This window comes from Pongo pygmaeus, chromosome 4 (assembly GCF_028885625.2).
Source record: "Pongo pygmaeus isolate AG05252 chromosome 4, NHGRI_mPonPyg2-v2.0_pri, whole genome shotgun sequence".
NCBI classification, from domain to species: domain Eukaryota; kingdom Metazoa; phylum Chordata; class Mammalia; order Primates; family Hominidae; genus Pongo; species Pongo pygmaeus.
In genome coordinates, this window is record NC_072377.2 from 185486875 (window position 1) to 185605090 (window position 118216).

The 118216-nt window shown below is 44.9% G+C and overlaps 2 protein-coding genes and 1 long non-coding RNA gene across 24 annotated transcripts; 1 reads left to right on the forward strand and 2 right to left on the reverse strand.

The window, feature by feature from the left end:
• Nucleotides 1–8282: 8282 nt before the first annotated feature.
• On the reverse strand, nt 8283–31258 carry MGAT1 (alpha-1,3-mannosyl-glycoprotein 2-beta-N-acetylglucosaminyltransferase). 6 transcript variants are annotated; one of them, XM_054486955.2, is made up of 3 exons: nt 28228–31258; nt 26439–26867; nt 8283–10821 (listed from the first exon to the last, which is right to left on the reverse strand). In XM_054486955.2, the coding sequence occupies exon 3, from the start codon at nt 10694–10696 to the stop codon at nt 9359–9361; it is 1338 nt and encodes a 445-aa protein (XP_054342930.1). In that variant the 5' UTR covers nt 10697–10821; nt 26439–26867; nt 28228–31258; the 3' UTR covers nt 8283–9358. The 6 variants fall into 6 exon arrangements, with proteins under 6 accessions (XP_054342930.1, XP_054342928.1, XP_054342929.1 ...); XM_054486953.2 differs by lacking the exon at nt 28228–31258 and adding an exon at nt 27836–27954; XM_054486954.2 differs by lacking the exon at nt 28228–31258 and adding an exon at nt 27428–27682.
• A 4639-nt stretch (nt 31259–35897) lies between these two features.
• Nucleotides 35898–54425, forward strand: LOC134739623 (uncharacterized). Its single transcript, XR_010126465.1, has 4 exons — nt 35898–35973; nt 42689–42782; nt 45017–49956; nt 52951–54425. It is a non-coding gene; the product is annotated as an uncharacterized LOC134739623 (long non-coding RNA).
• A 9480-nt stretch (nt 54426–63905) lies between these two features.
• ZFP62 (ZFP62 zinc finger protein) lies at nt 63906–81798 on the reverse strand. 17 transcript variants are annotated; one of them, XM_063665415.1, is made up of 4 exons: nt 80963–81528; nt 80473–80580; nt 69504–71843; nt 63906–66739 (listed from the first exon to the last, which is right to left on the reverse strand). In XM_063665415.1, the coding sequence occupies exons 2-4, from the start codon at nt 80522–80524 to the stop codon at nt 66711–66713; spliced, it is 2421 nt and encodes an 806-aa protein (XP_063521485.1). In that variant the 5' UTR covers nt 80525–80580; nt 80963–81528; the 3' UTR covers nt 63906–66710. The 17 variants fall into 17 exon arrangements, with proteins under 17 accessions (XP_063521485.1, XP_063521487.1, XP_063521488.1 ...); XM_063665418.1 differs by lacking the exons at nt 63906–66739; nt 80963–81528 and adding exons at nt 67965–68433; nt 81651–81702 and having other exon boundaries at nt 80473–80517; XM_063665412.1 differs by lacking the exon at nt 63906–66739 and adding an exon at nt 81541–81583 and having other exon boundaries at nt 67965–71843; nt 80963–81089.
• Between the last annotated feature and the right edge of the window lie 36418 nt (nt 81799–118216).

The window sequence follows — 118216 nt, forward strand, 5'->3', positions numbered from 1 at the left end:
CCCTGGGCCTGGTAGTTAAAGATTGAGCCCTGACCTAACCGGTTATGTTATCTATAGATTCCAGACATTGTATGGAAAAGCACTGTGAAAATCCCTGTCCTGTTCTGTTCCAATCTGATTACCGGTGCATGCAGCCCCCAGTCGTGTACCCCCTGCTTGCTCAATCGATCACGACCCTCTCATGTGGACTCCCTTAGAGTTGTGAGCCCTTAAAAAGGACAAGAATTGCTCACTCGGGGAGCTCAGCTCTTCAGACAGGAGTCTTGCCAATGCTCCCAGCCGAATAAACCCCTTACTTCTCTAACTCGGTGTCTGAGGAGTTTTGTCTGCGGCTCGTCCTGCTACACTACCATCCTAGAAGCAGGAAAAATTCAAACTTGCTTTCCCTGTTGGAAGTGGGCTGAAATTCCATAAAGGAGTTGCCTGCACTCCATTACCATGGAAGCAGGAAAACTCTCCCTTCTTGCTGAAAGTGAATAAAACTCCAGAAAAAGAGTTTCACAGTAGAATAAACCTTAAACCTCAACCAGATTTTGGAAGATCAGGGATTCTCTGGAGAGAGGAGCTCCCAGGGCTCAGCAAATTGTCCAACTGATTTGAGCAATAAAGGTAGCTCAAGCTGGCACCAAGTACCCGTAGGAGATTTGCCAAAGGTCAGGGGTAGCTCCACTCAGAATCCCTTCATGGTTACCATGTAAACCAAAAAGTATCTGAGACAGAGCTCAGTCAATTTAGAAGTTTATTTTGCCAATGTTAAGGACATGCACCCAGGTTACAAGTCTGTGCCTTTCTCCAAAGATGATTTTGAGGGCTTCAATATTTAAAGGAAAAAGGGCAGGTATTGCAGAAAGAGGAAGACATTTTTAAAAGGTGTGGGTAGATAAAAGGCAAGTGGTTGCCTTCTTTTGAGCCTTTGATCAGCCCTTCACATGTAAGGGAGGCAAAGGAATAGTCAGCTAGCTGGGGCGAATCTGCACTTTCACATAAGATAAAGTAGGGCAGAGAAAGCAATCATATATGCATTTGTCTCAGGTGAGCAAAGAAATGGCTGAGTTCTTTCCTTTGTCCCATCACTGTGAAGATAAACTATCAATTTACATTGTCAGGGTGAAATTCAACAGAACTCTTTTAAGGTAAAGATCTTTCCCACAAGGGCAAATTGTGAGGGAGGTATGTAGCTTTTTTATTTGTGAATGGGAGGCAGGTTTGTGTGACACAGTTCCCAGCTTGATTTTTCCCTTCGGCTTAGTGATTTTGAGGTCCCAAGTTGTATTTTCTTTTCACAATTTGTGTATGTATATTGGTTTATGTATTGGTTTTCAACCCCGGGTTCCTGGCTCATAATTCCCACAGCCCTTGTTACAGTCTTTTGTTACTGTATTGGGTGAGTCAGGCCTCAGGGGCAGGACCCTGACCTTCCACTGCCCCGAGGCAGGACTCAAGGCCCTCCCATGAGAAGTCCCATCCTATACCCCGGGGGAAGGAATGCTAACGTCATGAAGCTTCCATAAAAAACCAAGGGGGCTGGGCCGAACACGTGGAGGCCAACAGGAGGGTGAAGAACTCGTCCACGTACCAGGAGGGTGGTGCACCCCAGCTCCACGGCAACAGAAGCTCCTGTGCTTCCAGACCTCACCCTATGTACTCATCGTCTGGCTAATTATCTGTGTCCTTTAAAATATCCTTCTTAGTAAACTGATTCTCTGTGAGCAACTCCCCCAAATTAAACTCAAAGAGGGGGTTGTGGGAACCCCAACTTGAACCCAGTTGGTCAGAAGTTCTGGAGGCCCCGACGTTCGATTGGTGGGGTAGGGGCAAGGATGAGTCTTGGGGATGGAGCCCTCAACCTGTGGGATCTGGCACTATCTCCAGGTATGGGGGGGTGGGGAGAGGTCCCCACACGTTTGGTCACAGAAGTCTTCTTCTGTGTAGATGATTGTTGTGGTGTGAGAGAGGAGGGAAAACATGGTTTCAGGAGAGTCTTCCCCCACAGTATGTGATTGGAGCAAAAGGACAAGAAAGACGAACTGAAGAACAAAGGAGAATTTAGGGCGAATCAGGGGCATCGGTTCAGCTGAGGGAGGAGAGTTGGAACCACAGGTGCATGCTGTCTAACTGGGGTGGAGAACTGCTAGAGCTTGGCCTGGAGACAGGTGGACATCAGGACAGGCTCCAATTCAAGGGAGCAATATGACAAGGACAGGGAAGTCACACTTGCTATTTCAGGTGAGGCCTCACCCAAGATTTTGATTTTTTTTTTGAGACGGAGTCTCGCTCTGTCGCCCAGGCTGGAGTGCAGTGGCATGATCTCGGCTCACTGCAAGCTCCGCCTCCCAGGTTCACGCCATTCTCCTGCCTCAGCCTCCCGAGTAGCTGGGACTACAGGCGCCCGCCACCATGCCCGGCTAATTTTTTGTATTTTTAGTAGAGACGGGGTTTCACCGTGTTAGCCAGGATGGTCTCCGTCTCCTGACCTCGTGATCCGCCCACCTCGGCCTCCCAAAGTGCTGGGATTACAGGCGAGAGCCACCGCACCCGGCCAGATTTTGATTTTTAAAAACCCAGGTATGAGGCCATCAGGCTCTGTTCTGCAGTTTCAGAAACAACTGTCTTGATTCATTCATAAGGAGGCTGAGGACTCCCAGCTGTCAGTAGAGGGCAGCCCTGCCCAACGCCAATGAAGACCAAGTTCAGGTCAGAAGCCTGCTCAGCAAGCCAAGAACCAAAGATAGTTAATCTGGGCAGTGCGGTTATGTATGAATTTTATTTTCCTTTTATTTTTCAATGTTTTTAGGTAGTTACACGATAAGCACATATTACTTATATAAGAAAAAAGTTATTTAAAAAGCAATATTCATTCTTTACCTTTCTATCAAGTGGTACAGAAAATTATACGGTATATATTTGCCACGTGGCAAAATATTACTCATTGGATCATCTCAGTGGAAGGAATATGGTTCTTCTTTGTATTACTCTTTCAACTTCCCTGTGGGTTTGAATATTCTCATAATAAAAACTTGAAAAACAGAATATAAAATTGAAAAAAAGTTTTGGAAGGAAAAAATATTTCCATCCTTTAATTCAAGAACGTCCATGTAAATAATAGAACCAGTCTCCTAGATGAGACTACTCCTCACCCTTGGATGTTGATGAGTAAATGTTTTAAAATTCTATTCTCAAAATATTTGTTCAAACATTCCATAAAATCTTCCACCGTTTCAAGGACAGAACACAGTATCTGAGAGTTCTGGTTTCTACTGTTGCTCAGCAAACTCCTGCAGAACTCAGCAGCTTAAAATACCCATTTCACATTGCCCACCATTTGTGAGTCAGAAATTCAGGCAGCCCTCGGCTGGGCAGTAGTTGCTTAGGGCGTCCCATGTAGTTGTTAGATGCTGGCCAGGGATGTCCTCACAGCCCCTGTGGGTGACGGCGGCTGTGAGTGACAGTGGCTGTGGGCCACTCCCCAGGACCCTCCAGCAAGGGGCTCAGGGTAGTCAGATGTCTTCGGAGCTCAAGGCCCCAAGTGTGCCTGTTCTAGCAAGAACCAGGAAGAGGCCGTCTCCCTGCCATGACCTAATCTAGCAGCCACACAGCCCCATTCCGCTGCCAGCCTCCTGCAGGCCCCTCCTCAGGGGAAGGCCCTCGGTGAAGGGTGAGGCCTGATCGCCACCTGATCCTGAAAGGTTTTGCCCTTTTCCTAAATAGAAACTCTGAAAAGTAATCGAACAGTATTTCCAAAGGAGGCTTTTGGCAGACTTGCCTCATTGCCCGTGCAGGGAAGGCTGCCTGTCTCTAGCCATCTTCCTCTTCTTACAGCTGTGCTGAGATGTTTTTTGGCTGAGGCAGGGCTGCTGCACTGAGGGTGCATCCCACCTCCTGCAGGGAAGGCAGCCAGACCACATTCCAGTGAGTGGAAGGTGAGGGAGGGCCGTCTGCCCACTGCTTTTATTCCATAAAGAATGAGGCTTGCCCTCCCTTCCCCTCCCCTGCTTCCTGGTAGCTGAACCAGGGCAGCATTTGCTGTGAGCTGGGAGCCATGTGTTGAAGATGGCGGAACAACAAAAGTGAAGACAAAAGAGAAAACTGCATCACTGGCCATCTGCCCTTGTCAGTCAGCACTTCCGGAGCTGTGTGTGGCCTTTAGGAATTTCAGTTTTCATGCATGACCCTGAGAAGGCTCAGCCCCCTGCCACAGTAGGACAGGTTTCTCAAACAACCTACTAGGGTTAGAGGCCCGCAGGTTTGATTCTGCCCCTCTCCAGGTCAGGGTTCCTAATGCACTCCCCCAAAGCTCCCCATCACCCTGCCCTCTCCAAATCCCTCGTCACTGTCACAAGCTTGGTCTTCCAGGCACCGTGTATGGCGGTGGTCCCTGTAGTCGCCCATACAATCACTCCCTTCTTCCTTAGTACAGGAATCTTAATTTGATTCAGCTTCAAAAATACTTTTTCCAGCCTCTTTTGCTGACAGGGGTGCCTGTGTGATCCAGTTCTACCCAGGGAGTTGTGACCCAGGGCTCTGTGAGCTTCCAGGAGAGGAGGAGGCAGCTGCCATCCACTCTTTACCTTCTTCCTTCCTCCTTCTTCCTAAAACGTGTGCTGGCTGGAGCTCCCACAGCCAAGGAATGACACCTGGCCTCGTGCTAAGAAGAGTGAGACTGAGACCTGGGAAGGAACCTGGGCCCTGATGGAGGAGGAATCCCCACACCAGCCTGCATCATCGACCTCTCATTTCCATCGGGCACTGGGATCCAGGCTTCCTGCTCTGCAACTGAATCCATTCTGACACACTGTCTTACAGTTCTGGTATAAAGGGTCAGACTTCAAGTTAGCCAAGGGAGGCAGTAGGGGAAAGTAACAGCCTTGGCACTACCCGGCCCCCTTTCTATTAACTGCCCCCGCTCTGCCCGCTCCAGACACACGTGGAGGGGGATTAAGTGTCGAGGGTGCCAAGGTGAACAGCAGGAAAAGGAAAGCAGTGGAGACAGAGATTTCCACCAGACTTCACTCACAATGCAGCCATACGGATTAATCCCACAGCCACCACAGAAGGTTGTGTTACCCCCGCCTCACAGGAAGAGGCTCTGGCAGGAAGAACAGCTGGACCCGAGTCAGACACGCAGGTCATGGGCCCAGAGCAGGGCCGGCCCAGGCCCACCGCACTCGATGACATCGGCCACCAGGCTGGTCTCCAGGAAATAGGGCCCTGGCGTCTACTTCCTAGTGTAAACTCCTTGTGAATTGCCAGGGGCCAGAATGTGGGTAGGTGGGAGAACAGATGGAGGCTGAAACACCTCTGGTGGCAAAACACTGACCTCTACAGAGGTCTCATCAGGGAGCCTGAAATCCCACGTTAGATATTTCAGAAAGAGGGCAAGCTTCTGTTCTATAAATTTGTATGTTATTTAAAGTTACATAAGCTAGACAAATATGTACATAACACTATGGGTTTTGGTGGTAAATGTTTTATCTATGCATATTATGTATAGATGTGAGGAAGACGTCTGGTAGGATACACCACCCACGCGTAAACACACGTAAGGGAGCGTGTGCAGTATGTTTTATCTAAAATGAACATGTAATACGAAAAACCAATAGCTGGTATTTTTAAAGGGGGGCTCTATATCTAACCCTGTAAATGCCCCCCACCTCCCACCCTCTTGGCCTGCTCTGAGGGTGTCTCTGTTTCCCCGGCCCCTCAGCCTTGGCAGGCTTCTCATGCAGGGCCCAGTGAAGGCTCAGGAAGGCCTTGGCCAGACTCCATCAGACATCTGTCTACACTGGGGGGCGACTCAATCCACAAATGAGATCCCACCAGTGACCCAGGTAAGAGGATTGCAAAGGCCAAGAGGCTTGAGGCGGGAAGGCTGCCCGGAAGGCAGTCTGTCCTGGAGACAGAGCGAACAGGAACCCACAGCGAGAGCAGGAGTGGCAGGAGGTGGTCACAGCTGGAGGCAGAAGCAGGAATGCAGCAGCAGCAGCAGCCAGGCACAAGGCAGCTCTGTAAACCTGCAAACTCGAGGCTGGCTGAACTCTACAGCATTGAATAACATGGGGCTTTTCCATCTGGCATTTCCGCTTGCTTTGGTATCCACAGGAGCTTCCGGGTCCAGGGGCAGCCGCCATGCACACACGCACACCACCTGAGCAAGCCTTGACAGGTGAATATCAGGAGACCCCTGAAGGTGCTCCTTGCTTCAGGAGCCTGAGAAGCCAGTCTTTTGTCTTGTAAGGGGGTCCTCTGGCCCCACAGGCCCCAAACTACTCCTCCCGCATCTCTCCTGGACCTCCCTGAGCCACCCAGCCCCCTCTCCCTCTCCATCCTCACAGGAGACCACCGGTGCCTGGCCTGAGAATCCAAGTGCAGCTGGGGAATGGCCTGGAAGAGGCCGCAAAGGCTGGAATGGAACAGTCCAGCATCACACAGTGGCTAACAGCACAGAGTTCATTCCAATCCGGCTCTCCCCCAACCATCTGTGTGACCTTGGGCAAGTTAGCCTCTATGTGCCTGCTTCCTCACTGGTAAAACAGGAGCAAAACAGTACTCACCACCTAGGCTTGCTCTGAGGATTAAATAAGTTCGTATTTATTCTGGAGCACTCAGAACAAGGCACTTGGTTAGCTGCATGAAATGCTAAGGACATGGAGCCTGGCAGCCAAACTCCTCCTGGCTCCACTGGGAAGGGCACAATGCAGCTATCGCCGGGCCTATTCCACATCTGCAAATCACAGATAACGACCACCTCCCCTTATTTAACAAAAAAGTAGGGCTAAATAATCCATCTAAGCAACAGGGGAAGGCAAAACCCACTCCACACAAATCTCAAAGGTTAAAATAAAACCAATGTCTGACACTAGTTTCTGAGCCCAGATGGGAGGCTGGAGCTGCTCCCAAGGCCACGGCCCTCGACACAGCTCCCCAGACAACTCTGCCACCATCTGGTGTGGAGCTCCAAAGTAGTTTCTGCCAAGAAAGTTGCCTAGCCCAGGGTTTTTGTTTTGAGACGGAGTTTTGCTCTTACCGCCCAGGCTGGAGTGCAGTGGCGCGATCTCAGGTCACTGCAACCTCCCCGTCCCAGGTTCAAGCAATTCTCCTGCCTCAGCCTCCCAAGTAGCTGGAATTACAGGCATGTGCCACCACACCCAGCTAATTTTTATATTTTTAGTAGAGATGGGGTTTCACCATGTTAGCCAGGCTGGTCTCAAACTCCTGAAGTGATCCACCCACCTCAGCCTCCCAAAGTACTGGGATTACAGGCGTGAGCCACCGCGCCTGGCCTAGCCCAGGGTTTTCAAACCCACTCATGAAATCAAGTTTGTGGGTCACAAAAAGCGTTTTGTTTTTTGTTTTTCGGAGACAGAGTCTTGCTCTGTCGCCCAGGCTGGAGTGCAGTGGTGTGATCTTGGATTACTGCAACCTCTGCCTCCCAGGTTCAAGTGATTCTCCAGCCTCAGCCTCCTGAGTAGCTGGGATTACAGGCGTGTGCCACCACGCCCAGCAAATTTTTCTATTTTTAGTAGAGTATTTTTAGGTTTCACCATGTTGGCCAGGATGGTCCCGAACTCCTGACTTCGTGATCCGTCCGCCTCAGCCTCCCAAAGTGCTGGGATTACACGTGTGAGCCACTGTGCCTGGCTGCGTTTTGTTCTTTTAAATGAATTAGTGGAGAACAGAAACTCTCAGAATGTTGCATGTGATATGCAGAGGTAACAGTTTGTCTGTGTGTTCTGGGTATTAGCAAAACAGGCACTCTCACTAGGGTTGCGTTTGGGAGTCCAAGCGCCACTGTGAGGCCAACCCCGGTATCAGCTGTGTACCCTGAGGCTCCCTGGCCCATCATAAAGGGCACTCAGTAAGCACTGCCTGGGCCAGCAGCGGGCACTGGGCACAAAGCACCACTCAGGGACCGCCCTGATCAGAGGACCTGATTCTTCCCCAGACCAGGCCTGCCCAGCCAGCAGGAGGCAGAAGCAGGAGACACTCACCAGCTTTCCCGCTGCGGCCTCCTGGCTCTACAGGATGATCAGCAGGAGCACAGCCTGGGGCTCCTCTCCACCTTATAGCCTGGACTTCCTTTCCCACCTGGCCCCCATCCCTTGGGCTGTCCCTGGCTCTTCTCTCCCCTGGGCTGTCCCTGGCTCTTCTCTCCCACTCATCTGCTTTCTTTCCTCAACTTTGCTTCCTCCCACCCGTCTAGCCCTCTCCTTAACTCTTCATTCTCCCTTTTCCTTTCTTTCCCCACCTGCCACCTCCTTTTCCAGGACACACACACATAAATATTTTTCAGACAATTCAGCCTTTACTTTATTTTAGAAAATAATTCTGTAGCTTCCACTTTCTTTCATGAAACTGAGGTCAGGCAAGAAACAAAAATCCACCAAGTCCTCTGCATCCTGCCACGGCGTCCTGGCCTGTGAGGACACGGGGCACCTGGGAGTGGGCGGGGAGGCTGGGCAGCACTGGGCCAGAGGTGTCCTGGTCACTGGTCTATTGCTCCACCTCATGCTGAGAGAAGCCTGTGCGTCAAACCCCAGGGGAAAAAGGGACAGGCAGATCGAATTCTGTCTTCTACCAAGCCAGCAGAGCCTCCTAGAGCAACAGGGAGGGCACTGATTTTCAGAAAGGAGGGGTCACGGCATAGTCCCTCCCTGAGGTAAGGCAAGAGAGGGGTTGTCCCAGCACAAGGCCTTCCTCCCTGCACCTCTCTCCCGACAGCTGGGCATGGGCTGAGGAGAGGTCTTGCTTGCCCCCTTCAACTTTCCATCTCAGAACTATAAACTGCTAGGCTGCAAGAAGAGAAGGGCTAAGTGGGGGTCAGACAGGAGAGAAAGGCAGGAGGCAGTGGGCCCGATGACCCACCAACTCCACCAGGCCCTGACAAGGAAGCCCCTTTGGTTAGTATCATTTTGGCCACAAATATGTCCCCTTCTCCCATAACCCAGTCCCCACTGGGGGAAGGGGAGCAGGTATAGAAGGAGGGCTCGTGCCCTGGCTGGAAGGGAGAAGGGGTCTGGTCAAGAGAGCGAACGTTGCCAAACTCTCTGCACATGCTCCAGGAGAAAGCTCAGGACGTGGACATTTCTGGCCCCAACAAGCCCAGTGCCTCCCTACCACACAGTGGTTTCCTGCTTAATACCCCGCAACATACCCTAGAATAGTTCCCCTGATCTGACTCCCTTGAGAACGGGAGAATAATCCTCTCGTTATCATTTGTGCACTTAAATGCCACTCGGAAAAATCAAAAAGATAAATGCACCTAAGAGGGAAACACAGGCAGGCCGATGCAGCCTGGGGACTGTGGTCCCACCTCAGCTCATGATGTGGCAAGGAGGGGCCCAGGAAGGACAGGCAGGTGCTAATTCCAGCTAGGATCATAGCCCTCCCACGTCGGTGGGGGCGCCAGGTGGACACGGCGGCCCCGGAACTGGAAGGTGACAATACCCCGGTAGCCAGCTCTCGGAACGCCCGACTTAAGGTCATCCATGACACCCAGAGCCTTGGCGAAGGCCTTGAAGCTGTCCCTGCCCGTATACTGCACCCGCACCTCCCCCAGCTCCTTCCGGTCATTGGTCCTCACTTTCTCCACCTGCAGCTGGGGAGCACCATAGACGCGTGCGAGGAAATCTCGGTCATAGGCCTCCCGCTGCAGGTAAGACAGGTCCAGCTGGGTGAAGTGCACAAACTGCTGGTTCAGCTTGATAAACTTGAGGTGCTGGTCGAAGAACTGCCCGTGGCTCACACCCTTGCGGCCAAAGGTCATCGTTCTTGAGATTTCAGGGCGTATGCAAGCCCGCCCCTTCCGCTGCTCCGGCCGCCGCATCCAGTCGTCCCAGAAGGCCTTTGGCCACTTGGGCTCCAGCTCAGCCCAGAGCTCGGCCAACAGCAGCCAGCCCAGGCCAGGAAAAAAGTCGGTGCGGTAGAGCAGCTCAGGCTTGCTGGCGTCCACCATCTGCTCCTTGCCGTTGTCATTCCAGGCCGAGACGCACCAGAGGGAAGGGTCGGCCTTCAGCAGCGGATAGGTGGCCTGAAAGTACTCGAAGAAGTCCGGTGCCACCTCCAGGTCATCCTCCACCACCACGGCCGCGGGGAAGCGAAACCGCTGGAAGACCTGGCCCAGCGCCCAGCGGTAGTGGCGCGCGATCTTGTAGTAGCCCTGGAACTTGCGGTGGTCGGGCGGCACCGCGATGCTGCTCAGGTCGGGCTGCCGGATGTGCGTGACCGCGCTGCCGTAGGAGGCGATGGCCTGGGCTGTCTCCTCGTGCCCACAGTCCTGGCTAACGATGATGGGGAAGAGCTCAGCCGAGGGCCGATATTGCAGCAGCTTGTCCAGGCAGCGCCGAACAGTGCTGCGGTCACAGGCAATGACCAGGATGGGAATCACCGCCGGCGCTGGGGTCGCAGGCACACGCGGCTGGGCGGGAAGGGCCGGGGTGGGCACCCTCCCCCGCTGGCTCCACAGGGCATCCCCGATCTGCTGCAGCAGCCCACGCTGCCGCTCCAGCTCCACCTCGGCGTCTTGGGCCAGGCGAATCACTTCCCGGGTGAGGCTGGCAGGGTCGTCATCGAGAGCGCTGACTGAGGGTGGCCTGCCAGGTGCTGGGCGTGTCCAGAAGAAGAGGAGCAGCAGGGCATTCCAGGCTACAAAGAGGATAGCGCCCCACAGCACAAGCCCTGCAGACTGCTTCTTCAGCATCCTGGCCCCCACCGGGGAGGGCAGGCCGGGGAGGGTTCAAGGCTGCCCTGGGCTTGCCCGGCTCCCTCGCCCGCAGTCCTAGGGATGCTTCCTCTGGACTATGGGATTAGGAAGCAGCCATGCACCTAAAGACGGGAGAGAGAAAGCAAACCGTCACACAAAGGCTCGTGGCTCCATGCCCCACAGGTAGAGGAAATGGGGGCAGGAAAAGGCCAAGAGTGAGGGTGGAGGAAGGCCAGGAGGTTGACTCCAGAGCTCTCTAGGGAGTCAACATATATGCTGACCCAGCAACATATTTTTGAGGGAGAGGCAGAAGGTGATGCTGGTGGAGAGAGAGAAAAAAAAGAACCCCAACTCCCCTCTTTCTACCTGTCAGATTTCATTTCCCCTCCAGGTGGGAAGGAGGAGGGGAGGGGCAAGGACTGGCAGCATCTGCCTAGCATTCCTCTAACCTAACCGCCACAAGATGACTGATTTTTAAAATCAAATATCACACCTCAGGGCTACAGTTAACCCCTTACCTAACAGGGAAGCACCAGAGGCACCCCACGAATGTCAGGAGCAAAACGAAGCTGCCCATTATCTCCAGTGTTATTTAACATTTTGCTGGAGGAAGCGGCCAATGCAAATGAACCAAGAAAAAAACAATTCAAAGCAGAAGTGGAAAGGAAGCAAACTATTTCTATCATCTTTACTTGTGACAATATGCCTGGAAAACTCAAAAAGAATCAATAATGAACTGAGCTAGGAAGTGGAATATAAAAATCAACATATACAAATGGATAGCCTTCATATCCACAAATAAACTCATGAGAAGAAAACATGGATGAGAAAACCCTACTTACAAAAGCCAGAGAAATGAGAAAATATTTAGAAATAAACTTAAATAAACTTAAACATTCAAAACTTTTGTGAACAAAACTATCATTCCTGAAAGACACAAAAGAACATTTGAATATCCCTTGTTCTTGGTCAGGACATTTCAGCATCATCAAAAATCCCAATAAAAATACCTTTTTATGGAGCTAGACGAACTGACAATAAAGTTCACATGGAAAACTAGGAAAACAATAAAAATAAGTTGTGAGGAGGGACTCAGCCCTACCAGATATTAAAATACTGCATACTGGCCAGGTGCAGTAGCTCCTACCTGCAATCCCAGCACTTTGGGAGGCCAACACAGGAGGATCACTTGAGCCCAGGAGTTCAAGAATAGCCTGGGCAGCACAGGGAGACCCTGTCTCTACAAGTAATAATTAAAAAAAAAAAAAAAAAAAAAGCTGGGCATGGTGGCACACACCCGTGGTCCCAGCTACTTAGGAGGCTGAGATGGGATCACCTGAGTCTGGGAGGCTGAGGCTGTAGTGAGCTGTGATTGGATTGTGCCACTGCACTCCAGCCTGGGCAAAAGAATGAGACTCTGTCTCAAAAAAATTTTTTTTTATTTTATATAGCAAACTACAAAACCTCCGTAATTACAACTGTGTGGTACTGGTACATAAATAAACAGACCATCCAGTAAAATAGAATTTAAACTCCAGAAACAGACTCATTACACAAAGAAATCTAATATGTAATAAAGGTGCTACTTAAAATTCCCAAGCCAAGATGGTCTTACTAACAGTGTTATAATAATTGCGCAGCTACGCTATAGCTTGAATATGGTTTGTTCTCTGAAGCACATGTGGGGATTTGACCCCGTGTGGCGGCGCCGGAGCTGGGGTCCAGTGGCAGGTGTTTGGATCACAAGGGGGGCAGATCCCTCCTAACGTCCTCTGGTGAGTGAGCTAGTTCCCCAGGGATAAAGCTGTTATAACCAAGCCCAGTCTCTCCTGCAAGCCCCACTTCCTTTCTACTTTCAGCCATGTCCTTACAAAAACCTACACAGGAGTGTTGATGGTAACTTTATTCATAATCACTCAAAACTGGAAATAACCCAAAGGCCCATCAACAGGGAAATACAGATAAACAAATTGTGGTTTACTCACAGAATGGAATAATATTCAGCAATAAAACTGAATAAACCACTGACAAACACAACACAATCTCCAAATAATTACACAATATGGGTCTTTTTGGGAAAAACAAAAAAGAGCACATACACTATGATTCCACTGACATAAAACTGCCAAAAATAGAAACTAATCTATATTACAGAAAGCAGATCAGTTGTTGCCTGGGGATGGAGGCAGAGAAGGGCAGTGGGGTAGTTACTACACATGGGCATTAGGAAGCTTCTGGAAGGGTGGATATGTTTATTATCTTGATTGTGGTGATACTTTTACAGGTATATATATATGTATATATATACACACACACACACACACACATATATATACACACACACATATGTCAAAACATCAAATTGTACACTTTATATGCAGTTTATTGCACATATTTATATCAATTGTATGTCAATGAAACCTCAAAAAACTTTTTTTAAAAGACGTTATTGGGTAAAATGACAAAGCTGAAATATGGACAGTAGGTTAAAGTATCAGTCATAACTGATTAATTCCAATTCTTAGGTAATACACACTGAAGTATTTAGAAGTAGAGGGCCAGGATAGATGCAACTTCTCAAATGGTTCAGAACAAAAATGTACTCTGCATACATAGAGAGCAAATGGAGCAAAATATTAACAGGTGAATCTGAGTAAAGAGAGTGTGTACGAATTCCTTATACTACTTTTTATTCTTGCAATTTGTGTAAGTTTGAAGCTATTTCCACATGAAGTTTCTTGACAATCGAATATGTAGATATTGCCCATAGCTCTGAATAGCTTCATCCATCAGTGTAACCCCAGCTGGGCACATCAGCAAGGCAAATTGAGATGATCTGTTTGCCCTGAATTCCTCGGTCAGTCACTTGACAACATGTATCACACACCTGCTCTCTGCCAGGCTCTGGGAAGGAACCAGGACACAAACCAATGAGAAAAAGGCATGGTCCCACCAATCCTCCAAGCTCTACCAGACCACATTACTTGAAAGGATCTGAAACACTCCCCAGTTCCCAGCCAGCTGCCATTCCAGACCATAACTCCTTGACTCACCTGTGAAGGTCTACCCTTCACACCCCAAAGCTTCAGGCACGCACCCTCTTACGCCAACAGCTCTGCCAGTTACCCTCTGCCTCACAGCCTACTCTCTAATCCTGGCCAAAACCTTGGGCCTCAGATCTAATCTCTGAGGCTCTGGGCTCTCAAACCGGCAGATCTGGCATAAAAGGGCTGATCCTGAAGGGCCTCTAAGGAGACATAGGTTCTGTCTCCCTCCTGGGGAGACTTCCCCAGCCCCTGCCAGCACTCACCACCACTTGTCTTCTTCCTAGAAACCAACCACCCCCACCACTCCAGGACATCAGTCTTCTCAGAAACCTCAAGTCCATTTCCATGTAACTGTACAATTAAATTCTGTTCTATCAGGGCTCATATATTATATATCAGTTAGATACGTGTCATCAAGTGACTGAGGAATTCAGGGCAAACATCGTTTCAGCTGGCCTTACTGCTGTGCCCAGCTGGGGCCATACAGATGGATGAAGCTACTCAGAGCTGTGGGCCATATCCCCATATTTGATTTTTAAGAAACTTTATGTGGAAGAAAAGAGTGATGCACAGAAGAGTTTCAGTTTCTTTTTTTTCTTGAGACAGAGTCTCACTCTGTCTGTTGCCCAGGCTGGAGTACAGTGGCATGATCTCAGGTCACTGCAACCTCTGCCTCCCAGGCTCAAGCGACTCTCTTGCCTCAGCCTCCAGAGTATCTGGGATTACAGGTGCCTGCCACCACGCCCAGCTAAGTTTTGTATTTTTAATAGAGAGTTTTGTATTTTTAATAGAGACGGGGTTTCACCATTTGGCCAGGCTGGTGTCGAACTCCTGACCTCAAGTGATCCACCCTCCTCAGCCTCCCAAAGTGCTGGGATTACAGGTGTGAGCCACTGGGCCCATAAGAGTTTCAGTTTCTTCTTCGCTCTCCCCTCAGGATGTTGTCCATGTTGGAACTTTCCCTCCAATCTAATGGCCAGGATTTCCTGTCTCCCAACTTCCCACCTCCTAAATGACTGTGCAAGAAAAAGACTTTATATAACAGGATGGGGATAGAGAAGAGGGACTGAATTCTATTCAATGAAGTGCTGCCCTGCATGGCTTAGAAGGGCGGGGCCCCACTGGGCTTGGTGGCTCAAGCCTGTAATCCCAGCGCTTTGGGATGCCAAGGCAGGCGGATCACCTGAGGTCAGGAGCCTGGCCAACATGGCAAAACTCCATCTCTACTAAAATAAAACTACAAAAATTAGCCAGGTGTGGTGGTGTGTGCCTGTAATCCCAGCTACTCAGAAGGCTGAGACAGGAGAATCCCTTGAACCTGGGAGGCAGAGGTTGCAGTGAGCTGAGATGGCGCCACTGCCTTCCAGCCTGGATGACAAAGCAAGACTCCATACCCCAACAAAAAAAAAAAAAAAAAAAGAAAAGGGGGCCAGAGGGAGAGCCCGTCCCTGACTCATCAATGACCTGCAGGCCCTTATGGCAAAGCCTCCTGGGACCCTTGAGATTACTTCTGCACCCTTTAGATGCCTTTTCACTCTTCTCCAGACATCAGAAGTTGGTGGCCCACACCCACTACCTGATGCTTAGGACCTCCTGCCCCACCCTTCTAAGCCATGCAGATCAAAGCAATCTTCTGACTGAGTTTTTACTTGGCAAGTCTGCACACATATGGAATGGCTGCAGAGCCCACAGGAAAAGCTGCCCCGGCCCAGCCCTGACCTCCACCTTAATCCCTGGACCCTTGTTCTCCACCCCACAGCCCTGTGCTTCAAACTTGCTCCTGTTGCCATAAGAGTACGTGACACCCCTATTTCCAGCCCACCTGCTTCTTCGCATGGGCTCATCCTGGGCCCCAGTGCTATTTTCCTACTGTTTATCCACGTAATTCCTGGGATAGGATCCTCAGCTCTGCCTGGAAGTTAGTGCTGTGTGCACACACATGAACCAGGAGCCATACACCCTCTCACAGCTGGCTGTGCCCAAAAGGATGATCAAGCCCAGACCTTGGCCAGCAGCGGTGACCTGCTTCTCCAGGAAGCACTGCTCAGGCCTGCTCCGGCCACCATCCGGAGAGTGCAGCAGCAACAAAGGCAAGTCAGACAGCCCAGAGGCATCACCCTACGTTTTGTCACATTTCTGAGATTCAAACTGGGCTGCTGTGAAGATCGGATGAGATGGGCCATGTTAGGCATTTAGAACGGTGCCCGGCATGACAACGTAAATATTGGCCGCTATTTCACTCCTTTCTCCCCATTTCCTTTGTTCCACTCTGCCACACTCCTGTCTGGTACCCCAACAGCCAACCCTACCGTCGGGGTCTTTGCATGTGCCCATGTGCCAGCTCTGCTCTTCCCTATCTTCTTCACCTGGCACACTCTGATTCGTGTCTCTGCCAAGATGCCTTCCTTGATGCTGGGACCATGTAAGGTCCACCTACCCTTCACCAACAGCAACAAGTGCAACCACTTGCTCAACTTCTCTCAGGCCCCCTCAGCTGCAAGCTACATGAAGACAGGGATTGGCTCCACCAGCACTGCCAAGCCGCTGTGCTAGGGCCCTCAACATTCAGCAGATGTGCCTGGGATCTAAAAACATCCACAGTTCCTCAACTGCAACTGCCAAATCCAAGAAGCACTACAACACAGAAGTTTTCTAAACTCATTTGGCAGTAAAACCTCATCCAACCTCATTTGGTAAAATCTGATCTGATCTAATATGGGGCTATTTATAGTCTTTTATCTCTCCTGCTGTGGCTATTCATACATTTTGCTACAGAAATAAACATGGTGGCTTATGCCATGCTGCTTCTGATCTTCCACTACAGAGTAAATTCACCAGATCATCTTTTCAAAATCCAAAAAATTCTCAATTCTGAAATACATCTAGGCCCAAGAACTTCAAAACTATGAAAATGGAAGTACAAAGTTACTCATTGACTGCTGGCATCCCATGTCAAGCCCTTCAGCCCTTTAACCTGAACTCATTCCTTCGTAGGAAATACTGTTTTAAGTCTGAACTCTTGATGTAGTTTCCCAGCTGGTCTACCTGTCACTAATCTTGCTTCCCTCTCACAAACCTTCCCAACAGCAACAGCACATCCTTCCTGACAAGCACGCCTGGTCACGACATTAACTTGCTTTAAAAACCATCAGAGGCTGCACTACCCACAAACTAAAACTCAAACTCATTATGATGACATACAAAGCCCTTCAGACAGACTGTCTGAAATATCCTTTTTCAACCTTACCTCCAACCACTAGCCCCATGGATCCTGCACTCTGGCCTCAGCAGGCTGCTTTTTCCCCAACAAGCATACATGGACACTGCTGTGTCTTTGCTCCAGCTGGTCCCTCATCCTGAAATTTGACCCACGGCACCACCTGCCAGCCACCCACACATCCTTTCAGGCCACTTCAGGTGACTCCTTCTGTAACATCACGGACAGAGCCAGGCCTCCCTGTGACTACACTCCCACAGCACTCTCTCCACGCCGTAACAGAATCTGTGGCCACACTTACCTGACTCCCACCTTCCTCCTTAGGAAAAAAGACTCCATGACCTCTGTGCCCAGCACAGTGCTTGGCACATGTACGAGGTTCAAGTGGGCTAGATGGAAGACTGCTTGCACTATTACCGAAATCAGGGAGAAAGATGGCCAAAGCAGCAGCAAGAAAGTGAAGTGTGACATTTTCCAGAGATGACCGCACATATCCCATTCCATATGCTCTTCTTACAAGTGATAAAGACACTCCTGCCTCCAGAGCTGAGGGTCTATGTTCCCTCCCTTTGGTTCTGGGAAGAAGAGACGCTATGTGACTTGTAAGACTAACTCATAAAAGGCAGTAGTTTCCACCTGGTCCTCTTAAGATGCTTACTCCTAGGACCCTGCTATATGGACAGGACCCTGCTACATGGACAGGACCCCTATAGGTATTCCAACTGACAACCCCAGCTAAGGTCCCAGCTGACAGCCAGCATCAACCGCTAGACACAGGAGACGGCCCTCCAGATTATCCCAGCCCCAGCCATACCTGACTGCAACCGTGTGAAAGACCACAAGCAAGAACCACATAGCTGAGACGTTAATAAAATGATTCTGTTGCTGTAAGCCACTAAGTTCTGGGGTGACTCATTATGCAGCCATCAGTACCTGAAGCAATGAGAGAAACAGAATCTAGATAATCTTGACAAGCAGGGCAAGTGACCTCCCTGCCCTCCGTGCTCAGCTCCAAGTCCAAATACTGAGGCCCTGTCTCCACTCATGTCTCCTTCCTTAGTAGGTATCTACTCCTGCATAATAAATTACCTTGACATTTAGTGGCTTAAAACAATAGTTATCACTTACTCCTCACAGTTTCTATTGGTCAGAATTGTGGACAGTGCAGCACAGAGGAAATGACGTGTCTCTGCTCCACCGTGCCTGAGGCCTTGCTGAAAGACTCAAAAGCTGAGGGCTAGACGCCCCTAGAGGCTCTCACATTCTCTCACATGTCTGTAGGATGATGTTGGCAGCAGCTGAGACCTTATTAGCAGGAGTGCTTGCTAGAACTCCTCTATGTGGCCTGGAAATGTTCTGAAGTGGTGGCTGCATTCCAAAGGTGAGTGTTTGAAGAAAGCGGGCAAGCCAGGTGAAGGTGTATCCTGTTCCTGATTCAGCCTTGGATCAGGTCTGTCTTACTCACTGGTCAAGGGAACCACAAGTCCCTATCGACATTCAAGGGGAGAGAATCATAAACCCCACCACTAGTTGGGAAGTGGACAATGTCAAACTATAACTACATGTGGAAGGGGATACTTATGGGTGAGGCCCTTGAGGGAAAATACAATCTGCTACACCTTCCTTTTTACATAGAACAACTGTCCTTAATCCTGACCTGAGTTCCTAATGATGTCATTTATGAGACTGGCATGCAAGGCAAAGACTCAAAACTTGCTTTGATTTTCTAGAGTTTTCACAACTCCTTTAGGGAGGTGACACAGCCAATCCACACCACCAGGTACAAAGACATCTGCACCATGGTGGGAGCTGAGAAGTGAGTCTTTTCAGTACAAAACCCTTCAGCCAAAACCCAGGTGGCTCTGGGTAGGTGCTACCTACCCCTATGGGGCTCACTCAGTTTCTGAATCATTTGAAGGACTGCCTAGGAGCTGTGAGATCTTTTCTAACACTCTGATGCCATGGTATTCTCCAGCCTACTTCCTTTATCTGGCAAAAAATGTTTCTTAAACAGCAAGTGAACACCAGATAGTCAACTTCCAATCATGAGCAATAAGCGAGAAGTTATATTTAGCTGTAAAATTAAGTATAGAAGTGGAAGAAATGGTAACAGATTTTCTCTTCTATCTCTGCTTTGCTTAATGTTAAAAAGCACTACGTAAAAATTCCAGAAAATATAGACATGTCGCAGGTAATGGAACTCTAACTGAACTGCTTTCATGTTCGTTCTTAGACCTTGGCTGGACTCCTGTATCATGTACCAGGCCCATAATTTCAGGATGGAAAAAAAAGAAAGGTAGTTACAGAAGATACACTAAATAATTCAAGAGCTGAGAGAATAAGACCTAGGAGGGAAGGGATGCAGGTTACTCATCCTGGAAAAGAAGAGATAAATACAAGTGCCACAAAAGGCATGAGGCCTAGGATTCAGGCGATCCAGCCAAAAAGCCAGGCAACTTTGGACAAGTCACTTGATCCACTTGTACCCTAGTTCTCTCATCTATAAGGTGACAGGGTTGATTTGGTTCATCACAAGGTCCCAGTGCCTGGATACTGAGGATAGTGACAATTGCCCTACTGCCCCAAACAGTAATGCGTTTCCCTTGTTACACAGGCCACTGAGGTCAGGCATACTGCAGTGCTTCTAACAGTGAGAATGAGACACAGAAGCAGGGATATGGGTGAGCTCAATGGTCCCCAGAATTGGGAAGGACCAGGACGCAGTGATTCCTGATGGAAGGCAGACCCTGGATGATGTGAGCATGTAAGAGCAAAGGCTACATGGCCTGAAAAAATATTGTAAATGACTGAAAATAAAGCTGGGCAACATCTCAGCCAGCGATGTTCTAAAACAAAACGGTAGACCCACTACAGCAGCAAGGGTTAACCAAAGTGAAGCTTCAGCCTTGCGGGAGACGGAGCCGGCCAGCCACGGTCCCCTCTACTTCAGAGTTTATCAGACGCGGGCACCGCACGTCCCAGGGCTCTCTACTCCACACACGTTAGCAAACAGGAAGAAAAGTTTTCTTGCCAATTTATCATATATATTTCAACACTGAATCAACATTTCCTTTCTGCTGGGGAGAATCAACCTCTATTAACTTGGGGAAAGGATGCTGGAGTGAGGTTAGGGGGGAAAGCCCACTCCTCAATCCCGCTCCGCAAACCCTCTCGGGCAATCCCACCCCCTCCCTGCCCCGCACGCACGGACGCCCTGGGCCGAGTTTCACAACATCCTCCCCAGTCCGCGGAGCCCGCCCTTCCTCTAACAGCTGGAGGCCCGGGATTCCGAAAGCAGAAGGCGGAGTTCCAACCTCTCGGCTCGGGAAGGGACTAACGCGCAGCTGGCACCGGGTCGGCCCGGGCGGCTCCCCAGCCAAGCCCCCCTCTCGCTAGCACTCACGGGCACCGGGGCTTTCGGGCGACCAGACGTCCCTGGGGCTCCCTCTCGGCGCCCGCGAGGCCTCCCCCGGTCTGACCTCCGTCCCCGGACCCCTACTCACCAGGTCCTCCCGAGGTCCTGGCCCCGAACTTGGCCTGCCCCGGGGCGCAGGGAGCGAGCCCGGTGCCCAGGCGCGTCCCAGGCGCTTCCGCGGCCGCCTCGCCTTTCGACTCGCCAGCCCTTCCTGCGGCGCGCCGGGGCCGGACGGCCGGGCGGGCAACGTGGCCCTTCCCCGGCAGGCGGGGCGGGGCGGACTGAGGGGCGGGGCGGGGCGGACTGAGGGGCGGGACCGACCGCCCCACCGCGCCCCGCCCCCCGGCCGGCGTCCGCCAGGCCCCCTCCTCCTGGCCCGCCTCCTTTCCCCGCCGCTTCTCAGTCAACCCAGGACCCAAGTTTTCCCAGGCCCCCAACTTCGGGAGTCGGCTTTCCGGCTCCCTGGCGCAACCCTGAGGGTGGACGCCCGACCCCACCCCTGCCCTCGGCCCTCCAGCGCAGCTGCCCAGCCTGGAGCCGCGCCTGAAGTGGGCCCGCAGTCCGGGAAAGGCGTTCACCAAACCCTAGGCCAAGGGCTGGGAGCCATTCCCCCCACCCCAACCCGGGGGAGGCTGAGGAGCCCGGCTGGGGGCCCCAGGGGCGCGTGGGGCAGGGACAGAACAGGAACCAGGGTGCCCGACGCGGGGCCGGGGGGAAACACCTGTGCCAAAGCAAGCCAGGGCCAGCTGTGGCTTCTTCCCTTTTGTTTTTCCTTTGTGGGTGGGGAATGAGAGCGTCAGTTCTGAGTAAAGAAAGCAAAGAGAGACCTGCCAGCAGGGTAGGCCCACCAGCCCTAGGCGGGAAGGACTCGGTCACAAGCTTTGGCGGGAGCACCATGGAAAGCTTAGAACAGGTCTGCGCCTGGCTGGTGTTTTAAAGGGGAGGAAGGTGCGGACCTGAAGAGGAGGTGGAGGTGGACCCAGGCCCACCGAGGGGAGGGAGGGACAGCTCTTCCATAGCAAATACCTGTCGCTGAGCCAGGAGCAAAGTCTGGCAGGGAGGAGGAAAGACGCAGAAGACCAGGGGCTCCAGCGCACAGAGCCAGTTTCGCCAGCGATCAGGTCTGAGGCCTGGATTCCACGAGGACGGTGCAAGCCAGGAGCCAGCCCCACTCCCTCCCCCAGCTCCCTCTGGCCTAGCCCTCTGCAGAAGCCTGATGCCCACCCACCTCTCTCACCATGGGACCCCAGGTGGTGAGGGTGGGTAGCCGAGGACTACTGGCTGCTGGGTAGCTGACTTCCCCAAGAAGGGCTGCTGCCATGTGATCAGGACCCACGCCCCTGACGACAACCCCTCCCCGGTGTTCCAGAGCACGGAGCAGCCCGGAACTCTGCGGCCTGTGGTTACTGACTGCTCACTAACTTGTTTCTACATGAAACCACGAATCGTGCAGGGTTCTAGAGAAACAAAGGGCCAGGCGCACCCTGCAGGTCCCTGCGTGGAGGCGAGGACCTAAATCAAAACTGCTAAGGGGTCACCAGGCATGGTGAGGGGCCTCAGGGGCCAAACCCTCCCTCGGCCTCTCCTTCAAGCCTCAGCAGCTCTGCGGAGTGGGCGTTATCATCCCCATTCTACAGATAACTAGTTTGAGGCTCAGGGTAAGTGCCAACGTGCTGGAAGCCACAAGACCTGGTGGGGAGCATGGCCAGGTTTTAGACCGGGCACTCCTGTGCGCCCCCCCAACACCCCCGCACACATCCTCCAGCGCCAGTGCTCTGAGAGGGCTCTGTGTCCTCTCAGGCGCTGCCGTGAAGCCTCCGCGGAAGTGGCCAGAGCCCAGACCTGGAGGCGGTGTGGGAGAAGCACAGGCCCACCGAGGCCACCGTGTGCAGTGTGCGATGTGCGGGAAGCCCGTGGCTTCCACTTTAGCTGACTGCGCGCACTGCGGCAGGAGCCTCGAGCCCAGGCGGATATGCCAGTCAAAGGCCAGTGTCTGTCACCTCTGCCCTATGTTTGCCTAATGAAGGAGTCAGGGGCCTGCGGGCTCTGCACACTCACACTAGGTGTCAAGGCGCAAAGGAAAAAACAATTGTTTCCTAAAAGTGAAAAGGCTGGGAAACACTGGTTTGTAGATCCAAGACATGAGGAGCCAAAATCACCTTCCAGGAGAAAGGACAGACATCAGGGGGTGCTGAAAGGTGGGGGAAGGTCAGATTCCCACCACTGACCCTGATACTTCTCCATCTAAGGCAGGTGAAGGGGAAACAGGACGGCGGCTGTTCCTGCACTGTAACGCACACCCCATTTCTACCACCCTTGGTTTAAATCCCAAGGCTCACAGGAAGATCCAAAAGGAGAAATTCAGTGACTGCAAGAGACCATCCCAAAAAGAAAGGGCCTGGTTAGGGAATCAGAATGGGCTTCATGGAGGCAAAAGCAAGCACTTGGTCTGAGAGGCAAGAAACCAGGGTAAATGAGTGCCAAACTGACCTGGGGAAAAGAGGCTCTGAGCTCTTGATAGAGGTTACATGGGGAGCGGTGATTGGGGTAAGAAGGATAGAAACAAGGGGCCATGATTCTGGGGGTGGGCCTGGGATTGGATTATGTGCAAAAGGAAAAAACAGGAGGATAAACAGTCACAAGATTAGACCAGAATTAGGGGGAACAACACTCTCTCCTGCCTACTCCACCACCAACAAAAGAGAACTGAAAAGATGAAAAGGAAGGAAAACTGTTCCAGGAAATTGCCCTCCCATAAACCATGTCCAAGATCCCTGACATTTTTTACAATCTGGAAAGAATTCATGCCCTTAAATTAAAACATATTTTGGCTTGAAAACATCAGCGAAAGTAAAAGCAGGCCGGGCGTGGTGGCTCACGCCTGTAATCCCAGCACTTTAGGAGGCCAAGGCAGGCGGATCACGAGGTCAGGAGTTCGAGACCAGCCTGGCCAACATAGTGAAACATCGTCTCTACTAAAAATACAAAAATTAGCCAAGTGTGGTGGCATGCACCTGTAGTCCCAGCTACTCGGGAGGCTGAGGCAGGAGAATTGCTTGAACCTGGGAGGCTGAGGTTGCAGTGAGCAGAGACCACGCCATTGCACTCCAGCCTGGGTGACAGTGAGATTCCATCTCAAAAAAAAAAAAAAAGTAAAGGCAAATTTTTTAAATCAGTGTTTTGTTTCCCTTCTCCCTGCCTCCCAATATCTCTGCTTGCCCCTCTCCCTCACCCCACAATGGAGACCCAGAAATTCATCTCATCCAGGTCAAAGAGGAAAGATTAACGTAATAATCACTAAACAATGTCTGTCAAATGTAACTTTTGGTTAGCCACCTACAATTCCTTTTGGAATAAAGAAGGATATAAATAATTGAGTTACAATACACACATGGCCGGGCACCGTAGTTCATGCCTATAATCCCAGCACTTTGGGAAGCTAAGGCAGACAGATCACAAGGTCAGGAGATTGAAACCATCCTGGTCAACATGGTGAAACCTCGTCTCTACTAAAATACAAAAAATTAGCCGGGCGTGGTGGCGCGTGCCTGTAGTCCCAGCTACTTGGAAGGCTGAGGCAGGGGAATAGCTTGAACCCAGGAGGTGGAGGTTGCAGTGAGCCGAGATCGCACCACTGCACTCTAGCCTGGTGAAAGAGCAAGACTCCGTCTCAAAAAAAAAAAAAAAAAAAAGAATACACACACACAGTCTGGTTTAGTCTATCACTGCTCCTGGCTAAGTAGCCTGACACCTGCTGAGTGCTATGCCCTGGCATCCTGGTGCCCCTGTGAAAAAGCCAATGGTTGTCTTGAAAGGACTGTCTCATGGAAGGGTCAGATGCAGGGCAGGAAGGTGGGAAGGTCAGGGAGAGGAATGCTTGCTCACTCTAAGAAGGAAACGTTCTACCAGAGAGGCTGTCTGGCAGGGCACAGAGCTTCTCTCCCTGGAGGTTTGCAGCAGAACCCAGATGGCCTTGTCAGGTCAGATGCTGTGGAAACAGCACAGCACTGGGAAGCGATTTCAGTGCCTACCGCTCCACCCTTAGGCAAACCCTTCCCACTCAGGGCTTCCGTAGCTTCCCCTCAAACTGGGAAAAGAATCCCTGCTCTGTTCTCCTCACAGCAAAGTGGTAAGGGAAAACAGACAAAACAGATTGAGTGGATCACGTGATAGAAGCACTATGCAAATACGCAACTCCCTGGTACCTGGGATCCCAGAGATGGCTGAGGAGGCACCGTGGCATCACGTATCCCCGAGGGATCACTGTGACCCCTGTGTCTAAGCAAAGATTGGCAACAGAAACTTGCTGGGTGAAGCTGCGGAAGGTGGCACACCCACCTTGAGACCCACACCTTATAAAGGAGCAGCCTGGCCTCAAAGGGGCTGCCCCAGGCACCAGACCAGAGGAGAAAGAACAGCTCGGGAGCAGCAGCTCCACCTGGGCCACCGCCCACCTCTCAGGCCGCTGGAGGGAGTGAGGAAAACTCCTATGGCAAAAAAGGAAAGACTGGGGAAGGCAGTGGAAGAAAAAAATTTAACACGGAAAGTAAGGCATAAGTACAGGATTTTCAATTTGCAGATGACCTCACTGTCACCCATCCTCAAGGAACATGTGAGGCCTAGGTGTTACTGAGCTAGGGAGAGGCAGAGACATGCCAGAAGCCAGGCTTCCTGCCCTTTGCCCAGGCCACCATACCCTACTATCTCTCAAAATTCCCAACACTGTGCTCTACCCCTCCTTTCTGCTGTGTGTTGTCCCTGGGAAAAGCAGGCATCTTGGCACAGGTAAACTGGAATTGAAGGAGGGAGCAGACAGGAAGTGAGAAGATAAAGACAAACAGGGCTGCTTTTATACGGAATACAGCCTGAGAAAATACAAAGGGCGAAGAGATGTCAGTCTGGAAAAAAAGTCATATTAAAGAGCTGGAGACATAACTAGCATATGGGACAGGAAGGTAAAGACCACCACTCACTCCAAGAAATGCAGTACCAACGCCTAGCCAGACACTTGCCCTCAAGGCTTAAGCATCCCTCCACCCCCTCTTTAATCAGCTACCTCAAAGGGGCACACTGAAATTGGACTGGAGAGACTTAAGGGCCAATGCAGTATCTGCAAGACTCCTTCAATCCAAGTTCTCCGTGGATCCATTCACCTGTTCTACAACTTGATGATCCCAAGTACTGTTTACCAACAAGATGATGAAACAAATTCAGGGGCAGGCTTTTAACTAAGGACATCTTCTTAGGCTTTTGCCAGCATACTATTTCAATAAGAAAACAGAACTCTTAAGTCAGAGTTGTTTCTGTGCTTTTAAGGCACATGGAGCAATATCAATGTTATTGTTTCCTATGTACACGGCCCTGGATACTTTTCAAAATCCTTGTTTCATTTGCTCCTTGTAACAACTTGTAAGGGACCTGGAAAGTTAGTTTTCCCCCATTTTGTAGGTGAAGAGAACATGGCCTGTGTTGGGTTGTACACTGACTAAAAAAGTCAAAGCTAGAACACAAGCACTCCTTCCTGACTCCCAAACCTGTGTACTGTTCCTCTGCTCTTTTCCCGAGCTTTCATGGGCTAAGCTCCCCTTAGAGAAGGAGGAAGGGAGACAATTTAGGAGGTTATCTAGACCATTCCCGCCTTCTCCCCCCACCAGCAGTCCTTTTCAGTTAGCTCCCCAAAACAGAGCAGCTGCCTCTGCCTAGGTAATCCATTCCAGTCTTAACTCAGACTGACTTGGAATCCTATTATCTCGGTGTTGGACGGGCCTTTAAAGGTAATCTAATCCAACCTCCCTTCAGAAGCCTCAATTATTTTCATGTTCTCCTTGGCCTAACCTCACAACTGCCATTTTCACAATCCCTTACAAGGCACTCATCCAGCTTGGGTAAGGGGAGGTTGGGAACAAGTCTATACCCGGACAGAGTAATGGAGAGGTGTAGCTTCCAGTGTACCCATCTGGATAAGATTTCCTGAATAGTAGCCTCCGCGAACTCGCCAGCTCAACACCTTCTGCACAGGCGCAGCAAGACATTAAATGGGAAATGAGACAGGAGCCTTACCTTTCTTCTCTTGTCTCAGTTGCTCCCCAGGAGATCATCAAATCCCCATTCAGCACTCCATTTTCAAAACTGAGAATCCCAAATCAGATCCACCAAAGTGCAGTTTCTCTCTTCTTATCCAGGTCCAAAGTCCATGGCTGAGCTAACCCTGACGGGGAGGAGTCTGGGGGGGAAGGGGTGTGTCCAGGCCCCTCCCCCCCCACTGCAGACTTCAGCGCCCCTCTCAGGGGTCCGTTACCTCCCTTCATTCAGCTGCCTTATTAAGTTCAGAGTCTGGTGATGGATAGATCCCAGATACTATCCCATCTCTTGCTCAGGCAGGGGAAGTTATCCACTGTGAGAACTGGCCCATCTGTCTTGTGCTGGGGCTCATGAGAAGAAACAGGCCTTAGAAGCGGCATGGCCCAGGAGGCAGATTTCTGTGTTAACCTGCAGAACATTTAAACATTATAACACTCTCTAATCTAGATACCCAAATAGAGTCCTAAAACCTTCTAGTTTCCACTCCCCACCTAAGAGTCCATACTAGGCTCTATCATCAAAACACCTTCGTTAAACACTCCGCAAGGTTATACAAAGCGCCTACTTAACTCACGTATCACACGCCAGAACACAGTCACCTCATCAATAGTGTGTTTATATATATAAACACATATAATATAAACATATTACATATATGTACAAACATACATGATTCAGGATAAAAGATGGATCGTACCCATTCTCACCACAGAAAAGTAACCGGAGACTGTCTTCTAAGAAATCGAGAAAAGAACGCCCTTTCTCCTGCCCTCCTGTCTAAAGCGCAACATAATAATCGAATCTCCCAAGCTTCTTAGGGTGCTAAGTGTTTTAATCCACCAGCCCTCTTCAACTAGTTAATAAATCCTTTCCAGACGAGATGTTGGCATCTTCCACATGCATTCTTTGCTCCTTTAACTAAGCTCCCCCTCTGCTTGCAAAACTGTGCCAGAAATGTAACTCCCAACCTCTGTTAAAGTCCTTCCAGGGGCTACTCCCGAGAACACTCTCCTGGAATGTTTAAGGCCCAAGTCCTGCTTGCAGCAGCCCCACAGTGTTCCCATTTCTCAGCCCGGAAACCCACCCCTGTTGCGACCTCCCCTCCAAGTTTATTCGTAAACACACATCCATCCACTCTCTCTATCTCTCTCTAAACACATCCATCCACACACACTCTCTCCTTTCCTTCCTGTAGGGGCGTGGCGTCCACATGACCTCCACCCCCTCCAAGAATTTAACTCCTCCCACCCTTCTCCCCGGAACCCCGTGCCCCGTGTTCACAAGAGAAGGGGGTGACACTGCGACCCTTCCTGGACTCCAACCCCCACCCGTCCGCCCTGCGGACGACCCTCGCTCTAACTGCGCCGGGTCGTTACCTGGTTCCCGCCCGCCCCGTCTCGGCTAGGAGCCGCGGCCCGCCCCGGGTCGCAATCCAGGTCCCAGGCCCGATCCCCAGCGCCGGCCCAGGCCCCACCCCCTCGACCCCCAGCGGCCCGGCCCTCCCCTCGCACTCCTTCCCCCCTCCCACCATCCACCGCAGCCACTTCCGCCCGTACTCCGGAAGTGGGCCCCGGCAACGCGGCCTCCCACATCCCGCCCATTTTTCTACCCCACGTCCCCAGCCCGTCACCACCGCCACCACGGGAGCGAGGGAGGTGGGTCTGCAGGGCCTGAGATTGTTCTACAGCCACTGTTCACAGGGCTGAAGAACAGGTGTGGGCAGAACCAGGTTGTGAGAACGAAGATGGGCGCAGAGTAGCGGCCGTACAGGAGGGGGAGGGGCAGAAGAGACTGGCCAGCTGCGGAAGCGCGCGGCAGGTGGAGCCGCGCGGGAAGAAGCACGCATGCGTCGCGGGGGGTTAGCCCTTGTGGTGCTGGGCGGAGCTTGGGCGGGGCGAGGACGCTGAAGTAGGGGCGGAACCTGTGCGGTGCAGCCCTGCTCGCTCTCTCCCTCCGCCCAAAGGTCGCCCGGCAACGGCCCGCTTGACCTGGCTTCTTAAAAAGGGGGGGAGCCCCCCTTCCCCAACACTGGTCGCGGGTCCTGGCGAGAAGCCTTTCGGAAAGCACCCGGGCCTGTGTGTTCCCGCTTCCTCGGACGCGAGCTCCGTGTAGCAGTAGAGGAGGAAGGTTTTGTTTCGTTCATCGCTGTTGTTTCTCGCTGCCTCTCTTGACGAGGCAGGGCCCTCGCAGGGTGCGCCCGCGCTGCCCACTGACAGGTGCCGTTGGTACCTGCGGCCGGGCCTGCCGTCGCCGGCGCGGGAACGGCCTGCCCGAGGCTGCCGGGAGGAGGGCGGCCTGGCCGGCGCGGCCCTTCCCGTCGTGCGCCGGGCTCCTCGGAAGCAGCCTCCCGCTCCTTCAGACGTGGGACTCCTGAGTTCCAAATCTCCCCGCGGTTTCCCCCTCACGCTGAATTCAAGGGAGCCGCTACTCGTTTTTGAAGTTCCTATGCAGCCCTCTGCCGACATGTTCGAGAATCTTGCCGGACTGGGGATGGATTTGCAGCCTCCGTTTTTGCCCTGTTCGAAACCGGAATCTAGGCCCGGTCTCCTGGCCTGTGTTCTGTCGGGATTTCTCCGGAGCACGGACTGACTTAACATTTCCATTACTGGGAATGTAATGGTTGCTGCGTCAGGACTCTTGAAATGATTTTTTTTATTTGGAACGATATAATACTTGGAATTTTCTTAAAGGAAAAAATTTATATTGCTTACTTATATTGCTTGGAATATATTATTGCAAGGAAGAAGAAAATAAGACCCTCTCTCACCCCCTCTACACAATCTGACTAGAAATCCTGTTGACCCTACCTTCAATCTGTGTCTAGGATGCAACACCTCAACATGTCCACACCCCCCTTCATCTCTAACCTGAACACCTCGGTCTCGCTGCCCTCCCTACCCTCCCAGTCGCTGGGTTTCCATACAGCAGCCACAGGGATCCTGTCGTTTCTGTGCTCCAAACTGCACAGCGGCTCCTCAGTTTACTTGAAATAAAACGCCAAAGTCCTTACGATGGCCGCAGAGCCGGACAACCCACTGTCCTGCCTAGCTATCTGACCTGCTCTCCCCTTCCTGTTAGCTGCATTGGCCTCTGCACCGGCTGTTGTCTACTTGTAAAACTCCCCTTCCAGGCATTTCCAGGACTGAACCCTTCAGCTTTTTCAAGTCTTTCCTCCCATGTCACCTCAGTGAGGCCTTTCCTGACCAACCTATCTAAACCTGCCCCTGACCCAGAGCACTGCTAGTCTCCCTTGGCCGGCTCCACTTTTCCCACGACACTCACCACTTCCTAAAATACTCGCTGTGTTTACCGTGTATTGTCTATCTCCCACTACTAGAATTTAAGTTCCCTGAGTGGAGGCACATTTGATTTTTGATTGCCTGCTATATCCCGGTGGCTGCAACAGTTGCTTGGCCCATAGTAGCAGCTCAGCACACATTTGTGGAATAAATGAACCAATGAATGAACTTGAAAAACTACTTTCATCGTAGAGTATTCCCCTTCAGGCTTCTCTCACATGGAAATATATGAACATAGTTATAAGCACAGTATACGTATTTTGCATTATGATTTCTAATCATACCATAAGTATTTTCATAATTATAACCATTTTTACTTAAGTGACCTTCGATTTTTCGTGCTTGTTATAACAAGTCATACAGAGTTGTGTAAACAAAAATTTGTCTCCTGTCCCCCTCTCATCCCACCCTGCTGAAAGGAACCACTTTTAAACTAGTGGATATCTTTCCAAATATTTTTTATACACACGCACACACACACAGGCGCACACACACAGACACACATACATAACAGGTACAAATTTCACAGTTCAAAGAGGTATTCCTGAATTGTAACTTTATTTTCTATAATTCGAGTCAATTGGTTTTTTAGGTCTTTCCTTCCATAGTAGCAAAATGAAATCTAGTTTATTTAAGGTAAATGTTAGTATGTAATGATGTTTATTTATTAATGAGCAGTTACAATTTAATTTCAGTTGCTTCAGAATTTACTAATGCCCTTCTCTCCTTTTCACCATATAATTGCCAGTTTTAAAAAATTATTATTAAAAAATGTGCAATAATTACAGGAAAATATAAATGATAAAATAAAAAAGCAAAAACCACCTGTAAAACCAGCAGCTAGAAATAAGCCTATGAAAAGTATACTTCTATGGCATTTTTAATGACCAAGTGGCATACTATTATACAAATGTACCATAATTATCTCCCCTATTTTTGTACATTGGGTTGTTTTCAACTTTTCACTTTTGCAATATTACTTGTAGCTAAATCTGTGTGCACGTCATTTTTTTTTTTTTTTTAGGATAAAATCTGGGAACTCGTGTCAAAAGGTGTGCTCATTGTTGAAGGCATTTGATTAATATGAAAGACATATAGAAAGATGGCACAGCTTTGACACCAACTTTTCTCCACACCCTGCACTGTCACACCATTTTTTGTCATCTTTGTTAATATGATAGAACAATGGTTTTGCATTGTTGTTTTAAGTTTTATTCCACTAATTGCTAGTAATGTTGAACCTGTTTTTATGCATCACTTTTGCAGATTGCCTACGCATATCTTTTGCCCACTTGGATTCATCTTTGTCTTATTCATTTGCAAGAACTCTTTATAGAATATCAGCCCTTTGTTACCTATGTTACAGCAATTTTCCCAGTTTGTCATTTGCTTTTTAAGTCTGTTTATGTGCTCTTTTGACATTGCAGTAGTCACCACTAGCTGGGCCAAAAGTCTGGTCTTGCTGTACATGCTCTGCCTTCAGAATAAACACTGAGGAGTAAGCTAGAGATTTTTGTTATCAGTTACTCTACCTGGAGGACCAGCAGGTGGAGTCTCCATGGGCAGGGTCTCTCGGACTGTCATTTGGTTTGGGGTGGCCAAGAGGGACTGAGCATCTGGAGAATATGGTTGTTGGGCTCTTTACACTGGTGGACCCCTCTTTCCTATGGAAGCCTCGCATCTCCATCAGAAGCAGCAGGAAAATGGCCTCCGCTCTCTTCTGCCTTTCAAGTCTAACTCAAGGGCACCTGAGTGGGTGAACCTCATTGCAAGGGAGTTAGATATGTAACCTATTCAACTAGAAAGGAGGTAGCCAGAGGGGCTACCTACAGTCCCCACCAAACTCATGTATCAGGGCTTCCCATCCTGGCTGTTGAATTACCTATTCTGGCAGCTGTTCCAGTCAATACAGCTGATAGTAAATTTTAATAACTGGTGGTAAAAGTCTTCCCCAGTAACCCTGATTTTCAATGTTTTGTTGGCCATTTTCACACATTTTTTCAGGTGTATATTTTTTCACACTGTTTGTTCAGATGATCATTGTAATTCATTTCAGAAACTAGAATTTCTTGTAATTTCCTGGACTTCTCCTTACCCTGGCGAGTATTCTTTGTACCGATTTTAGTCTGAAGTCTGGTAGGTACAAAAGTTAGTTTGTGTATTTGCTATTTGTTAGGTGCCCTTTCATCTTGGTATTTAAAATTCTGGCCCATAAAGAAACAACCACACTCACTTGTTCCCTCAATCTTATTGTGCCTCTTGGCAGCTTCTGACATTGTCAACAGCTCCCTTCTTCTGACACACTTCTCCTGACTCCCACACCAGCATGCTCTCCTGGGTTCCCTCTCCTCTGGCTGCTCCTCCTCAGCATCCTAGCAGGCTTCTCCCTTTTCTCCCTTTACCCAGTACTTGCTGTACAAATGCGGAGTTCCCTAGGGCTCTTTCCCGGGCCCTTGTGTCTCTCATTTTACACTTTCTTTCGAGATGATCCCACAGAAGTCACATGGCTTCCAGTATCCACTCCATGTCAAAGATACTTAGTCTGTTTCTATTGCTTATAACAGAATATCTGAAACGGGAGTCAGGTGCAGTGGCTCACGCTTGTAATCTCAGCGCTTTGGGAGGCTGAGGCGGGTGGGTCATGAGGTCAGGAGTTGAAGACCAGCCTGACCAAGATGGTGAAACCGTGTCTCTACTAAAAATATAAAAATTAGCCAGGCGTGGTGGCAGGTGCCTGTAATCCCAGCTACTCTGGAGGCTGAGGCAGGAGAATCGCTTGAACCCGGGGGGCGGCAGTTGCAGTGAGCTGAGATTGCGCCACTGCACTCCAGCCTAGGCGACAGAGTGAGACTCTGTCTCAAAAAATAAAAAAAAAATTTAAAAATTAAAAACAAGGAATATCTGAAACTGGGTAATTTATAAGGAAAGGGAATTTATTTCTTACAGCTCTGGAGGCTGAGAAGTCCAAAGCTGAGGGGCTGCATTTGGTGAGAGCCCTCTTGATGGTGGCAACTCTGCAGAGTCCTGAGGGGTTCAGGGCATGACATGGCAAGGGGGCTGAGCGTGCTAAGGTGCTAGCGCAGGTCTCTCTTCCTCTCTTATAAAGCTGCCAGTTCTCCCATGATGAATCCATTCATTAGTGGGAATAGAGCCTTCATGATCCAATCACCTCTTAAAGGCCCCACCTCTCCATGCTGCCACTTTGGGGATTAAGTTTCAACATAAGTTTTGGAGAGAACATTGGAACCATGGCAACACCCAAGTATGCACGCTCAAGTCCCTTCTCTGTGCTCCAGGCCCACGTGTCCAATTCCCTGCTTGCCCTCCCAACTCCGTCCCCTCTCAGATACCTCTGACTCACGTGTCCAGAGTGAAATTTGCAGTGCTCCTCCCAGCTCCTCTCTCAGCAGTCCCATTCTCAGGAAATGGCAGGCCAGAAGTCTTCCACAACATTCCCACATCCAGTCAGTCCAAAGCCCCCGAAAGCTTGTCTCCCGGTTATTTTGTGGCTCTTTTCCTCCACCCTCTCCTTTGACCTGGCCAGTACCCTCCTAAAAATCCTTCCTCTTTACGTCTCTTTTCATGTGTGATTCATTAGATCCACTAAGATCCACCCCTAGAAGGAGAGGGTGGATTTTCCTGCAACACTGAAGACAAATTTCCCTCTTCCCCTTTTTCATGTTCCCTGTGACTTTTTAAATTAGAAAAAAAAAAAAAATCTTTTTTGTTTTGTCCCTGAGTTGCACTGCAGATACAGGACTGAAGATGACGTGACGAGGCCAGACATCGCCATGGCTAAGGCACAGAGCTGAAGACTTTTTATGTGTCATAAGGAATTCTAGCAAAACCCAGAATATTCAGCAGGAACTTGGAATGGGATTGGGGTGGAGGACACAGAAATTTCAGTTCCATTCAATCGTGGGGTAACAGTTACCTAAGTCCCCTAAAAAATCACAGCACTTTCTCACCTCGTTTCACAATGAAGGATGTCTGGTCTTGCCTTATTTATTCCTTGTATGGTTATTTTAATTATGTTTATTTTGGAGCCAGGTGCGGTGGCTCACGCCTGTAATCTCAGCACTTTGGGAGGCCAAGGCGGACGGATCACCTGAGGTCAGGAGTTTGAGACCAGCCTGGCCAACATGGTAAAACCCCATCTCTACTATAAATACAAAAATTAGCCGGGCGTGGTGGCACATACCTGTAATCCCAGCTAGTAGGGAGGCTGAGGCAGGAGAATCGCTTGAACCCGGGAGGCGAAGGTTGCAGTGAGTCGAGTATGTGCCACTGCACTCCAGCCTGGGTGACACAGCAAGACACCATCTCAAAAATAAATCAATAAAAAATATTTTGAACATTTCTCCACAATTAGATTATGAGCTTATTAAGGACAAACATTCTGTTTACCTTAAAATAATCATATATTTCTGTATTAGTTCAGTTCAATGAATATTTATGTGTGGGCTCAGATCCTGGCTCCTCTCATTTCCGTGGACTCCAGGGATCCAGTTTCCTCTTCATAAAGCGAGGATAATGAAACCTGTCCTTCACCCCTGGCAAGGCACTCATGAGGATCAGGTGAAACCATGTGTGTGGGAACCCTTTTAAAACTGCAAAGAGCTGCATAAACATCTGAGGGCTTTAGGTTCGCAGATACAATCGGAAGGCGCCCAGCACTGCTGGGCATCGAGCTTCCAGGGGGCACTTGGCGGAGAGCCCTGCACTCCGCTCCCTGAGGAAGCAGTTCCCATAGTTCCCGTTTCCCACCTGGCCTCTCCTTTTCAGGGCTCCTAAAGAGTGATCTTCACAGAGAAAGCCAGTCTGTTTAAATGATATTGTAAGTTCTGAATATCACCAGGTCTGTTTTTTAAGTCCGAATTTACATTTAAATCAGGAGCACTTGTCCAGGCCAGTAAGTTTTCAGCCCAGCTCCTCCAGAGGGTGTGTGTCCATTACCAGTGAGAATTTGAAACCTTCCTGACGCCAGGAGGCTGAGGTTTTCCTGCACTGGGCCTCCATTTGTATGTGGAAGGGGAGGGTGGCAGGGAGGCAGGAAGAGGGGTACAGAGGGAGAAGGGTGGGAGAGGAAGGTCAAGGAAGCACAGTCATAAATAGAAGCGTCTTTTGCCTTCAAGTTATTTCGGGTCACATGGAGAAAGGAAATTCACTCTTAAGAAATAACAAAGAAACAAAAGACTGAAGTCAGTTCAGAAGTGCTGACACAAAGACCGGTTTGGAGGGCAGTAAAATTAATCAGGATTGCCTCCTGGGAGTAGGTGGGTCCCCACAAGGTCTTGAAAGCAACTGGGGGAGAAAGGAGCTCCTGGTTTGGGGATCATAAATCTCTCTTCAAGAGCAACCAAACTCCAGTATGAGTATTTATGCTCCTTACCATCTAAGCTGGGTCTGAGGTCAGGAGCTTGGATTCTGGTCTTCATTCCAGGGTCTAGCTCATCACAGACCCTGAGCAAATTCTTTACTCATCTCATTGTAGAGGAACAGTTGAAAAGTACTTTGGGAAAACCAGTTTTAACTATTACTCCCAAACCTTAATTAGAACTGTATAATTCTTCATCTTTTGTGAAATGAGTTTTAAACTAGAACAACCATTGTAATTATTGGAAACATTTTAAATAATTGTCAGTAATAATCTTCATTAGTTATAAAAAGGGAAACACATCTATTAATCTTTCAAAGCACAGTTCTCTGATCTTTTTCCAGGTGTATGATTCACTCTTTTCTACCTTATTTTGTGACAAAATGTGGTCTGTATGAGGCCCCCACTCAGTATCAACACAGGACGCCTTCCAAAACAATGCAAGAATGTAGGTTCAAGACTGTTTCACGCCCCAGCAAGCACTCATTAGGTGGCACTCAAGGCAAGTTTTTAAAAAAAGGCGGGGAGCACAGGCTTCTGGGGGTTAATAATTTAGTACTGTGCCTGCCACCGTCCAGTTGTTGCTGGTTTGTGGCAATCACAGCTGCGTTGTGTCACACCACTGATTAATTCCTAGGAACTGCTAAGGGCTGACCTTTTCAGGTGACTGACCTGTCTAAATAAATCAAACCCATTTGAGGTCATGTCTGTGGGCACAGCAAGCTGCCTTGCTTGCATTCTGCCATGCCTTCTCGAGTGGGTGAAAAACAATTGGAATTTCAGTGAGAAACTGGATGTAATATACGAAATGGCTCAGATCTACTCAGCTGGAACCCAGGTGAGGAGAATATTCCGAGTAAAAAAATCGTGATTTGTCGTTTTCTGGGCTTTGGCACTATATAGAACACCACAGGCAGTTTGTACCACGGTAGAGCTCAGGGATGGCTGGCCTGAGGGACACACAGACCCCAGACTCATCTCCCTCTCTCAGCCAGGGCGGTAGCTCTCCCTTCACTCCCTGATGTCCTCAGACTTTATTCCCAGCTCAAATGCCACTCTCCTCGAAACTGCAGTACTGTCAGGATGAGCTTTCGTTGCCCTACATTGGAATTCACTGTGGCACAGCTGTCCCTGGCTTTCCTCCTTTTCCTATTTCTCAGTCCCACAGCAGTGTCTTGAGAGGACTTGGGTGGATGTGCAGCAGCTGCAGGGATGAAGTAGACAGGAGCAGCCATGGAAGAAACTCAGGTTTCAGTGAAGCACTATGAGGAGGTCCTCCCAGGGAGGCTGTGGAATCAAAATGTTAAAAGGGGTAGAAAAAAAGGGAGCTACAGGATGAAGATTTTGCCTACCACGTTTTAAGAAAACATAAAAAGATAAGTGATACAGTGAATGAGGCAGGACTTTTGGCTAAAATCGGAGTAAAATTTGTAGATTCCAGTAAACCAAATCCCTAGAGAAGAGTCGCAGCCAAGACAGTGTTAGAAACTTGGTTGCAAATTGTACAAGTTTGAACTGAGAAGGCCAAGTTTGTGGGTTAATGGAAAATAGAAAAATAGGCATCCCAAGAAGGATACATTGTTTTCCTGTTAAAGAAGCAAGGAAGTACACTTTGAAAAGTAAGTATGGGAAAGAATGAGGTTAGGGCTACACAGAGATGCCATGGCACACTGGTTATCTGCCTTAGGTTCAAATGCCAACTGTACCACAATGCTGTGTGCCCATGGGCAAATTCTTAACCTCTCTGTGCCTGTTTCCCCACCTGCCGCATGGAAGATTTATAACGGCCACCTCATGGTTTTATGAAAGTTGGAAGAGTTGTCAGCAATGGTGTTTGGCACATAGTACTGTTATTATATTATTTTATTATATAACATAATGTATATTTTTATTTTATTATATTATACACTATAATTATATATTATATATAATTATATACTATATTATATTATATTATATTGTATTTTATATTATATATTATAATTATATTTTATATTATATTATATATTATAATTATATATTATAATTATATTTTATATTATATTATATATTATAATTATATTATATATTATAATTATATTTTATATTATATTATAATTATATATCATATTATATAATATATTATATAATTATATTTTATATTATATAATATATTATAATAAAATAATATAAATTATATGTTATATATAAAAAATACTAAAATTTGAAATATCTAGTGTCATTTATTTGGAATAAAAGAGGGAACTTTACGGATAACCTGATCAAATCCTCTGTGATTCCACAGATGAGGAACCACCGTGTCATTATATGATTTTATTAATCATTCCAGACTCATTTTATTCTTTGGGTCACCCTTAAATGGCTTTCATTTACTTAAATCTTGTCTTCCAGTATGATTCTTGAATGCAAGAACTTGTGTCTTAACTGTGTGCTCCTAACAGTGTTAGGCACACTTAGCAGAACTTAAATACTGGTTAGATTTTTTTAAATACAAAATTTCAAATTTATCCCAGTGGCAACCATTTCCACGTTAACAATGATTAGGGGTTTTTTGTTGTTGTTTTTTTTTTATTTTATTTATTTTTATTTATTTATTTATTTATTTATTTTTTTTTTTTTGAGACGGAGTGTTGCTCTGCCGCCCAGGCTGGAGTGCAGTGGTGCGATCTCGGCTCACTGCAAGCTCCGCCTCCCGGGTTCACGCCATTTTCCTGCCTCAGCCTCCCGAGTAGCTGGGACCACAGGCACCCCCCAGCGCGCCCAGCTAATTTTTTGTATTTTTAGTAGAGACGGGGTTTCACCATGTTTGTCAGGATTGTCTCGATCTCCTGACCTCGTGATCTTCCCGCCTCGGCCTCCCAAAGTGCTGGGATTACAGGCGTGAGCCACTGCCTGTAATGTTTTTTTTAAATACCAGTTTGATTTGACTTTTTTAAAACTATAATGCCAATTTAAAAGACCCAGATGGCCCTGGCAGAAGAGTCTGGATGAGTAAGTGTTAACAAAGGGTGATAAGGCCTCAGAAGGAATTGTGGCCAGGCAGAGAGAGAGAGGAGAGAACCAGTGAAGCAAGACTCGGTTCTTTGGAAGGACGCCCTGCAAGGCCCTGGAGCCCAGCCCAAGGTCCTGGCTGCCAAAGACTTGGAGAAGTCTCGTCCAGGAGGTGACGTTCCTCCTTGCCTCTAGCCAAAGGTTAAAGGAACAGCCTGAAGAGGAGGAAGGCAGGGAAGAGTGCAGCGCTTCATGATAACATCGGTGTGTGAGCAATTTCACACAATAACCGACTTTCTGTTGAGGGATAGGTGTAGGGTGGGAAAAAGAAGAATAACAGGAAAAACCAAGCCCAAAGGTCCTGATTCTGAGCGGATGGACAGACCTGGCCTATGTGGGGCAGAGGGTGGGCTTTGACGGAAAGGCAAGAGTCTGGCAGGCGGGTGGGGTAGGGTGGGGATCAGAGTGTATTGCCTGAATTTGGTCTCATAAAACTTGTGTGTGTGTGTGTGTGTGTGTGTATACTGGCTGATGGTCCTCCTGAACTGTAGTCACAGTCCAGAACGCCTGAAGCACCTGATATGATAATGAAACTTGCAGGGTGTTCTTTGTGAAAACGATGTTGGGTCAACAGCCAGGTATTAGTTTCACACTCACAGGTGAGGGAAAATCACCCTTCTGGAACCACCCTACCTTGTCACTGAGTCTACAGTCCCAGCATACAGACGGCAATGCTTCCTTTAATTTGGGGTTCCCAGTTTTAGTTGGTTGTAATCACTTTCTAAAAGCATACACTGGACACATTGTTGCCAGGAGTCTTAGGCAATAAGTGATAATGTGGGGCAAGAGGCACTGTCCAAATGGCCATGTGATTTTTTTGTTTATTTCTTCCTTTAAAGGGAAGACTTTGAAATCCTTGGAGATTACTTGACATAAGTCCTCAGAACCACCCCAAATGGTTTTGAAAGATTTATAACTTCTTTCATGTGCTGAGTATATGATGCTCTTACTTAGGAAGAGGAAGAAAAAATGTTTACAGTTTCACTTTGAGCTTTAAAAAATTCCTATAACAATTAGCTCTTGATTCAGAAATTATAAATAAAACTGTTTTATTGTCCAATTTACTGAAACATTGTGTCCTGTAATGTTTTAGTCTTTATTGGTCCAGGGATTTAATTTTAATCTTGCACTTTTTGTAGAAAACAGCTTATAAATTTTAACTCTAAATATTTATTGTTCTGTACCAATTGTACTGATCTCTTATGTTGGAGATTTGCATTCATGCATAGATGAAATGGATTTGCCATTCTTTATTAGTGGACAATAATGACTGACCATAGAATTGGGTATAAGTACAGGCTTTAAAGGCAGAGAAACCTGCATTTGAAATGAACCCTGTTATACAGGAACACTATGACTTTGAAAGGCGTATAAACACTTGGAGCCTCAATGTCCTTAGCTGTAAAATGGGAACAATAAGATTACCTAATTTACAGAGCTGTTGTGAGGCCTATATAAAGCCTTGTGTGGCTGAGATCGTGCTAGTAGTATCCACCAAATCCCACCTCAGTTTCCTCTTCATGAACATAACACCACGTTTTCCACCAGTTTGAGTCTCCACGTGATAGCTCTAGCCAACAAGCCACCATATAGATACATGTTGTAGGTGATGCAGTTACAACATAAAGGAGGGTTGTCCAGTCCACAAAGGACCTCATGTGAGCAAGCGATCAGCCTTTTATTTGTAAAGCCACTGAGGTTTGAGTTCTTTTTTTGTTTTTTTTTCTGTGCTACGGGAGCATTGTCTAGCCTACCCTAATACATTTGACATATGATAAACAATTGATAAATTTTGATATTTAAAGCCAGGCGCAGTGGCTCATGCCTGTAATCCCAGCACTTTGGGAGGCCAAGGCGGGCGGATCACCTGAGGTTGGTGTTCGAGACCAGCCTGACCAACATGGTGAAACCCTGTCTCTACTAAAAATACAAAAAATGAGTCAGGCATGGTGGTGGGCACCTGTAATCCCAGCTACTTGGGAAGCTGAGGCAGGAGAATTCCTTGAACCCAGGAGGTGGAGGTTGTAATGAACCGAGATCATGCCACGCACTCCAACCTGGGCAACACAGCAAGACTCCATCTAAAAAAAAAAAACTGGTATTTAAGGTGTCTGTGAACCAATGTGGAATGATGCCTTGAACATACATTATTAAGAGAGAGAAGCAAGACAGAAAAGAGTATATAGTGCGCCACATTTTGTATAAGAAAGAAGGATAAATTAAAATGTATATATGTACTTGCTCATGTTTGCAAAAAGAAACACAGGAGAGGAAAAACCAGAAACGAATCAACTTGATGACCTATCCTTGTAGGGAGACTGGGGCAGGGTGGTGGGGATGTGCACGGGAGTGAGACTTCTCTGATCAAACGTTTTTACACAATGTTGATTTTTGAACCATTTATTCCCTATATATTCAGAAATAAAAGTAATTTATAAAGGAAAATGCCTTAAAATTGGACTTTAAGAGAAATAAATGACCAACTCTGTATAAAATTGATCCAAACCAACAATAAATGAAAAGGTGAATTTGGGTAACTTGAACATACTACTCTGACTATATCTATATATCAATACTATTAGGAACTAGGAATTTTTCAATATAAGAGGAAAAAGATAAAATATAAAAAAAATTTCAACACTGTTATGTTAAATTTCAAGAGCAATACAAACTCATACTATTTCATTATATATGTATTTTTATTATATATATATTCATTACATATGTAAATAAAGCATCCTAGTTGTGTTCCTGAAAAAGCGTACAATGACACCCTAGTGGTAACGAACATAACTAACCCTCATATCTTCCATCTCCTGCTATAATAAATGGTACAGGCAAGAATAATCAATGGATACTGAAACCATTACATAAACGTGGCAGGGCAATAGAATATTCCTACAGGGGCAAAGTACACCCTGCAAATCATGCAGTAATTTAAAAGGGAAAAAAATGTTGGATCCAATTTATACCCACCCAGCACATCCATTTGACCCTGCCTGCCCCTGGGGACCCACTTGCCCTGATCCTAGGTAAAGCAGCTCCAGTGATGGCCGCAAAGTTCCAGCTTCCACCTTGTCACCTTACCTCCTATAATGACAGGCACCGCTGTCTTTGGCAAGGCCATGTCATTACACCTGCCAGGGCAGGAGCTGCAGCAACTCCTGTGCCCAGGTCCAGCAGGAGCCCCGGGCAAACTGGCTTTCCCAGTGGCTGTGTGGAGGCACCTACTAACACAATCCTGAAGTACAAGTGCTTTAACACCACGTGAGCTTTGTCTTGTAGGACTCCTCTGAGATGCAATGGAGCTACACAGCACCTCCAAAGATGTCTCACATAGCCAAGCAGCCAGCTGTGCTGTTTATCAAGCAGTGGCCAATTCAGCAGTGGACCATCTTGTATTTTTCCCCCTCAATTCATTTTCCCCCTCTTTCTTTCACAGCATTGCACCGCCACCCCGCAAAGCAATAGCATGTAAACTTTGCCTCAGTTGATGTTCCAGGCAAAGGTACCTTCTCATGGACATATAATAATTACTTTCTCAACAGGTCATCCCCCTGAGCATCACTGCTGGCAAAAACCCAGTGTGAGGACCTCCTCATGGAATACCTGTAAAGTATTCTTTATAGCCAAATAAATAAATAAATAAAAGAAAAAAGTTTATTCAAACCTAAAACCTAACTTCCATTATAAGGGCTTAAAAGTAAAAGTTGAAGGACACCATCAGGAAACAATTGGGCAAGCCAGGGATGTGTGACCTTCTTTAAGACAGCTGGCCCAGATTCCTCAAGTCAATGACGTAAATCGAAACCAAACAGAAGTTAAGGTGGGGGAGATTTTCCAGATTAGCCTCCAGATGGAATCCATAAGCCTTGATTAGATCTCGGGGGAAACTGCATACAAACATTTAAGGGACAATTGCAAAAATTTTAAAATGACTTGGATATTAGTTGTGACTGTAGAATCATTATTAAGTTTCCTAGGTATGATAGTGGTATTGTGGTTACATAGGAGATTTTCTTTATTCTTAGGAGATTCACATTGAAGCACTTACGGATCATGATGTCATACTGACAACTTATTTTCAAAAATGGTGTGTATCATGTGTTTGTGGGGAGACAGAGAGAGGAGAAAAACCAAATATGGTAAAACGTTAACAACCATTGAATCTAGATGAAAAGCATTTGTGGTTTCTTTTGACATTTTTCATTGTTGAAAATTTTCATAATAGGAGGTAGACAGATAAATATCAGTAAAAACCAGATAAAATTTAGGATACATATGTATTTGAAGAACTTTTTAAAGCCATGTTTTCTTTTCCTCAACCAGTTTCAAATAAGCAGCCAATACTTTATCAGGAACTAATTCATCCACCTCAGAATGGATGTTCACATCCAAATTGCTGTGCTTTCAAAAGCTTTTTAACCTCTTGTTTCTTGCTAGCACTTTCCCAGTGGAAAGAATTTGATGTCATTTCCGCACACCCAAATTCCTGTTGGCAGGATAATCAGCAAGTAATACAGAGAGCTGCTTCCTTCAACAGCTGCATTCACCAAAAAACCGAGGGCCGATTATGTGGAGAAATATCCTTCAGAGGTAAGGCATCAGGTAAAGGCATCAGTGATCTTTTCCATGCATTCCAAATACTGTATTGGATCAAACTGGAGCAGCATCATTCTCTACAGCTGTATTGGCAACAGACAGACACAAATGAACTATTTAATATGGCAAAATGCACAGCTATTTGAGGCTTCTATTATTAGCACCAGTTCTCGACTCACTGGGAAAACTCTTCTTCAACTTGTTAATGCAACAGTTTTATTTGTTTGGACACAGCTTTCCATTATCATTCTTCCCACCCCAAACTTCCCTTTATCCCCAAGATGCCTCCAGACAGAGGTGTTTCCAGCTGGCCCCAGTTCAGCTGATCTCCAGTCCGTCTGCCCATGAGAGTCCCAGGAAAGCATGCTGTCCAGCTAAGCTGCCCGGGCTTTGCTCTGGACTCTTAAGGAGTCCCTACAGGTCAGGTCCTCCCTGCTCCATCCAGAGAGGGGACCCTCTCATACTGCAGAATGCTCGAAGTCCACAAATGTTCATTCTTCCCTTCGTTACTAGTAGAACTAACTCAGTTAAGGCTGAGCTCATGGTAGGCAACCTCAAACTCTCAGTGGCTTATCAAAAAAGTCATTTATTTTTCTTGCAGGCCGGTGGAGGCCACTCTGCTTCAAGCTGTGAGCCGAGTCAGGGCTGCTTCACTTGTCTCTCATGCTCTGGACCAGTGACCACCTGGGGTGGCAACAGGGCCAGAGGACGAGCAGAGACACAAGAGGCCTCATAAGGCCTCAGCTCAGAACTAACAAACTCGCTTCTGCCCACATTCCATTGGCCCAAGCCCTGCATGAGTTGTGGAAAAGTACTCTCCACTTTGGTGAACATTACTAAGAGAAAAGAGGGAAGAAGAATTGCAGGCAAGCAATACCATCTACTTGGCCTCCTATGCAGCTTGGTGTATACCTGCACCTAAGTTCTGGCCTGTAGGGTGTGAGGGGAAGTGAGGTGTGCAACTCCATGCCCTGCCCCTGTAAAGACTGGGCCCTGCCTTTCCCCTGCCCATCTGCTGGGGACATGGTAGGAGTGCAGCAGTTGCCTGGCCCAGAAATAGATGGCACAGCTATCCTGCTGGTCCTACCTCTAGACCGCCACATGTACCTCACTTATACTGCTTGGGTATTGCATCTTAGCTATTGCATCTTAAAACCCTAACTAGCACACCATTCATTCATTCATTCATTCATTCCCCCATTCAACAAGTACGTACTGAGTGTCTTTGTGCCAGGCATTGCACTAGGTTTTGGAGAGATGACAGTGAACAAAAACAAACTTGGCTGTTCTGTATCTTGGCTGTGGCAGTGGTTACACAGCCTACACATGTGATAAAACTGCATAGAACTAAATACACACACAGAGAGGAATGCCAGTCAAACTGGGAATTAAAGAATCAAAAAGTCACCGGTGACTCAAGATGGCAGCAGTCCAGCTCAACCATACAGATGACAGCAGTGTGCCAAAGTATGGCAAAGCAATTATTTAAAAGGAATTGAGGCAGAGCTGCCAGGCAGGCATGCTCACCTTGGACTTTGAAGCAAGACAGACATAAAGGTCTTTGTTCTTTAAGTAGAGTGTCCATATAATTTATCATCCAAACTGAGACACCTGTGAAAATAATTACACTGGAACAACTTGTGTGACTGATCAGCTGGTCACTCCATCTTTAAGTCATTGTCTTGTTGAGTCTGTTATCAGAGCCCATGGAGTGCCATGCATGGACAGCTTATTTAGGCACAACAGAGAAAAATTAAAGGGAAGGAGGAGCAAGGAAGAGTGGAAAGGATAAAGAAATGGTGAGCATTGGCAGGAAACAATGCAAGGAGAAAAGCGAACAGGAATCGAATTTTCTACTAATTTGCTGTGTGTTCCTGTGTCAGTTTATAAATTAGTGTCTGTATTTATGACCGACTGGGAGAACCAATTTTTTAGATCCTCTCGTCCAACAAAGCTGCAGATTTCTTTATTGAGATGGAGTTGAGAAAGCTTTAAAACAGGCCAAAGCAACATGAGGACATATGTCATGAGAAAAGAAATGGTCTTCCATAAATTGAGTGCTGGGGAAGGCTTGGTGTAGGTAATGTAGAGGTTCTCAAACTGTGGAGAAGCTCAAAATATGTTCCTTTTGAGCCTTGGTCTTCTAGTTAGGCCACTGGCTAAGCCACTATACAAAAAGACACCAAACACACTGGCTTCAACAAGACAAGCCTCTGTTTCTCTTTCAGGTGACAGGAGAAGCAGAGGACTAAGCTTTCTTTTCCAAGTCATCACCTGAAAGTTGCCCCTTCACTTCTGCTCACATCCCATTGGCCAGAGACTTGAAAGGAAGCTGGGCACATGCCCTGCCAAACCTCTGGTGGTAAGGCTTTCCGTTACTAAATGGAAGAAAGGGACACAGGGTGTTTTGGAGTTGACACCTAGCTCTTTGGAGGTGACTCAGATCACTCAGGAGAGTCTGTAAGGCCCAGTAGGCAACACCCCAATCCTCCGGTCTCTACCCGAGAAGCTATTTGAGGGTTCTATGTTGTGGGAAGTCAGGGACCCCGAATGGAGGGACCAGCTGGAGCTGTGGCAGAAGAACATAAATTGTGAAAATTTTATTTTAATATGGACATTTATCAGTTCCCAAATAATGCTTTTATAATTTCTTATGCCTGTCTTTACTTTACTCTCTTAATCCTGTTATCTTCATAAGCTGAGCATGTATGTCACCTCAGGACCACTATGATAATTGTGTTAACTGTACAAATTGATTATAAAACGTGTGTTTGAACAATATGAAATCAGTGCACCTTGAAAAAGAACAGAATAACAGCAATTTTTAGGGAACAAGGGAAGACAACCATAAGGTCTGACTGCCTGCGGGGTCAGGCAAAAAGAGCCATATTTTTCTTCTTGCACAGAGCCTATATACGGACGTGCAAGTAGGGAAGATATCGCCGAATTGCTTTCCTAGCAAGCAATATTAATAAAGACCCTGGGAAAGGAATGCATTCCTGGGGGGAGGTCTATAAATGGCCGCTCTGGGAGTGTCTGTCCTACCTGGTAGCGATAAGGAGCATGTATACGTCCGTATCCTGAGATACGTCCTGGTCTCCTGCAGTACCCTCAGGCTTACTAGGATTGGGAAACTCCATCCTGGTAAATTTTTGGTCAGACCAGTTCTCTGCTCTTGGACCCTGTTTTCTGTTAAGATGTTTATCAAGACAGTACGTGCACCACTGAACATAGACCCTTATCAGGAGTTCTGCCTTTTGCCCTTTGTCCTGTTTCCTCAGAAGCATATGATCTTTGTTCTGCCTTTAGCCCTTTGAAGCATTTGATCTTTGTGACCTACTCCCTGTTCGTACACTCCCTCCCCTTTTGAAATCCTTAATAAAAACCTGCTGGTTTTAAGGCTCAGGTGGGCATCACGGTCCTACTGATATGTGATGTCACCCTGGTGGCCCAGCTGTAAAATTCATCTCTTTGTACTCTTTCTCTTTATTTCTCAGCCGGCCAACACTTATGGAAAATAGAAAGAACCTTCGTTGAAATATTGGGGGTGGGTTCCCCTGATATCTGGCCCCTATCGGCTTCCCCCGATAGTTCTATCTAAATTTTTATCTGAAAAATAAGTTTCTCTGCTGTAAAAAAGAAACTTTGAAAACCATTTTACAGAAGACTGGTTTGCCAAGGTGGAAAAAGCAGCTCATCAGTGATGTGACTTAGCCAAAAGCACTGGTTATACCTCTATACCTCGGAGCTGACACTGAAAGCCCCAGCCATAGTCTTTCTGCCCCAAGGAAAGCCTGGGGTGGGGGTGGGTGATATTGTCAAGAGCCAGGCCCCAGCTCCTCATACACACAGCTCATTTGCTCTCCCTCCCAACCCCCACCTTCATACTTCTTCCATACGCATACCAAAGAAAATAAGAATCTCAAGGTTGGAAAATCCCATTTTGCTTCAAGTGAAGTCACTGGGTTGTCCCCATGAAATGTCTCCACAATGGGTGTGCTAGACCTTTACTCTCTGTGGCACCGCCAAGACCCCCTCACCCTGCCAGAGCCCTCTGAAGTGTACTCAGAATGGAGGGGCTGGAAGTGGGGCCCGTGGTCCTGGTATTCAGCCTCCCCTTCTGACACAAGAATTATCGTGGAACAACTTGTGTGACCGATCAACTGGTCTCTCCATCTTTAAGCCATTGTCTTGTCGACTCTGTTACTGCAGAGTTTGGAGAGGTCTCATGGCTTCTCGGATCCTATTTCCTGAGCTTCCCTGAAGCCAACTTCTGGCCACTGGTATGTGATGCGAGCACAGTGCCTCCTCCTGCTCCTCCAGGAAGCCTCTGCTGATTGAACGCAGGCCAGATGGCAGGATCTGGGGCAACCTTCTTAGATCACGGGAAGGAAGAGGCATAAGAGGGGAGTGGGTAACAAAATAGTAAGAGCTCCCTCCCTGATGACTACAGAGCCATCCTGGCAGCCCTGGGCCTCCATTTCAGACTTTCATCTTGTCTAAGCCACCACCATCAGGGTCTCAGTCAGTCATCATTCCAATTTACTTGGGTGGCTGGGTGAGGGCGGAATACTACCTTCCAGCTGTCTGAGATTAAGCAGAACAGCAGCTATAGCAGTAACAGCAGATCTCCTTCAGTAGCTTGCCATAGGGAAGAGGGTCCAGCGTGAACCGAACTCAACTTCCATTTGTGTAGAGGTAGCTGGGCCTTTAAGGTTAGAGTGAAGGAGCAGGCAGGGAGCGATGGTGGGTGGGGGTTGAACAAAGTGGAGATTCACAAAAGCAGACCAGGGCGGGTCACGTGATTAGATGAGCTGTGGGGGCGGCAGCGGCAGCCTCCTACCCTCCTCACCTTCCTGCGCTGGCTGCAGCCAAGAGTTCTTTTGACAGCCTTGAGCTTTCCCGGGCAGGAACTTCCTGGGGCTGCAGTCAGCCTAGAAACATGGCTTTGGGCTGTGGAAACGCTGCTACTGTGGAAGTCTCTTATCGCGGCGTGGACGCGGTCGCTACGCGCCCAGCCTTCTGTGGTTCTCACAGCCCGCCCCCACTTCCATCTCGGGGACCTTTGCGGGGAGGCCTCAGGTCAGCTCCGCCCTTGGGATGGCGGGAGAGAAATCGGACCCAGGGCCTCTGAGCTCGCAGCCCCGACACGTCCCGCCCTCTCCTGCGCTTGCGGGAGCCAGGACGCTTCGGAGCGAAATCTTTTGGACACAGGCCGGGGGAAGAGGAGCCGTAGGCGCCATCACCCAGCTTCCTGGTTTCAGTCATGATTTTTTTTTGAGACGGAGTTTCGCTCTTTTTGCCCAGGCTGGAGTGCAATGGCGCCATCTCGGCTCACTGCAGCCTCCGCCTCCCGGTTTGAAGGGATTCTCCGGCCTCAGTCCGCCGTGTTTTTATAAATTAGAACGGGCCTATGCGTCAAGCGCGGGTCTCGCGGCTGCGGAGAGAGGCCCAGCAGGGGGCGGGGACGCCAGGAGGCAGGGCCTGGCCGAACTGCGCACGCCCTGTGGTTCTGGCTACGGGTGCCCGGACCTGCCCAACAACTCTTCTCCATTCGCGACCTCCAAACCCCTACCCGGTCCGCAGGGCACTTTCCTCCGCTCTCTCAGGCACGTCCTTGACCTCAGTTGCCACGTGCACATGCTGGTGCCTTCCAGGTCGGTCTTTCTCCACCAGTGTCCACCTGGAACTTTCTTCCTTTTCGTCCTTTGCTGGCCTAACCCCTACTCGGCCTCGGCCCTCAGCTGCCGGCTCTAACAATGCCTCTGTCCTTCCCAGACCCCCATGACCAGGTCAGGCTCTGCTCCCTGCGTTCGTCTCTCCTTGCTTCCCTCCTCCCTCCCCTCTCCCCCTCCCCGGGGCTTCCCCATCAGTGTGGACTCCGACCTCATAAGGACCTGTCTAACGGTCTCTGCTGGATGGAAGCGCAAAACAGACCCTCTCACTCTTGCCTTATCCCCAGCACCAAGGAGGGGCTCAGTAAATATCAGCTCGATAAGCAAAAGTAAAAACTTGAGTGGATGCTGGAAAGACGACGGGAGGGCGGCAGCAGGAGGAAAGTGGGGCCCATGAGGTCAGCTCCTCTTCCATGAAGTTTGACAGTGAAGGACGCAGAGGAATAGAGGAGCCGTGAGACAGCACAGCAGAGTGAAGGGATGCCTGACAACACTGAGGTCAAGCCCAGCAAGTTTGAAAGTGGAAGCTAAGGAGCCCTACGGGACAAAGTGGGTGAAGGCGGTGAGGGCAGTAGAGTTGAAGGGCGGGTCCTGAATCACAAAAGGCAGCGGGAAAGAATGCCCGTCCAAAGGGACAAAGGAAGCAGGCATCTGCAGGTCTGTTGTACCTGCCCTGAACCTGTTGTCAATACATGATCGAAGGGGAGAGGAAAAAACTGTGGTTGCTTATCTCAGGTGGCCTCAGTCTTGTTGGGCCAGTACAAGGTTAGGTCTTCTGAGAAATGGATATTGGGAGTCAAGGGCCTATGAAGAAATACGCTTGCTTATATATTAGTTAGGATCAACTAAATACCGTAAGAAGCAGAGCCCAAATGCAAAGGCTCCACAGTATAACCCCTCCCCTACCGAAATCTAATTGTTGCTCACTGGACAGTCCAGGATGAGTGTTCAGGTCAGCGGGTGGTTCCTTTCTTTTTGGTCATTCAGGCACTGCTTTGGTTTGAATGTCTGTCGCCTTCAAAACTCATCCTGAAACTTAATTGCCAATGTGGCAGTATTGAGAAAGGGGCTTTTAAGAGATGATCCCTGGGTCATGAGGGCTCTGTCCTCATGAATGGACTAATCATTCGGGGTTAATGGATTAATGGATTATCACAGGAGTGGGACTGGTGGCTTCTTAAGAAGAGAAAGAGACCTGAGGAAGCACACTGAGCCCCTCACCATATGATGCTCTGTACCACCCCGAGACCGTAGAGTCCCCACCAGCAAGAAGGTACTCACCAGATGTGACCCCTTGACCTTGGGCTTGTCAGCCTCCAGAGCTGTAAGAAATAAATTCTTTTTCTTTATAAACTGTCCAGTTTCAGGTATTCTGTTATAAGCAACAGAAAACAAAGTAAGATAGGCACCTAGGCTTTGCCATCCCCTAACGTCCTAAGATAGGGGAAAGAAAATGGAGGCGCAAGAAGAGGACATTCTCGTGGACCTAGCAGGTAAGTAACAGATGGTTATGCTTACCTTCCTTTGGAGAGGCCTTAGTCACACAGCCTCACCCAACTGCAAAGGCTGGAAAGTGTGGTCTAGTTATGTGCCCACAGATAGGGGAATACAGAGTCTAGCAGGTAGCTAGTGGTCTTCACCACTGTGGTAGCCAGAATAATGGCCCCCGAAAGATGTCCACATCCTACTCCCTGGAACCTGCGAATATGTATTGCATGGCAGAAGGAACTTTATGGATGTTTAGGATCTTGGAATGTTATTCTGGATAATCCCAGAGGGCCCAATGTAATTACAAGGGTCCTTGTAGGTGAAGGAAGGAGGCAGGAAAGTCAGTTTCAGGGTGATGCAGTATGAGAAAGGCTTGACCACCCACTGCTGGCTTTGAAGGTGGGGGTGGGAGGATAAGCCAAGAGATGTAGGCAGTCTCTAGAAAAGACAAGGAATGGGTTCGCTTCTAGAATCTCCATAAAAACACAACTCCTTGGCCAGGTGTGGTGGCCCACGCCTGTAATCCCAGCACTTTGGGAGGCTGGGGCAGGCAGATCACCTGAGGTCAGGAGTTCAAGACCAGCCTGGCCAACATGGTGAAACCCTGTCTCAACTAAAAATACAAAAACTAGCTGGGCGTGGTGGCTCACGCCTGTAATCCCAGCTACTCGGGAGGCTGAGGCAGGAGAATCGCTTGAATATGGGAGGCAGACGTTGCAGTGAGCTGAGATTGCACCATTGCACTCCAGCCTGGGAGACAGAGCAAGACTCCATCTCAAAACAAAAAACAAAAAACACAACTCTTGCTGGCTCCTTGATTTTAGCCCAGTGAGATTCATTTCTAATTTCTTTTTTTCTTTGAGACAGTCTTGTTCTGTCACCCAGGCTGGAGTGCAGTGGCGTAATCATGGCTCACTGCAGCCTCAACCTTCCTGGGCTCAAGTGAACCTTCCACCTCAGCCTCCCAGGTAGCCGGGACTACAGGTGTGCACCACCATGCCTGGCTAATTTTTGGATTTTTTGTAGAGATGGGGTTTCACTATGTTGCCCAGGCTGGTCTGAAACTCCTGTGCCCAAGCAATCCTCCTGCCTTGGTCTCCCAAAGTTCTGAGATTACAGGCATGAGCCACTGCGCCTGGGCTTCCATTTCTGATTTCCAAAACTCTAGGATAATAAATTTACATTGTTTTAAGCCACCAAATTGTGGTAATCTGTTACAGCAGCAATAAGAAATGAATACAGCCATGCTTGATAATTCCTTTATCAAAAGCTACCTATTGGTGTTAGGAAGTATTGTTTTAAATTCTAAGACAGTGTTTTCACTTTCTATCTTGTGCACTGACTACCTCATGACCCCTTAGGTACCAGTCAGGACTGGTAGATTTTAATGTGGAGAACTTCTGAAACAGCAGTTCTCAAAAGGTTATCTCCAGACACACAAAATCTGCATCACCCAGGAACTTGTAACCATGCAAATTCTCAGCCACCCAGACTTCCTGAATCAGAAACTCTGGGGCCCAGCAGCCTGTGTTTTGACAAGCCCTTCAGGTGATTCTGACACTTGCTCAAGTTTGAGAACTGCTGTTCTAGGAGCTGGTCCTGCAGGGAAAGGGTGGCCTCTCAGTTCAGGTTCCAGTGTGGCTAGGGGTGGGGGTCAAGGTGAGAGTTTGGTTGTTGTGTCTGACAATCAGCCAGGCTGGAGCACAGGGACTGTTTACAAGGCTGCACTTTCCATGTTCTGGTCAGCAGTCTCACGGTTCATTCCGTTACGAATGGACTGTCACCCCAAAATTAATGTTGAAATCTATTTCTCTATTTGGAGGTGGGGCCTTTAGGAGGTAATTAGGTCATAAGAGTGGAGCCCTCATGAATGGAATGACTGCCTAAGAGAACAGAGATGGCTCACGCCTGTAATCCCAGCACTTTGGGAGGCCGAGGCGCGCAGATCACGAGGTCAAGAGATCGAGACCATCCTGGCTAACACGGTGAAACCCTGTCTCCACTAAAATACAAAAAAATTAACCATGTGTGGTGGTGGGTGCCTGTAGTCCCAGCTACTCGGGAGGCTGAGGCAGGAGAATGGTGTGAACCCAGGAGGTGGAGCTTTCAGTGAGCCGAGATCGCACCACTGCACTCCAGCCTGGGCGACAGAGCGAAACTCTGTCTCAAAAAAAAAAAAAAAAAAAAAGAGAACAGAGTTACCTTGCTGATTTTCTGCCATGTGAGGATACAGTAAGGGGGCAGCCATCTGCAACTTGTAAGATGACCCTCACCATAACCTGACCATGCTGGCACCACGATCTCAGACTTCTAACCCCCAGAACTGAGAAATAAATTTCTCCACCACTGTATGACACAGTATTTTTTTTTTTTTTTGAGATGGAGTCTCGCTCTATTGGCCAGGTGGGAGTGCAGTGGCACGATCTCGGCTCACTGCAACCTCTGCCTCCTGGGTTCAAGCGATTCTCCTGCCTCAGCCTCCCGAGTAGCTGGGATTACAGGCGCCCGCCACCACACCTGGCTAAGTTTTGTATTTTTAGTAGAGATGGGGTTTCACCGTGTTAGCCAGGATGGTCTTGATCTCCTGACCACGTGATCCACCCGCCTAGGCCTCCCAAAGTGCTGGGATTACAGGCGTGAGCCACCACACCCGGCTGGCATGGTATTTGTTATAGCAACCCAAGCTAAGATGCTCCATGTTATGGACTGAATGCTTGTCTCCCCCCAAAGTTTCTATGCTGAGATCCTAACCCCATTGTGATGGTAATAGGAAGTGGGAACTTTGGGAGGTAATTAATTAGGCCATGACGGTAGGGCCCTCATGAGTGGGATTAGTGGCTATCTTAGTCCATTTTGTGCTGCTATAATAGAATACCTGAGACTGGGTAATTTATATAGAACAGATATTTGTTTTCTCACAGCTGTTGCATTAGGGATAGATGGATGGACTTATTTATGTATTGACTGACTGATTGATGGGGCCTTGTTCTGTTGCCTAGGCTGGAGTATAGTGGCATGATCATAGATCACTGCAGCCTCAAACTCCTGGGCTCAAGCAATCCTCCCACCTCAGCCTCCATATAGCTGGTGGGGATCAAGTTTCTAACACATGAATCTTGGGAGACACATTCAGACCATCACAGTGGCCTTATAAAAAGAGACACAAGGGCTTGCTCTCTGCCATGTGAGTATACCACAAGAAGACTGTCCTCAGCAAATCAGAGAGCAGGTGGACCCTCATCAGACACCAGATGTGCCTGCACCTTTATCTTGGACTTGCCAGCCTTCAGAACAGTAAGAAAGAAATGTGTGTTGTTTAAGCCGCCCAGTCTATGGAAACTTGTTATAGCACCCCACTAAGAGACCCCAAGATATTTAAAAACTCATCAGCACCTGCCTTCTGCATCTGGATCCTGATCTTCTGGCGGGTTTACCAGTTACTTGCAGAGTGTCCCTGTGATAGTTTTAGGTGTCAACTTGACAGGACTGAGGGATGCCTAGATGGCTGGGGAAGCACTGTTTCTGAGAAGGACCATGTTTTTGGAAGAGACTGTTTTATGGGTGAATTTCAGGGGACACATTCATCATGGCAGTGGCATTATAAAGAGAGACACAAAAGCGTGTTCTCTCTCTCCGCCATGTGAGACTACCACACAAAGACTGCCATCTGCAAACCAGAAGCAGGTGGGCTCTCCTCAGACACCAGATCTGCCTGCACCTTGATCTTGGCCTTGCCAGCCTTCAGAACTCTAAGAAAGAAATGGTAGCATGGCTTGGTCTAAGTTGGAAGGCCTGAGAAACAAGGAAGCATATAGTGGAACTGAGTTCAAGGATAAAGACTTGAGAATACCTACTCAGTGGACTGAGTAGGGAAGATCAACCCTCAATGTAGGCAGGCACTATCCAATCACCTGAGGGCCCAGATGGAACAAAAAGGTGGAAGAAGGGTGAATTCTCTCTTCCAGAGCTGTGACACCCTTCTCCTCATGCCCTTGTACCACACAACTCTAGGTCCTTTGGCCTTTGGACTCTGACACTTGCACCAGTGGCCCTCTGGGGCTCTCAAGCCTTTAGCCTTGAACTGAGTTACACCATGTGCTTCCTTGTTTCTCAGGCCTTCCAACTTGGATCAGGGCATGCCACCAGCTTCTCTGATTCTCCAGCTTGCAGATGGCATATTGTGACCCTGACATTTAATAACTACGACTTTGGTCTTAAGCAATTTTCTTCCTCTGTGGATTGATATTTGGATATCAATGTGGATAATAATTTCTCACCAAGGTAACTGTTGTGAGGTAAAAATGAGTTAACATAAGTAAAACCTAGCACATGCAAACCATCCGAAATGGTTAATACTTACTATTAGTACTTGAAGAAATAAATGTTTTTGACAATAAACTTCCTGTGCAGTTTTCCTCAGCCAGTTTCAACTGAGCCGATCATTTATGTGACAGTTTCATTACCAAACTGATGTTCTCACCACTATTTCAAGTGCAGTATGAAACTTTATTTGAAATTCTAAAAAAATAAATAAATTAATTAAGGTTGTTTGGCTCTTGCAGCCTGTATTAATTTCCTAGGGCAGCCGTTAACAAAGGAGTCACGTACCACATAACATTTCGGTCAGCAGTAGGCTGCGTTTTTGACAGTACTCCATACGATTATAACACCATTATTTTTACTGTACCTTTTCTATGTTTAGATACACAAATACTTATCGTGTTACAGTTGCCTACAGTATTCAGAGTACAGTCACATGCTGTACTGGTTTGCAGCCCCAGCGCATTAGGCCATGCCATGCAGCCTAGCTGTGTAGTAGGCTCTCCTAGCGAGGTTTGTGAGTGTGCCCTCTATGATGTTCACACAATGGCCTAATGATGCATTTCTCACAACGTATCCACGTTGTTAAGTGACCCATAACTATTCATTCTACAAGCCGAGAAGCTTAAGTAACAGAAATTTATTTTCTCACAGACTTGGAAGACAGAAGCCTGAAATCAAGTTGTTAGCAGGGCCATCACCCTCTGAAGGCTCTAGAGGCAAACCTTTTCTTGCCTCTTTCAGCTTCTGGTGGCTCCCAGCAATCCCTGACATTCTTTTCTTTGTAGTAACACAACTCTAATCCCTACCTCAGTCTTCACATGGTGTTCTCTCCTGTGGGTCTCTAAGTCTCTCAGTCCTCATAAGGACAAGTCTTTGCATTCAGGGCCCCTCAAATCCAGTGTGACCTCATCTTAATTTGATTACCTTTGTAAAGATGCAATTTCTGAATAAGGTCACGTTCGTATGTACTGGGGGTTAGGACTTGAACATACATTTTTAGGGGGCACAAGTGAACCCACATCGGAGGTCAAGCCATAAAGCAGCCTACATGGCAAAACCAGTCTTTTCGTGAAAATGTAAACTGAGGTAAGGGCCATGCTGCCTTGGAAAGTGTTCTGTGTTGTCATTCCAGAGCCACGGGGGCTGGATAGTGACAACAGAGGTGGGTTGCAGATCTATGGGCTACTCTTTGCAGAGGCAATAAGTAGGGACTGCCACAGCATTCAATTAATTTCCTGTAAGAATACATTTTATTCAAGTTGATAAAAAAGCTATACTTATTAACATTGCATAACATTCCTGTGCTATCAAATGAGAATCTCTAGAAATGAATTTGAATAGCTATAAAACCCACATTTTTCTGCAGATACATGTGTGGCCACCTGAGAGCCAGGTCCCTCAGTGTCCACAGACATAGCCCTGCCACCTACCGCCTGCTTTCCAGAGCGATGAAGCTTCTGCTAACTCAGGCTTATCCCAGTCTCTATTTCAGGCCATCAGCTGGACGAAGAATTAATTTAGTAAGCATGAAACAGCTTGCAAAGCATTGGTGAGTGGCTGAGGGCCACAAAAAGAGACCACCGTGTGGCCCATCTTTGAAGATGAATCCAACAGCAGTGACTCTCCCTGCGTCCTCCCCGTCTTTTCTGCTTTTCCATACAATGGCTTATTCACTGCGTGTGACATCATCACTACCACTATGTTTATCTATCAAATTTCTTCTGTTTCGTGGGTTTGTTTTGCATTAAAGGTCTACTTATCTGAGCTTCGAGCTGTAAGGCTTGACCGTGAGCAGCAACTGAAGAGTATGGCACCTCACACTCGGTAGGAAGATGAATGACAGGTGTCGGCAGTGAGGATGGGGAAAGCAGCCAGGTAGCAAACAGCTGTTTTTTAGGCTAACCATTGAAGGGAAGCTCCTAATCACTGAGTTAACTTTCAGCAGAGATTAACTCAGTCTATCTATTGGGATGTAAAGGATTTTGGCATAAAGGTATGTTAATTCGGAGGCTCTGGAATGCATAACAATTTCCCCCATTGAAATTTATGATAATTAAGTGTTCAACTTACTGGAATTTTCCCTACAAGACTCTTCTGGGATGAATTTGCCTTGGGGAGAAGACTACATAACTGAAAACCAGCATCCAGGCCCTCAAGAAGAAATATAATCTCCAACAGTCTCCTTTTCAATTTCTGTCAAATGTCTGGCTTCTCTTGAAGGGATGTTCATGAGAAGGGACAGCCACCCTCCTCTGAGCCTCCTGTTTCAGCTGATGCACCTTCAAGTACAAGGTCCTGTTCTTGGGTTCTGTTAAAGTTTCCCTCAAGAAAAAAACCTTACATTTGCCAATGAACTTGATGTAAAGTTGTTGAGGATATTGACTCTCCTTTAAACATTTATTGAAGCTAGGAATAAACTTAACTGGACCTATGTATAGAAAATCTTAAATTTCTACTAAGAGATGAAAAAAAGAATTCCCTTCCCTTCCTTAACAATTCAGCTCCCGTTACACAAAACCAAACAAGATGGGATTCTGTTGTGGGGGGACAGAACTTCATTGTCCCGAAGCTAGGTGTTGGAGCCCAAGCAGGGTGAGGAGGGAGTCAAGGAGGCCCATGTGGTCGTGGAGCATGGCCTGGCATGGGTCTCAGTGCCCAAGCAAGGTGAAGAGGGGACCATGCAGGGAGTGAGGGTGTCACTGCCCAAGCGAGGTGAGTAGGGCAATTTTGAAAAGTCATGAAAGTTGAGGAAGGGCTGAGGCACCATTCTAGATTGAAGGAGACTAAAAAGATGCAACACTCACAATGCACAATTCTAAACTGAAGTCTTTGCTCTAAAGGACATTAGGACAATGAAAGAAACTTGGATGGGGTCTGAGCATTAGGTAGTAGTAATGAATCGATGTTGATTCCCTAATTTTCATGGTTGTATGCTGATGATGTAGGAGGTTCTTGTAGGAAATACACACTCAAAAGTATTCTGAGGTGATGGGGCATCATATCAGCAGCTTATTCTCAAATGGTTCAGGAAGGAAAAAGTTTCATACTATACTTCTTTGGCAAGTTTAGATTGTTTCAAAATAAAATTTTTTTAAAAAGAGCATTTGTTAACCATCAGTTTGGTAAAAGGTGAAAAATGTCAATAATACCTAGTGTTTGTGAAGGTGTGGAGAAACAAAGTTTCATACACTATTGTCAAAAGTATAAATTGTTACAATATTTTTGGAGAGCAATTTTCCAATATCTAGCAAAAATTTAGAAGCAAATCTTAACTCAGCAATTCTGCCTTTAGAAATGTATTTGTAGGATAACGTACAGGAGAGAAAAATGTATTTTATTGCAACACTGTTGATACTAACAAAAACTGAAAACCACCAAAACATTTATCATGAGGTGGTTAAGTAAAGTATGGTATAACTATACAATGAGTATACTAGGAAACCCTTAGAAAGAATGCAGAAAGATGTATGTGGACTTTTACAGAAAGGTGAGCTGCTGTCTAAATGCAAATGTGCCAATATCATGCATATACAGTCAGATTCCGTTTGTTAAAAATCAAAAGCATATGTTTAGAAGCAAAAGCACTCATGTAAAGGCCTGGTATAGAGCAGTGGCTAAAAACAGTGCCAAGGTACTGCCTCAGCTTCCTCACATGCTGCCCTGGAGATACTGAGGCTGGTTCAGGAACCATGACAGCCTGTTTGTATGAATTCCTTAAAGCACAAATTACTTAGTTTCTTTCATAACAGTCACCTAATCCCGTAGTTTAAAATGGTTGTGTTCATGGAATACTATGCAGCCATAAAAAGGAGATCACATCCTTTGCAGCAACATGAGTGGAGCTGGAGGCCATCATCCTAAGAGAACTAATGCAGCAACAGAAAACCAAATACTGCATGTTCTCACTTACAAGTGGGAACTAAACAATGAGAACACATGGATACAAAGAGGGGAAAAACAGACACTGAGGCCTACTTGAGGGTGAAGGGCAGGAGGAGGAAGAGTATCGGAAAAAATTCCTATTGGGTACTATGCTTATTACCTGGGTGATGAAACAATCTGAACACCAAACCCCTGGGACACAGTTTACCTACATAACAAACCTGCACATGTACTCCTGAACCTAAAATAAAAGTTACAATAAATAAAAAATAAAATGGTTGTGTGCTGACAAGAAATAAATGTTCCAGATCTGGTTGCCTCCCTACCCCCTTAAGAATTCCCAGCGCCAAGGACAGCGTCACAGTGATGTGCTGAATTATTTTTTTCTCTGCCCCACCCACCATTTTGCTTCTGGTAAGATTTTGAATCCCTGGTTAATTAATGAAGAACTAACCTTACAATGAGTATATGCTTGTGGTCCCTTTCCACCAGCCCCCAGCCCACCTAAAATACTAGTTGTGGGACTGCCTAAAGAAAGAATGTCAGGAAGGCCAGAGAGGAGAGCTGAGGATCCCCAGGTGGAGGCCTCCACAGTAAGTGCCACAAGGCCATTGCATCATCAAGGGCGTGTTCTGTGAAGATGTTCTAGCCATGGTGTTTGTCCACTGTCCGATGTGCCTGACTGCTTAGGCACAGTGGACAGTGGTCTTAGCCAAGGCCTAGTATGTTCAGGGGCAGATCCCTGGCTTCTCCTAAATGCACTGGCCATGAAAAGGGGCAGTAAGCTTCAGAGGGAGTTGAGGAGCTGGGGATGGGGAAGGCTTTGAAGATGCCCCTCAAAGCCCCACTGGATGTCTATCAGCCAGTTTCCAGACAAGATAAACTAGATAACTTGCAGGATTCTAGGTGTGGGTAGAGATGAGAATGGAACTGGGAAATGTAACGCTTCCCATAGAAGTAGCTAAAACGGCCGAGCATGGTGGCTCATGCCTGTAATCCCAGCACTTTGGGAGGCCGAGGCAGGTGGATCATAAGGTCAGGAGTTCTAGACCAGCCTGGCCAACACGGTGAAACCCCATCTCTACTAAAAATACAAAAATTAGCCGGGCATGGTGGTGGGTGCCTGTAATCCCAGCTACCCAGGAGGCTGAGGCAGGAGAATCGTTTGAACCCTGGAGGTGGAGGTTGCAGTGAGCCAAGATCGCGCCACTGCACTCTAGCCTGGGCGACAGAGCGAGAATCTGCCTCAAAAAAAAAAAAGAAGTAGTAGCTAAAACAATTTGTGTGTGTGTATCGATTTGTGTGTTTGTGTGTATCAATTTGTGTGTGTGTGTGTATCAATTTGTGTGTTTGTGTGTAACAATTTGTGTGTTCGTGTGTGTGTAACAATTTGTGTGTGTGTATCAATTTGTGTGTTTGTGTGTGTGTAACAATTTGTGTGTGTGTAACAATTTGTGTGTATCAATTTGTGTAACAATTTGTGTGTGTGTAACAATTTGTGTGTTTGTGTGTATCAATTTGTGTGTTTGTGTGTGTATCAATTTGTGTGTTTGTGTGTGTGTAACAATTTGTGTATCAATTTGTGTTTGTGTGTATCAATTTGTGTATCAATTTGTGTTTGTGTGTATCAATTTGTGTGTGTGTATCAATTTGTGTGTTTGTGTGTGTATCAATTTGTGTGTGTGTATCAATTTGTGTGTTTGTGTGTATCAATTTGTGTGTATCAATTTGTGTGTGTGTGTTATCAATTTGTGTGTTTGTGTGTGTATCAATTTGTGTGTTTGTGTGTGTATCAATTTGTGTGTGTGTGTGTATGCTGGGGTTGGGGAGGAAGGTGTTAAGATCACAGGAATAAATAAAAATGTTAGCATAGTATTTGCTATCACAGTATTTCTGTTGCTACATGCTTGAGTCAATCGATGTTTTTAGAGGAAAAAAGCATCCTGAAAAAGAAGGAAGAAGCTGGAACCTAGGAACTCCATGATTTGTGCTGAGGTTTTTTTGTTTTTTGTTGCAATGGTGTATTCTGAGGACAGGGTCTAAGAAATAACTTCTTAGTTATTCAAATGACTTCTGAATGAAACATTAAAAATACTGAATTGAAATGACCCCAAAACGTCTTAACTATTAACAAATAGCTAACCTCTTGTATCCCAGATATTGTTTTGTGGAAAGGAAATGAACTTGCTGGATAAGAGACCAACTGAAACAAAATGGAAAGCATGGCAGTGTGCTATATCCATATATATATAAATATATATAGACTCTTTACTAAGGCTAGGAACTTGAGGGGAGGATTTTTTCTTTCCCAGTTTGGATTCCCTTTAGAATCTTGGGTTCAGACAACAACTTTTACAGTTCTTGAACCAAGTTCCCTTTTACTGAAAGTTAACAAAATACAAAGAGGGGTTGTGGGCTGTGGGCTGTGAAAGGATTCTGTAGAAAATTGTAAGGCCCAGATTAAGAGCATGCAGACAGCAGTGTATCAGTCAGATTCTAACCTGAAAATCAGAAACCACTCAAGTATTCAGATGGAAGAAATCTAATGCAGAGAATAGGTGACACACTCAGAGTCAACATCAGAGAAGGCACTGCCACAGATGCTATCAGACACAGCTTTTAAACTAAAAATGTTACTATGTTCAAGGAAAATAAAGCTACATTTGAGAATCTGGCATACTATGAAAAAGGAAGAAGGTCCAGTGCTGTGGCTCATGCCTGTAATCCTAGAGCTTTGGGAAGCTGGGGTGGGCAGATCACTTGAGGTCAGGAGTTTGAGACCAGCTTGGCAACATGGCACAACCCCTCTCTACTAAAAATACAAAAATTAGCCGGGCATGGTGGTGCATACCTGTAATCCCAGTTACACGGGAGGCATAAGAATTGCTTGAACCTGGAAGGCAGAGGTTGCTGTGAGCCAAGATTTTGCCACTGTACTCCAACCTGGGCGACACAGCGATACTCCGTCTCCAGAAAAAAGGAAGCAAATGAAAAGTCTATTACTGAGAAACAGAAAAACTTAAATTGAGCACTCAATGGGTATATTTAAGCCAGATTACATAGCTAAAGAGAAACTTAGTGAACTGGAAGGTAAATTAGATCCAGAATGAAGCCTGGGTAAGGAGTAGGAGACAAAAGGATGGAAATGAGCACTTAAGAGGCACAGGAGATACAGTGAGAAGGCTTTATTTGGAGTCCTAGAAGGAAATGAAAAAAAGAATGGTATAGAGCTAATATCTGAGCACACAATGGCTGAAAATTTACCAAAACTCAAGAAAGATAAATACACAAATTTAAAAGCCCAGAGTATACAAAAAAGGATCACTTTAAAAAAATCCACACCAAAATAAAACACAGTGAAACTGGAATAAACCAAAGATTCAAAAAATCTAAAAAGAAGCTATTTTAAAAAGAAGACATTAAACTGGCAGGTGAACTGCCAGAGTGGAAATCACACTTCAGTGGCTTAATGCATCCAATGTGACAAAAGAACATGAGGTCTATTTTGCCATATGTAGAAAGCTGAAACTGGATCCCTTCCTTACACCTTATACAAAAATTAATTCAAGATGGATTAAAGACTTAAACGTTAGACCTAAAACCATAAAAACTCTAGAAGAAAACCTAGGCATTACCATTCAGGACATAGGCATGGGCAAGGACTTCATGTCTAAAACACCAAAAGCAATGGCAACAAAAGCCAAAATTGACAAATGGGATCTAATTAAACTAAAGAGCTTCTGCACAGCAAAAGAAACTACCATCAGAGTGAACAGGCAACCTACAAAATGGGAGAAAATTTTCACAACCTACTCATCTGACAAAGGGCTAATATCCAGAATCTACAATGAACTCCAACAAATTTACAAGAAAAAAACAAACAACCCCATCAAAAAGTGGGCAAAGGATATGAACAGACGCTTCTCAAAAGAAGACATTTATGCAGCCAAAAGACACATGAAAAAACGCTCATCATCACTGGCCATCAGAGAAATGCAAATCAAAACCACAATGAGATACCATCTCACACCAGTTAGAATGGCAATCATTAAAAAGTCAGGAAACAACAGGTGCTGGAGAGGATGTGGAGAAACAGGAACACTTTTACACTGTTGGTGGGATTGTAAACTAGTTCAACCATTGTGGAGGTCAGTGTGGCGATTCCTCAGGGATCTAGAACTAGAAATACCATTTGACCCAGCCATCCCATTACTGGGTATATACCCAAAGGACTATAAATCATACTGCTATAAAGACACATGCACACGTATGTTTATTGTGGCACTATTCACAATAGCAAAGACTTGGAACCAACCCAAATGTCCAACAATGATAGACTGGATTAAGAAAATGTGGCACATATACACCATGGAATACTATGCAGCCATAAAAAATGATGAGTTCATGTCCTTTGTAGGGACATGGATGAAATTGGAAATCATCATTCTCAGTAAACTGTAGCAAAGACAAAAAACCAAACACCGCACATTCTCACTCATAGGTGGGAACTGAACAATGAGAACACATGGACACAGGAAGGGGAACATCACACTCTGGGAACTGTTGTGGGGTGGGGGGAGGGGGGAGGGATAGCATTAGGAGATATACCTAATGCTAAATGACGAGTTAATGGGTGCAGCACACCAGCATGGCACATGTATACATATGTAACTAACCTGCACATTGTGCACATGTACCCTAAAACTTAAAGTATAATAATAAAAAAAAAAGAACATGAGGTCTAACCTAGAATTCTATTCCCACAAAAAATCGTTTTTAAGAATGAAGTTATTTTTAGGCAAATAAAAATTGTGAAGTTTTACCCCTAACAGGACAGAGTATTCTAAAGAAAGTTTTTTAGAGAGAAGGAAAATGTCCCCAAATAAAAAATTGCAGAGGTGGAGAAGAATGAAAGGAAATGAAAAGGTTGGGCATGGTGGCTCACGCCTGTAATCCCAGCACTTTGGGAGGCCAAGGCAGGTGGATCACCTGAGGTCAGGAGTTCAAGACCAGCCTGGCCAACACAGTGAAACCCCGTCTCTACTAAAAATACAACAATTAGCCGGGCATGGTGGTGTGTGCCTATAGTCCCAGCTACTGGGGAGGCTGAAGTAGGAGAATTGCTTGAATCTGGGAGGTGGCCGTTGCAGTGAGCCATTTTGCCACTGCACTCCAGCCTGGGTGACAAAGCAGCAAGACTCTGCCTCCAAATAAAAAAAAAGAAAAAAAAAGTAATTAAACATTTGGTATAGAAAACAATAGTAACATATTTTAATATATATCTATGTACATTTATATGTATATATAATTAAAATTAACCAAAACAACAGCATATAGGACGGAAGGTAAATTAAGTTGAAGTATTCTAGGAACTTTGCATTGTCTAGAGTGAAGATAAAAGTATCAATTAACATTAGGCTTTGATAAGTCAAGAATCCACCTTTTAATTCCTAGGCCACTAAAAGAAGAGAAACAGTATATAACTTCCAAACCAAAAGATGGAAAAATAGAGTATGAATAGAATCATTCATAACTATAAATTAAAGGGCTAAATGATCCTGTTAAAATAAGTTATCGGACTGGATTAAAACAAACTATATGCTGTTTCCAAGAGGTACATCTAAAACATAAAAATACAGAAAGCGTGAAAGTAAAAGGAAAGAAAGAGAAATGCCATGTAACAGTAACCAAAAAAGAAGCTTATGTTATTAATACCAGAAAAAAAGAGACTTTTAGTAAAAGGCATTACTAAGGATAAAAGGTTTACTTCATAAAATTTCAATTCATATAACAATTTTATATTTGTGTGGCCTCAAATATATAAAGCAAAGTTCACAGAACTATATCTAAGTAGAGATAACTCAACAATTGTCTCATTAATAGAACAAGCAAATAAAACTTCATTAAGAGCAAAGAAGATATGAACAACGTATTACAAACAATCTAATGGCTTTATGTAGATGACTGCATGCAGCATCTGCAGAACATGCATTCTTTACAAGTGCCCACAAACCTTTGCTAAGGTTAAACATATGCTGGGCCATAAAGCAAATCTCAACACATTTCAAAGGATAGCAGTCATATGGACCATGTTTTGTAACAACAATAACAAAAATATAACTAGGAAATTCCCATGTTTGGAAGTTAAAAAATAGACTTCTAAATAACCCATGGAATCTGTTGTGATTTCCCAATTTTCATTCCTGACTTTGATTATCTGTGCTTTTCTTTTTCAATCACATCAGAGGTTTACCAATTTTCAGTCCTTTCAAAGCACCAACCTTGACTTTGTTGGTCTTCTTTATTGTGTTGTTTGCTGTTTCATCAACTTTTGCTCTCATTCTTATCTCCTTCAACTTTTAAAAAGATAGTCAATGCAACAATGTTTGTACAACATTTTTATGAAATACAGAGCGTTTTTATTAAGCCTTAAAACAATCTTGTAAACAGGTCTTTTCCCTCATTTTACAGACGGGAAAATGATAGAACAGGAAATAAATTCATATTATTGCACTGAATGGAATATGGCCCCATAGTTTGCACCCAAGACCAGAGGAACTTCACCTTCTCCTCTTTGGGGCTTTGCCCTGCCCACCCCAGGACCACTACTTATCCTCTGAGCTCTTAAGGGACACTCACCAGAAACAGCCATGGTTAAGACGGTGAAAGTCTGGCTCTCACCAACCCTTCCTACAGTAATCTTCAGCACATCTGAGTATTGCTGGGAAAACACAGGGGAAACAAAATGTATACCACGTGAGTGAGCAGGCTGCCCAGGCCAGAGAGGCAAGCGTGAGGCAGCCCTCAACCCCCAACATGTGTGGTTACTGGCCTCAGCTGGAGGCTCCTCCTGCTGAGCCCTTTTGCAGCCCAACAAAGACAAAACATGTTTGTTTATAGACAATGGATTGCTTACTTAGAAGCAAGATACCACTCAGGAACATCCAAAAAATCACTTTTCTCATGTTTCTTCTCAAGTTTTGTCTGAGTAGGGGGTGGTCCTTGAGGGATTTCCTTGAGGGATTTTCCAGGTAAGAGTTGTCCTCCACTGCCCAAGCATCTAGATGCTGAGTCTTTGGACAGGGCCACCATACTTACTCATCAGACTTACTCCATACATTCTTATGCAAATACTTCTCATTCTAGGCAGCCTTCTAAGGACCTTAACACTATTAATGTTTCCAACCCTCATTACAACCTGAGGTTGCTACTATTATCTTTACAAAAGACAGGTGAGGTCCTGGCATGGTAGCCTGTGGTGGCTCAGGCCTGTAATGTCAGCACCTTGGGAGTCTGAGGCTGGGCAGATTACTTGAGGCCAGGAGTTCAAGACCAGCCCAGCCAACAATGATGAAATCCTGTCTCTACCAAAAATACCAAAGTTAGCCTGGCATGGTTGTGCATGCCTGTAATCCCAGCTACTCTGGAGGCTGAGGCATGAGAATTGCTTGAGCTCAGGAGGTGGAGGTTGCAGTGAGCTAATGCCCCTGCACTCCAGCCTGGGCGACAGAGCGAGACCATCTTAAAAAAAAAAAAAAAAAAAAAGAAGACAGGTGAGGACACACAAGTTTAGTTACTTGCCTAAAGTCATCTGGAAATAAATGAGAGTCCTTATTTGAACTCAGGCTTCCTGGTGGAGAGACCACGTCCTCGGCCACTATACTTCACTGACTCTACACAGGTTTCATGCAAACGGCTTCCTTAGCACAATGACACTATCCATGACCTGAGAAGAACCGCCAGGTCTAAATGAGAATGGCTCCTCAGTAGGAAGACAATTGAAGTACTGTATTCTGCTTCCTTCTTCATGTCTCTAGGCCAAGGCCCTTAGCTGAAGCTGGAGAAGAGAAATGGTCTCCCCAGCCCAGGGACTCCCTGGGTACAGCTGTGGCCAATTCCTCAAGGTCTTGATGCAGACGACTTCAGGTCCCCAATGTCTGTCTTCAGCTAACACATCTTCAGGTGTTGTCCTGGTGGTGATCCTCTCATTTTTGAATCCCATGAAGGAAAATTCCCCTGCATTGCAGGATTGGTGTTCAGTACCGTTTCACACCCAGTGTCTCCATACACAAAACATGAAATTATTTTCCAGGCTTTCACCTTCAGACAAATTTGCTAATAGAGATGTGCACTCCTATGGATGGCTATTCCATACTCATTGTTTTTTCAGGCTTTTTTCTCTTTCTCCTCCCCGCTTTTCCCTCCCCCTTTATTTTTCCCACTTGCATATCGTTCTCTGGAAGGAATTGGAGGTGGTGCCTAAACCACGTTCCATCCCTGGTCTGAGCAGGCTCAGCCGCGCCAGTTCATTGGGTCTGTGCTACAACAGAGACCCCACCATGTCTGGGATCAGCCTGAATGGCTTTTATCTGGCTGTAGGTACACTTGAGGACCTGGGCCCATTTCCGGAGCATGCCAGTAGATGGGGGCCGCAGTAGGAGCTTGTCTGGTGCTCGGTGGGGCTGAGGCACTCAGAATCCCCAACTGAGCTGTGGCCATCCTCTCCTTTGTTATTTAGCCTGCATCTTCCCCAAAAGTAGACAGTGCATTAGGTTCAGCTGGAGCTCAAGTACGGGAGCTCTCCTGTGTGAGGAGCACATGGAAACCTCAGGTTAAAAACAACCAGAGCTGGTCTCATCTTCAGCAAAAGGAAGCCCAATCCATGTCCCCACGACTACTGGGAACGACTACTCCATGGCACCCTCCTTACTGCCCAGACACCAGCCCGGCCAGAGACCAGCCTTGCTGGAGGATGCCTGGGCACTTCCGTAGCTGCCTTTACTCAGGTCATCCTAGTTCCTACTACTCTCTCAGAAAACCCAATTCAATATCCTGCCCAGATGTCACCACTTTCTCCCTCTTGGTTGGTCCTAGTCACTGTCCTCTGAGCACCTGCAGTCTTAATTCAGACATCCATTAGGGTGGTTGTGCTCACAGCCTTTCTCCCTTTATTCATCCTCATCTACCAGAATCTACTCCTGCTGCCATCCTGTCCCACCCAGTACCTGGGACAGGGACAGTGCCTAGTAGATCCTCAAGTATTTGCCAAATAAAGCAGTCCAAGTCTGTGTATAGGGTCAGGCTTGCCAGTGTCATGTGCAGAGGAGGATAGAGAGCAAGTATGATCAGAACAGTCCAAGTGGAGCAGTCGCAGAAATGCTCCATCTCCCTTTCCTCCCTCAACTCCACCCTTCCCCACCGCAGCCATCAAAACTTACTGGTAGGGGTTTGGATACAAAGTGAAAGAAATATCCTCCTAGAAAGAGCATGGAAACTATCTGGCTAGAGAGATAGGAGTCCCAGAGGGAGATGGGAAACTACATGGCTGAAATTGATCTCTTGTAAAGACAATGGGTTTTGAAACCAGAGACCAGACTTCAAATTCAGCCTTTGCTGATTGGCCCACTCACAGTATTCTCAGACAGGTTACTCAATTCTCAGAAGAGTCTATTTTTACCCTTTGAGTTACCTAGTTAACAGCTTCATACACAGCCGTACTTTATGTTCAATTCTACATGTTCCTGACAGAGCTGTGTGTGGTGACTGATCACTCACACAACCTACCTGCTCCCCTGAGTTAGGATCTGGCCCAGTAATGAGGATCACATGGCTCCACTGTGGTCCCCTCAAAATCTATCCTGTGCTCCTCCTAGGGAGGCACCTTCTAACTTCTGGTGAAACCAACTGAGCTGCTAGCCCTGTGGGATGAGTCCACTACCCTCTCTGGTTTGGATCTGGTATAACTTACCCCAAGAAGATCTGACACAAAAATGGCTCTTGGGTATCCTCCATCTAAACTCACAGCCCGTTTTGATTTAAGGAATTTCTTTATTGGAATTCCACTTTACCTCGCCACAAGGAGCTGGCTTTCATGACAAAGAGAGAGTGAGCCCTGAACAAAGTATTCGTTAACATTTTACAACAGACAATATACACGTCCTGCATGACATCTTTACAATAACACATTCCAAAAACAATCAAACATTTAACAGGATTATTAAGAAACATTAATTTCCTTCTCTCTAGATGACTGGTACTTAGCTTTTTAGCTTCTGTGATAAAATGCGTTCCTTCTCAACATTTCTATTCACAGGAATCCCTGAATCACTTCTGTCATGTAAGGTGCAAATTCATGTTGACGGTGTGTTCCATTAGTTACTGAATGTGTCAAAATCCTCTCCATGGTATAATCTTTTATTGTAGCATAATGTGTGAATACCACTTCCATGTTATCCCTCATCACAAATTCATCATTCATTATGGGAGTTCATCTGAAACTTTAAAAAAGTTTCATCCATTCAACTAATGTATCACAATAGTACGTTCATCAATTTGCATTTTTTATGAGTGACTCTCTCCTATCTCCTGTTAAGACTTGTAAGTCTATGCTTTTTACTTTTTCTAAAAGGAAATCCAAATTTTGTTTCAGAAGTCATCATCACTGCCCCCTCCCAAACCAATTACATCAAGTTTATACTTAAAGACCACTAATATTAAATAAATTTATATTCCCTGAAACCTATCCTCCCTGAATTTGCCTGTTGGAGGCCTTTAGTTTTCCCACTGGCCAATGTGTAATTGGGATTCAAAGCTATACCTGAATTTCCTACATTTCTAGTAACAGAATTTACCAAACATGAACTTTCTGATGGTGATTACATAACTTCTAATTGAAGTCCTTTCCTCATCTGTGTTTTATGTCCAGAAATGTCTACTCATTTTGAAGATTTGCTTCACATTCCATCACTTAGATAAGTTTTTCTCTCAAGTATGGACTATTTTATATCCTCTAAGAGCTGAACTACCTTGACACTGGAGCCTTTCTTGCTCGCTATGATTGAAAATCACATAGAAAAGATTCCTCATAATCCTCTAGGATGGTTTCATTTACACTGTGTAAATTAAAAGCCATGACCCCCTACATTCTTACATTCATAAGGTATTTCTTCCATTTGAGTTCAGAGAGACTCGGTAAGCTCTGCCTGCTACAGAGGCATCCTCATCCTGCCCCCATCCAGGGCATTCCCTCCCTCATAGGTTCTCTTCTGGGATGTGCCACTATAACTTCCCACATATATCACATTTAAAGATTCCTCTCCAGTATGGGTTCTTTTATGCTTCGTGAGATTTGATCTGATATTAAAAGCCTTACCACACTCATTACATCGGTATGGCTTCTTTCCAGTGTGGATCCTTTTGTGCTGGTCAAGGACTGATCTATAATTGAAGGATTTCCCACACTCACAATTATAGGGCTGCTTCCCCTGGTGGACACTTTTATGATTGATAAGACTTGAGTGTGAGATGTATGCCTTCCCACACTCATCACATTCATAGGGTTTCTCACCTGTGTGGATCCTTTTATGCACTGTGAGGCCTGAGCTGTTCCTGAAGGCCTTCCCACACCTATCACACACATAGGGTTTCTCCCCTGTGTGGATCCTCTTGTGCTGAGAAAGGAGAGAGCTGTAACTGAAAGATTTCCCACACTCAACACACTTGAAGGGTTTCTCCCCAAGATGGACTCTTTTATGGCTTATAAGAGTTCTGCTTGAGAAAAAAGCTTTTCCACACTCATCACATGTATGGGGTGTCTTGCCAGGGTGGGTACTTTTATGGTTAATAAGGCTTGAGTGTGAGATGTAGGCTTTTCCACACACATCACATTCATAGGGCCTCTCCCCAGTATGGATTCTTTTATGAACTTTAAGGCTTGAGTTGTTTCTGAAGACCTTCTCACACCTGTCACATTCATAGGGTTTCTCTCTAGTGTGGACCCTTTTGTGCTGAGAAAGGAGTGATGTGTAATTAAAAGATTTCTCACACACATCACATTTGTAGGGCTTCTCCCCAAGATGAACTTTTTTGTGGTTTATAAGGGTTCGGTATGTGATGAAGGCCTTCTCACACTCGTCACACTTAAAGGGCTTCTCCCCAGGGTGTACACTTTTATGATTTATAAGGCTCGAGAGAGAGATGTATGCTTTCCCACATTCTTCACATTTGTAAGGTCGCTCCCCAGTGTGGATTCGTTTATGTACTTTAAGGCCAGAATTATTTCTGAAAGCTTTACCACACTCATCACACCCAAAGGGTTTTTCCCTGGTATGAATCCTTTTATGCTGTTCAAGGGCAGAGCTGTAGTTGAAGGATTTCTCACAATAGCTACATTTATAGGGCTTCTCCCCAAGGTGGATTCCTTTGTGATTTTTAAGGCTAGAGCGTGAGATATAGGCTTTCCCACACACATCACACTTATATGGTTTTTCCCCAGTATGAAGCCTCCTGTGGACTTTGAGGCCTGCATTGTTTCTGAACGTTTTCCCACACACATCACATACGTAAGGTCTCTCTCCGGTATGAATAGTTCTATGTTGAAGAAGAAGTGAGTTATAACTAAAGGATTTCCCACACTCCTTACATTCATGGGCTTTCTTCCCAGGGTGAATGCTTTTATGGACTGCAAGGCCTGAGCTATAGCTGAATGCTTTGCCACAGACATCACATTTGTAAGGTTTCTCTCCTGTGTGGATCCTTTTATGCACTATGAGGCCTGAGCTGTTCCTGAAAGCCTTCCCACATTCATCACATTCATAAGGTTTCTCTCCAGTGTGGATGACTTTATGCTGAATGAGAAGAGAGCTATAATTAAAAGATTTCTCACACTCATCACATTTATAGGGTTTATCTCCAAAGTGGATGCTTTTATGGTTGAGAAGTGTTCTACAAGTAATGAAGGCCTTCCCACACTCATCACATTCGTAAGGTTTCTCACCCGTGTGGATCCTTTTGTGGACCCTAAGGCCAGAGCTATTACTGAAGGTTTTCCCACAGATGTCGCATTCATAGGGCTTCTCCCCCGTGTGGATCCTTTTGTGGACTCTGAGCCCAGAGCTGTTCCTGAAGGCCTTCCCACACTCACCACATTCATAGGGCTTCTCCCCAGTGTGGATCCTTTTATGCTGGTCCAGAACAGAGCTATAATTAAAGGATTTTCCACATTCATCACATTTACAGTTCTTCTCCCCAGAATGGGTGCTTTTGTGGTTTATAAGGCTGGAGTAGGACATGTAGGCTTTCCCACATTCCTCACACTTGTACGGCTTCTCCCCAGTGTGGATCCGTTTGTGGACCCGAAGGCTCGAGCTGCTCCGGAAAGTCCCTCCACAGTCATCACATTCATAGCGCTTTTCCCCAGTGTGCATAATTTTATGTTGAACAAGGCGGGAATTATATTTGAAGGATTTCCCACATTCATCACATTTATGTAATTTCTTAACAGCACTGGTTTTCTGCTGTAGACTAGGGTAGGAGGTTCCATTGATGTTCTCCACACGTTTGCCTTGCTCACTGCCTCTCTGTCCTATAGGCATAGTCTGGTGGGTGATATGCTGTGGGCTTAGATGCAAGGTCTTCTCAGATGCCTTACCTTCCTGTTCGGTCTTTATATTTGCAGTACTCTTGGCTTTGCTGATTGCTTCCCTGATGCTGCTTTTGTCTTCCTTCATCCTGTTTTCCACAGGCTTTTTCTGTTGATTCTCTACCTTGCTATCCCAAACACATGCGTCACCAACCTTAGATTCAGGCATAGGATCCTCCACTTTTGGCCACTTAGATTCTGCATTTCCAACATTTTCATATTCTTCAGTTGGTTCCTCATCCTCAGTGCTCGTCTTCAAATGTGACACTAAACCAAGAAAATGAAAAGGACACCTGTTCACTCTCTTTAAAAAAAAAAAAACAAACAAACTGGAATAACAACAAACAACATTCACTTGACAAACATTTACTGACAACATACTGTGTGACAGATACCATGTACCATGTACCGTTTTTTAAGTACTAGGGACACAACAATGAATATGACGAATTTTCTGCCCCTGTGGAACTAATGTTAAAATGCTAGAGCCCTGGATTTTCAATGGAACAATGAGCTTTTCTATTCTTGCATAACAGCTTAGCATACGGCAAGGTGAAATGATGCACAGAACCATGGGCAACACCAATCAGTTTTTAAACAATGTAATCCAGTCATGGAAAAACAAACAAGAGGGCAGAAGAAATCTCTGAAGAATAGAAGACAGAAAAATTCATAAGTAGGACAAAAGTTAGGCGAAACTTTTTTTTAATTATGAAAAGTTAGACAAAATCAGCAGAGGATAGACAAAACTAAACAGAAAAAATTAGTACCTGGGGAGGGGTATCAGGGAGAAGGCTATGAAACCATGAAGACAGTTACTGCAGAGATGAGGAAGAAGGCAACCTGCATATTACATATTAAAATATATTATTAAACCTCTATAATTAAAATAGTGTGGTCGTGGTACATAGGCAAATGGAATAGAACAGGAAGTCCAAACATTGTCCCAGGTAGACACAGAAATTAATGATACAGATGACATCTGAAATTACTGGAGAAAAGATGGTCCTTTTAATAGTGTTGTAACAACTATGAAGCCATATAGAAAAAGATAAAATTAGGGCTAGGTGCGGTGGCTCACACCTGTATTCCCACCACTTTGAGAAGCTGAGGCGGGCGGATCACGAGGTCAAGAGATTGAGACCATCGTGGCCAACATGGTGAAGCCGTCTCTAGCAAAAATACAAAAATTAGCTGGGCATGGTGGCGCATGCCTCTAATCCCAGCTACTCGGGAGGCTGAGGCAGAAGAATCACTTGAACCTGGGAGGCAGAGGTTGCAGTGAGCCGAGATTGTTCCACTGCACTCCAGCCTGGCGACAGAGCAAGACTCCGTCTCACAAAAAAAAAAAAAAAAAAAAAAAGATACAATTAGATCCCATTCTTCACACCACACACACATAAATAAACTCCACGTGGAATAGAGCTCTAAATATAAAAAAGCTGTACAAATGCTAGAAAACATGGGTAAATGCCTCTATGGCCTGAGTATAGAGGAAGCTTTCTAATGATGACCCATATCCAACAAAAGACTGATACATTTTCAAAAATTGAAGAAAAATAAACTACAAATCACACAGGAAAACAGGTAAAAAGATGAACAGACAATTCTTTTAAATGGTCCTTAAACATTCGACTTGATTCATAATAAGAGAAAGGTAAATAAGAACTACTGTAAAACACCACTTCTCACCTGTCATATTAGCAAATGTTCAAAGCTTGACAATACACTGTTGATAAGGCTGTGGAGGAAACAGGCACTCTCATACACTGCTGGGAATGCAAACTGGCACAGCCCCTTTTAAGGGGAATTTGCCAATATCTATCAAAACTACATATGCATTTACCCAGAAGTCCTACTTTAGGAATTTATAATGAGGATGCACCTCCAACAATATAAAAAACATACATGCACAGAGTGATTCATTACAGCATTATTTGTAATTGCAAAATCTGGAAACCTACATAAATCTCCAAGCACAGAAGACTGGTTAAATAAACTGGCACATATGCACAATGGAGTACTAAAAAAGGATGAGGAGAGTTTCTGAATTGATATGGAACAATTTGTATATCCTAAAGTCAGAAGGTCAAAGTGAAAAAGAGTAATATACATGGTATGTTTCGTGTAGGAAAGAAAACAGGAAAACAAGCACATATGTGTTTCTCTTTATAGCAACCATAAACCAGAGAACAACGAGGTTCATCGCCTACAAGGGAGGAGTGTGGAGAATGGAGCAGAAGGGATGGGGGAAAGAGAGAGACTCTTGAGTATATAGCCTTTTTAATAGTTTTTACTATGCAAAATACATAATATTCTACGTATTCGAAGAATTTAAAATTAAACATCAGTGAGGATTGGAAAGGGGAAAAACTGCTTAAACAAAACAAATCAACCTATTTGCATTTCACATGAATACCACAATCGCAGGAAGAAAACAAAAAAGAAACACAGAAGTAATCCAGGCAACTTAGAAACGCATTTGACTACATAAGTACATTCAGTCTGGGGAAAGCTGGAGGCGGGGCAGTGGGAAGAGGTACAAACAATTCAACTGTTAGCAGGTTTTCTGCAGAGGTATGAACAAAGCGATTCTGAAACAACTTAAGATGTATTAAGAACCTGAGTAAATGTGTTGATTTTGTTGGACTCAGGGCTCTCCTAGAGAAAGGGACATAAAAATAAGGAACAGAGGAAGGCAAAAATGAACCTTGGGATGAATTTGAAGTACTGGTGTGAACTTATGATTTCTAAATCACATATATGTGCATGCATGTATATTCAAGTCTGTACGGCTGTATGTATATATTTGCACATATTTCCTAATTTCCTAGTTTTGTTTGCTGAAAGCTCAAAAAATAAAAACACTCCAGTGGTAATGAGCACATCTAGTACCCTCATTCTGGGTCTCTATTACCATTATTTACTAAAGGAACCAGAGCTTCTCAAAGAAATGGCTGATTTCAGGCTGAGAGCAGGAAACATACAAGATGAGCATCATGTTATACCAGCAAGTAAACAGAGGCTCAAAAAAAGGTAGGGACATGCTGCAAGACCCAGCTTGAACATCCAGTGTTCAAGCACCATAATAACTAAGTATAGTGATACATTATAAACCATTGAAGATAGGATTTCATGAGTCTACACAGGTACAAACAGGGGAGAAAGGGAGGCCTCTTGCTTACAGCAGAATGTGAGTGCTGGTTGATAAATGTAGAAGGAATACCAGAATTGGAAAAGTCAGCACTCTGCAACTATCAGAATAAAGACTGGATCAGGAGCGAATCATCAGTGAATTCTACGTCTAGGAGGAAATTCTGACAAGGAGCAGGATATCTGCATGGTCTTAAATATTTATAATGCTTAAATTATTTACAAGGGGGAAAAATTCAAGAGTGGAGAGACAATGCCTTGGCCAGGTGTTCTAATTTAACACCTCCAGAGGGGCAGATGGACATAATACGCTTTTAGTAGGGAGAAGGACACATCACCTATGAGAATGCATTACATGAACTGAATCACCAGGCAAACCCAAAATGAAAAATGTTTTCTACTAAAACAGAGGGTGGAGAGAAGAGGGGGGACTATATTTTTCAAATACATCATTTTCATAAAAGACAAAGAAGAGCTGTAGAAATGTTCCAGATTAAAGAAGGCTAAAGAGACTTGACCACTATATTAAATTCCTGACCTTGACTGGATCTGTAGCGGAGGGGAAAATTGTTATAGAAAACAATTGTATCAGCTGAAAAAGTTGGAATATGGATGGTAGACTAGGTAAAAGCAGTATCAACTTCCAATTTACTCAATTTGAAAAACTGTACTGTAGTTATCTATGAGACTATCCCAATCCTTAGGAAATATACGGTGAAGTATTTAGGGATAAAGGGCCATGATGTATATAACTTACCTACAAATGGTTTAGAAAAATACTTGCATGTATGAAAGAGAGAGCAAGAGGACAAAATGAAGTCAAATGTTAACTGCAGGTAAATCTGAGTGATTGGAATCTTTTAACTGTTCATATTCTTGAATTTTTTCTGTGCATTTAAAATTATTACCAAACAAAGTTTTAAAAATATCAGAAAGCAAATTTGTTTCCTCTTCTACACCTTCCCCTCCAGGTACTGCTTTGCCATCCTACTGCCTGTTGTAACTGGAAAAAGTGGTCTTCACATCCCACTCCCCTCATGCCTCATTTCTTCCATGCAGACCACACTGCATTAGCTTCTTCAGGCTGGTGCTTGCCCTCCGGGCTGCTGCCCCTGGATGTTTCTGGCCCCTTCTTCCACCTTGAGCTGTTCCTCTTCTGGCTCCACATATTCCCCTGGGAACCCTCATGGCTCCCAGCACTCCCACACACCGTCTCAGGTCCTCATCTCTGCCCAAGATCCCTCCCAATTACAGACCCTCATATCCACCTTGCCCTCCACCCTTTTGCCTAAAACAGAAACGGGCTATTTCCCTTGGCCACATCCAAAACAGCCCCTAGGACCGCTGATTCTATTGCCTAAGTAGTTCTGAAGCTCCCACCCCATCGCCCACCTCCTTCTTACTGCTAAGGCCTTAGTTTAAGCCTCCTAAATTATCTTCTGCACGACTGCCATCATTTCTAGACCTTCACTCTTATCCCTGCCCAATTCTTTCTCCAACCACTGTCAAGAGTTTTTGTAAAATGCACACCTAGGCACTGGGCAGTGCCAAGTTCTCCCAGGCTACTTACTGTGGCACCTAAAGCCTTCTGCACCAGCTGCCTGTGCAACTGTCAACCCTCACTGCCACTCCACTCACTGATTCTCAGCCTGATCTTTCCTCCTTTGTTTCTTTGACAAGTGGATTATTAGTTTTCTTCCTGTCCTCTGGGATTCCATGTTAGACTGGCTGCTGACTGGCCTGGTCTGCCTAAAATCACACTTTGCCACTTACCTCTCTAACCTAGGTGAAGGCCTGGGGCCTCCCTGAATCACAGACACTTTGCCACTTACCTCTCTAACCTAGGTGAAGGCCTGGGGCCTCCCTGTTCTGGCTCTGCTTAAACTCCTCTGTTTGGGTTGGGGGGCATGATGTCCCATCACGTGATGTAGTTCATCCAATCCTCTTCTTGAGTGAAATCAAAATGGATTAATATAAACATGCATCTTCATTGAAAATAGATGGCTTGAAATGAAATCTATGTTAATCAATACTAAGATCCATCAAAAACACAGGCAGAAAAGCACCAAGACAGCACTAGAGTAAATGCTGCTAAAACATAAAGACAATACAAAGAATGTAACACATAAGGATAATTAAGTTACCCTTATAAACAATACTGGAGATGCATTATAGGGTATCAGTTATTTCTGAGACTAAGTGTTGCCCAAGGAACTTAAGACTATTATCTGTATCCTGTTTGTTTCCCAGGCCCTGGGCTATTCCTATCCAAAGACATGGATATGACAAGGCCCTGCCATCAAGGTGCCTGCAGACTAGTAAGAGAGTCTGGTAGGAAAATAACCATATGATAAAAATGACAGAGGCGGCCGGGCACGGTGGCTCATGCCTGTAATCCCAGCACTTTGGGAGGCCGAGGCGGGCAGATCACAAGGTCAGGAGATCGAGATCATCCTGGCTAACACGGTGAAACCCCATCTCTACTAAAAACACAAAAAACTGGCCGGGCATGGTGGTGGGATCCTATAGCTCCAGCTACTAGGAAGGCTGAGGCAGGAGAATGGCCTGAACCTGGGAGGTGGAGCCTGCAGTGAGCCGAGATTGTGCCACTGCACTCCAGCCTGGGCGACAGAGCAAGACTATGTCTCAAAAAAAAAAAAAAAAAAAAAAAAAAAGAGAGGCAAATACAGGGCATGGAGGGTGGGAAAGGGGAGATGGACTACAGGAATAGCTTCAGGAAGAGAAGAGTGCCAAGGGAAGAGCAGGTACAGAGGAACTGGTGTTCACCCCGCTGAAGACATCTGGGGCAGGCAAAGGGAAAATCAGACAGGTAGGCAAAGACAAGGGCTGCACCATAAGGAGTCCACAGACTTGATCCTCAGGAGCTTCGGGCAAAGGAGTAGCAAACTTAGATATGCGTTTTGGAAAAATTACTTATTTTATTAAACTGGAGTTGGCAAACATTTTCTGTAAAGAACCAGGTAGCATATATTTTAGGCTTTGTGGGCCACATAGAACTGCTGAGTACTGTTTTTTTTTAAGCATTCCTTTAAAAGTGTAAAAATCATTCTTAGTTTGCAGGCCATACAAAAACAGTCCACAAGCCCAGCAGTGTGCCCACCTCTGTTAGATAATATCAAGGAATCAGAGTTAATTTAGGCTGGTATGATAACGGCATTGTGGCTATTAGAACTTTTGTTTTTTTTTTGTTGTTTTTCTGAGACGGAGTCTTGCTCTGTTGCCCAGGCTGGAGTGCAACGGCACATCTCGGCTGACTGCAACCTCCACCTCCCAGGTTCAAGTGATTCTCCTGCCTCAGCCTCCCGAGTAGCTGGGATTACAGGTGCCTGCCACCACACTCAGCTAATTTTTATATTTTTAGTAGAGACGGGGTTTTGCCATGTTGGCAGGTCTGTCTCCAACTCCTGACCTCAGGGGATCCACACGTCTTGGCCTCCCAAAGTGCTGGGATTACAGGCGTGAACCACCGCACCCAGACCTTTTTTTTTTTTTTTTAATCCAGACTGAAGTCTGCAGTGAAATGGCATGGAATCTGGAATTTGCTTTAAAATATTTCAATCAAGAAAAACTAAAAAGGGAAAAGTTAAACAGCAGAATCCTGATAATTGCTGAATCCAAGTGATGGGTATATGGAAGTTCATAAGAAAAAAACTTTAGGCCGGGCACAGTGGCTCATGCCTACAATCCCAGCTCTTTCGGAGGCTGAGGCAGGTGGGTCACCTGAGGTCAGGAGTTTGAGATCAGCCTGGCCAACATGGTGAAACCCCGTCTCTACTAAAAAAAAAAAAAAAATTAGCTGGTCATGGTGGTGGGCACCTGTAATCCCAGCTACTTGGGAGGCTGAGGCAGGAGAATTGCCTGACTCCAGAAGGTGGAGGTTGCAGTGAGCTGAGATTGCACCATTGCACTTCAGCCTGGGCAAGAAGAGCGAAACTGTCTCAAAAAAAAAAAAAAGAAAAGAAAAGAAAAAAAATTTTAAAAAGATCAGGCAAGGTGCAGTGGTTCACGCCTGTAATCTCAGCACTTTGGGAGGCTGAGGCAGACAGATCACTTGAGGCTAGGAGTTCAAAACCAGCCTGGCCAATGAGGCGAATCCGTCTCTACTAAAAATACAAAAATTAGCCAGATGTGGTGGTGCGCACCTGTAGTTCCAGCTACTCGACTTGGGAGGCTGAGGCACAAGAATCGCTTGAACCTGGGAGGCAGAGGTTGCAGTGAGCCAAGATAGCACCATTGCATTCCAGCCTCAGTGACAGAGCGAGACTCTGTCTCAAAAAAAAAAAAAAAAAAAAAGAAAGATCACTCACTCACACTAGTTGCAGTGGGAGAATGGATTGAGGCAAGACAGGCCTGAGTCCTGGAGTTCCAGGAGTAAGTCACTATAATCCAACTAAGACCGATGTGGTGGCTAAGTCATGTGTCCCTGATGACACAAGTAAGGAATTACCCCCAAAACACAACTCTTCCATATAAAGACCCAGAAACTTCTGAATTTCTCAAAAGTTCTAAAGGCTGAATGGACAAGCCCTTTCTAACCAGTTTTCAACATGCAGCATGAGTCTAATAGCCTGGTTACATCAGTCAAAAGCGTCAGACATAGAACGCCACCCACTCCTTCCAAACTACATATGACCAACAACCTCTGGGCACTCTTCTGTGCTTCTTGTTCATGCTTTATCGCCAAGGCCTAGAAATGTGAATGCAAATAGTTAAGAACCTGCCCTAAATTCTTGCTGTCTCTGCCTCCAAGACTCAGGAGCCACTTTTCAAGAGCCTAGACAACTCGTAAGAGAGGAACTGTGGCCTGCTCTGGCTGAAAATCGCTTCTTATTAACAGACTGCAATTAGCCTGGAACTACTTTGAATTTGCAGAGTCCAACCATATTCTGCAAGACGATCTACCACCTCAAGGTTCACGTGTGGATTCTATACCTTAGATTCTTGGATACTGTATTTGATTTGGAGATGACCAAAGAAAGGAAACAAGACAAGAGAATGTGACCACAAAATGCTTACCAACCCAGAAGGAAGAGTACCTAGGAGGGGCACAATGTGCAAAGGAAAGATGGGACTAAGGAACAGAGAAGTAATATGCAGATGAGAAGAGAATATGGTTTGTGTTCTAGCTACTGTTGCATTTGTCTTACGAATATTAGGAACGTATACGATTAACATGAGTTGGTTCTATTGCTTAAATATAGAAATAAGAATGAAAGGTGATTTTTCATTAAAGTAAAAAACTGAAATAGAGCATTCTCATACGAAGTAGTGCAGAAGAGATTTCTAGTTATCGTAGGGGAGGAGGTGAGCAAAGGAGATACTAAAAGGGAGGCTGATTTTCTGAATCAAACCCGGCAGGGACTGGCTTGGAGTCATTGACATAATTAGTCTATTAGGCTAGTGTAACACTAAATATAGGGACAAGTCTCAGAAGGGAAGGACTACTTAGTCTTATTTGTTCTTTAAACACTCTACATCAGTGATTTTGATAATGACTTGTCATATGCAACAACCTGCCAATAACTGGTTGAGTTAATGTAAAAAAATAATTTTCTAATGGCTGTTTAGTTTCTTCTGTAAAAATCCTTACCCTAATACATTGTATTGAGTATACCATTGTTTGAAGTAACAACAAATTGGAGACAACCCAAATGCCCCCGAATAGATCTAAAAAAGGACAGAACATCGAAAACATCCAAACAATGGCCCATCCAATACTTACCACAGCTCTGTAAAACAAAACGAAACAAAACACAACTTCTGTGTTCTGACATGTAGAGACCGGTAAGATAAAGTGAAAGAATCAACGAGTTAGAAGGATTTCTATCACCTGTGTGAAAAAAGGGGGAACTAACTAGTTATATTTGCCAGTATTTGCAGAAATTCGCAAAAGATACAAAGGAACAGAAGTGGTTACCTAAGAGGGTATGGCCTAGGAAGATACCTAAGCGGAATGGGAAGAAATCTTTCACTGGTAACTTTTTATATTTGTAATATCCCAGCCATATGAATGTATTACATATTTCATTTTTTTTTTTTTTTTTTAAGCCTTGAGCTTTCACGAAGAAATGCTCCTGCTGGCCAACTAATTTAAACGTCTTAGAGCAGCACACCCAGCCCTGGCATTCCCCAGTGATCTTTTACGTCCCACCCCTGGGTTCCCGCAGGCTATCCCCTGGGTCTAAGAAACTCTTCGACCTTCCCCTCCCTACCTAGTTAACTCCTTTTCTGCTTGCAGGAACACGCGGCAGGTCGCCTCCTCCCGGTGCACCCGTCTGTACGCAGGTGCGCTTCCCCAGGTGAGGGCCAGGACGCGCCTCCGGGGGTCTCTATTCATACCTGCAGCAGGAGCTTATCATGATCACTCACCGACCAAAAAAAAAAAAAAAAAGGTGGGTGGGGGGGGCGGAGGGGAAGAAGGTCGAATCAGATCACCCCTAGAGGTCTCTCTGCCCTCGCAATCACTCTCAAGTCCTAGAGTACCAAACTTAACTGCAGAGGGAGCACGAAATAGTGGGTATTTTCAAGCGCTAATTTTTAGGGATCCTCTCCCATCCAAGACAGGGATGAATAGTTGAGGAACACCGGAGCGGGGCCCTGGCCCTTCTCGGAACACTCAGCAGACCTAACATGACGCTGGTCCGTTCAAACGTCGCAGTTGTGGCCCACATGGAGCCCAGTCTGTTCCAGGGGCGCGCCCGGCACCCCTCTGCCTGCCCGAGGTCTTCCCTCCCCTCCGCTCCCCAGGAACGCGCCTACTGAGATATGTGCAGGGAGGGGGCACGCTTACTCCCACATCCCGCCCGAGACCCGCGGGGCAGCCAAGACCCGGCCAAAAAGGGAAGGGCGTGGCAGGCAAGGGCCGGGGGCGGGAGCGCGGGCGGCCGCGGACTCACGTACTGGCTGTGGCGGCGCCGCGGGAACCCGGCCGCCGGCGGGACAAAAGCGCGGACCGCACGGCCGGAAGAACCCGCGCCGGCCCTGGGGCACTTCCGTGCCCTCTCTGGGACGCTGGAGGACTGACTCGATGGTCCGGGCCGACTGCGCCGGCGGGAGGGAGGGGAGCGCCTCCTCGGCTATTTATTGAGGACCAGCTGCAGGGCGCGCGCTCCGGGCGCGGCCTGGAGCCCGTGGGCGGGGCTTCCTGTTTCCGTGCCCATTAGCTTGTGGGGTGGGGTGGGGTGGGCTGGGGGAACAGGTAATAAAGTGAATACCTGTCTACCTGGTTCCTGAACACGTGATTAGTTGCCAGGTGTGGGTGCAGGACGTTCCCGGAAGTGGGGGCCTGGCGGGAAATGGAGGAATCCGGGACGGGCGCAGGACAGCGCTGGGCTGGGGACCCATTGCCTTCTCAGCTGGTTGGGGGCTGGCCCGAGAGCACCAGCCCTTCCTGGTCGTCAGCACCAGAAGCGCCCCCGGTTAGGCACTGGGGATGCGGAGAGGGAGCGCGCCCCTGGAGCGGTCCCTGGGACCGGGCCACACTCCCACCCGGGGCGCCAGCTTGGCAGCGACCTTGCCCCCTGCCCACCCCACCGCCGATGTCGGCTTCCAAACCCAGGGCCTAAAATGACTTTGAAGACCTTTTTTTTTTTTTTTTTAAATTAATTTTTGTGGGTACATAGTAGGTGTCCCTATTTGTCGAGTACGTGAGATATCTTGATACAGACATGGATGCAATGCGTAATAATCATATCAGGGTTAATGGAGTGTCCATCACTTCAAGTATTTATCCTTTGTGTTACAAGCAATCAAATTATATTCTTATTTTTAAGTATACAACTAAGTTATTGGCTATAGTCAGCCTTTTTAAAAAACAGCAACATCTAAATATTTTTCATATTAAGTTTAAATAATTGCAAAGGGTATATTTTTGGCATGCTGTTAATATTAAGAACAAAATTGCTTTATTCTTTCAAGTGTATCCAATGGAATCTAAATCCCTGAAGATTTGGTATTATCCACTTTTAACAGTCATAATTACGTTTTACATCTTTTAGGATTTTTTTCCTTGAACTTTTATGTCCCTCACCAGCTTTTTATTCTGCTGTAAAAATATTTTCATTCTATGTGCCTCATTGAATTTTATCGTAGTGTAAAATAGTTCTATGCATTGTCTTATTGTTTATTGTTTACCCTAGCATATATCTCTGTAACGAAATTAGATTACATTTTTTCCCTCTTAGTGTTATTTTCTGGATTAGCAAAATTATAGAAATATTTCAAAATATTTACTGTTAATTCTTAGACAAATAGTGAAATGCTTTGGGAGCACAACTTGTAATGAGATGGATTTTGTTTTACAGCTCAAATTATTTACATTATTTGAATGAATTTTACATATAGCTGGGGTGAGCCGGTGTTTGGCATCAGCTCGACGCCTATTTTTCATTTTTATACATGTGGGTGCTGAGACACCGTGTTCACTTAGGTAGAGGGAATGGGCATTTCATTGTAGCAGTAAGCTCTTGACCGCATTTGGGCTTCACGCCACAACCCCACCCACCTCGAAGACAGTGTGGACGAATTAACAGGCAGCAGCCACTCCTAAGGAGGAGCAGAGCCCCCGGCTCAGGTCTGCAGCTTTAGGTGAAAGCCCCAGAGCGAGTAGAGGATTGGGAGTGGATTCCCGTAGAGCTGCCCCCAAAGGATAGCGAGACACATGCAGCTGTTGAGCACTTGAAATGTGGGTAGTGCTGCTGAGGATCTGAATTTTTAATTACATTTAATGTAAATAGCCACATGTGGCTAATGGTCACCTTATTGGATAGCACAGCTCTAGAAGGAGTTTTGGGTGGTCCTCACAGGCCTCCAGAATTAAAGCTGCCCTTAAAGGTTCATCGTAGGCAAAGACTGGGTTTTTACCTCTAGGCAGCAAGATAGAAAAATATTCATGTCCAGGTTGGAACACTTCCCTCAATGAAAGGTGGTGTGTGTGTGGAAGGGATTATGGGAAACCCACGTAAATCATCTTGAGTCAGATGCTTTTTATTTTATCTTATTGTTTATTTGTTTTGAGACAAGCTCTCACTTTGTTGCCCAGGTTGGAGTGGGGTGGCATGATCATGGCTCCCTGCAGCCTCGACCTCCCAGGCTCAAGGGATCCTCCCACCACAGCCTCCCAAGTAGCTGGGACTACAGGTGCATGCCACCACAGCCCCGTTAATTTTTATCTTTTTTGTAGAGATGGGGCCTCACCATGTTGCCCAGGCTGGCCTGGAACTGCTGGGCTCAAGTGATCCATCTGTCTTGGCCTCCAAAAGTGTTAGGATTCAGGTGTGAGCCAATGTGCCTGTCAGATCCTTTTGATTTTAGATGATGGCTTTTCCTCCTTGAGCCTTGTTATATTGCAGGCACCTTTCATTTAGCCTGTGTCTACATAACACACACAGATACACAGACACAGACACACGCTTGCCTTTCTAACACTTGTCTTTTAGAGATATCTACACATCAGAGCTGAGTTCAGTAGGGCAGCCACTATTCACATGTAGCTTATGGTAGTCTGAATTGAGATGTGCTGTAAATGTAAAATCCACACCACATTTCTAAGACTTAGGAAAAGAGAATGTAAACTATCTTATTAATAATTTTTAATGTTGATTACATGCTGAAATAGTATTTTGACTATATTGGGGTAGATCAAATACATGGTTACAATGAATTTTACCTGTTTCTTTTTACTTCAAATGCATCTACTGGAAGATCAGAAGTCACATACATGGCTCACAGTACATTTCCATTGAACAGCACTGCTCTAGGAGGCCAATAGGTGCAGCAATGAGGTTGTCTGGGTTTGCTCTTGCTTTGCGGCTCATCTACCTCCCTTTGGAGTGGTTTAAGTACAAATTAATGTTGAGCTATGCCCATAGGGCTTAATTCCACCTCTGTGTTTAGCCATTGAATTTGGTCACAAATTTGTGTTTTTGTTTTTTTTAGAGACAGCGTCTTGCTCTGTCACCCAGGATGGAGTGCAGTGGTGTGATCACATAGCTCACTGCAACCTCAGTCTCCTGGGCTCAAGCAATCCTCCTGCTTCAGCCTCTTGAGTAGCTAGGACTATAGGTGTGAACCACCAGATCCAGACTAATTTTTTTTTTTTTTTTTTTTTTGTAGATGGAGTCTCACTCTGTTGTCCAGGCTGGAGTGCAGTGGCACGACCTCGACTCACTGCAACCTCTGCTTCCCAGGTTCAAGCAATTCTCCTGCCTCAGCCTCCCGAGTAGCTGGGATTACAGGCACGCACCACCACACCGGGCTAATTTTTGTATTTTGGTGGAGACGAGATTTCACCATGTTGGCCAGGCTGGTCTCAAACTGCTGACTTCAGGTGATCCACCTACCTCGGCCTCCCAAAGTGCTGGGATTACAGGCGTAAGCCACTGCTCCCGGCCTCAGATTAATTTTTTAATTTTTTTGGAGCAGTAGGGTCTTGCTGTGTTGACCAGGCTGGTCTCAAAGTCCTAGGCCTCAAGTGATCCTCCCACCTTGGCCTCCAAAAGTGCTGAGATTACAGGCATGAACCACCTGCCCAACCGCAAATTTATTTTAAAATAAAATCCCTCCTCCCACTGTACCATAATATCACTTCATTATGTTAAATCTGGAAAACAGAAACATTATTCTTAATTTAGTAAACTAGTTTTTGCTCTTGTTGCCCAGACTGGAGTGCAGTGGCACGATCTCAGCTCACTGCAACCTCCCCCTCCCAGGTTCAAGGGATTCTCCTGCCTCAGCCTCCTGAGTAGCTGGGATTACAGGCGCAGACTACCACGCCCAGCTAAGTTTTTGTATTTTTAGTAGAGACAGGGTTTCATCTTGTTGGCCAGCTGGTCTCAAACTCCTGACCTCAGGTGATTCACCCACCTCGGCCTCCCAAAGTGCTGGGATTACAGGCGTGAGCCACCACACCCGGCCTAAACTTTCCTTTTTTTAAAAAAAAATAGAGACAAGGTCTTACTATGTTGCCCAGGCTGGTCTTGAACTCCTGAGCTCAAATGATCCCCATGCCTCAGCCTCCCAAAGTGCTGGGATTACAAGCATGTGCCACCACACCCAGCCCATAATTTAGTAAATTTTCTTACTTAGTAAACTTTAGTAAACTTACTTAGTAAACTTAGTAAGCTTTTTTCTGCCACCAATTTGTGAGTGTTTTTCAGATAGTGTCATAATCATACTATATCTGTATTTTTATATAGCATTTTTACAAATAATATTATACATTAGCATTTTTCATGTTTTTACTCTTTGTGATATTCCATTAAACTACAGTCTCCTTAACTATTCTGTGTAACTCACAGAGGTTTTTTCTAAGTATGTCTTTTTTAAAAAATAAATTAGTGCTGTTTTAGATAGTAGCGTGCATAACGCTTTCGTCGTATTTTCCTTGGAATAATTTACAAGAAGAGGAATCACTGGTTCAATAGACAGAACATTTTTAAGAGTCTTAAAATAAGAATAGGGAATTAGAAACACTAATAAGCTTAATAGGTAAACACTGGAAGCAATCAGAGTAAAGCACTAGACAAGGTTGTTACCCATCACTACTATTATTTCCCATTGCAGCTGGATTAAACAAAGAAAAAAGAAATCAGAATATAAACATTGGAAAGCAGAGGTGTAATTGTCTTATTTGCAGATAAGATTTCATTTTTGGAAAACTCACGAGAATTAACTTAAAAAAACTAGAATAAACGAGAATGCTGTAAGGTGTGTGGTTTCAAAATTAACATATAGAAATCAAGTTTCCTTATATAGAAATTACAGTTGGAATAATGGAAGGAAAGACTACATTTACAATAGAAACAAACAAAAGACCAAATACCCAGGAATTCACAACTCACGTGCAAGACCCATATGAAGAAAATTTACAGTGCTCCTGGGGACATAGAGGATGAACTAAACTTATGGAAAGGTTCTTGGATATTCCATTCACATGAATGGAAACACTTGACATCAGAATAGTCATTTCTTGTAAAGTATGATTATGATGATCCTGATAAAAGCTAGCAATAGAATCTTCTTTGGCAACCCACAATTGATTCTAAAGTTCACCTGGACAAATTAACAGACTCTTGCTTGTTTCTAGCTAGAAAATGCCTATAAAAATAGGAATGACGCAAGGTACTATAAAGGCACATTAATAATTAAGCTGGTATAATTCTGAGACATACATATAAAGTCCAGAAATAGACCTAAACAGTCATGGGTATTGGGCATCTGGTAAAGCTAGCATTTCAAACTAGTGGCAAAGACAGAACAGGGACAGCTGGGAAGCATTGGGGAAAAAATGAAGTTGGATTCAAACCACAGCCCTTAACACCAGGATCAATGCCAGGTGTATCTAAGACTTAAATGTGAAATGCACACACACCAACCATCATGGCAGCTGCTCCCACTTCCGTAAAATTTTACAAAGAAAAAAAAAAACTGCAGGAGATTTCTTTGCTCATATTGGACTGAGGGAGGGTTTTTGTTTTCTTTCTTTCCTTTTTACTGTAACGCAAAATCCAAAAACTGTGAAAGTAAAGCTAGATCAATTCAAATATATAGAAATAAAATACTTCCATGTGGCAAAACCACTACAAGAAAAGTAAAAAAATCAATGACTAACTGGGAAAAAATATTTGCATGTTATATCATAAAGGGCAAATTTCCCTGATACACAGAGCTTCTCCAAAATTGAAAAGATGAACAACCCAGTGGAAAAATGGGCTCACAGAAAAGCTTATACAAATGATTCAAAAAAAAAAAAAAATGCAAGCCCAAACTACATGGAAACACAATTTTTCTCTTATTAGAATGGCAAAGATCCTAAGTTTGATCCACGCTGTGGTGGTGACAGCATGGCGGGGAAAGCACTCTTCCCCACTGGTGGAGTGCTGACGGACCCCACCTCCAGGGAAGGCACCATGAGGTGTGGATGGACGTGCACGTACTCTTTGCCGCAGGAATTCTCCTCTACAAGTCTACCCTGCTGGTACAGTCACCCACTCATGAAATGGTGTGTGAAAAGCTTATTCACAATAGCGTGTCTAAAGTAAAAGATGGAGAAAACCTAAAGGTCCAAACTAAAGACATGATTACATAAATTATTGTATATTCACATGTATTAGTTTGCCAGGGCTGCTGTAACAAAGTACCCCACACAATGTGGCTTAAATAGGAAAAAGTTATTGTCTCACAGTTGTGGAGGCTAGATGTCTGAGATCAAGGTGTCAGCAAGTTTGGATCCTTCTGAGGCTGTGAGGGAGAATCTCTTCCACGCTTTGTACCTAGCTGCTGGTGGTTTGATGGAAATCCTTGGTGTTCCTTTGGAATGAGACCACCACTTCTCCTGTTGTCCTTCCCAGCTTCTCCCCAACCTCCCCTTTTCCCTAGTTTATAAGACAGGAGAAAAGGGAGAAAGCAAAAAGTTGGAAAGAAACAGAAGTAAGATAAATAGCTAGACGACCTTGGCGCCACCACCTGGCCCTGGTGGTTAAAATAATAATAATATTAACCCCTGACCAAAACTACTGGTGTTATCTGTAAATTCCAGACATTGTATGAGAAAGCACTGTAAAACTTTTTGTTCTGTTAGCTGATGTATGTAGCCCCCAGTCAAGTTCCTCACGCTTACTTGATCTATTATGACCCTTTCAGGTGGACCCCTTAGAGTTGTAAGCCCTTAAAAGGGCTAGGAATTTCTTGCTCGGGGAGCTCGGCACTTAAGACATGAGTCTGCCGATGCTCCTGGCTGAATAAAAACCTCTTCCTTCTTTAATCCGGTGTCTGAGGAGTTTTGTCTGCGACTTGTCCTGCTACACTTGGCTTGTGGGCGCATCACCCAATCTCTGCCTTTATCTTCACACAGTGTTCTCACTGCATGTATGCCTACGTGCAAATTTCCCCCTTTTTTAAGGAGACCAGTTATATTGGATTAGGGCCCTAACCTACTCACTCCAGCATGACTAAGTACGTCTGCAGTGACTCTGTTTCCAAATAAGGTCACATTAGGAAGAATCTGAGGTTAGGACTTCAACATATGAATTTTGGGGGAACACAGTTCAACCCATAACAGCATGCAATGTACTACTTTCAGCCATAAAAAAGGAAGAGGGGCCTCTTTATAAAATGGTATGGGAAAATCTCCAAGATGTATGTTAAATAAAGAAATCAATGTGCCAAGCTATGTTATAATTTGCATAAGAAAGGGTGAAATGAATGTGTACATATTTGTGTATGTTCATAAAAATGTTCCTGAAAGTTCACACCAGAAACCACTAACCGGGGCTGTCGGTGAGGAGGCACCTGGGTGGCTGGAAGAGAAGGGTGGGAAGGAGAATTTTCAGTGCATATTGTCTTTATACTCCTTGTATTTTGAACCACGAGAATATAGTATTTATTCAAAAATTATATGTAAACATAAACAATCCTAAATTGCATCAGATTGCTAAACTACTTCAAGAAGGAGTATTTCAATTTATAAAGCTTCCAACTATAAGTAAAAGCTCTTTACTCACTCACCTCCCCAGGATTGGGTTTTGGCAGATTTGTTTTTTCTCTAAATTTGTAGGCAGCAAATAGTGTCTGGTTGTTTAATTTTCTTTACCCTTCTATTATGTGTGTTACCCAATTGAGCCATCTCTCCCAGGGACTGCCTGTCCTGTCCTTAGATCAAGTCTTTCGGTACCTTTTGTAGAGTTTGTGTCCATTGTGGGAACACATTCTTTATTAAAGAAATTCACCTTTTGAATTGGCCATCAATTGCTGTTCTCTTTCCTGCTTGCCCTTTAACACCAACAATTTCCTTTCATCCCTCAAGCTTTACATGGATGTGTAAAATCTGTGTGGCAGGTGGCGCTGTTGAGCTGGAAGGGACCGTGGGATGAATCTGGAGAAACCTGTTACCAGAGGCTCTTAAGGGATAACCCACAGTCCCTGGGAAAAGGTCTAGAAGGAACAAGCAGCCTCCTACTGTTCTCATTTCTGGGTCCTGTGGAATGAGAGATGTCTGTGTCAGAAGTTCTGACTGACACTTACATCTAAAATGATAATCAACAACAGCGAGAAATTTTATGGGGCTTATTTTGTGCCAAGCACTCTTCTAAATGCTCTCTCTATATAGATACATTGAATCTTCTCAACAGCCCTTTGATGAAGGCAATGTGTGTGTATATATATATATATGCACATACATATACCTGTTCTACAGAAGGGGAAACAGAGAGGGAAAGCAAATTGTCCCAGGACACACAGCTGGTAGTTTTGAGGCTGCGATCTTTGACATCTTTGAAATGCTCTGGCCTGGGCACCTGCTGATTCAAGCCCAGCTGCTTGTTCTCCTCATGTAGATATATTCATCTCTGGTTGTTGTTCACAAGCCACAGAGTGCCAAGACCAAGCAGGAGGCTGTTAGGACACCACTCATGCAGGCCTCTGCCAACTTGGCAGGAGGAGGAAATTTTTGTTTTAAAAGATAGAGAACTGGATGTCTTCTTGTACACATGGATTAACTCACAGTTTCATAAGACTTTGGGAAAGGAGAAAATCAAAGGAGCCGTCTTTCCCTAATTTGGATGGAGAGTTCTTGAAAAATGGCACCTGCTCCAAGGTATTTTCTTGAATCTGTGTTGGGCTCTGGGTTTCTTATGGGACTGGGCAGTTGTGTAACCTTTGGTCTCTGCTCCCTCATCTGGAATATAGGTAATAATAATACCTACTTCACAGAGTTGTTGTGAAAATTAAATTAGCATATGTAAGGCACTTAGAACTTATATATATTGATATATTGAATCTTGTCAATAACCCATTGATGACAGCACTGCATACATCCCCATTTTACAGATGGGGGAACAGAGAGGGTAAGAAAACTGTCCCAGGACACACAGCTGGGCAGTCTTGAGGCTCAGATCTTATGGTGCCATACAGTATGCACTATCTGAGTATTCATGATTGGTGTTGCTGTGGTCACACTCCTGTAGGTATCGTGTCTTCCTGAGGGGAGTGGATCACATTTCTTTATCTCCCTGGAAAGTGGAAGATCTTGGGGCGGGATCTGAGGACTTGAAAAGTGCAGCCTTAGCTGGGTCAGTGGTTGACCCCTCCCTCTCTCTGGGTCTGGCTCTCTTGAGTCCAGAGAAACACTCAGGGAGCAGGTGAGGAGCTGGCAGGGAGTGCCCTGTAGGGGCCCCACGTGACTGCCCAGGGTCTGTGGGTGTGGAAGGTAGCCTGTGGCAGGTTATTCTCCAAACAGTAGCTCTTCTGAAGCATGATGGTCTGGTTGTGACTGGACTAAGGAAAAATTACAAGGAAGGTCTGGTTGTGACTGGACTAAGGAAAAATTATGAATTAGGTTCATATCAGCCTGTGTGGCGGGCACCAGGGTCCCGAGAACTTTGGCAATAATCTTTCTGTACAAAGCACTGTTACTAAACTGGAGGTGACAGCAGTATAGACACACACAATCTGGACTGGCCCTGGAGAACACATGGAATACCTCAAAGACCCAGCGATGCTAGAAAAGGGCAATGGTGTAGTCAGGATAGGCAGACAAGGTTGCAGTAACAAATACACCCTCCCTCCCAGTGGCCTAAGACAAGAAGGTTTATTTGTTCTTCACGTAAACTTCATTGTAAGTCAGTTTGCTGTCTTCCATCTTGCAGCCATAATATCTGGAATGTGTGGCCTTCAGAATTGCCACTGTAGAGAAGAGAAGGCTGGAAGACCCCATGGGATGCTTTAAGGGCTGGGCCCAGATGTGCAATTACGTCATTTACAACCACCTCTCTTTGGCCAGAACCAGGTCACACAGCTCCGTTCTAACTGCAAAGGAGGCCAGGGCTTAGAGGATCTCGTGGACATTTGGTGAATACTGGCAGGAAACTTCAAAAAGGGGAAAAGATGCCCTATGGCCACACTCCACTCTGGCCCACAAGCTGGCATCATCCAACGACGTGGCTGATGTGGCCTCATTTGTTGCATGGGCTGGCAAAACCCATATTCAGGTTATACAGGAATCCTTCATTAAAGTTTAGAGGTCCTTTCTCCTCCAAGGCCCAGTTCTGTTTTTTTTTTAAATTAATTTTAAAATATTTTTCCCTTTGGTCTTTTAATTAATGAACTATTACCATATAACAAATTGCCCCCAAAACTCGGTGGCTTAAAACAACAAACATTTATTATCTCACAGTTTCTGTGGGCTAGGAATTTGAAAGCATATTAACTGAGTGGCTCTGACTCAAGGTCTTTTATGAGGCTGTAGTGAAGATGTGAACTGGGGTTGCAGTCATTTGGAGAAATACCCCAGTTGGAGTTGGAGGATTTGCTTCCAAATTGGCTCGTTCCCGTGGCTGCTGGTGGGAGGCCTCAGTTTCTCATCGTACAGGCCCCTCCACAGGCCTGCTTGAGTGTCCTCATGGCATGACAAGTGATCCGAGAGGGTGACACAGGACCATGGCACTGTTTATGGCCTAGTCTCTCAAGTTGCACACCATCGCTTTTGCCGTATGTTACTCTAGTAGAAGCAAATCACTAAGTCCAGCCCACACTCAAGGAAAGGACCTAAACTCCAACTCTTCAAAGCAGGAACATAAAAGAATTTGTGGAAATATTTTCAAACTACAACAATCTCCCTTGAATTTATTTTAGAACATGAGTTTCCATCCCCTACAAAGAACTGATCACCCCATTACCATTTACTCATTTAACTTCCCCATTGACCTACTTTATTGTATTAAATCATTATCTAGAAAAGAGCTTGTCATGGGCCACCTATTTAGTTACATTGACCTGTCTGGCTATTGTCATGTCCAAGTACTATTAATTTTTTCAGAGGTCATAAAACTTTAAGCCAGACCACAAGTTCCCTAGTAGCACAGCCTCTAGACATATAAGGGATTATACTATGTTGTATTAAGTGCAGGGTCTTAGCACACTATGAAGTGTACATATGAAGTTGTACTGCCCTTGAGGGCAGTAGCAACTCGACTGACAGAGGCTCTGCCTGAAGCCAGGCAGTGATCATGCTGAAGGTCAGGCCAACCACGGTGTGTGTGTGTGTGCGTGTGTGTGTGTGTGTGTGTGTGTGTGGTGGGGGGGTGGGTGCTGGGGTACCAAGAATGGCAGCTGAACTGCATCTTTTGTTAGAGATCCAAAACTCTCAGCTTGCGGGACTTTACTTCACAGGTGTAGGCACAATCTGATGGAAAATTTGAATCCTGAAAACGTGATATTTCATCTGTATCTCATAGAGATAGCCCCTGGCACCGTCCCAGACAGGGCACATCATGGAGCACTTGGTTAGTGGTTGGGTTGTTGGGTCAGGGAGGTGGCACAGGATCACCTGAGCACATCCAGGACACCTGCCAGGACCAGCCGTGTGAGGCTTTCGACTGTGGCGGGGGGACCTGCTGTACTGAATGGCTGGTTTGTCTCTGGGATTTGGGTAGAAAACAGAGTCACCAAGGTGGATGCTCAGTTTCAAGACCTCCACCCTCCACTGGGGGAAGTTTCAATTCAGCTGTGGCCATGGGGTCCACAGCAAGACACCCTCCCACCCCATGAGACATAGAAAGAGGAAGAAGGCTGCCATATGGGAACTAAAATATAAAGCTCCAGGCATAATACAGAGAATCAGCTCCTGACAAAGTAAGCCAAGAGACTGTCTCTACACATGTGACTGTGTTATGCTCGTCCTTGACCCAAAGCCGAAAGAGCAGGACTGGTTCGGGATTTCCGTTTGTCACCTGTGGCTGATGCTGTTGTCTGGCTCTCCGGTAGCCATCCCCACTTCTCTTCTATTTGACTAACCGAGCCCCAGAATTTTTCCGAGCAGCAACACGCCCAGACCAATCAGAACTGATGTAAGATGAACAAGCACAATGACTCCCATTCTCCTTTCCCAGATACTGTTTCCCCGCTTGCAGCTGAAGGATGCCAGGTAACCTGTGTGGCCACTGAGATGTGTGGGGAACTCTGATATGAGCTTTGGGAAAGATTTTAAGATTTTAAGATTAAAAAAGAAAACCAGGCCTGGCATGGTGGCTTACTTTGGGAGGCCGAGGCAGGAGGATCTCTTCAGCTCAGGAATTCAAGACCAGCCTAGGCAACATGGTGAAACCCCTTCTCTACCAAAAATACCAAAAATAAATAAATAAATAAATAAAAATAGCCAAGCATGGTGGCGAGTGCCCGTGGTCCCAAATACTTGGGAAGTTGAGGTGGAAGGATCACTTGAGCCTGGGAGGTGGAGGTTGCAGTGAGCCGAGACTGCACCACTGCACTCCAGCCTGGGTGACAGAATCAGACCCTGTCTCTCAAAACAAAAGCAAAAACAAACAAAACAGCACAGAGAAGAGCTGGCTGGTACTGCCTCTTCCTGCGTCCTCCTATGTGATGCCTGGGCCTCCTCCAGTCTTGTAACCATGAAGCAACACCCCGGAGGCCTTAAAGGTGGCTGGCTGATGAGGGCAGAGTAGGAGATTGGTGTGATGGTTAATTTGGTGTCAACCTGATGGGCCAGATCTTTGCGCAACATTCTTCTGGTGTTTCTGTGGGGTGATTTGTATGAGACTGGGGGGACTGAGGAAATCAGATTGTTGCTCCTAACGTGGGTGGGCCTCATCCATTCAGACGAAGGTCTGAAAAGAACACAAAGGTTGATCTGCCAAGTAAGAGGGAACTCCCCCTGCCTAGCAGCCTTCAAACTAGGGCATTGGCTATTTCACTGAGCCTGCAGACAGGAACTAAACCATCTGCTCTCCTGGATCTCCAGCCTGCTGACTCACCCTGTAGATTTGAGGCTTGCTGCTTTTATAATTGCGTGAGCCAATTCCTTAAATAAATCAGTCTCTATCTCTGTATCTACTTGGTTCTCTTTCACCAGAGAATCCTGACTGATACATGGTGTCAGCCTAGGTCTTCACTGACCCCACTGGTCTGGCTCACCAGCCCTGACCTGCCTGAACTCCTGGCCTCAAGTGATCCTCCAGCTTCAGCCTCCCGAGTAGCTGGGACTACAGACTGAAATTCTAAGGAAGCAGGTAGATCCCCAAACAAACTGTTTTTTCCTGAAAACAAGAAAGTCACACCAACCAGTTGGAAAGACCTCAGTTTACCTGAGTCAGCATAATGAAGAAGTCCCCTCTGCTTTAACTTAGAAGAAAATAACCTGAAGTAACCTGATATTAACCAATCGGATTTTTTTCTATTGTTCTGTTTCCTCTTTCCCACCTTAAAAAGCCCACAGTTCTGCTATTGCCCAGTGGGAGCTCTCCTTCTATTTTGAAGAATAGAGGCTTCCCTCATTCATAAAAGCCAATTAGATCTTAAAAACAAATTTGTGTAATTTTGTCTTTTGACAGTACCTAGGAGTGTATCTGCCGTAAACTTCTCAAGGAATTACGTTAGCTTCTGAGAAACAATGGCTTGCTGAAAATAGGGAGGCAGCGAGCATGACAGTAATGTGGAAAAATCTCACATGGAAAGAAAGAACAGGATAAAAAGCTGAACATGCTGTAAACAAGGTACCTATTTAAAAAGACACACAGAAACTTCTGAACCTTTGGACAAAAAAGCAACAAAGAAATTTATCAAAGTGTTGAGCAGTTGCTTCTAGTTGGTAGGATTTAAATATTTTAGTCTGTTTGCTTTTTATATCTTTTGTAAACAAAGCCCTCTTCACTTCTGTGTGGCTGGCACAGGAGACCCTATGTGGGCTTAACACCCTCTTTGTATGCCTCCTTTCCCATCCTACATTTCGTCTGACTATGAATTCAGCTTCCCAGGAACCAAGGAAAGCAGAAGGGAGATGCCTGTCTATGTGGAGAGTTCAGTCGTGATACACAGGATTACCGGCTGTGACTGACTGAGCCAGCATATGTGTTGAGCAGTCAGCTGTGAGTCTGGGTAGCGTGAGTCGGGTAAGGCAGACAGACGGAATTTCTGCCTTCTTGTGGCAGAGTCCCTTGGCGGGGCTGGCAGGACTCAGAAACAGGGAAAGGCACATACCAACATCCCCACTAACTAGCTGAGCCCAGCCTCTGCTAGGAGACTCCTGTGTCAAGTGTGGGGCTTAGCACATTATAGCTATCTCACTCAATCCCCAGGACAACACTGTGAGGCCAATGCTGTTGGCAGAAAGGCTGGTCTCACTCCATCCCCAGGACAACACTGTGAGGCCAATGCTGTTGGCAGAAAAGCTGGGAGGTACAGAGCAGGGGAGTCCACATGTGACTGTGATGACCAGGAGCCCCTCACCAACAGCAGAGGTGTGTGGACTGGGGTGAAAAACAAAGACAAAACATTCACAGGAGTGTTAACACTACAGAAATAAAAAGTGTTAGAAGAGGCCGGGTACAGTGGCTCACACCTTTAATCCCAGCACTTTGGGAGGCCGAGGCGGGCAGATCACCTGAGGGCGGGAGTTTGAGACCAGCCTGACCAACATGGAGAAACCCAGTCTCTACTAAAAAAAATACAAAAATTAGCCAGGCATGGTGGCACATGCCTGTAATCCCAGCTACTTGGGAGGCTGAAGCAGGAGAATTGCTTGAACCCAGGAGGTGGAGGTTGTAGTGAGCTGAGATTGCGCCACTGCACTCCAGCCTGGGCAACAAGAGCAAAACTCTGTCCAAAAAAAAAAAGGAAAAGAAGAAAAAAGTGTTGGGAGGATGGACAGAAACATCTGGGGAAGACTTTGCCGGTGAAAACAGCAGAACTCTCGCTACATGACAACTTTGGTCAAGCTCTGAGAGACTTTACCAAACTCTAGCATGGCTTCTAACAGCATAAGGCCATGTCCCTCAGATAAAACCAGCGCTCCTTCAAGTGCCTGCCTGAGAAAGTTCAATGTGCCAGGGAATGACTATTTGTCTTAGCTAACATACATCTGGTGATAGGCCCTTGGACTCCCTTTCTTAGAGAGTTTACTATAAAAGGCTTACAATTTTAAATACAGTCATGCATCATGTAATGACAGGAATACATTCTGAGAAATGTGTTGTTAGATGATTTCATCATTGTGTGAACATCATAGAGCGCACTTACACAAACCGAGATGGCACAGCCGGCTGCACACCCAGGCTGTATGACACAGCCTATTGGTCCTGGGCGGCAAACCTGCACTGGGGCCACAAACCTGTACAGCATGTGACTGCACTGAATACTATAGGCAATTGTGATATGATGGTGAGTATTTGTGTATCTAAACATATCCAAACATAGAAAAGATACAGTAAAAATATGATATAAAAGATTAAAAAATGGTACACCAATATAGGGCATTTACCATAAATGGAGCTGTGGCTACTGGCTGGTACAGTATTAGGTGTACCTAAAGTATTTGCTGATGCCTGCCTCTCTGCCTCTGAGGTTTTTCTGGAACAAACGCCACTGTAGTCAGCTGGCAGTGATGAAGGCCAGACATTCAGTAAATTTTAAAGGGGCTATGGGATCTTGCCTGCCACTGGAGCAGGTCAGAAGGCTCAAACTATGGGTACTGACCTGGATTAAGAGGCTTTGGGGGTAAGCCTCATGCTTGGCTTTATTGCTGGGGGCCAAATGTTATGGAACAAGGCAGAATCCTATGTTCACTTCCATCTCTCCCCCAAGTGGATGGTCTCTCTCTCTGTGCTATGATACCTGGCGTTGGGGGAGAAGTGATTCAGTTAATTAAAACTGTCCTTTCTACCCTCTCCAATGCATCTTTTCTTATTATGTTACAACCATATACTCTGATGTCTCACCTGGTCTCCTTAGCTCTCATGAAGGTATTTATGTATGTTGCTAGTCATTCTAAGTGATGTTTCTGCAGTGAGACAACAGCTAAAGAGTTCTCTTCTGCCATCTTGCTCTGTCCTTCATCCTACTCTATGTTTCTTCAAAGATAAATTATGTGTATTTGAGGTTTACAACATGGCATTATGGGATGCATATAGATAGTAAAGTGGTACTCCAGTGAAGCAGATTAACCTATTTATCATTTCAGATAGTTACTTTGTATTTTTGTAATAAGAGGAGCTAAAATATGCTTATTTAACAAGAATTCCTAATACAATACAATTTTACTACTTGACTTCTTATATTGTACATTAGACCTCTAGACATTCATTCTACATATCGCCTACTTTTTATCCTTTGATCTACATCTCCACATTTCCTCCGCCTCCCTCAGCCATGATAACCAGTTGGTTCTCTTTTTCTGCGTTTTTGAGATTAAATGAGATCATGTAATGTCTTTCTTTTTTTAATTTTTAATGGATTTTATTGGTGACACTAGTGACTTGTTAATTAGCATGACGAATACTGGAAATTGGCTCTTTTTTTGAATAGAGTCACACTCTGTTGCTCAGGCTGGAGTGTGGTGGCATGATCAGAGCTCATTGTAACAAACTGGGTTTAAACAATCCTCCTGCCTCCTCTTCCTGAGTAGCTATGACTACGTGGTGTTATGGGACTACAGGCATGTGCCACTACACCTGGCTAATTAAAAAAAATTTTTTTTTCTAGAGACAGGGTCTTGCTATATTGCCCAGGCTGGTCTTGAACTCCTGGCCTCAAGCAATTCTCTTGCATCAGACTACCAAAGTCCTGGGACTATAGGCCTGAGCCCCTGCACCCAGTCACATTTTCCTTTCTGTGTCTGGATTATTCAGTTAGCATAACGTCCTCCAGGTCCATACATGTTGTAGCAAGTGGCAGGATCTTCTTTTCTAAGGCAGAAAAATATTCCATTATGTACATGTATCATATTTATGTACTTGTCTTTCTATGGCATTTACATTGTTTCTATATTTTGACTATTGTGAATAATGCTGCAATAAACATGAGTGCAAATATCTTTACAAGGTGGTAAAGAAGAGGGACTGCTGGGTAATATGGTGTATTAATCCATTCTCACACTGCTAATAAAGACATAACTGAGACTGGGTAATTTATAAAGGAAAGAGGTTTAATTGACTCATAGTTCCACAGGGCTGGGGAGGCCTCAGGAAACTTACAATCATGGCAGAAGGGGGAGCCTTCTTTACATGGCAGCAGCAAGGAGAAGTGCCAAGCAAAAGGCGGAAAAGCCCCTTTATAAAACCATCAGATCTTGTGAAAATTTACTATCAGGAAAACAGCAGCATGGGGGTAACCACCCCCATGATTCAATTACCTCCCACTGGATCCCTACCACAACATGTGGGGATTACAGGAACTACAATTCAAGATGAGATTTGGGTGGGGACATAGCCAAACCATATCATATGGCATTTCCATTTTTAATTTTTTAGGAAGCTTTATTTATTTATTTATTTAGATAAGATCTCACTCTGTCATCCAGGCTGGAGTGCAGTGGCATGATTTCAGCTCACTGCAACCTCTGCCTCCCAGGCTCAAACGATCCTCCCACCTCAGCCTCCCAAGTAGCTGGGACCACAGGCATGCACCACCACACCCAGTTAATTTTCTGTATTTTCGGTAGAGATGGGGTTTTGCCATGTTGCCCAGGCTGGTCTCTAATTCCTGAGCTTAAGTGATCCACCTGCCTCAGCTTCCCAACATGCCAGGATTACAGGTGTGAGCCACTGTGCCTAGCCAGGAACCTGTATAATGTTTTCCATAATGGTTGTATCAACCTACACTCCCAGCAAATATTGTGCAGGGGTTCCCTGTCCTCCATACCCTTGCCAACATTTGTTATCTTTTGTCCTTTAGGTCCTAGCTATTCTAATATGGGTGAGGTGATATCTCATAGTGGTTTTGATTTGCATTTGCCTTATGATTAGTGATGTTGATCACATTTTTATATACCTGTTGGCCATTTTTGTGTGGCTTCTTTGGTGAAATGTCTATTCCAGTCCTTTGCCCATTTTTAATTGGGTTATTTTTCTGCTATTGAGTTTTAATTGTTCTTTATAAATTTTACCCTTTATCAGATATGTGGTTGCAATTGTTTTCTCAAAGTTTGTAGGTTGTCTTTTCTCTTTGTTGAATGTTTCCTTCAGTGTGCAGAAGCATTTTAGTTTGAAGTGGTACCATTTATATATTTTTATTATTGTGCTTGAGTTTTTGAGGTGACACCCAAATTATTGTCAAGGACAATGTTGAGGAGCTTTCCCTCTGTGTTCTCTTCTAGGAGTTGTATGGTGTCAGGTTTTATACTTATGTCTTTTATCCATTTTGGGTTGATTTTTGAGCATAGCATAAGATAAGAATCTAATTGTATTCCTTTGCATGTGTAAATCCAGGTTTCCCAGCACCATTTATTGGAGAGGCTATCTGTTTCTCATTGTGTCCTCTTGTGCCATTGTCAAAAATTAGTTGACTATAGATGTTTGGATTTATTTGTGGGCTCTCTTCTCTGTTCCACTGGTCTGCATGTCTTTTTTTATACCAGCACAATACTGTTTTTATTACTGTAGCTTTATAATACAATTTTAAATTAGGAAGTGTAAAGCCATCAGCTTTGTTTGTCTTTCTCAGTATTGCTTTTGCTATTTGGGTTATTTTGGCTCCATATAGATTTTAGAATTGTTTTTTCTATTTCCATAAACAATGCCATTGGAATTTTGATAGAGATTGCATTAAATCTGTATATTGCTTTGAATAGTGTGGCTATTTTAACAATACTAATTCTTCCCATTCATCAACACAGAATATCTTTCAATTCATTTTTGTCTTCTTCAATTTCCTTCATCAATGTTTTAAAATTTTCTGAAGACTAATCTTTCATCGCCTTGTTAAATTTATCCCCTTGTTAAATTTATTCCTAGGTATTTTTCGATGCTATTGTAATAGGATTTTTTCTTAATTTCTTTTTCAAATACTTTTTTGTTAGTCTATATAATGGCTACAGATTTTTATATGTTAATTGTGTATCATAAAACTACTGAATTCATTTATTAGCTCTACTTTTTTTGTGTGTATAATCTGCAATTTTCTACACATAGGATCATGCTATCTGCAAATAGAGATAGTTTCACATCTTTTTTTTTTGGATGCCTTTTATTTCTTTTTCTTGTTTGATTGGTCTTGCTAATATTTCTAGTGCTATTCTGAATAAAAGTGGTGAGAGTGGACATTTATGTCTTGTCCTGGATCATAGAGGAAAAGCTTTTAGTTTTACCCCATTGATTACAGTGTTAGCTGTGGGCTTTTTTATAAATGACATTTATTATGTAGAGGAGTTTTAGTTTTTTTTATTATTATACTTTAAGTTCTAGGGTACATGTGTACAACGTGCAGGTTTGTTACACAGGTATACATGTGCCATGTTGGTTTGCTGCACCCATCAACTCGTCATTTACATTAGGTATTTCTCCTAATGCTATCCCTCCCCCAGTGCCCCCACCAACAGGCCCTGTTGTGTGATGTTCCCCTCCCCGTGTCCATGTGTTCTCATTGTTCAACTCCCACCTATGAGGGACAACATGCAGTGTTTGGTTTTCTGTCCTTGTAATAGTTGGAATGATGGTTTCCAGCTTCATCCATGTCTTTGCAAAGGACATGAACTCATCCTTTTTTATGGCTGCATAGTATTCCATGGTGTATATGTGCCACATTTTCTTAATCCAGTCTATCATTGATGGACATTTGGGTGTGTTCCAAGTCTTTGCTACTGTGAATAGTGCCACAGTAAACATACGTGTGCATGTGTCTTTATAGTAGAATGATTTATAATCCTTTGAGTATATATCCAGTAATGGGATCACTGGGTCAAATGGTATTTCTAGTTCTAGATCCTTGAGGAATCACCACACTGTCTTCTACAATGGTTGAACTAATTTACACTCCCACCAACAGTGTAAAAGCGTTCCTATTTCTCCACATCCTCTCCAGCATCTGTTGTTTCCTGACTTTTTAATGATCGCCATCCTAACTGGCATGAGATGATATCTCATTGTAGTTTTGATTTGCATTTCTCTGATGACCAGTGATGATGAGCATTTTTTCATATGTCTGTTGGCTGCATAAATGTCATCTTTTGAGAAGCGTCTGTTCATATCCTTTGCCCACGTTTTGATGGGGTTGTTTGTTTTTTTTCTTGTAAATTTGTTTAAGTTCTTTGTAGATTCTGGATATTATCCCTTTGTTGGATGGCTAGATTGCAAAAAAATTTTCTCCCATTCTCTAGGTTGCCTGTTCACTCTGATGATAGTTTCTTTTGCTATGCAGAAGCTCTTTAGTTTAATTAGATCCCATTTGTCAATTTTGGCTTTTGTCGCCATTGCTTTTGGTGTTTTAGTCATGAAGTCTTTGCCTATGCTTATGTCCTGAATGGCATTGCCTAGGTTTTCTTCTAGGGTTTTTATGGTGTTAGGTCTTACATTTAAGACTTTACTCCATCTTGAGTTAATTTTTGTATACAGTGTAAGGAAGGGATACAGTTTCAGCTTTCTACATATGACTAGCCAGTTTTCCCAGCACCATTTATTAAATAGGGAATCCTTTACGCATTGCTTGTTTTTGTCAGGTTTGTCAAAGATCAGATGGTTGTAAATGTGTGGTGTTATTTCTGAGGCCTCTGTTCTGTTCCATTGGTCTATATATCTGTTTTGGAACCAGTATCATGCTGTTTTGGTTACTGTAGCCTTGTAGTATAGTTTGAAGTCAGGTAGCGTGATACCTCCAGCTTTGTTCTTTTTGCTTAGGATTGTCTTGGCTATGCGGGCTCTTTTTTGCTTCCATATGAACTTCAAAGAAGTTTTTTCCAATTCCGTGAAGAAAGTCAGTGGTAGCTTGATGGGGATAGCATTGAATCTATAAATTACCTTGGGCAGTATGGCCATTTTCACGATATTGATTCTTCCTATCCATGAGCATGGAATGTTCTTCCATTTGTTTGTGTCCTCTTTATTTCATTGAGCAGCGGCTTGTAGTTCTGCTTGAAGAGGTCCTTCACATCCCTTGTAAGTTGGATTCTTAGGTATTTTATTCTCTTTGTAGTAATTGTGAATGTGAGGTCACTCATGATTTGGCTCTCTGTTTGTCTATTATTGGTGTATAGGGATGCTTGTGATTTTTGCACATTGATTTTGTATCCTGAGACTTTGCTGAACTTGCTTATCAGCTTAAGGAGATTTGGGGCTGAGATGATGGGGTTTTCTAAATATACAAACATGTCATCTGCAAACTGGGACAATTTGACTTTCTCTTTTCCTAATTGTATACCCTTTCTTTCTTTCTCTTGGCTGATTGCCCTAGCCAGAACTTCCAACACTATGTTGAATAGGAGTGGTGAGAGAGGACATCCTTGCTTGTGCCGGTTTTCAAAGGGAATGCTTCCAGTTTTTGCCCATTCAGTATGGTATTGGCTGTGGGTTTGTTATAAATACCTCTTATTATTTTGAGATACATTCCATCGATACCTAGTTGATTGAGAGTATTTAGCATGAAGGGCTGTTGAATTTTGTTGAAGGCCTTTTCTGCATCTATTGAGATACTCATGTGGTTTTTGTCTTTGGTTCTGTTTATGTGATGGATTACGTTTATTGATTTGCATATGTTGAACCAGCCTTGTATCCCAGGGATGAAGCTGACATGACTGTGGTGGATAAGGTTTTTGATGTGCTGCTGGATTCGGTTTGCCAGTGTTTTCTTGAGGATTTTCACATCGATGTTCATCAGGGATATTGGTCTAAAATTCTCTTTTTTGTTGTTTCTCTGCCAGGCTTTGGTATCAGGATGATACTGGCCTCATAAAATGAGTTAGGGAGGATTCCCTCTTTTTCTGTTATTTGGAATAGTTTCAGAAGGAATGGTATCAGCTCGTCTTTTTACCTCTGGTAGAATTTGGCTGTGAATTCATCTGGTCCTGGGCTTTTTTTGGTTGGTAGGCTATTAATTACTGCCTGAATTTCAGAACCTGTTATTGGTCTATTCAGAGATTCAACTTCTTTCTGGTTTCGTCTTGGGAGGGTGTATGTGGAATTTATCCATTTCTTCTAGATTTTCTAGTTTATTCGTGTAGAGGTGTTTCTAGTATTCTCTGATCATAATTTGTATTTCTGTGGGATCGGGGGTGATATCCCCTTTATCATTTTTTATTGCATCTATTTGATTCTTCTCTCTTTTCTCCTTTATTAGTCTTGCTAGTGGTCTATGTATTTTGCTTATCTTTTCAAAAAACCAGCTCCTGGATTTATTGATTTTTTGAAGGGTTTTTTGTGTCTCTGTCTCCTTCAGTTCTGCTCTGATCTTAGTTATTTCTTGTCTTCTGCTAGCTTTTGAATGTGTTTGCTCTTGCTTCTCTAGTTCTTTTAACTGTGATGTTAGGTTGTTGATTTTAGGTCTTTCCTGCTTTCTCTTGTGGGCATTTAGTGCTATAAATTTCCCTCTACACAGTGCTTTAAATGTGTCCCAGAGATTCTGGTACGTTGTGTCTTTGTTCTCATTGGTTTCAAAGAAAATCTTTATTTCTGCCTTCATTTCACACCCGGCAGCCATTCAGGAGCAGGTTGTTCAGTTTCCATGTATTTGTGTGGTTTTGAGTGAGTTTCTTAATCCTGAGTTCTAGTTTGATTGCACTGTGGTCTGAGAGACTGTTTGTTATGATTTCTGTTCTTTTACATTTGCTGAGGAGTGCTCTACTTCCAATTATGTGGTCAATTTTGGAATAAGTGAGATGTGGTGCTGGGAAGAATGTACATTCTGTTGACTTGGGGTGGAGAGTTCTTTAGATGTCTATTAGGGACACTCGGTGCAGAGCTGAGCTCAGTTCCTGGATATTCTTGTTAACTTTCTGTCTCATTGATCTGTCTAATGTTGACAGTGGGGTGTTAAAGTCTCTCATTATTATTGTGTTGGAGTCTAAGTCTCTTTGTAGGTCTCTAAGAACTTGCTTTAAGAATCTGGGTGCTTCTGTATTGGGTGCATATATATTTAGGATAGTTAGCTCTTGTTGAATTGATCCCTTTACCATTATGTAGTGGCCTTCTTTGTCTCTTTTGATCTTTGTTGGTTTAAAGTCTGTTTTATCAGAGACTAGGATTGCAACACCTGCTTTTCTTTTTGTTTTCCATTTGCTGGGTAAATATTCCTCCATCCCTTTATTTTGAGCCTATGTGTCTTTGCATGTGAGATGGGTCTCCTGAATACAGCACACAGATGGGTCTTGACTCTTTATCCAATTTGCCAGTCTGTGTCTTTTAATTGGGGCATTTAGCCCATTTACATTTAAGGTCAATATTGTTATGTTTGAATTTGAGCCTGTCATTATGATGTTAGCTGGTTATTTTGCCTGTTAATTGATGCAGTTTCTTCATAGTGTTGATGGTCTTTACAATTTGGTATGTTTTTGCAGTGGCTGGTACCAGTTGTTCCTTTCCATTTCCATGTTTAGTGCTTCCTTCAGGAGCTCTTGTAAGGCAGGCCTGGTGGTGACAAAATCTCTCAGCATTTGCTTGTCTGTAAAGGATTTTATTTCTCCTTCACTAAGAAGCTTAGTTTGGCTGGATATGAAATTCTGAGTTGAAAATTCTTTTCTTTCAGAATGTTGAATATTGACCCCCACTCTCTTCTGGCTTGTAGAGTTTCTGCCGAGTGATCCACTGTTAGTCTGATGGGCTTCCCTTTGTGGGTAACTCGACCTTTCTCTCTGGCTGCCCTTAACATTTTTTCCTACATTTCAACCTCGGTGAATCTGACAATTATGTGTCTTGAGATTGCTCTTCTCGAGGATTATCTTTGTGGTGTTCTCTGTATTTCCTGAATTTGAATGTTGGCCTGTCTGGCTAGGTTGGGGAAGTTCTCCTGCATAATATCCTGAAGAGTGTTTTCCAAGTTGGTTCCATTCCTGTCACTTTCAGGTACACCAATCAAATGTATATTTGGTTTTTTCACATAGTCCCATATTTCTTGGAGGCTTTGTTTTGTTTCTTTTCATTGTTTTTTCTCTGATCTTGTCTTCTTGCTTTATTTCATTAATTTGATTTTCAATCACTGATATGCTTTCTTCCACTTGATCAAATCGGCTACTGAAGCTTGTGTGTGCATCACAAAGTTCTCATGCTGTGTATTTTAGCTCCATCAGGTCATTTAAGGTCTTCTCTACACTGGTTATTCTAGTTAGCTATTCATCTAACCTTTTTTCAAGGTTTTTAGCTTCCTTGTGATGGGTTAGAACATGCTCCTTTAGCTCGGAGAAGTTTATTATTACCCACCTTCTGAAGCCTACTTCTGTCAATTCATCAAACTCATTCTCCATCCAGTTTTGTTCCCTTGCTGGTGAGGAGCTGTGATCCTTTGGAGGAGAAGAGATGTTCTGGTTTTTTGAATTTTCCACTTTTCTGCTCTGGTTTCTCTCCATCTTTGTGGTTTTATCTACCTTTGGTCTTTGACGTTGGTGACCTACAGATGGGGTTTTGGTGTGGATGTCCTTTTTGTTGATGTTGATGCTATTCCTTTCTGTTTGTTAATTTTCCTTCTAACAGTCAGGCCCCTCAGCTGCAGGTCTGTTTGGAGTTTGCTGGAGGTCCACTCCACACCCTGTTTTCCTGGGTATCACCAGTGGAGGCTGCAGAACAGCAAATATTGCTGCCTGATCCTTCCTCTGGAAGCTTCATCCCAGAGGGGCACCTACCTGTTTGAGGTGTCTGTTGGCCTCTACTGGGAGGTGTCTCCCAGTCAGGCTACACAGGGGTCAGGGACCTGCTTGAGGAGGCAGTCTGTCCATTCCTGGAGCTCAAATGCCATGCTGAGAGAACCACTGCTGTCTTCAGAGCTGTCAGGCAGGGACATTTAAGTCTGTAGAAGCTGCCTACTGACTTTTGTTCTACTATGCCCTGCCCTCAGAGGTGGAATCTAAGAGAGGCAGTAGGCCTTGCTGAGCTGCAGTGGGCTCCGCCTAGTTCAAGCTTCCCAGCTGCTTTGTTTACACAGTGAGCCACTCAAGCCTCAGCAATGGTGGACACCCCTTTCCCCGTCAAACTGCAGCATCACAGTTTGATCTCAGACTGCTGTGCTGGCAGTGAGCAAGGCTCTGTCAGTGTGGGACCCACCAAGCCAGGCACGGGAGGGTATCTCCTGGTTTGCCAGTTGCTAAGACCATGGGAAAAGTGCAGTATTTGGCTAGGAGTGTACCATTTCTCCAGGTACAGTCTGTCATGGCTTCCCTTGGCTAGGAAAGGGAAATCCCCTGCCCCTTGTGCTTCCCAGGCGAGGCGATGCCCTGCCCTACTTCAGCTCACCCTCCGTGGGCTGTACCCACTGTCCAACCAGTCCCAGTGAGATGAGCCAGGTACCTCAGTTGGAAATGCAGAAATCACCTGTCTTCTGTGTTGATCTCGCTGGGAGCTGCAGACCGGAGTTGTTCCTATTTGACCATCTTAGAAGCGACCCACAATATCTAGTGTTTTTTTTTTGAGATAGAGTCTCACTCTGTCGCCCAGGCTAGAGTGCAGTGGCGCGATCTTGGCTCACTGCAACCTCTGCCTCCCGGGTTCAAGTGATTCTCCTGCCTCAGCCTCCTGAGTACCTGAGATTACAGGCGTGTGCCACCACGCCCAGCTAATTTTTGTATGTTTACTAGAGATGGGGTTTCACCATGCTGGTCAGGCTCATCTCGAATTCCTGACCTCATGATCTGCCCGCTTCGGCCTTGCAAAGTGCTGGGATTACAGGCGTGAGCCACTGCTCCCGGCCAGAATTTTACTTTTATACATGAATTGTTAAGAGTTTTTTGTTTGTTTGTTTTGAGAAGGAATCTCACTCTGTCACCCAGCCTGCAATGCAGTGGTGCAATCTTGGCTCACTACAGCCTCTGCCTCCTGGGTTCAAGTGACTCTCCTGTCTCAGCCTCCTGAGTAGCTGGGACTACGGGCATACACCATTACCTCTGGCTAATTTTTGTATTTTTAGTAGAGATGGGATTTCACCTTGTTGGCCAGGCTGGTCTCGAACTCCTGATCTCAAGTGATCTGCCCACTTCGGCCTCTCAAAGTGCTGGGTTTACAGGTGTGAGCCACTGCACCTGGCCATTAAGAGTTTTTTAAATCAAGAATGGACATGGAATTTTGTCAAATACTTTTCTGTGTCAATTGAGATAATCATGTGGTTTTCTGTTTTTCATGCTGTTAATGTGATGTATTACATTGATTATGTTAACCAGCCTTTCATGCCAGGGATAAATCCCACTTGGTCATGACGTATACTCTTTTTGATGTTTGGTTTGATGAATTTGGTTTGCTAATATTTGACTGAAGAGTTTTGCATTATATGAGTTATTGGCCTATAGTTTTTTTTTTTTTTTCGTGGCCTAAAGACACCTATTGTGGTGTCTTTTTCTTGCTTAGTTATGAAAGTGATGCTGGCCTTGTAAAGTATGTTTGTAAGTATTTGCCCAGCTCTATTTTCTGGGAGAGTTAAGTGGTAATAATTCTTCTTTGAATGTTTGGTAAAATTCAGCCATAAAGCCATCTGGTCCCAAGCTTTATTTTTGTTGGAAGGTTTCTAATTACTTCTTCAGTGTCTTTATTTATTATTATAATAGTTTGTTCAAGCTTTCTATTTATTCCTAATTTATTCTTAAAAGTTACTGTTTTATAGTAGTTTATTAACTTTTATAAGTTGTGCCATTTGTTGGCAGATGCTTTTTCATAATTGTTTATTATGATGCTTTTTATTTTTGAGGCATGTATTGTATGGTCTCCATTTATATTTCTGATTTTATTTATTCCAGTCTTTTTTTTTTTTCTTAGTCTATCTTGGAATTTGATATTACTTATTTTTCAAGGCTGGGCACAGTGGCTTATGCATGTAATCCCAACACTTTGGGAGGCCGAGGCCAGCGGATCACCTGAGAGGTCAGGAGTTCGAGATTGGCTTGGCCAATTTGTGAAACCCCGTCTCCACTAAAAATACAAAAAATTTTCTAGGCATGTTGGTGTACGCCTATAGTCCCAGCTACTTGGGAAGTGGAGGCAGGAGAATTGCTTGAACCCAGGAGGCGGAGGTTGCAGTGAGCTGAGATCTCACCACTGCACTCCAGCCTGGGCAACACAGCAAGACTCTGTCTCAAAAAAAATTATTTTTCAAAGAATCAAGTCTTGGTTTTATTAGTTTTTTTCGCATGGTTTTTCTGTCCTCTATTTGATTTATTTCTGCTCTGATATTATTGTTCCCTTCCTTCGGTTAACTTTGGGTTTAGGTTGCTCTTTTTCTAGCTCCTTAGGGCATAACATTAAATTTTTTGTTTAAGATATTTCTTCTTTTTTAATGTAGGCATTTATAACTATAAAGTTCCCCTTTAGAACTACTTTTGCTACACCCCATGGGTTTTGATATATTGTGTTTTTATTGTCATTCATATCAAAATTTAAAAAATTCCTTCTTTATATGTGCTACTGAAGGGAGCACTTTTAATTTACCTTTGATTCTTATTTGATCCATTGATTTTTCAGAAACATGCTGTTTAATTTCCACATATTTGTGACTTTTCCAAAATTTCTCCTGTTACTGATTTCTAATTTTATACTGTCATGGCTGAAAACAATACTATTATGATTTTAATGTTCTTGAGTTTGCTAAGACTTGTTTTATGGCTTCATATTTGGTTTATCCTGGATAATGTTCCATGTACACTAGGAAAAATACACATTCTGCTGTCTGCACATATCTGTTTAAGTCCATTTGCTCTAATGTGCAGTTCAAATCCAGTATTTTCTTGTTAATTTTCTGTCTGGTTCATGTATCTATTTTTAAAAAGGGGTATTGAATCAGAGAACACCACAAAGATACTCCTTGAGAAGAGCAACCCCAAGATACATAATCATCAGATTCACCAAGGTTGAAATGAAGGAAAAAATGTTAAGGGCAGCTAGAGAGAAAGATCAGGTTACCCACAAAGGGAAGCCCATCAGACTAACAGCAGATCTGTCTGCAGAAATCCTACAAGCCAGAAGAGAGTGAGGGCCAATATTCAACATTCTTAAAGAAAACAATTTTCAACCCAGAATTTCATATCCAGCCAAACTAAGCTTCATAAGCAAAGGAGAAATAAAATCCTTTACAGACAAGCAAATTCTGAGAGATTTTGTCACTACCAGGCCTCCCTCACAAGAGATCCTGAAGGAAGCACTAAATAGGTAAAGAAAAAACCAGTATCAGCCACTACAAAAACATACCAAATTGTAAAGACCATCAACACTATGAAGACACTGCCTCAACTAATGGGCAAAATAACCAGCTAGCCCCAGTCAGTGACTGGCAAGATGGCCAAGTAGGAACAGCTCCATTCTGCAGCTCCTAGTGAGATCAATGCAGAAGGCAGGTGATTTCTGCATTTCCAACTGAGGTACCCGGCTCATCTCAATGGGACAAGTTAGACAGTGGGTGCAGCTGGTGGAGGGTGAGTGGAAGCAGGGCGGGGCATTGCCTCACCGAGGAAGTGCAAGAAGTTGGGGAAGTTCCTCCCTTACTCAAGGGAAACCGTGAGGGACTGTGCTGTGAGGAACGGTGCACTCTGGCCCAGGTACTATGCTTTTCCCAAGGTCTTCACAACCCACAAACCAGGAGATTCCCTTGGGTGCCTATGCCACCAGGGCCCTGGGTTTCAAGCACAAAATTTGGCAGGTGTTTGAGCAAACACTGAGATAGCTGTAAGAGTTTTTTTTTTCATACCGCAGTGGTCCCTGGAATGCCAGTGAGACAGAACCATTTACTCTCCTGGAAAGGGGGCTGAAGCCAGGGAGCCAAGTGGTCTATCTCAGTGGATCCCACGCTCATGGAGCCCAGCAAGCTAAGACCCACTGGCTTGAAATTCTCGCTGCCAGCACAGCAGTCTGAAGTTGACCTGGGATGATAGAGCTTGGTTGGGGGATAGGTGTCTGCCATTACTGAGGCTTCAGTAGGCGGTTTTCCCTTCAGTGTAAACAAAGCCACTGGGAAGTTCAAACTGGGCAAAGCCCACTGCAGCTCAGCAAAGCGGCTGTGGCCAGACTCCCTCTCTAGAGTCCTCATCTCTGGGAAGGGGATCTCTGAAAGAAAGGCAGCAGTATCAGTCAGGGACTTATAGATAAAACTCCCATCTCACTGGGACCAGAGCACCTGGGGGAAGGGGAGGCTGTGGGCACAGCTTCAACAGATTTAAACAACTCTGTATGCCAGCTCTGAAGAGAGCAGTGGATCTCCCAGCACAGTGTTCAAGTTCTGCTAAGGGTCAGACTGCCCTTCAACTTGGTCCCTGACCCCTGGGCCTTCTGATTGGGAGACACCTCCCAGCAGGGGTCAACAGACACCTCATACAGGAGAGCTCCCACTGGCATATGGTGGGTGCCCCTCTGGGACGAACCTTACAGAGGAAGGAGCAGGCAGCAATCTTTGCTGTTCTGCAGCCTCCACTTGTGATCCGCAGGCAAACAGGGCCTAGAGTGGACCTCCAGCAAATTTCAGCAGACCTGTAGCAGAGGAGCCTGACTGTCAGAAGGAAAACTAACAAACAGAAAGGAATAGCATCAACATCAACAAAAAGGACATCCACACAGAACCCCATCTGAAGGTCACCAACATCAAAGACTAAAGGTAGATAAATCCACGAAGATGAGGAAAAACCAGTGCAAAAAGGCTAAAAATTCCAAAACCCAGATTGCCTCTTCTCCTCCAAAGGATCACAACTCCTCGCCAGCAAGGGAACAAAACTGGATGGAGAATGAGTTTGATGAATTGACAGAAGTAGGCTTCAGAAGGTGGGTAATAACAAACTCTTCCAAGCTAAGGGATCATGTTCTAACCCAATGTAAGGAAGCTAAAAACCTTGAAAAAAGGTTAGACGATGGCTAACTAGAACAACCAGTTTAGAGAGGAACATAAAGGACCCAACGGAGCTGAAAAACACAGCACGAGAACTTCGTGAAGCATATACAAGTATCAATAGCCAAATCACTCAAGTGGAAGAAAGGATATCAGAGATTGAAGATCAAGTTGGTGAAATAAAGCATGAAGACCAGATTAGAGAAAAAAGAATGAAAAGGAATGAACAAAGTCTCCAAGAAATATGGGACTATGCAAAAAAACCAAACCTACGTTTGATTGGTGTACCTGAAAGTGACGGGGGAATGGAACCAAGTTGGAAAACACTCTTCAGGATATTATCCAGGAGAACTTCCCCAACCTAGCCAGACAGGCCAACATTCAAATTCAGGAAATACAGAGAACACCACAAAGATAATCCTCGAGAAGAGCAATCCCAAACACATAATTGTCAGATTCACCGAGGTTGAAATGTAGGAAAAAATGTTAAGGGCAGCCAGAGAGAAAGGTCGAGTTACCCACGAAGGGAAGCCCATCAGACTAACAGTGGATCACTCGGCAGAAACTCTACAAGCCAGAAGAGAGTGGGGGTCAATATTCAACATTCTGAAAGAAAAGAATTTTCAACCCAGAATTTCATATCCAGCCAAACTAAGCTTCTTAAGTGAAGGAGAAATAAAATCCTTTACAGACAAGCAAATGCTGAGAGATTTTGTCACCACCAGGCCTGCCTTACAAGAGCTCCTGAAGGAAGCACTAAATATGTAAAGGAAAAACCAGTACCAGCCACTGCAAAAACATACCAAATTGTAAAGACCATCAACACTATGAAGAAACTGCATCAACTAATGGGCAAAATAACCAGCTAACATCATAATGACAGGCTCAAATTCAAACATAACAATATTGACCTTAAATGTAAATGGGCTAAATGCCCCAATTAAAAGACACAGACCGGCAAATAGGATAAAGGGCCAAGACTTATCTGTGTGCTGTATTCAGGAGACCCATCTCACATGCAAAGATGCACATAGGCTCAAAATAAAGGGATGGAGGAATATTTACCAAGCAAATGGAAAGCAAAAAGAAAAGCAGGTGTTGCAATCCTAGTTACCGAAAAATAGATTTTCAGCCAACAAAAATCAAAAGAGACAAAGAAGGGCATTACCTAATGGCAAAGGGATCAATGCAACAAGGAAAGCTAACTATCCTAAACATATATGCACCCAATACAGGAGCACCTAGATTCATAAAGCAAGTTCTTAGAGACCTACAAAGAGACTTAGACTCCCACACAATAATAGTGGGAGGTGTTAACACCCCACTGTCAATATTAGGCAGATCAATGAGACAGAAAATTAACAAGGATATTCAGGAATTGAACTCAGCTCTGGACCACGGAGACCTAACAGACATCTACAGAACTCTCCACCCCAAATCAACAGAATATACATTCTTCTCAGCACCACATTGTACTCATTCTAAAATTGATCACATAATTGGAAGTAAAACACTCCTCAGCAAATGTGAAAGAATGGAAATCATAACAAACAGTCTCTCAGACCACAGTGCAATCAAATTAGAACTCAGGATTAAGAAATTCACTCAAAACCACACAAATACATGGAAACTGAACAAGCTGCTCCTGAATGACTACTGGATAAATAACAAAATTAAGGCAGAAATAAATAAGTTCTTTGAAACCAATAAAAAAGGCATAACATACCAGAATCTCTGGGACACAGCTAAAGCAGTGTTTAGAGGGAAATTTACAGCACTAAATGCCCATAGGAGAAAGCAGGAAAGAGCTGAAACCGACACCTTAACATCGCAATTAAAAGAACTAGAGAAGCAAGAGCAAACAAATTCAAAAGCTAGCAGAAGAGAAGAATTAACTAAGATCAGAGCAGAACTCAAGGAGCTAGAGACACAAAAACCCTTCAACAAATCAATGAATCCAGGAGTTGGTTTTTGAAAAGATTATCAAAATAGATAGACTGCTAGCCAGACTAATAAAGAAGAAAAGAGAGAAGAATCAGATAGACATAGTAACAAATAATAAAGGGGATGTCACCACTGATCCCACAGAAATACAAACTACCATCAGAGAATACTATAAACACCTCTATGCAAATAAACTAGAAAATCTAGAAGAAATGGATAAATTCCTGGACACATACACCCTCCCAAGACTAAACCAGGAAGAAGTTGAATCCCTAAATAGACCAATAACAGGTTCTGAAATTGAGGCAGTAGTTAATAGCCAACCAACCAAAAAAAGCCCAAGACCAGAGGGATTCACAGCTGAATTCTACCACAGGTACAAAGAGGAGCTGGTATCATTCTTTCTGAAACTATTCCAAACAACGGAAAAAGAGAGACTTCTCTCTAACTCATTTCATGAGGCCAGCATCATCCTGATACCAAAACCTGGCAGAGACACAACAAAAAAGGAAAATTTCTGGCCAATATCCCTGATGAACATTGATGAGAAAATCCTCAATAAAATACTGGCAAACCAAATCCATCAGCACATCAAAAAGCTAATCCACCACGATCAAGTCTGCTTCATTCCTGGGATGCAAGGCTGGTTCAACACATACAAATCAATAAATGTAATCCATCACATAAACAGAACCAACAACAAAAACCACGTGATTATCTCAACAGATGCACAAAAGGCCTTCGACAAAATTCAACAGCCCTTCGTGCTAACAACTCCCAATAAACTAGGTATTGATGGAACGTATCTCAAAATAATAAGAGGTATTTATAACAACCCACAGCCAATATCATACTGAATCAGCAAAAGCTGGAAACATTCCCTTTGAAAACCAGCACAAGGCAAGGATGCCCTCTCTCACCACTCCTATTCAACATAGTATTGGAAGTTATGGCCACAGCAATCAGGCAAGCGGAAGAAATAAAGGGTATTCAAACAGGAAGAGAGGAAGTCAAATTGTCTCTGTTTGCAGATGAGAGGATTGCATGTTTAGAAAACCCCATCATCTCAGCCCCAAATCTCCTTCAGCTGATAAGCAACATCAGCAAAGTCTCAGGATACAAAATCAATGTGCAAAAATCACAAGCATTCCTATACACTAATAATAGACAAACAGAGAGCCAAATCATAAGTGAACTCCCATTCAAAATTGCTACAGAGAGAATAAAATACCTAGGAATACAACTTACAAGAAATGTGAAGGACCTCTTCAACGAGAACTACAAACCACTGCTCATGGAAATAAGAGAGGACACAAACAAATGGAAACAACATTCCATGCTCATGGATAGGAAGAATCAATATCATGAAAATGGCCATACTCCCCAAAGTGATTTATAGATTCAGTGCTATTCCCATCAAGCTACCACTGACTTTCTTCACAGAATCAGAAAAAACTACTTTAAATTTCATATGGAACTAAAAAAGAGCCCGCATAGCCAAGACAATCCTCAGCAAAAAGAACAAAGCTGAAGGCATCATGCTACGTGACTTCAAACTATACTACAAGGCTACAGTAACCAAAACAGCATGGTACTGGTACAAAAACAGATATATAGACCAACGGAACAGAACAGAGTCCTCAAAAATAACATCACACATCTACAATCATCTGATCTTTGACAAACCTGTTGAAAAACAAGCAGTGGGGAAAGGATTCCCTATTTAATAAATGGTGTTGGAAAATTGGCTAGCCATATGCGGAAAACTGAAACTGGATTCCTTCCTTATACCTTATTACAAAAATTAACTCAAGATGGATTAAAGACTTAAAAATAAAACCTAAAACCATAAAAACCCTAGAAGAAAACCTTGGCAATACTATTCAGGACATAGGCATGGGCAAAGACTTCATGACTGAAACACCAAAAGCAATGGCAACAAAAGCCAAAATTGACAAATGGTATCTAGTTAAACTAAAGAGCTTCTGCACAGCAAAAGAAACAATCATCAGAGTGAACAGGTAACCTACAGAATGGGAGAAAATTTTTGCAATCTATCCATCTGACAAAGGGCTAACATCCAGAATCTACAAATAAGTTAAACAAATTTACAAGAAAAAAACAAACAATCTGATCAAAAAGTGGGTGAAGGATATGAACAGACACTTCTGAAATGAAGACATTTATGTGGCCAACAAACATGAAAAAAAGCTCATCATCACTGGTCATTAGAGAAATGCAAATCAAAAGCACAATGAGATACCATCTTGCGCCAGTTAGAATGGTGATCATTAAAAAGTCAGGGAAACAACCCATGCTGGAGAGAATGTGGAGAACTAGGAATGCTTTTACACTGTTGGTGGGAGTGTAAATTAGTTCAACCATTGTGGAAGACAGTGTGGCGATTCCTCAAGGATCTAGAACCAGAAATACCATTTGACCCAGCAATCCCATTACTAAGTATATACTCAAAGGATTATAAATCATTCTACTATAAAGACACATGCACACGTATGTTTATTGCAGCACTGTTCACAATAGCAAAGACTTGGAACCAACCCAAATGCCCATTAATGATAGGCTGGATAAAGAAAATGTGGCACATATATACTATGGAATACTATGCAGCCATAAAAAAGGATGAGTTCACGTCCTTTGCAGAGACATGGGTGAAGCTGGACACCCTCATTCTCAGCAAACTAACACAGGAACAGAAAACCAAACACTGCATGTTCTCACTCATAAGTAGGAGTTGAACAATGAGAACACATGAATACAGGGAGGGGAACATCACACACCGGTGCCTGTCGGAGGGTAGGGAGCTAGGGGAGGGAGGGGTAGCATTAGGAGAATTACGTAATGTTGATGACGGTTTGATGGGTGCAGCAATACCATGGCACGTGTATACCTAAACCTGCACATCCTGCACATGTATCCCAGAACTTAAAATATAATAATAATAATAAAGGGGTATTGAAATTCCCCAGTATTTTTGTATTGCTATGTTTTTTTCATGTCCACTAATATTTGCTTTATATGTTTACGCACCTTGATGTTGGTTGCATATTTATAATTGTTACAGTCTGATTAACTTATTTGCTTATCATTACTTAAAGACAATCTTAGTCTCTTGTAACAGTTTTTGACTTCTGGCCTACTTTATCTGACATAAATATAGTCACCCCTGCTTTCTTTTTGTTACTGTTTGCATGAAAAAATTCTTTCTTTTCACTTTATTTGTGTCCTTAAGCTTGATCTAGTCTGCCATTGAAGCTCTCTATTGTATTTTTTCATTTCCTTCATTGAATAATCTAGTGGCAAGACATCTGTTTAATTTTTCTTGATGTCTGTTTCTTTGCTGAATTTCTAATTTACACCATGATTTTTTTTTCCTGATTTCTTTCAACTGTCTATCTATATTATCTTGAAACTTGCTGACTTTTTATTTTTTATTTTATTTTATTTTTAAATTATACTTTAAGTTTTAGGGTACATGTGCACAACGTGCAGGTTTGTTACATGTATACATGTGCCATGTTGGTGTGCTGCACCCAGTAACTCATCATTTAACATTAGGTATATCTCCTAATGCTATCCCTCCCCGCTTCCCCCACCCCACAACAGGCCCCGGTGTGTGATGTTCCCCTTCCTGTGTCCATATGTTCTCATTGTTCAATTCCCACCTATGAGTGAGAACATGTGGTGTTTGGTTTTTTTTCCTTGTGATAGTTTGCTGAGAATGATGGTTTCCAGCTTCATCCATGTCCCTACAAAGGACATGAACTCATCATTTTTTATGGCTGCATAGTATTCCATGGTGTATATGTGCCACATTTTCTTAATCCAGTCTATCATTGTTGGACATTTGGGTTGGTTCCAAGTCTTTGCTATTGTGAATAGTGTCGCAATAAACATACGTGTGCATGTGTCTTTGTAGCAGCATGTTTTATAATCCTTTGGGTATATACCCAGTAATGGGATGGCTGGGTCAAATGGTATTTCTAGTTCAAATCTTGCTGACTTTTTAAAATGTTGTTATTATTATTATTATTATTTTGAGATGAAGTTTCACTCTGTCAACCAGGCCGGAGTGCAGTGGCACGATCTCGGCTCACTGCAACCTCCACCTCTCAGATTCAAGCGATTTTCCTGCCTCAGCCTTTTTGGGGAGAGTCATGTTTCTTTGCTTTTTCATGTTTCTTGTGTCCCTGTGTTGATATATGTGCATCTGGTAGAACATTTGCCTCTCCTAACTTATAAAGTAGCTTTTCTAAGAAAAAACTTTCACTTGTTGATAGGTCCTAGGGTACTGAGTAGGGTGTATTGGCTCTGCTTCTGGCTGGCACAGTAGTGTAGTCTCTGTGAAGCTTTTCAGCTATAATCAATGTCAGTGACAAGTGGATGCCTCAGCGGCCTGTACTGCAGTAATCTGTGGCAGTGGTGGTAGCAAAGTAGATTACACTGAGCTCAGGCACCAAGAGAGCACAACTACTCCACCAACTCAGGTATAGCTTCCTTCGGGCAGGATGCAGGGCTTGTTTATGTGCTGAGGGAATAAGACCAGTGTTCTGGCTTGGGCATAGCTTTTCTGGAGGTGGGGCACCAGGCTGCTTTATGTGCCAAGGGAGCACAGCTGCTCCACCATCTCAGACATGGCTTTCCTGGGGCTGAGGCTGGGGCCCCCATTTAGTGTGCACGCAAGGGGATATTGTTGCCATTCTGTTGCGCATGGCTTCTCTAGGGGAAAGGTGCTTGGCTCATGCTTGAGAGGGTACAACTGCTTCACCAGGCCAGGCTTGGCTTCCTTGCTGGGT

What these genes read in the sequence shown, in the direction of transcription:
- MGAT1 (XM_054486955.2), bottom strand. Translation starts at nt 10,696, where the DNA reads ATGCTGAAGAAGCAGTCTGCAGGGCTTGTGCTGTGGGGCGCTATCCTC.
- ZFP62 (XM_063665412.1), bottom strand. Translation starts at nt 80,524, where the DNA reads ATGTCAGAACACAGAAGTTGTGTTTTGTTTCGTTTTGTTTTACAGAGC. An exon ending in TTTTGTTTTACAGAGCTGTG is followed by an intron (nt 71,844 to 80,472) that starts GTAAGTATTGGA and finishes TTCTTGGTTTAG; the next exon opens with TGTCACATTTGAAGACGAGC.